The sequence below is a fragment of the Pleuronectes platessa genome, chromosome 6, assembly GCF_947347685.1.
Source record: "Pleuronectes platessa chromosome 6, fPlePla1.1, whole genome shotgun sequence".
Classification (NCBI taxonomy): domain Eukaryota; kingdom Metazoa; phylum Chordata; class Actinopteri; order Pleuronectiformes; family Pleuronectidae; genus Pleuronectes; species Pleuronectes platessa.
This window is the reverse complement of record NC_070631.1, coordinates 17290495-17434321: the sequence shown is the minus strand read 5'-3', so window position 1 is coordinate 17434321 and position 143827 is coordinate 17290495. Positions and strand designations below refer to the sequence as shown.

The 143827-nt window shown below is 41.4% G+C and overlaps 6 protein-coding genes and 3 long non-coding RNA genes across 13 annotated transcripts; 3 read left to right on the top strand and 6 right to left on the bottom strand.

The window, feature by feature from the left end:
• Window positions 1-5845: 5845 nt before the first annotated feature.
• Window positions 5846-7660, bottom strand: LOC128442827 (uncharacterized). 3 transcript variants are annotated; one of them, XR_008338895.1, is made up of 4 exons: window positions 6608-7660; window positions 6453-6522; window positions 6225-6343; window positions 5846-6135 (listed from the first exon to the last, which is right to left on the bottom strand). It is a non-coding gene; the product is annotated as an uncharacterized LOC128442827 (long non-coding RNA). The 3 variants fall into 3 exon arrangements; XR_008338894.1 differs by having other exon boundaries at window positions 6449-7660; XR_008338893.1 differs by having other exon boundaries at window positions 6453-7660.
• Window positions 7661-8183: 523 nt separating this feature from the next.
• On the bottom strand, window positions 8184-10435 carry LOC128443057 (homeodomain-interacting protein kinase 3-like). Its single transcript, XM_053425752.1, has 7 exons — window positions 10391-10435; window positions 9780-10200; window positions 9452-9633; window positions 9197-9320; window positions 8851-8949; window positions 8409-8590; window positions 8184-8319 (listed from the first exon to the last, which is right to left on the bottom strand). The coding sequence occupies exons 2-7, from the start codon at window positions 10062-10064 to the stop codon at window positions 8253-8255; spliced, it is 939 nt and encodes a 312-aa protein (XP_053281727.1). The 5' UTR covers window positions 10065-10200; window positions 10391-10435; the 3' UTR covers window positions 8184-8252.
• Window positions 10436-43670: 33235 nt separating this feature from the next.
• On the bottom strand, window positions 43671-45144 carry LOC128441742 (uncharacterized). Of its 3 annotated transcripts, XR_008338761.1 has the most exons (4): window positions 44377-45144; window positions 44222-44291; window positions 43994-44112; window positions 43671-43904 (listed from the first exon to the last, which is right to left on the bottom strand). It is a non-coding gene; the product is annotated as an uncharacterized LOC128441742 (long non-coding RNA). The 3 variants fall into 3 exon arrangements; XR_008338760.1 differs by having other exon boundaries at window positions 44218-45144; XR_008338759.1 differs by having other exon boundaries at window positions 44222-45144.
• Window positions 45145-45456: 312 nt separating this feature from the next.
• On the bottom strand, window positions 45457-48650 carry LOC128442061 (homeodomain-interacting protein kinase 1-like). Its single transcript, XM_053424254.1, has 10 exons — window positions 48646-48650; window positions 48274-48445; window positions 48129-48178; window positions 47518-47938; window positions 47190-47371; window positions 46935-47058; window positions 46589-46687; window positions 46147-46328; window positions 45890-46057; window positions 45457-45663 (listed from the first exon to the last, which is right to left on the bottom strand). The coding sequence occupies exons 1-9, from the start codon at window positions 48648-48650 to the stop codon at window positions 45991-45993; spliced, it is 1302 nt and encodes a 433-aa protein (XP_053280229.1). The 3' UTR covers window positions 45457-45663; window positions 45890-45990.
• Window positions 48651-81115: 32465 nt separating this feature from the next.
• LOC128443090 (uncharacterized) lies at window positions 81116-81821 on the bottom strand. Its single transcript, XR_008338936.1, has 3 exons — window positions 81722-81821; window positions 81280-81461; window positions 81116-81190 (listed from the first exon to the last, which is right to left on the bottom strand). It is a non-coding gene; the product is annotated as an uncharacterized LOC128443090 (long non-coding RNA).
• An 11008-nt stretch (window positions 81822-92829) lies between these two features.
• Window positions 92830-119550, top strand: LOC128442045 (uncharacterized). Its single transcript, XM_053424214.1, has 25 exons — window positions 92830-93202; window positions 101255-101452; window positions 101615-103874; window positions 103963-104166; window positions 105037-105157; window positions 105754-105847; window positions 106193-106279; window positions 106931-107047; window positions 107174-107272; window positions 107918-108069; window positions 108644-108782; window positions 109261-109383; window positions 109463-109660; window positions 110140-110741; window positions 110898-111347; window positions 112765-113014; window positions 113257-113346; window positions 113904-114230; window positions 114337-114507; window positions 114643-114820; window positions 114914-115030; window positions 115925-116206; window positions 116543-116781; window positions 117264-117323; window positions 117755-119550. Exons 1-24 carry the CDS (start codon window positions 93200-93202, stop codon window positions 117300-117302), a joined length of 6540 nt encoding a protein of 2179 aa, XP_053280189.1. The 5' UTR covers window positions 92830-93199; the 3' UTR covers window positions 117303-117323; window positions 117755-119550.
• Window positions 119551-120178: 628 nt separating this feature from the next.
• On the top strand, window positions 120179-128510 carry LOC128442779 (protein-glutamine gamma-glutamyltransferase 2). Its single transcript, XM_053425352.1, has 15 exons — window positions 120179-120318; window positions 120646-120831; window positions 121273-121506; window positions 121707-121825; window positions 121983-122111; window positions 122883-123051; window positions 123212-123344; window positions 123498-123601; window positions 124178-124266; window positions 124822-124975; window positions 125689-125777; window positions 126506-126689; window positions 126914-127074; window positions 127560-127696; window positions 128001-128510. Exons 1-15 carry the CDS (start codon window positions 120309-120311, stop codon window positions 128146-128148), a joined length of 2046 nt encoding a protein of 681 aa, XP_053281327.1. The 5' UTR covers window positions 120179-120308; the 3' UTR covers window positions 128149-128510.
• Window positions 128511-128868: 358 nt separating this feature from the next.
• rprd1b (regulation of nuclear pre-mRNA domain containing 1B) lies at window positions 128869-135119 on the bottom strand. The gene is made up of 7 exons (XM_053425354.1): window positions 134450-135119; window positions 133730-133859; window positions 132806-132939; window positions 132214-132335; window positions 131966-132092; window positions 131309-131484; window positions 128869-130932 (listed from the first exon to the last, which is right to left on the bottom strand). Exons 1-7 carry the CDS (start codon window positions 134598-134600, stop codon window positions 130783-130785), a joined length of 990 nt encoding a protein of 329 aa, XP_053281329.1. The 5' UTR covers window positions 134601-135119; the 3' UTR covers window positions 128869-130782.
• A 2784-nt stretch (window positions 135120-137903) lies between these two features.
• On the top strand, window positions 137904-141841 carry LOC128442044 (taste receptor type 1 member 1). Its single transcript, XM_053424213.1, has 6 exons — window positions 137904-138094; window positions 138236-138563; window positions 138644-139414; window positions 139509-139727; window positions 140008-140128; window positions 140919-141841. Exons 1-6 carry the CDS (start codon window positions 137904-137906, stop codon window positions 141839-141841), a joined length of 2553 nt encoding a protein of 850 aa, XP_053280188.1.
• The last annotated feature ends 1986 nt before the right edge of the window (window positions 141842-143827 follow it).

Genomic DNA, 143827 nt, shown 5'->3' with positions numbered 1-143827 from the left:
GCTGGAAATCACACTCTAGTGGAGGAGAGGTGGGTTGAGCAGGCTGTGATTGAAGGCTGTGGTGCTCGCACACGCCTTACGTTACGTCCTCAAAGCTTTAATGTCAGACATATTTTTAAACTGTCATGAAGACATAATAGAAGAGTGTCATGCACGTTTGGGATCGCAGCTTGTATTGCCTTGTAGAAAGACATTTAACCTCCACTCAGGCATGTCTCTTGGGGTCAGCATCTAGTGGTTACTACAGGTACTGTATCTTAAGGCAGTCGCATTGGATTTAAGGTTCAGCTATGATGAGTGAAAACCAGTGCGGACGCAGCTAAATGCTGTTTTGCTGAAAAACAATTGGTTTTTTTTGCCAGTTGTTTTCCTTTTCCACTGAACACTGACCACAGATCACAGGCAACATACACAGGAATCAGGAATGAAAAGTTTGTGGTCTGTATATTACAGACGGACGCACAGCCAAAGTCTTTTCTTCTCATTCCTTCTTTTCTTTTCTTTCCTTATCTTTTCTGTCTTTAACGTTTAACCACCAATGTCCAGGTTATTGATCTAATCTTTCAGTGAACGGATCAGTTGCCAGGCATACCAGGCAGTCACTCAGTATTGAATGAGTCAAACAGTAAGAAGAGTCTACTCTCATTTCTGACAGAAAATGACCGCTCTTCAAAAACAAACAATTAAGAAACCAAGAAGTAAAAGTTGCAACTGACAGAGTTTGGGTTGATCTCCGGCAGGAACTCGATGATTAAGCAACTGCTGTGGGTGGCTCGTGAAGTAGAGCGTAACGGCCACTTCCCATAAGGTTGAAAGTTCAATTCCAGGCTCTTCTCAGTCTCCTTGCCTGTCCTTAGGCAAGAACCTGAACCCCATACTTACTAATTCTGGCAGTGTATGAATATGTGAAAGAAAACGCATGGTGTATGAATATATGTGTATACAGATGAATGGAACTTGCACAGTAAAGTGATAAGATCAGGTTGATAAAACTATAAAAGTTTGTTAATCCAAGACTCCATAAGAAGTAAGTAAGTAAGTAAGTAAAATTTATTCATAGAGCACATTTAAATACAGCATAACTGACCAAAGTGCTGTACAATGACAATAAAAGGCAAATAATACAATATAACAATACAAATTGACCATAAGTACTAAAAACCAATACAAAGTGCAATAACATTCAATAACATTCAATAACAGGAGGCGAACAGTTAGGGGGAAAGGAAGGCCAGGGAGTAAAAGTGGGTTTTTAGCCTAGATTTGAAGGCAGAAATGGAGGGGGCGGATCTAATGTTCTGAGGGAGCTGGTCCCATAGAGGTGGAGCGGCGACAGCAAAGGCCCTGTCACCTTTCTGCTTGAGCCGTGAGCGTGGCACGTGCAGAAAACCTTTGCTAGAGGATCTGAGGGACCTTTGGACTGACTGGGGCTGTACAAGGTCAGTGATGTAGGCTGGGGCCAGCCCATTGAGTGCCTTAAAAAGAAATAATAAAACTTTAAACTGTATCCTAAAAAGAATGGGGAGCCAGTGCAAGGAGGCCAGAATGGGGGTGATGTGCTCACGCCTCTTGGTGCCAGTTAAAAGACGTGCAGCTGCATTTTGAACCAGCTGTAGACGTCTGAGTGAGGATTGGGGGAGGCCGAGGTAGAGGGAATTGCAATAGTCCAGCCGTGATGTAATAAAGGCATGAATTACCATCTCCAGGTCTTTATGAGATAGGAAGGTTTTGAGGCGGGAAATCACTCTAAGTTGGTAGAAACTAGTTTTGACCACATTACTAATCTGTTTGTCAAAACAGAGTTCAGAGTCGAGGATGACACCCAGGTTTCTGGCGTAGGGTGTGACAAATGGAGTGAGGTAACCTAAATTATTTAGAGTAGTGCATCTTGCCTTGGGGGGGCCAAAAATGATGACTTCTGTCTTGTCACCATTTAACTGGAGGAAGTTGTAGGCCATCCAGTTTCTGATATCTTCAAGACAGACCAGGAGAGATTGGATGGAGTCCCTAGATTTTAATGGCAGGTACAGCTGTGAATCATCTGCATAGAGGTGAAAAGAGATGTTATGCTTTCTTATAATGTCACCCAGTGGGAGCATATACAGGCTGAATAGCATGGGACCCAGTATGGACCCCTGAGGGACCCCATAAGAGACAGGGGCAGATGATGAAGAGAACTGGCCTATAGAGACAGAGAAAGTCCTGTGTTTAAGGTAAGAGCTGAACCAAAGTAATGCAGTCTCCCTGATACCCACCTGCTGGTCCAGGCGGGTGAGGAGGATGTTGTGATCTACAGTGTCGAAAGCAGCACTAAGGTCAAGTAATATCAAGATGGCATTATCACCAGAATCCAGAGTGAGGAGCAGATCATTAGTTACTTTAAGCAGGGCAGTTTTTGTGCTGTGAAGGGATCTAAAACCTGATTGAAAGGGTTCTAGTATGTGGTGGGTGGTCAGAAAGGGAGTCAACTGTGACAAAACAGCTTTCTCTAAAACTTTAGAAAAAAAAGGAAGCTTAGAGATGGGGCGGTAATTTTTTAGGCATTCAGCATCAAGGTTGTGTTTTTTAAGCAAGGGTTGGACGACCGCATGCTTAAAACATGTAGGGACAGTGCCGGATGTGAGGCATGAGTTTAGAATTACCTGAATAGAGGGGCCAACTGCATCAAAAACATCCTTTATGATAGAAGAGGGAATGGCATCATGGGGGGATGCAGTGGGTTTCATGTGCAATACTAAATCCTGCAGTTCAATAAGCATTGAAGAAACAGCCGGTTCCCCATTAAACAGTCAGTTGCATGAACTTCCTGCAGAGCACAGGCTTGAGCCGCACTCGCTCGATGGAGGAAATGCATATTCAGCTATGTTAACTGCTTTGCAGAATGCTAATGAGGTGCTAGCTGCACATAAGCTCGAGCTTGGGAAGACGCATGCCTGAAGTGCTGAGGATGCTGGTGGCAAAAATAGAAGGCCAAGGCTCGAGGTGCGCATGTTTCCATCACTGGCTCAGGATTAGCAGCTTCTAAACACGCTGTTCCAGTAAGGATATTGTAACAAAGCACAAAGACTTGTGAGAACACAAACACTTAAAAAAAATCTACACACTACCAGCTTTGCCTCCAAATACAATAAGAACACTATGATACACATGTTTTATTGGCTGTTTTCTATATGTCTGGAGCTGTTATTTTTTGCAGAGCGACATTCACTGTGAGGACTTAAGTCAAACACTACCTGCAAATACTTTTTTATATTTATTATGTGTTTTATCCTCTTTGAGGTGTCCGATAATAAACCTTGAGAATCTGTTTCTGAACTGATTTCCATGATGTGGTTTGTGTCAGGCAAGAAGTCATTAAAGTTTGATGCTGATCCAAAACAGGGGGAAGAGGCAGGAGTTACTCTCCTTTAACTATTACTTAAGTTTTTAACATTGCGAGATGGGACGTATGGTAGTTTATGGATCCACCTAAAACAACAAAATCTGATCTTAGGATCAGACCTGGTGCGTGTGAAGATGATCATATAACTTGCTTTCTCTTTAAATTCCTGGACACTGTACAATCAAAATTTACCTTATTATGATAAATTCAAGTTAGGGTTGGTAATCCTTAAAACAACACAACCTATGCATCCCACCTCGGATCAGCCCTCTTATCAGAGCTACATCCCCAAACACATGAACGTCTGCTTGAAGCCGACTTTTCCGTGACTCGCTCACTTACTTCTGGCCATCGACTCTGATTCAGTGGTGTATGCAAGTTGTTTAGTGACGGACTGTTACACCAGCCAATCTTTTCACTTGGCCTTCTTTATTACAGTGCTGTGAGTAACACAGGCACCAGCTCTGTTTATTTTTTTTCAGATAACTATTTATTGATGGCTTTTAGACGTGCAGGATTTCAACAAAAAAGTTTTTCAGAAACTCATTACAAAGCCTGCCTTTGAATAGAAACACTAGACTATTGCCTGCTTGAGCGTCACAGATTTCCCTAAAATTCCCTCTGGTTTCCCAGTCAGACGAAGAAATTGAAAATCCAGATAGATTGAACCACTTTTAGAGTTTTTTCAGTCTTTATTGTGCATAAGATATGATTTGGGCAAATCTGGCAGCTTGAAGTAAGGATACACAGACGAGAGTGAAAATGCAACAGCGACACTAGGAAGCATCCATACAAATTTCCATTTCACCAGTGTTCCTCATCTGGATCTCACATATGTTTATATGTGTCACACTGAAGCAGCTTTCATTCTCTGAAAGGATGAACACACACACACACACACACACACACTTAAGAATGTGGATTTATTTTGTACCAGTTTGGCCGATTCTGCGCATATTGAGATTTACAATAATGACCTGACAAAGAAGCACAAGAGGAGGGGCTTTTGGGATTAAAGCAAAATGTCCTGTTTATAATATGTGAGAGTGACATGCAGACAGGGCAGGGGAGAGCGAGACTGAGTAAGAATGGGAATTAGAGAGAGTGAGAGAGGGACACAGAGAGATGAGGACAAGGGCGACAAAGCCTTGGCTACGACCAGTTGAATCAACAGCTTCTCTCCTCTGGCGAGGACACGCTCGCTCTGCTCAGGCCTAATACCACAGACATGCTGACAATCGCACGCAAACACAAACACACACACACACATATACATTTGATCCTCTGTCATCCTCTTCCTCACCCCCCCCCCCCCCCCCAATTCTTCTTCTCTCTGTCTTTGTGTGTCCCTTTGTGACCTGTGCATGATTTGCCTTGTCGCCCAGTGGAGTCAGTGCATTAACAGAGCCACGAGCAGGACGAGAGGGAGGAACAACCGTGACTGCGCCAGTATGTCACAACAACGACAACAACGACAACAACAACATGAACACACATTTGTCCTCGGGCTCGTTCTCAGCTGCTGAAGTCGTGCAGAGGACACGTGACCCTCACATACATTTCAAAGAATAAACAGACGCAGCTGAGATTTTCTTCTGTTCTCACCAGAGCACAACACTATCGCTAATATAGAATGACATGCACAGAAAAAAATATCATTTAAATAGCATACATGATGAAATATATATACCCCAGTTTTGGTATTATCACTATTACTATTACTATTTGGACACGAAGTCCAGAAATGGAATCAACAGCATAATGGTTCAGTCATGTATAAAGCTAAAACATAATAATAATCTCATGTCATCAAACAAAATGTCTGGATTCTGGTTCGGACAGAGAACTACATTTAATTATTCATCTTTGGCTATTGAAAGTGGCTACATCCATTAACTACACTAGACGAAAAGCAGAATTAGTGTCATGGGAAATCCTATGGAAGTTACATGATCCCCTGAAGTTAATAGGTATTCACAGCACGACAACACCGAGTTCTCCCGCGACAGTAACTACAGTGAAGCGGAGAGTACGTACCGCGGAGAGGGGGTCTGGAGAACAAAGGGGGAGAGCAGCCGAGGGGGCGCGGAGCCGCGGAGCGAAGGTGTTATCTAATTAGCATATGACTCAGGGCCAAGCCGCTGCTGAGCCTCTCTCGATTCCCCATTGGAGGAAACCAACCCGGAAAGTCACTCGTGGTTGGCTGGTAGAAGTGTTGCCATTGGTCACCCTGGGTCATTGCAGCACACACGTGGGGGTAAACCCCTCCCATACAATATTAATAATAAAAATTAATTTATAGTTGTTACTAATAATATATATAATAATATTTAATAATTTATTAGTAAGCCTTTCCCAAAAGCAATGCAGTTAATTAAGACATTCATTCATGTGATGCTTGATGTAATATGTGAACATATTGTACAGGGAAAAAAACATGAACGAGGTATATGTTGAGTCAAAGCTTTATTTACATACAGCACAAATATTGTACAAACACGACTGGCCTAGCCAGTGAAAAGCTAATCAGGTGAAGCTTGAAATGTCTCTTTGCAGCCTCTGGGTCATATGTTCTTTGTGGGACTCTGTCCGAATCTGCCCCAGTGTGTAGACGTCTGTGGTGTGTAGACGTCTGTGGTGTGTAGCTGTGAGATCCAGTGTAGCTTCTAGTCTTATTTGAAGTGTGGCACACAGGTTGTTGAGCTCCTGGCTGTGGAAGGATGGATCCATGTCATCTGTCCCGCTTCAATCAGCTGTAGACACAATCAGTACAATAAGCACAGTTCAATGACAACATACACCTACATGCATCTGAAAAATGATTTAATGAATCAAACCTTACCCTCTTTCTTCTCTGCCGTCTCCTGAACTCCTCAATGCTGAGGCAAGGTCCGGTTGGTTGTACTGGAAGCTCCTTCATACCGGCTCATAGTGGGTCTTAGGACGTCATAGTACAGGCAGCTGTAAAACAATATGAGTAACATGAGTTTATTATTAATAAACGGAAATAGCCTTGCTGCATCACCGTTGGATGATCCACAGCAAAAATCCTAAACACATACTTACGTACTGCAAATGCGGTCTTTCAGCGAGTCTCGGCGTAATGTGCAGTGACTGCGTCATTGTGTGCAGGAATCCGGCTGTGAAAAAAAAACTATGTAATGGATCAGATAAAGTAAAGCTGGAGGATGTATTTTAAACAGAACAGCTCTTCTTTATTCATACCCTCGCTCCGCCGGCCATTTTCATCACAGCTGTGAAGAGGGAGTTTCCTACAAACAAACAAAAACTACGGAGAACTACATTTAATTATTCATCTTTGGCTATTGAAAGTGGCTACATCCATTATTGACGATCCTTAGTTATTTATTAACTAACTGTTTTTTACATTATATAATCTGAATAATTATTGTATTAATCATTAGCACAATAGACAGTTATTGTTAGATGCAGCCATGGTACCATTTCTGAAACTATACCCGTTTTATACTTTTTCATTATTTTATTTATTTTATTTACCCTAATGATGTACGCTACATAATGATTCACAAATAGTTATTGCTGAAATATTACTACTAGTTGTTAAATTACCAAGATATTATTCATCATATCCTAAAATGAATGATTAAGCTTGATGAGTCTCTATTCCTTGCTTCATGTTATTTGTAGTTCAATGTATATGACTTTGTTCAAAGTGACGAAGTGTAAATTTAAGAAGAATAGTTTTGTTTGAATCTTGAGTGTGAGTTTGACAAACACTTTGCTGTCACTTTGTGGTTTCCTTTGCAGTGGTTTTGTATTGTTGAGGTTAGGGGTTATAATTTGTGGATACCCTAACTGCGTGTGTTGTCAAGTTCAATTTCTGAAGTGGTATTGATGAGAAGTTGTAAATCGTTAAGAATGTATAAATCTGTGGAAGTTCTCGATCGGGCCCCTTTTGGAAGTCGAGTGATACATGTGCGCACACAGTTTGTTCTTTTTTCCCTTCACCTTGGTGAACTCCTCGAGCTCTTCTGTGTAATGGTTCTTCAACATATGAGATCGCTGACATTGTCAAGCGATTTGTGTTAACATGGTGAAAATGGATGTTCGCCTGTACAATTTTTCATTATTAAAAAACCAAGGAAGGCCCGTTTGCCCACTTGCACCTTTTTGAATGGCTGCCAGTCGTTCCCTCCTTCTGACTTTGGCTTGGGAGTCTCTCATTCCAGCAGGGCCCATGTGTCTCTTCTTTCTTGAGGGGTTGCCATTGGATGAGGGATCATGCCTCTCTCTCATCCTCTTGGACTGGTTTGGGCCCGTTTGCCCACTTGCACCTTTTCGAATGGCTGCCAGTCGTTCCCTCCTTCTGACTTTGGCTTGGGAGTCTCTCATTCCAGCAGGGCCCATGTGTCTCTTCTTTCTTGAGGGGTTGCCATTGGATGAGGGATCATGCCTCTCTCTCATCCTCTTGGACTGGTTTGGGCCTGTTTTCCCACTTGTGCCCTTTCAAGTGGCTGCCAGTCGTTCACTCCTTCTGACCTTGGCTTGGGAGTCTTCTGGTCTGAGATGTGGATTAGAAAATAATTTAACTCTTGATCATAGAGCAGTTATTGGACATTTCTAAAAACTCAAATTCTAAAATGCACTTGGCTCCAGATCCATAGTTATGACAGTTGTATCATTCATTCCATTGAACTCTGAGCAAAAAAACTAAATATTTACCAAAATGTTGAACTATTCTTCTACAATATAAAATGATCCAACAGAAAGATATTTCAAACATACACCTGTTGCCAGACTTTGCATTCACTTTGCTGCCCTCCTTGGCTGGGCTGGCAGTGCTGCTGGAGGAGTCCTCCTTCAGGAACATTTGCAGGATCACCTGGTCTCAATGTCCTCCATCCTCAGAGCTCTGATCCTGGCAGATGTCCATCAGATCCTTGCATGACTTCAAACTGGAAGACAAATGAAACTGCTGAGTCAAACACCGTAATCACCTTATATCTCTTATATTTTGCACCCATGTCCAACAACACAGACTTACTAGAGGCTGTTTTTGTATGAGCCTTGAAGGTGGCTCATGGTGATGAATGGATGCTGGAGAATTCTGCCGGGGGTAATTCTTTTATACTGACTCATCATCAGCATCTGAGTCATTAGGTCCATGAAGCACTGCAGGTCACAAAATTCAGCTTGGACGTCTTGAAACCAGACAGGATGATCCCCCTTTAACAAGATGAGGAGAACCAACATGTTAGATGTCCTCGTGTTGGGAGTATGAAGGCATTGTGCTGTTATAAATTCATCCATGCTGGTGATCTCAAACTAGAATTTAACCTATTGACTGAAATTAAGAATTGTTTCATTGAGATAGATTGCTCAAAAGGCAGTGGATGGCACAGGGGAAAGAAACACAGACTGAACAAAAGACACCTTAATTAGTGAGCTAGTGGAGCCAGCTAAATGGTTGTAAAATAGTTTGATACCATAAATCTGCCTTCCATCCAAGATCTTGGCCAGAACGCATGTGGAAGGAGGTTTCCTTCATGCCGTGGATCTCTTTGTGCAACTGCAATTTTCCCCATCTGTGGAAAAAACACAACATTGTGAGAGTTATTTAACTTCAAGTTTACATTGTTGATCATGTACATCAGGTTCACTTCTGTTACTGACACATATGAATGAAGTTTGTCTCATTAGTAGAATAGTAAAAATCAGTGAACTTCTACTGGAAACTCTTTCACTATAATAATCAATTGAATGGATTTGAAAATACACAAACATCAAGGCAGAACTGTACGTGATTGGTGTGTTTTAAGTGCAGATACTGACCAAATCATCCTCATCCTTGGAACGGAACAGCGGTTTGCCCATCGACAGCTCAGCAGCAATGCAGCCGAGAGACCATACGTCGATTTTCCCGCTGAAATGATCTTGATACAGAATCTCAGGAGCCCTTAGGATAAGAAACACAAACATATTCAGTTTCTGAGATATAAACCTGACATGCCAGTGTACAGGACTTGTCCAATTATTTACAGCAAACACAGCTGTCCCAGGTATACAGATATGCTGTCAGCTACTTACCTGTACCACAAGGTCTGGACGTTTTGACCGAGCATTTCCTCAGGATCATCGAAGGATATGCCAAAGTCAATAACTTTAACTTTCAGTGGCTGCCTGACATGATCCACCAGCATGATGTTATCTGGCTTCAAATCTGCATGAATGATCCCTGTGCTGTTCAAAAAGTCCAAGGCTGTAGCTAGCTGAAATCATGAAAAGCATAATAATAGACCATGAGCTACAGAGTTCATTTCATCAACAACAACTGTAACAGTCACTTTTTAGCGACCAAGTTTACCCTTCACGCTACAAAGCAGTTAGTGTAAGAGCTTGAGTTTAAAAAACAAACCTGCTGCAGAATGGGGCGAATCTGCTTCAGCTGAAGGTGTTGACCCGGGCTGATCCGTTTGAATTTCTGCAGATCCATATCCAGGAGCTCAAACACAAGACAGTAGTGTTCCTTGTAGAAGAAGGACTCGTACAATCTGACGATGTTGAACCTGTCTGAGTTCAGCTTCTTCATGTTTTGAAGGATGACCTCCTCTACTTGTGCATAGTCAATGTCCCAGAGGCTTTCGATGATTTTTAGAGCCACCGTCTCTCCGGTGGTCACATTCCTGCATTGGATGACCATTCCATACGCGCCGTTGCCAAGGTATTTTTGTGCAAGGTATTGTGTTGTGGGGGAGGGGATCAGGTCTCCTTCACTGATATTTAACTCACTGTTGTGAGACACAGTGATGGAATATTTAGGCTGGTGATCTTTCACACTTGTCAGGAGAATAGAAAAGAAAAAAGTTAGATGCAGCCAATTATACCAGTTCCTATCAGCCAGGTAGGTAGAATAAGAGTTTATAGACCATTCATCAAGCTCAGTCCTTATAATCTTTAAACTCTACAAGTAATATCTGACGTTCTTTTTTTTTTAGGGTACTGATTGCAGGGAGAGGTTTGACTTACCTTGAGATGGAGCTTGGTTCTCCATCTGTTTTCGAAACAGTTTTAGTTTCCTGTAAAAACAAATTCCATAAATTTGAATTGTCCAAGATTATAAAAGAATACATATCTTATTGACTTCTCAAATGGATTTAACGTGGAACCTTACCACTGGTTTCTTTAAGAGATCTGAAGGTATCTCCCTGATTGCCTGTACAGTTGCAGTCTTGGTGGTTGAGGGACTGTCCTTTGGGATCCGGTCTTGAAGCTTCTTCTTATATCCCTTTTTCTTTTCTTCAGCTGCTCTTGTTAAAGTTGCTGGAATATCAGTGGAGTCACAACTGCTGAGAGACACAAACACACCTACTGAGTATTCTTAATCTAAGTTGTGGCTGTTGATAAAATCTCTTTGTAAAAGGATGAATCAACAATTTTATACATTTTATGACACACTGAGCACAAAGCCTGACTATGTCGAATTGGAAACAGAAAACCCCACCAGCCCATACAACCCTGCTAAAAAATGTGATGCAGGACTTACTCCATCGTGCTAACCTTTTTATAAAACATTTTACTGAGGTAAACCCGTAAATGTTAATGTAAAACACAGCCTGCACAGAAATATCTGACATTCTTTTTTTTAGGGTAGTGATTGCAGGGAGAGGTTTCACTTACCTTGAGATGCAGCTTTTTTCTCTTTTATCTGTTTTCGAAACAGATTTTTTTCCCTGCAGAGTAAAAAAAAAAGTCATACATTTTGATTGTCCACGATTATAAAAGAATACATATCTTATTGACTTCTAAAATCTATTCAACGTGGAACCTTACCACTGGTTTCTTTAAGAGATGTTCCTCTGATAGTATCTCCCTGATTGGCTGAGCAATTGCAGTCTTGGTGGTTGAGGGACTGTCTTTTAGAGTCAGGAGTTGCGGCTTCTTCTTATATACCTTTTTCTTTCCTTTAGCTGCTCTTGTTGCAGTTGCTGGAATATCAGTGGAGTCACAACTGCTGACAGATAAAAACACACCTACTGATTATATTTATTCTAATGTAAAAAAGGTTGTGGCTGTTGATAAAATCTCTTTTTAAAAGGATAAATCAACCATTTTAATTGGAAACAGAAAACCCCACCAGCCCATACAACCCTGCTGAAAAATGTGATGAAGAACTTACTCCATCGTGCTAACCTTTTTATAAAACATTTTACTGAGGTAAACCCGTAAATGTTAATGTAAAACACAGCGTGCACAGAAATATCTGACATTCTTTTTTTTAGGGTAGTGATTGCAGGGAGAGGTTTCACTTACCTTGAGATGCAGCTTTGTTCTCTTTTATCTGTTTTCGAAACAGATTTTTTTTCCTATAAAGTAAAAACAAAAGTCATACATTTCGATTGTCCACGATTATAAAAGAATACATATCTTATTGACTTCTAAAATCTATTCAACGTGAAACCTTACCACTGGTTTCTTTAAGAGTTGTTCATCTGATGGTATCTCCCTGATTGGCTTTTCAGTTGCAGTCTTGGTGGTTGAGGGACTGTTTTTTGGGATCCGGTCTTGAAGCTTCTTCTTATATACCTTTTTCTTTCCTTTAGCTGCTCTTGTTCCAGTTGCAGGAATATCAGTGGAGTCACCACTGCTGACAGACAAAAACACACCTACTGATTATATTTATTCTACTGTGAAAAAAGTTGTGGCTGTTGATAAAATCTCTTTGTAAAAGGATAAATCAACAATTTGATACATTTTATGACACACTGAGCCAGAGCCTGACTATGTCGAATTGGAAACAGAAAACCCCACCAGCCCATACAACCCTGCTGAAAAATGTGATGAAGAACTTACTCCATCGTGCTAACCTTTTTATAAAACATTTTACTGAGGTAAACCCGTAAATGTTAATGTAAAACACAGCGTGCACAGAAATATCTGACATTCTTTTTTTTAAGGGTAGTGATTGCAGGGAGAGGTTTCACTTACCTTGAGATGCAGCGTTGTTCTCTTTTAACTGTTTTCAAAACAGATTTTTTTCCCTGTAGAGTAAAAAGGAAAGTCATACATTTTGATTGTCCAAGATTATAAAATAATACATATCTTATTGACTTCTAAAATCTATTCAACGTGGAACCTTACCACCGGTTTCTTTAAGAGATGTTCCTCTGATAGTATCTCCCTGATTGGCTGAGCAATTGCAGTCTTGGTGGTTAAGGGAGTGTCTTTTAGAGTCAGGAGTTGCTGCTTCTTCTTATATACCTTTTTTTTCCCTTTAGCTGCTCTTGTTGCAGTTGCTGGAATATCAGTGGAGTCACCACTGCTGACAGACAAAAACACACCTACTGATTATATTTATTCTACTGTGAAAAAAGTTATGGCTGTTGATAAAATCTCTTTGTAAAAGGATAAATCAACAATTTGATACATTTTATCACACACTGAGCCAGAGCCTGACTATGTCGAATTGGAAACAGAAAACCCCACCAGCCATACAACCCTGCTGAAAAATGTGATGAAGAACTTACTCCATCGTGCTAACCTTTTTATAAAACATTTTACTGAGGTAAACCCGTAAATGTTAATGTAAAACACAGCGTGCACAGAAATATCTGACATTCTTTTTTTTAGGGTAGTGATTGCAGGGAGAGGTTTGACTTACCTTGAGATGCAGCGTTGTTCTCTGTTAACTGTTTTCAAAACAGATTTTTTTCCCTGTAGAGTAAAAAGGAAAGTCATACATTTTGATTGTCCAAGATTATAAAAGAATACATATCTTATTGACTTCTAAAATCTATTCAACGTGGAAACTTACCACCGGTTTCTTTAAGAGATGTTCCTCTGATAGTATCTCCCTGATTGGCTGAGCAATTGCAGTCTTGGTGGTTGAGGGAGTGTCTTTTAGAGTCAGGAGTTGCTCCTTCTTCTTATATACCTTTTTTTTCCCTTTAGCTGCTCTTGTTGCAGTTGCTGGAATATCAGTGGAGTCACCACTGCTGACAGACAAAAACACACCTACTGATTATATTTATTCTACTGTGAAAAAAGTTGTGGCTGTTGATAAAATCTCTTTTTAAAAGGATAAATCAACCATTTTAATTGGAAACAGAAAACCCCACCAGCCCATACAACCCTGCTGAAAAATGTGATGAAGAACTTACTCCATCGTGCTAACCTTTTTATAAAACATTTTACTGAGGTAAACCCGTAAATGTTAACGTAAGACACAGCGTGCACAGAAATATCTGACATTCTTTTTTTTTAGGGTAGTGATTGCAGGGAGAGGTTTCACTTACCTTGAGATGCAGCGTTGTTCTCTTTTATCTGTTTTCGAAACAGATTTTTTTTCCTGTAGAGTAAAAAAAAAGTCATACATTTTGATTGTCCACGATTATAAAAGAATACATATCTTATTGACTTCTAAAATCTATTCAACGTGAAACCTTACCACTGGTTTCTTTAAGAGATGTTCCTCTGAAGGTTTCTCACTGATTGGCTTTTCAGTGGCAGTCTTGGTGGTTATGGGACTGTCTTTTGGGATCCTTTCTTGCCACTTCTTCTTATATATCCTTACCACCGGTTTCCCAAAGAGTCTTTCTCGTAAAGGTATCTTCCTGGTTGGCGGTTCAGTGGGAGTCTTGCCGGCTGAGGGACTGTCTTTTCTTACGCAGCCTTTCTGTCTCTTCTTGTCTGCTTTTTTTTCTCTTTCAGCTGAGCTTGATCTTGACAGACACAAACACAGCTACTGATTAGTCTTATTCTACTTTGAACAAAGTCAAATTCACTCAAACCAGACCCAAGTTTCAGTGTTTGGAGTGAAAGCAGTCCCAATTGGGTCTCAAAGCTTGAGCTTCCATTTTCTCCAACCTTTTTACAATGTTTTAGCTGCTGAACCATCAGCAATACAACCATAGCACAAATATAAAGAGCCCTTCATAAATATTTTTTCATTGACGACCTGCTCTCTCCCCATTCTGACCCTGTTAGACATCTCATCACGTTTATTATTTTTCCACATTTGGAGAATACCCTGAGTACATGTTCATTCCATGTGGACCAAATCCAAATTTGCTCTCCACCACCATCAACGAACTCTGACCATTCTATTCTAGGAAGAGATCCATTCCAAATCTTTGACAATTCTAGCACCTTATTCGCTTGGTAATATACTCTCTGGGCCTGATCTACTAAGATCCCAAACAAAGAGTGCCAAATTGCATGTACATTACAACAGATTGCACGTTTGGATGGCGGCCGTTTTGCGGGTTATCTTCTAAAAATAATGAGGAAGCCGAAATTGAGCAGCATGTGCAGTACATTATCTGGGGCAGGAGCTCTCAGTCTTTACACTCAGGCCATTGTAGTGCGCACAGAGCGCACACCAGGCAGCTGGTCAGCGCTGTACCTCTAACACTAGAGCATATAAGAAGCCAATAGTTACATTCTTTGGGAGCACTTCCTCCTCAAACTCAATCACTCACTGTCTTTCCTCATTCCCCTTGAGTTACCTGCAAGCTACCACCGAGCACCTTTTAAAGTTCCACCTTTCAGGTTTGAGACCCCCGCGAATCACTCCCTTACTTCTTCTCTAAAAGCCGCTTACACTCACCAGTTTAACTTGTTTTTATTGTATTTCTCTCATCAATCCTGCCGCTCCCTCTGCTCTTAATTCCTACATACAATCAACAATTCCCATCTCTGAAATCTTAGCCTTGCTGATGTCTCTTACCTGCATTGTTTTTCAACACAGAAATCAATTTCACTGGACTCACTGAAAAAATTCCTCTCTCCTCATCAAATCTCAATATGATCATCAACTCCAACTCTTCATCAGCTCTCACCTGTAGTCCTCCCTCCTAACCTCTACTATCTCTCACTCTCCGGTGCATACCTCCCTATTGTTATAATCTTCCTCAAAATAGACAGAAATCTGGTGGTCTGTATCTTTGTTCTGTTTCTGCATATGTTTTATAGCCCTTATTCTCACGTAGTATTGACCAGCTACTGCTTTGTGAATGCTTTGAGAAGGCTTTCTTCTGATAATTCCTGTCCTCTTAAATGTATAAATGAAACGACCAAAGTCTGTGAGATATGTTGCACTGTGCTCACCTATAAGAGAAGCATTGCCCGAAGAAATTTCTCAAGGTTCGAAGTAATTTTTTCATTGTTAAAAGTTGATAGAGTGTGCTGAAATTCTTCCTCTTCTTCAATGAAGTTTGATGGTGTGCTGAAGTGGAAATGTATTATTTTTCCTCTTTGTTGCAACCTATGTTAAGATGCATTCCAACCAGCTACTACTAGATTTCATTATAGGTAAAAAGTTAAAATCCATAATCATAGGCAACGTGCATGCATGTTGCCTATGATTAAACATTATAGTGCTCTATAAGGTTTAAATGCAGCTAGTAGATCCAATAGGTGGCGGTAATGCACTCTGATGTTAGTTGCCACCTGCCATTGAACCAAAGACAGAATAAAAGGAGCCCGCCTAATATCACCCTGAACTTGAGAGAATACATCATTAATCATAATGGAAAACAATAGTGGACTAATGACACTGCCTTGAGTAGTACCATTATCCACCATTAGCTTCCTGATAAAGCTGTCCCAACTCTTACTTGAATAAACCTATCAAATAAAGTCTCCAAGTATCCGTATACCGTAAACACTTAGCATTCCACTGTAGTAACAGAACCATTACTATTCCACCAATGAGCCCACAGTGTTCACCGTCGATCTTATTAACTCTCTGGACTCACAGGCGGGGGTTGAGCCGCAGATCACCTGTGTGTCGTTTGTGTGTTGTTCACACGCCTAGTGTGTCTGCTACTCCTCATCAAATCTCAATATGATCATCAACTCCAACTCTTCATCAGCTCTCACCTGTAGTCCTCCCTCCTAACCTCTACTATCTCTCACTCTCCGGTGCATACCTCCATATTGTTATAATCTTCCTCAAAATAGACAGAAATCTGGTGGTCTGTATCTTTGTTCTGTTTCTGCATATGTTTTATAGCCCTTATTCTCACGTAGTATTGACCAGCTACTGCTTTGTGAATGTTTTGAGAAGGCTTTCTTCTGATAATTCCTGTCCTCTTAAATGTATAAATGAAACGACCAAAGTCTGTGAGATAAGTTGCACTATGCTCACCTATAACAGAAGCATTGCCCGAAGAAATTTCTCAAGGTTCGAAGTAACTTTTTCATTGTTAAAAGTTGATAGAGTGTGCTGAAATTCTTCTTCTTCTTCAATGAAGTTTGATGGTGTGTTGAAGTGGAAATGTATTATTTTTCCTCTTTGTTGCAACCTATGTTAAGATGCATTCCAACCAGCTACTACTAGATTTCATTATAGGTAAAAAAGTTAAAATCCATAATCATAGGCAACGTGCATGCATGTTGCCTATGATTAAACATTATAGTGCTCTATAAGGTTTAAATGCAGCTAGTAGATCCAAAAGGTGGCGGTAATGCACTCTGATGTTAGTTGCCACCTGCCAATGAACCAAAGACAGAATAAAAGGAGCCCGCCTAATATCACCCTGAACTTGAGAGAATACATCATTAATCATAATGGAAGACAATAGTGGACTAATGACACTGCCCTGAGGAGTACCATTTTCCACCATTAGCTTCCTGATAAAGCTGTCCCAACTCTTACTTGAATAAATCTATCAAATAAAGTCTCCAAGTATCCGTATACCGTAAACACTTAGCATTCCATTGTAGTAAGAGAACCATTACTATTCCACCAATGAGCCCACTCGGGGCGCACCATTGAGACATTTTGCGATGCCCATTGAAAATTCCTCCAGAATACGTACATTTTCACCACTTTCTAACTCTGCCAATTTTGGTAAGAATTTGAGCATCTTAAAGCCCTCAAAAAGGAAATTAATTTGCCTGAATAATAATAATAATAATTATTACAATTTCAATAGGGTCTCACCTGACCTTTCATGTCAGTGCTCGGGCCCTAAAAACAAACAAAGAAAGAAATCATATATATATATATATACAAATACCAGGCTTCTTTCAGTCTTCTTTAAGCTCATTCACTACAGAAGCTTGTTCTTCAGGAACTGTGCCTTGGACGACAACCTCTGCCCATCCAGGTTTAGGAGAATCTTCTGCAGGACTTCAAAAGTGCATTTGAGCTCTGGTGGGTAGCTCAGGTTCAGACAGTATATCAGTCCAAAGAGCAGAGCACAGGCAATTGCAATGTTACCCAAACCACTGAGGACCTCCCCACCCTCAATCAGGACACCAATGTCCTCTGGCTCATCTTCAGGCTCCGCACCCACCTTGTGTATGACATACACTCCCATCACAGTTTTCCCCATGGAAGTGTTGGCCTCAGTGTGTATGTTCTGTGAAGTAAAATATGACAATAAATACATTTGATCAGAGTATAGACAAAGTTAATTATGCTGATTGCTGATCATAATATTGTCAGTTGAATGACAAACATATAGAATTTTATGAGGATGAGGTACAGAAGTAATAGAGATACATAAATTACAAAAATGGTACAAAGTGAATTCTAAGGTTGGACACCCCAGTGAGCACTGAAAGCATTCATTTGAAATCTAGGGAAAGAGTAAGACAGAGACCAACAATCACTATAAAAGAGCTACAGACTGCAGCTGCTATGAGAGAATATGGATCAACCACATCAAGATCACTGCATAAAACTGGCCGGCCATTTCCTAAGAACCATAACAACCTGCAGTTTATTTTGCACTGCGTTAGGTAACAAAAAGCTAACCCATTAGCGTCCAATGCAGCATTACAGCTGTTTATTAAAAAAGACATATAACTTCAAACTAATAACGTATAAAAAATATGAATTCTTACATTTGCATTTATATATACACAGTGTTTTTACATATACAGTTCCTACATAGTTGATACTTACCAAGGTAACAATCGTACTACATCCATGTTAAGGTTTCACACTTCCACACCACACGTTTGTGGTTTTCTAAGGAAAGAAGTGCAGAGAAAGCTCTGGAGTAATGTGCTGTATGGATTCTGTCTCACAGTCTGGGTTAGAGAGAGAGGGACGTCCACCCACAGTCTGTCGTTCTCTGTGACTCTTTGTCTCATCTTTGACATGTCCAGGTCAAACATACAGAGACCAGATATTCTCGCTGTCTCACAACAGCTGCCGTCCGTGTGGTGTTTCACCCGATCTCGTCGCCTCTTCCCTTTCTTTCAGTCGCACGTCTTCACTTCTCCTCTCTCGTCTCTGTCTCTTCTCTTGTTTCAGTCCCAGTCACCAAAATATCTTAAAAACTCTCCAGGCACTTCTGTCTCTAATGTTTTTGTTTTGTGTGTTAGCGTTAACTGTGATTACATGATAAAGGGATTCCTCACTACGATCTTGTGACGGTGACAGAGAGGCAGTGGTGGACGGTGGTTTGGCCCAGCCACAGTGACAGTATTGAGTGTATCAAAGACTTAGTGACTGTGCTGCTGTGGCTTTGATAGTGTTTGCCAAAGTGTTAGCCCTGTGGGGAGATGACTGATTCCCTCCTGATTTTAGAGTTTGCACTTACTAATGAAATGGGTGAAGAAAAGATAATTGTGAGGGGTTTATTTATTTTTAGCTGGGCCTTAAAAGCTGCCATATTGTGTACTGAAGTAGCAGCATTAGTAGTAGTAGTAGTAGTAGTGGTGGTGTTTAAGAAATACAAATTTAGTGTAAAGTGATGATTAAACAATATATTATTTAAAGATGCATATTCTAATATTAGATTTATTTTTGTTGACACCCAGTCTGCTGATTTCCCAAATGTCCTCAATGCCCCATCCTTTATTTTGTTAAGTTACACAACATGTATGTTTACCTGCCAGTCCATAGAGCTCAACAGTGTGGTGCTGGAAGTAAAATTCATTCATCTTATGAATAGAATTTGTCATTATCATCCATATCATTGTAACCATCACAGAGATTGTGAACCAATGTTGTATACAAGCCACAAGTCTACTACACCACCCACAATCCTCAGGGGTAACAGCTACGTCTCTGATTGGTGCAGCTCCTCGTTTACCACAACTACTGAAATCATATCGGATACGATCGGATGTAAACGTTACATTACACCACAGAGCTACCATGATTTCTCTCTCTGACTTGAGGAAAAGAGGTGAAAGGGCTGAAGGTTATTCCAATGCTCAACACAAGAAGAAGCAGCTGAAGGTCATTTGTTTAGTCCCCTCCCTTTTAAATAACCATATATAAAGTCTTGTACCTTTTACCCTTCTTTTTTTTCCCTCCGAAATGTTGTATGGCCACGATTCAGCTGGTCGACCTGGTTCCAGAATAAAGGGAAAGCTTACAGAAAAATGTAAATTCACTCATTATCTACTATGCCGATGGAGGGGTGGGTGAAGTGTTTGAGTCCACAACACACCTCTGGAGTCTCAGTGGTACACAGTGTTTCAGCCAAATCCAATTCAATTAAAGTAAATTAAAATTTGACTCGAGACTGCCAAGTTGCTCTCCCACAAATCCGTCCTGCCATCCTGAACAGCTTGTTTTCACTGACCTGCAGCCATTGCACTTCTCGTTCTGCTGGAGTGATGTCACAGGTGCAGGGGTGGACTGGCCATCTGGCATACCGGGCATCGTCCCGGTGGGCCGTTGACCCAATGTGGGCCGGTCTGGTCCGCTATGTTTTTTTTTTGTTTTTTTTTCTCTTCTTCCTCTCTAAATTCCCTCCAATTGGGCCGGCCAATTGGCTACAGAGGGCTAGCAGTGTGTTGCCAGCATCGACACATATTATTGGTCTATTGTTTGTCATTGTCAATCAGTCATGGGCTGACAGGCTCAGAGAGCCCTGACAGTGCTGTCAATCACAACGCAAACCAGGGTGGGGCGGGACCTCATTCAATTTGGGGGGGTGAAGTCGCGGGACGGGCTGCTGCTGAGACAGAAACTTAAAATGGATAATAAGAGTAAAAAGCGCCCGGGTGGCGCTGAGAAGCATCGGGAAAAAAAGCCTAAGTCTCTGGAGGTGGAGGCTGCTAAATGTGCCAAACTGACGGACCTGTTTGGTGCCGGGTTCACCAGCCCTGCAGCAGCAGGTGCGCCGGGAGACGAGCGAGGAGGACTCGACAATGATGAGCGAGTGGAGGCAGACATGTTAAGTAACGTTGGCCTGGGGCTGGCTAGGCTACATTTTTGAGACATGTCCAAAACAGAGTAGAAAACGTTTTTGATTTTGTTTTAATATGCCAAATTGTGATATTATGGGTTATTATTGTTCAGATGATTTAGCTAAGCTAGCTAAGAGCTACTAACGTCGTTTACTGTTGCCATAGCACCAGTAAACTTTCTGAGCTGTAAATAGAGATGAGAGTGCTTATGTGTTGATCCTTAATGGTGTGATCATGTACACTAAATTATCAATTATTACAGGTTGTTGTGATATATTTGAGGAGTCGTTCTCCCTCTGTTTTATATGTGGACATTTGGGACCACTGTTAGAATTGTAAGTTTATCATGTATTTTTTAATGTATAAATTCATACTTCATTATTATAATAATTTTCAAAAGGTTTTAAAAGAAACACACATCCAAAAAGTTCTCAACTCTAGGTTCAGGACAGAGGAAAACATTTTCTTTATTTTTCAGACATTATAATGTATCCATGTCCTTCTCAGGTTGACCACTTGATATGTGAGAGCCTGAGGAGTTGTTCCCCCTCTGTCCATGTTCGAGGACTTGCTCTCTGTCTGTCTCCACTCTCTGCCTTCACTGTACCAAAGTTTGTCTGTTGAGTCTCCTCTAGTCTGGTGAGTTTATCATGTTTTATGTTTTATGAAATCATACTTAATTTGTGATGATTAGAGACATTATAATGTATCCATGTCCTTCTCAGGTTGACCACTTGACATGTGAGAGTCTGAAGAGTTGTTTTCCAGACACAGGTAGAGCTGGCGGGGGCGTCACCCTGGGCCTGCCCTTTTGGGCTGGGCTTCAGCTGCAGATCTAAAGGCTGCTTCCAGGGGCATGGGGCCCTCAGCCTTTGTTTTTCTTTGCTTCTGCACTTTACAACATACATCACACCTTATTTTCACACATCCAAACACTGTTAACACCACTGACGCGTAACATATTTGACACATCCCACTACGTAGTTAGAGCTATCTTGATTTGGAGTTAAATAAATTTACTTTTGGCATGAGAGGTTTGTGTGTGGCCTCCCTTCTTGTTGCCATCTTTGAGCTAGGTGGTAACAGTAGTATGCATGAGAGAAGACGCCGCGAGATTTGTGGACTTCTATGTGGTGTCCGTTGATAATGTAGTGGGCTGGTCTGGACAGACAATGCCAGGGCTGAATTTTTGTCCCAGTCCACCCCTGCACAGGTGTACTCCAGGACCCTGTGACATCACTGCCGGCTGCATAACAATTTTTTAACAAAGCACATTTCTGTCGGCAGCTAAATGCACTCCTCACAGTGTACTTAGCCAAACTCTGGGGGGTTCGATTTTATTAGCTTTATCAATTACAAATGATTAATACGATGTGTCCAAATCAATCTTTCCAAATGATGACCACCTCCTATTCTCTCTCTCTCTCTCCAGATTTGTGACCAAACACTGTTTCCACCCATGGACCCTCCCCTCCCATCTGCATGCAGCCCGTCTCCCTGTCCCTCCACTGCATCACTGATGAAGACGAAGATGAGGATCTGTAGCGCTGTATTCTAATTAATAGATGAAGCCCCCCCCCGCTCTTATGGTGACCACCCTCATCGTCAGGTTTGGGATTGAGTCCACCCCAGTTCAGTCAGTGCAAGAAATACATCAGATCAGATGTTTTTATAGTTACAGAATAACCACAACAAATTTGACCACAATTTGCGAGAAGATGCCTTTGATGCTGATTAACCCCCCGAGGTGTTTGAACTGAGGTGGGTCTGACTCCATCCCTGAACACCTAGTACACACATGTTGTAAATAATAGTGCTGTATACTCCAGTAGAGGTTTTCGACCAGCAACTGTTTATGGGAGCGCACAGCCTCCACCGTCCCCCGCACACGTCTCCTGTAGGGCATCATGTGGACGACATACAGTAGGCACACATGACCTTCTTTCTCAATCGTAAATAAGAGCATAGTGTAGTGCCGGCTTGTAACAGAAGACCCACGCTCTTCATGCATGTTAGCGGGTTAGCTTTCAAATTGTTGCATGTCATGATTCCACTCAGGAGCTGGAATGCCACGCGTGAAGCGTCTGATCGACTCCGACAGATGCCCCAGAAGGAAAGAGAGCTGGTTTCCCTTAATCCCGATCCTGGTCTCAGTGCATTACATTTTGTATTTTAAAATAAACTCCACTCCATGGAGGGTGGTTGTGGCTGTATCACAGGAAATATTGAAAAACTACTACTTTTTATCTTAGAGGGAGACATCAGATGCAAAAATACGAGGGAAACCCGGCCCAGATTTAATGTGTACAGTGGAAACCTTTTGTAATTGCTTTCATACTGTGATGTCACAGCTGTACCATGCTATCATACACTCCAGGTAATGCTGCCCATATGCATTTAGTGTTGCTCCCTCCGCTGCATCCACTCCTCGTGAGTCTTCTTACCGAGCCTTACCAAGAGCTGGTTTCTCCTGATTAAATTAACATGCGGTACTCATTACACAGTATACTAAGATGTCGTCTTTTCAATTAAGCTTATCGGACAATTTGCAACTTAGGTACAAAAACTCTGCGTAGATGTTCTTCGTTATAAAGTAGATTGAGAGCTAGGTAGAAACATCTACATAAACCTTCTACTGCAGGAGAGTAACTGAGCGTCTGGGTTCATTCATCAAGTCAGCTCATATAATATCAAGCTCATTGTTAAAGGAGAAATATACTACAGCGATTCTCAAATATCTCGGTTAACGTTTTTAACTTTTGAGGCTGAAAGGACCTGATCTGAAGCTGCACTATTGACGTACTTCTGAATTTTGGTTTAGGAACATCTCAGAACCTGTTAAGACTTTGTGGAGGCTGTTTAGTGATTCTTTGTTTTTAGACTCAGATCCTTCAGACGTACGATGATGAGAAAGTGTCTGTAAACTCGTCCCCGGCTGAGCAGCCACCAGTCGGGCGTGGACGGAGAGTTTGACAGATTGTTTGTTGTCAGGTCGTGCTGTAATTCTTCTGTTAAAAATCCTGACCAGCCAATCAGGATAGAAGAAAGCAGCGCGTCGTAGGTGGTGGGCGTGTTGGGACTGAGCAGAGTCACTGAACAAAAGGTCGGATTAGAGCAGACATGGTGTGGACCAAATTTAAAAGATATATTCTGAAGCTGAATGTACCTTCTACGATTCCAAATAACACAAATATGTTCAAATGAGAGAGATTTAATTTGACGAGTTAAATTCAGCCTCTTTTACTATTTGAACAACACAATCTTTAGTTTTATTTTCAAAACTATTTCTGGATGGAAACTTCAGTGTGTTACATTGAATGACTGAAGGTTTGTTCTGTTATTCCGCCCAGGTACAGTATGAACTCAGAATGATCGTTGACAGGCTCAGTTATGACGCCACCACTCGGTCTCATGCTCTCACTGACATCAACAACATCTCAGGGCTTCACATCCACAATCACACTGATCTCGAGCCACCACCACTGTTGTCCTCGTCAGATTCAAAGCTACGCGATTGCAGATGAACAATCAGCTCAGTGTGTCTTCTTAAAAAACAGAAGAGGATGAAGACTCTTATAGAAATAATATCATTTCACACAAACAGTACGTCACATCTCCATTCTAGCTCATGTCACCCTAAATTAAATAGACCCTCAGCCCGACCCTGGTCAGACCCTACTGTACGTGTCCAAGCAGACCCTCTATTTGACATCATGTTTTAAGTGTAATAAATTATTTTAAAGGAGGGGGAATGTGTACTATATTGTCACCCGCTGTCCCACTGTCTGATTTCAACATATCTAAAAATGTATGTGCTATATATTGTTAATCTTGTAAGTAAAGTGGCGTGCCATGACATAGTGAAACGCAAAGGAAAGGTACGCGCTAATCTTGATCAGAGAAACGTTTGTTTTATTTATTTCTGTATGCCGATACTGTAGCGTCGACATGACTGTGTGAAGAATCACCGTGCAAAATCTCTGTATATATAGACTCATCACTATGCTGTACTGTACGTGAACCATTGTGTTGTAGTAAAAAGTTCAATAAACTTGTAGAAAGGAGATTGTGGATGGGAATCATTTCGGTCCAAGGGGAAACGCCGGAAAATTCCAACACACAAACAGGTTCATTTTATTCAGCTTTTCAACACAATTAAAGAGATATACACCTCACCCTATGATTTCTATGGTCCAGTATAGTCCTGCTGTTGGTTTCCTAGCTGCATTTTATCTCTGCCAAGAAGTTTGTTTGTTTGATTGTTTTTAGCAGGACTACACAAAATACATTAAATGGATTTCTACAAAACCTGGAGGAAGGATGAAACAGGCCATAAAAGAATCCTTAAAATGTTGGTATGGATCCAGACAAGATATGGTGATTTTTTTATATTTTCACCAATTTCACTGGGAATAATTCATGAATGATGATTATTAAAAGATCTGACATATTAAGGGGATTAATATCTATGAGTTTGGGATCTAGTCGGTCTCTATTGAGTTTCAGGGGACTGTTAGACAGAGTTGTGTGCTCTATTGAGACCTGCAACTGTGAAATATTAATATATATGTAAAAAAAATAACATTTTACATAAGATAGAGATGTCTAATGGGGATATGTAGGCATACATAATAATCTGAGATCCCAGCAGATCAATATTTGTATGTTTCCTCTTGCGAATGTAACTCATTCTTTATTTCCTGTTCTGTTTTAAAGATAATTACTCTCTGTTTGAACAGTCATCAGCCATGTTTCTTCTGCGGAAGTGTTGAATCCCCCAAAGGAACTTCCTCTGCTCCCTATAATAAGCCGCTCTGCATTGTTCCCACGAGAAAGGAAGCAGTGATGTAAACAGCAGAGGAACGTGAGGCATCTTCATTCTGGAATCTGCTGCATGCTCTTATAATAACACACATTCAGCTGATGAGGGAAGATGATCAGAAATCTAAAATGTTAGATTATTATCTGGAAACAACTAGTTGCTTCCGAAAAGGAGTAAAAGAAGAAAATAAATTCACTTGAGTTATTCCGTCAGAGTTATTGTTTAGCCTTATCTGGAGCAGTAGATCCTAATATTGCTGATTCCCATAATTAACTTAGGTTTAAATAAATTCATGTGAAAGCTGTTACACTTAAAGGAATCAACTAAACTGATGTGTTTTAACTGACTAGTGATGCTAACACTATGTGTCTGCTTCATACATTATAGAGTATAAACATTCATCATAAATAGTTGTTTACTTACTTTTGGTATTTTGTGTAATTGTTTCAAATCTCATGGGCCCACCACCTGTGGGAAGACCCTTTGGGGTCGGGTGTGCAGCCACATGGGTGGCAGCGAAGGTCAGGGGTCTCGACGGACCAGACCCGGGCGGCAGTAGCTGGCTCTGGGGACGTGGAACGTCACCTCGCTGTGGGGAAAGGAACCGGAGCTTGTGAGGGAGGTGGAGCGCTACCAGTTAGATCTGGTGGGGCTTACCTCCACGCACAGTCTCGGCTCTGGTACCGTACTCCTGGATAAGGGTTGGACTCTATTCTTCTCCGGAGTTGCCAAGGGCGTGAGGCGCCGGGCGGGTGTGGGGATACTCATAAATCCCCGGCTGAGCGCCGCGGTGTTGGAGTTTACCCCGGTAGACGAGAGGGTCGCCTCCCTGCGCCTAAGGGTTGTAGGGGGGAAAACTCTGACTGTTGTTTGTGCGTATGCACCAAACAGCAGCTCAGAGTACTCGGCCTTCTTGGAGACCCTGAATGGAGTCCTGTATGGGGCTCCAGTAGGGGACTCCGTAGTTCTGCTGGGTGACTTCAACGCCCACGTGGGCAACGATGGAGATACCTGGAGAGGCGTGGTGGGGAGGAACGGCCTCCCTGATCTGAACCCGAGCGGTCGTTTGTTATTGGACTTCTGTGCTAGTCATGGATTATCCATAACAAACACCATGTTCGAACATAAGGGTGCTCATAAGTGTACCTGGTACCAGAGTACCCTAGGCTGAAGATCAATGATCGATTTTGTGATCGTGTCATCTGATCTGAGGCCGCATGTTTTGGACACTCGGGTAAAGAGAGGGGCGGAACTGTCAACCGACCACCATCTGGTTGTGAGTTGGATCAGGGAATGGGGGAAATTTCCGGATAGACCTGGTAAGCCCAAACGAGTAGTGCGGGTGAACTGGGAACGTCTGGAGGAGGCCCCCGTCCTAGGTATCTTCAACTCACACCTCCGGCGGAGTTTGTCTGGCATTCCTGTGGAGGTTGGGGACATTGAGCCGGAGTGGGCGGTGTTCAAAGCCTCCATTGCTGAAGCTGCGGCGGCTAGCTGTGGCCTCAGGGTCTTAGGTTCCTCAAGGGGCGGTAACCCTCGGACACCGTGGTGGACACCGGTGGTCAGGGAAGCCGTCCGATTGAAGAAGGAGGCCTTCCGGGATATGATATCCTGGAGGACTCCTGACTCGGTTGCAGGGTACCGACAGGCCCGAAGGGCTGCAGCTGCTGCCGTGTCGGAGGCTAAGCAGCGGGTGTGGGAGAAGTTCGGAGAGGTCATGGAGAAGGACTTTCGGTCGGCACCAAAGTGTTTCTGGAAGACCATCCGGCACCTCAGGAGGGGGAAACGGGGAACCATCCAAGCTGTGTACAGTAAGGATGGGACTCTGTTGACCTCAACTGAGGAGGTCGTCGGACGTTGGAAGGAACACTTTGAGGAACTCCTGAATCCGAATAACACGCCCTCTATGTTGGAGGCAGAGCTCGAGGTTGATGGTGTTTCGTCGTCAATTTCCCTGGTGGAGGTCACTGAGGTAGTCAAACATCTCCGCAGTGGCAAAGCCCCAGGGATTGATGAGATCCAGCCAGAAATGCTAAAGGCTCTGGGTGTTGAGGGGCTGTCATGGTTGACACGCCTATTCAACATCGCGTGGGAGTCGGGTACAGTGCCAAAGGAGTGGCAAACCGGGGTGGTGGTTCCCCTGTTCAAAAAGGGGGACCAGAGAGTGTGTACCAATTATCGGGGTATCACACTTCTCAGCCTCCCTGGTAAAGTCTACTCCAAGGTGCTGGAAAGGAGGGTTTGGCCGATCGTCGAACCTCAGATTGAAGAGGAACAATGCGGTTTTCGCCCCGGACGTGGAACTACGGACCAGCTCTTCACTCTCGCAAGGATCCTGGAGGGGGCCTGGGAGTATGCCCATCCGGTCCACTTGTGTTTTGTGGATCTGGAGAAGGCGTATGACCGGGTCCCCCGGGAGAAACTGTGGGAGGTGCTGCGGGAGTATGGGGTAAGGGGGTCTCTCCTCAGGGCCATCCAATCTCTGTACTCCCAAAGCGAGAGCTGTGTTCGGGTCCTCGGCAGCCAGTCAGTTTCGTTCTCAGTGGGTGCTGGTCTCCGCCAGGGCTGCGCCTTGTCACCAATCCTGTTTGTGATATACATGGACAGGATATCGAGGCGTAGTCGTGGTGGGGAGGGGTTGCAGTTCGGTGGTCTGAGGATCTCGTCACTGCTTTTTGCGGATGATGTGGTCCTCATTGGATCATCGGCTTGTGACCTTCAGCACTCACTGGATCGGCTGGCGGCCGAGTGTGAAGCGGCTGGGATGAGGATCAGCACCGCTAAATCTGAGGCCATGACTCTTAGCAGGAAACCGATGGATTGCTTACTCCGGGTAGGAAATGAGTCCTTAGCCCAAGTGAAGGAGTTCAAGTACCTCGGGGTCTTGTTCGCGAGTGAGGGTACTATGGAGCGTGAGATTGGCCGGAGAATCGGAGCAGCGGGGGCGGTATTGTGTTCGCTTTACCGCACCGTTGTAACGAAAAGAGAGCTGTGCCGCAAGGCAAAGATCTCGATCTACCGGTCGATCTTCGTTCCTATCCTCACCTATGGTCATGAGGGCTGGGTGATGACCGAAAGGACGAGATCGCGGGTACAAGCGGCCGAGATGAGTTTTCTCAGAAGGGTGGCTGGCGTCTCCCTTAGGGATAGGGTGAGAAGCTCAGTCATCCGTGAGGAACTCGGATTAGAGCCGCTGCTCCTTTACTTAGAAAGGAGTCAGCTGAGGTGGTTCGGGCATCTGGTAAGGATGGCCACTGGGCGCCTCCCTTGGGAGGTTTTTCAGGCACGTCCAGTGGGGAGGAGACCTCGGGGAAGACCCAGGACTAGGTGGAGAGATTATATCTCAACACTGGCCTGGGAACGCCTCGGGATCCCCCCGTCAGAGCTGGTCAATGTGGCCCGGGAAAGGGAAGTCTGGGGCCCCCTGCTTGAGCTGCTCCCCCCGCGACCCGACCCCGGATAAGCGGATGACGATGAGATGAGATGAGATGTTTCATAATGTGAGGTTCAGAGGGAGGATGATTTAGTTTCATGTGTTTATTTACGCTTACACCTGTAGAAAAAGAGAGGACAACCTCATGTCATCAATGTAGAATAATAAAAATAAAAACAACATCAACAATGATAATGAAAAGCATGCAGCGTTTTGGTGAGCGTCAGTTAAGTTGTTACTGTTGGCATGGCAACAGCATGTTTTCCTTCTATGCGTAGCTTTTTCTTTTTCATCAGATGTCACAAGTGTTAAGACCATAGACTACATATAAAGTTGAAAGCTTATATAGAAAGGAAGATGGTGGAAGTCACTGCTTGTCTGAACAGTTTGACGTTTGGCCCTGGATTCACCGAGGATGAGAAGACCGTAATACACCTGTGGCATGCGCGGCTGGACTGACGCTCTGTACCTGTTTAAACTCGTCCGTTCACTGAGGTGATTTAAAACAACTCCAAGCGGTTGTTCATTTAAAGTTCATTCAAATGTGCTGTTCCTTGTAGGTGTGTCCTCAGAGGAAACTCAAAGTGATGGACTGAGAGAGGGATAAAAATGTCACAGTATTTTATTTATTAGGGCCCGAGCACTGACAGACAGTGAGGCCCTATTGAAATTGTAATGAAAATTATTATTATTCAGGCAAATTAATTTATTTTAAATCAAAAAAAGCCCACTGCGCACATCCTGCGCAGAAGACCTCTGCGCACATGTGCGCAGAAGACCATTGCGCACATCCTGCAGAAGCCTACTGCGCAGGAATTGCGCGCGCAGTTGTTGTTTTTTATTAATTTAATAAAATTTAATTTTCCTTTATATCTGTTTTTATATTTAATTAATTTAATTTATTATATTAAATCCTGCCAATTTTAAGAGTTCATTTTATTGCCAGCAAGAAGTAGGGAAAGAGTAGGACTCAAACCCCGGACCCTTACATTTGAGAACCATCACTCTACCGACTAGGGCACACCACCTGCTGATTTATTTGTGGAACTAAGCACACTAAGAAGATGGAAATATTATCGTGTGCGTCTGTGTGTGTATCTATATTTGACAGCCTTACTTAGAAGTTACTTTTCATATTTTGGGATTTTAGATACTGGATGATTTAACATGCTTTAAAAACCTATTGTTAGAGAATAACCCAGTAGTTTCCAACCTTCTTCGTCTTCTGACGCCTTACAGTCTGCTGCAGCTTCTTTCCATGTGATGTCCTGAGGCTGCCCCCTGCTGGATGCTGGGTTTCCATGGCTGTGACCAAACAGCTGCACTCCAGCTGTTGTCCTGCTTTGCTAATGAAAGAATACTGCATACATGCAGTATGCGTTGAGAGCACAGCATCCTGGTTTAAATGTTACTATCAACACATCTCCTTTGGTACTCTGTGTGCATCAATCATACTGAGTCAGGGTGAAAATTAAGATGAATTACACTACATACAGTACAAGCGACACATGTTTTGTACTAACAGGAGAAAACTTCCGTCAAAGTCGAACACAACCCGATATTGATGATGGATACACAGTTGTAGCGATGGTGGATACTTGTGTATTCAAAACAAATGAGCTGTTAAAAGACCTGCCTCTTACATAAGTAACCGTCAAGTAGATAAACTACAGGTCTATTAGAAGAATTTAGATAAACCATTAATATTAGAAGAAGAGAATTTCCTTCTCAAACTGAGAAACTGTCTCTGTTTACACCTTAATCCTAATATAGCTTAAAATCCCAAAGCAAAGAATTAATTATTATTATTAATTATCATTGTCAGCTGTATAGCCAGTTACAGTTTTTAAGTGGGTCGCATCAAAAAGTAATTTCAAGTAAAGTTGAAAAAAATAATAAAATCAAACTATTCACACAACGTGCTCCTGTGCCAATATCAGCAAACAGCTCCAGGAGGTTTTGAGGTACAACCAGATACTCTGAAGGGACATAAAATGGAGGGATAGTCCAAAGGAAGCGGAGAAAATACACATGAAGGCAGAGCATGAGAGATGGATGGAGTGGATGTGCTAATAGTCCAATAAAACCAAGTATATTTCCTGTCAGCCTCCCTCTTTTGCAATGTGCAATATTGAATTAGCTTGGACCCCTAAAGAATGTCTGTATTAAACTATGAAATGGTCTCAATCTCCTTATTCGCCTTTCCTCAATGTTTCTCCTCCCTCTTCCTCTCTCCCTATCCCTCTCTCAGCAGCAGAATGACAGGCCGGAGGTGGGATCACATCAGATACCATGCAGCGAGTCCAGCCTGAGCAGCAATCCAAGTCACTAACAGAACCTGTCCCGCTGGGTGTCAGAGTGCGGCTATGGCGAGTTGACCGGCATATGCCGTTCCACTCGACGCTGTTGGATGCACAACAAAGAGAAAAACAAACCTTAACAACAACAAACTCACAACAGTTCCTCATAGCAGCATGATGCATACAAAGAGAAGTATAAAAACCTACTCATTTTGGCAGCATAGTAGGGACAATTGCTGATGTCACCACCCGTGGCTCCGTGGACAGGCAAGCCAGCATCTAAAACATCCTCCTGGATTATTGTTTTTTATAGCTTACAATTTTGTCTGCCTGTGTGTGCATCTGTATACAGTCAAAAAGTTCTTGGGGATCCATGACAGTTTGTGTGTGTGTATGTATGGGGGCACCAATTTGAGGGAGCATGTCTGAACATGTCACTGTGCAGCATCAGTTCTCCCGTGGAATCGTTTAGAAATGAACTGTCCCTCTCATAATATAAAATCCTCAAGTTCCTTTTGTACAGAAAAATAGGTATATCACCTGCTGCAGTTTTTGTTTTTATTTACTTTGCTTATTTACACAATATAAGCTGATATACATACTTGAAATGTGTCGTCTTAAATGATAGTTCCCATTGAGCTTTCATCCTCCCCTCAGTACAATGTAATGCTCGGGAATACAATAACATTAACATTCAAATTCCCTATTAAATGGAATGTTAAACCGTAATGCATAAATTCATCATGGTGAATCCTGTGAAAACCTTAAAAAATATGGTATTTTTTATAACTATAATGAAAATATATTAGATTGTTTTAATTCTTTGAAAAACCTGATGCTCAATTACCCACAATGCACCTCAATGGACTTCAATGTGTAAAATCAGATCAGAGCAGATCATCACTTTTATTCAACAGAATAATCACTTCTAACACAATATATACAAAATCATTCAGGTACTAAAACTATTTAAAGCTATTGTAATGTGCAGGATAACGTCTCCAGGCTCTGAGACAAAGAGTCGTTGTAACAGGAAATGCAGGAAATACACGATTACAGAATCAGTGCTGAGAAAACAAACCTGGTTTAGCCTTAAATGGCCACTAGGGGGCAGACTGGTCAAATGTGACTGAATGAGTGAGTGGTTTAACAAACAAACCTTTGGAAGCCAAGTGATTTATGGGAAATAAAGGGATGCAAATTAAGTGAAATGAAAATAATTGTACAACTAAATAAATAAATATAATTTAAATAATAAGCAAGTAGGTAGTAGGTCATGATCAATGTATTTATATAGATATTTATAAAGACCCTTGAAAGCTCTTTACAGTACAAGTTGCTTTCACTCGTTCCCGCACACATTCAGTAACTTGTCCAAGGACACTTGTAGACTGGAGGTGCTGGGATTGAACCACCAACCTTCTAGATTTGGTTTGTAGAGTTGTACATTCTACAAACCACGGTCCTGCTGTTTTCAGACCAAGACCAAGACAATATTATAATACCACGAGATGCATGGTTCTATCCTGCTGCTGACGTTATATTGTCTCATGGTGTTTTCAGCTCCGCTCACCATGTTCTGCAGCTGTTTGTGTTTTCAGTCCCATCTCTCTGACAGGGTTCGTCCTCCAGCTGCCGCTGCTGTTGCACAGGTCACAAAAGTGAACACAGTTAGTTTGACAGCTTCGACTCACAGATTGACAGCAGGGGAAAGATCCGCGCTGCAGTCTGGTTGTCTTTCTGTAATAAAGCTCAGGGACTCGGGCAGCGGAGGTGGGAGTTTACATGATTTTATAAATGGTAAAGGCAGGGGAAATTTGTATCTCTATTGTATGCAAAGGAACCGAAACCGAGCCCAATGCTTTTCCCCATTTTAGACACGTGAAAAATATCAAGTAGACAGATGTTTCCAGGTAAATCAAAGAGGAGGACGAGGGGTGTGACTGACTCGTCCAGGCTCTCCTGTCCTCTCCAGCTGCGTTCAGGGATGAGGTCTCCGTGGCCGATGTGCTGCAGACTTCCCTTCAGAGGCGCCGAGAAGTGGATCGAGATGGAAAAAACGGCATCTGAGGGAAATCCAGTAACAGAAATTAGTCATTTGCAAGTTCCACAAAAGCTCTGCTCTGCTTCAGTTGCTGGTTCCCCTGCAACTGAGCGCGTGCTGAACTGTGGTGGGCTGTGTGGTTCAAATAGGGGGGGGGGGGGGGTTCAAATAGAGGGGGGGGCGTGTGTGTGATGATGGTGGTGGTGGCTTTTTGCCCTCTGTCGATTTCTTTATAAGAGAATATTTGAAGTTTGTAGTATTTGCAGTTCAATGTCGCGTCCTGGTGCCTCAGTTTGAAAAGTCCAGTCCTGTGTGTTAATGTTGACACGTCTGAACAACTGTATAAAATTGTGTTTGTATCTTGACACATGCATGAAACAGGTGAAATAGTGTTGAGGCTCAGATGTCTGCCTTTAAGCTTCATGTATCTGCAGTGTGCTACTGCTGCAGATCCTCCTCTGTGACTATCAGGCAGAAAGGTCAGTTGACTGCATTATGTAATTACTTCAATCAATATTCATTTCCAATTTGATCACATAATATGCTGCCGCTGCACATGTTATGCAGTCACACTGAGACGGATGCTTTTAAATCTTTATTTTCAGACATATCAGAGCATTATTAGGCTGTCTCTTCTGCCGTGCACAGATTTATAACAAAATATAGGAACTTTGTAGGTTTCTGGAGAGGAGAGCTATGATGATTATGTGCAGGTTAGGCTCCTGGTGGGAGAGAAAATAAAATCATCTGTCCTTAAAGGCGTCACATGTTTGACCCAGGATTTACACAGTTTCGGTCTGCTCACTAAAAATGTCTCATTAATGGCAAATTTATGTCATGTTTTCTAATGATCAACAGCACCCAGAGGATTGTAATTCTGTCTGATAGAGTTCACATCAATAGAGGATTGATGAATCCATGTAGATCTCTTTTAATCAGGAGCTAAGGAGAAGGTGTTAGATGAGACCTCCTAATCAAATATGCTCTGCTGGCAGTCAGTTTAAAAAAAAAAAAAGTTAAACTGATATAGTGATGACACACACACACACACACACACACACACACACACACACACACACACACACACACACACACACACACACGCACACTTTCAGACATGCCGGACGGACAGTGTCTCTGGTGTGGATCAGAATTAGAATGATTGAGGATTTGACTCCTTGTGAAAAATATTTATTCGTCTGTGCAGCTCACTTGTTCCTCATGGGGTCTTGTTCGTGAGATATTTGTCTTAATTCTACAAATCCGCAAGCTTTAATGGTTCCAGTTTTAAAGAAAGTCCATGTTTCATGTCCAATCATTATACAATGTCCTGAGTGTGTGTCTGGTCCAGGTATTACCCATTTTGTTGGGACCTAAATCACATTATGGGTGCATGTCTTCCTTATTCCCATATAACGTAAATCACTAGAACATGTTAGGTTTTGTTTAGGTTGTGGTTAGGGTTAGTCTTGGGCAAGAAATTGTGGTAAAGGTTATAGTAAGTATGTGGAAAATCTATATAAAGTTCTCAGAAGTCATGGAGACGTGCGTGTGTGTGTTGGAATAAGTATTTTGATATTTTCAACTTGAAATACTATGTCACTTTATCTTCATCTTTGACTTGTTGAATTTCCTTGAAGAATTTTTTCTTTCAGCTTCACGATTGTAAATAACTTATTTGAACCTTTTAAAACCATAATATTTGTTGAGGTTTTTGGCTGTTAGTAAACTTATTTATGCAACTTTAGATCTGTAAAACTTGTGGTGGACATTTGCCAATCGTTTTTTATTATAGGCGAAAGCAATAAATGAAATATCTATAGATTAAAGTACAAGAAATAAGCGCTGTGGCCTTTAGCTGTTATTCCTAAAGTAGAGTGTAGCTGCTGTGTGACCTGAACTGTGAGACTTCGCTCCACTAACCAGCTGTTACTGTCTGTCTGTGTGTGTGCCTGTGTCTTCTCTGCTCTGAGGCTTCTTCTCTGCTGTGCGGCTGAGGTTATAAATAAAAGGCTGAAGGTTTTTATTTTTTCCCCCCCGTGTGTGTGTGTTGTTTAACCAGCTGCTGGGGACATTTTTTTGTCTCCTCTAGAGTGCAGGTGTACTCTCAGGCCTCTAGATGCTGTTCTCAGTCCTCAGCAGCTCTTATACCACCCGGCTTCTACCTCAGAGGTTCCAGGCTGTTGTTTGTGTTGGGTCAGCCTCACCTGTCCACCTCCGATATCTGAAATGCTTTGCTGTTTGTCAAGTGTGTGTCATTCTATGCTCTTAAACAAGAGTTTAAAACCTGAACCTTCACTCGGAGCATAAATAAATAGCAATATTACAAGTATCGTCATAATTATCGATATCCACTGATATGAGGTGTTTTATTTTTATATAATTTTTGGCCAAATTGCACAACCTATATGCATAAAGATAAGTAGTAGTAGTAATAGTATAAGTAGGTAGCTTTATATACAGGTACTGGAAACATGACTGGTGTGTTTTAATTTGGCAGGGTTCTAGTTTGTCCTATTTCATGAGATGCTAAGAGTCATTTACACCTTGAAATGTGGAGGATTTCCTCTTTATCAAGCACATGAGCCAGAGTGAAGATACTAGAAGAGGAGAGGAAAAAACCCCAGAGAGAACCAGAGTTTTTAGTTTTTCTTTAATACTATTTCTGATCTTTGAGCGGATGAGATAATTATGTCCTTGTGTGTGTGTGGGTGTGTGTGTGCACACGTGTGTGTGTGTCTGTGCGTGCGCGTGTGCGCGTGCACGCGTGTTCTTGTCTAGACAGATAGACAGAGAGAAGCATGGGAAAGTGGCCCCAGCTTTTCAGGGCAGACCACCAGCAGTGACAGTCGCATAGAGAGATACCAGGTCACCATACTCATGCTCAGCTTATATATACACTGTGTTTTAGCTGAATGCTCATTCAAGATCAACTCAAATCTTAGCATGAGACTTTATGACATTTTGCTATATCATTTTTGTAATAACTAAATTGCAAGAGAGAACAAAACAGGATGAACTGGATTCACAAGTAACTAGAATGTCATTCAGTAAAGCACATATGCCTCCGCCAAGGTCAAACACCAAATTTCACACACATTCATAGACATGTTTATTGAGATATAATTTGAGATTTTGGGAAATACACATATTTGTGTTGCTTAGACCTGAATGAGAGGATTGTAACCACACTCCACACAGGGGAACAGCCTGTCCCTTTCCTAAAGTAATGAAACCCACCACGACATACTTATCTCTCTGTTCTCTCTAAATATTAAACTATTCATTAACATCAGAGATTAAATTAAGAAACAACGTAGAAAATGCCTCACAGGAAAACATGCCTCTGCTGCAATTTGTTACGGGTGTGATCTCCGGCTTCTTCTTTCTCCAGGCCGGGGGTGACCTGACATCGTCGGTCAGAGTTGCACGTGCATCATTCATATGGGCGTCACACTATTAGTACCAGACCAGGGAACAAGTACTGTATGAGTCAACATAAAGGTCTGTATAAGACCTCGCCAGCAGGCCAGAGCTGGGTCAAGGCCAAGGATGGTCATTTTCTTTACTATAGACTAGTGCAGAGCCCGTTGTTAACTTGCCTGATTTGAATGGGCTGTTAACTTGGCCTGTGGTGATGCTGGTTGCAGTTCAGCGAAGCTCGACTCAGAACCATGAGCTGGAGAGTCACTTGTCGTTGCCCTTGTCGTGAACACACTTGTTGTCGTGATCAACAACGTTGCTTGCGTTGATGAGTCTATTAATATTGAATGTATCACATGTTCAAATCACACCAATTCGACACTGGACGTCCGTTGGCCCTTAACGATACACATACCATGTGTGAAGTAGATAATAGATAGTTCTTGAGATATGTGAGCAACAAACAAACACACACAGATATCTGGAATTATTACACAGATAACAGCAGCTGGTCAGTAATGTTCTGCTGCAAGATGAAGGCATATTATCAGCAATAGGATTAAAAAATAAACTTTAAACCCAGTGTTTTGCCAAATTTATAAACTGAAGCGGTTTTCTCATGTTTTTTTGCTTCTCACTGTAGGTTGTCTTTAGCATCCTGCCATGCCTTCATTGTTATTTTGTTAGTCCGCACAGCTACTGTAGGTATCACATTTCACTCACACACACTCGGACAGAGACACACACACACAAACACACACACACACAGACATAGAAACACGCACACACACACACACGCACACAGATTGGCTTCTGTGAGAACAATATGTTTAAAAAAGTCCAGTCCCCAGTCACAGTTCACTCTGAGTGAACCCAAACAGCTCATGGTGATTTATGTCCGCCAGGCTCTGTTCCAGAACACGGAGCTGTGAGGCGGTCACACAGTCAGATGGACGGCCAAAATGGACGCGTCTCGTTCGCTCCCCCATTGGTTCGATTTGTCCCCCGCAACCCGGAGCTGTAGCTGTTGAATCACACAGCCTGGATCTCCTGGTTCAGCCTGTTTTTAAAAAGTAGGGTTTGTTTGTCACATTGGTGTCACTATAGTAATGGTCAACATGCATGTCAAGCCTGTCTGTACCTTTGTAGAGTGGGTCTGTGCTTGTATACGTTCTGCACTGTGTGTTGAAATATTTTACCTTTGTCGAGCTGGAAAACACACTCTAGTGGAGGAGAGGTGGGTTGAACAGGCTGTGATTGAAGGCTGTGGTGCTCGCACACGCCTTACGTTACGTCCTCAAAGCTTTAATGTCAGACATATTTTTAAACTGTCATGAAGACATAATAGAAGAGTGTCATGCACGTTTGGGATCGCAGCTTGTATTGCCTTGTAGAAAGACATTTAACCTCCACTCAGGCATGTCTCTTGGAGTCAGCATCTAGTGGTTACTACAGGTACTGTATCTTAAGGCAGTCGCATTGGATTTAAGGTTCAGCTATGATGAGTGAAAACCAGTTCGGACGCAGCTAAATGCTGTTTTGCTGAAAAACAATTGTTTTTTTTTGCCAGTTGTTTTCCTTTTCCACTGAACACTGACCACAGATCACAGGCAACATACACAGGAATCAGGAATGAAAAGTTTGTGGTCTGTATATTACAGACGGACGCACAGCCAAAGTCTTTTCTTCTCATTTCTTCTTTTCTTTTCTTTCCTTATCTTTTCTGTCTTTAACGTTTAACCACCAATGTCCAGGTTAATGATCTAATCTTTCAGTGAACGGATCAGTTGCCAGGCATACCAGGCAGTCACTCAGTATTGAATGAGTCAAACAGTAAGAAGAGTCTACTCTCATTTCTGACAGAAAATGACCGCTCTTCAAAAACAAACAATTAAGAAACCAAGAAGTAAAAGTTGCAACTGACAGAGTTTGGGTTGATCTCCGGCAGGAACTCGATGATTAAGCAACTGCTGTGGGTGGCTCGTGAAGTAGAGCGTAACGGCCACTTCCCATAAGGTTGAAAGTTCAATTCCAGGCTCTTCTCAGTCTCCTTGCCTGTCCTTAGGCAATAACCTGAACCCCATACTTACTAATTCTGGCAGTGTATGAATATGTGAAAGAAAACGCGTGGTGTATGAATATATGTGTATACAGATGAATGGAACTTGCACAGTAAAGTGATAAGATCAGGTTGATAAAACTATAAAAGTTTGTTAATCCAAGACTCCATAAGAAGTAAGTAAGTAAGTAAGTAAAATTTATTCATAGAGCACATTTAAATACAGCATAACTGACCAAAGTGCTGTACAATGACAATAAAAGGCAAATAATACAATATAACAATACAAATTGACCATAAGTACTAAAAACCAATACAAAGTGCAATAACATTCAATAACATTCAATAACAGGAGGCGAACAGTTAGGGGGAAAGGAAGGCCAGGGAGTAAAAGTGGGTTTTTAGCCTAGATTTGAAGGCAGAAATGGAGGGGGCGGATCTAATGTTCTGAGGGAGCTGGTCCCATAGAGGTGGAGCGGCGACAGCAAAGGCCCTGTCACCTTTCTGCTTGAGCCGTGAGCGTGGCACGTGCAGAAAACCTTTGCTAGAGGATCTGAGGGACCTTTGGACTGACTGGGGCTGTACAAGGTCAGTGATGTAGGCTGGGGCCAGCCCATTGAGTGCCTTAAAAACAAATAATAAAACTTTAAACTGTATCCTAAAAAGAATGGGGAGCCAGTGCAAGGAGGCCAGAATGGGGGTGATGTGCTCACGCCTCTTGGTGCCAGTTAAAAGACGTGCAGCTGCATTTTGAACCAGCTGTAGACGTCTGAGTGAGGATTGGGGGAGGCCGAGGTAGAGGGAATTGCAATAGTCCAGCCGTGATGTAATAAAGGCATGAATTACCATCTCCAGGTCTTTATGAGATAGGAAGGTTTTGAGGCGGGAAATCACTCTAAGTTGGTAGAAACTAGTTTTGACCACATTACTAATCTGTTTGTCAAAACAGAGTTCAGAGTCGAGGATGACACCCAGGTTTCTGGCGTAGGGTGTGACAAATGGAGTGAGGTAACCTAAATTATTTAGAGTATTGCATCTTGCCTTGGGGGGGCCAAAAATGATGACTTCTGTCTTGTCACCATTTAACTGGAGGAAGTTGTAGGCCATCCAGTTTCTGATATCTTCAAGACAGACCAGGAGAGATTGGATGGAGTCCCTAGATTTTAATGGCAGGTACAGCTTTGAATCATCTGCATAGAGGTGAAAAGAGATGTTATGCTTTCTTATAATGTCACCCAGTGGGAGCATATACAGGCTGAATAGCATGGGACCCAGTATGGACCCCTGAGGGACCCCATAAGAGACAGGGGCAGATGATGAAGAGAACTGGCCTATAGAGACAGAGAAAGTCCTGTGTTTAAGGTAAGAGCTGAACCAAAGTAATGCAGTCTCCCTGATACCCACCTGCTGGTCCAGGCGGGTGAGGAGGATGTTGTGATCTACAGTGTCGAAAGCAGCACTAAGGTCAAGTAATATCAAGATGGCATTATCACCAGAATCCAGAGTGAGGAGCAGATCATTAGTTACTTTAAGCAGGGCAGTTTCTGTGCTGTGAAGGGATCTAAAACCTGATTGAAAGGGTTCTAGTATGTGGTGGGTGGTCAGAAAGGGAGTCAACTGTGACAAAACAGCTTTCTCTAAAACTTTAGAAAAAAAAGGAAGCTTAGAGATGGGGCGGTAATTTTTTAGGCATTCAGCATCAAGGTTGTGTTTTTTAAGCAAGGGTTGGACGACCGCATGCTTAAAACATGTAGGGACAGTGCCGGATGTGAGGCATGAGTTTAGAATTACCTGAATAGAGGGGCCAACTGCATCAAAAACATCCTTTATGATAGAAGAGGGAATGGCATCATGGGGGGATGCAGTGGGTTTCATGTGCAATACTAAATCCTGCAGTTCAATAAGCATTGAAGAAACAGCCGGTTCCCCATTAAACAGTCAGTTGCATGAACTTCCTGCAGAGCACAGGCTTGAGCCGCACTCGCTCGATGGAGGAAATGCATATTCAGCTATGTTAACTGCTTTGCAGAATGCTAATGAGGTGCTAGCTGCACATAAGCTCGAGCTTGGGAAGACGCATGCCTGAAGTGCTGAGGATGCTGGAGGCAAAAATAGAAGGCCAAGGCTCGAGGTGCGCATGTTTCCATCACTGGCTCAGGATTAGCAGCTTCTAAACACGCTGTTCCAGTAAGGATATTGTAACAAAGCACAAAGACTTGTGAGAACACAAACACTTAAAAAAAATCTACACACTACCAGCTTTGCCTCCAAATACAATAAGAACACTATGATACACATGTTTTATTGGCTGTTTTCTATATGTCTGGAGCTGTTATTTTTTGCAGAGCGACATTCACTGTGAGGACTTAAGTCAAACACTACCTGCAAATACTTTTTTATATTTATTATGTGTTTTATCCTCTTTGAGGTGTCCGATAATAAACCTTGAGAATCTGTTTCTGAACTGATTTCCATGATGTGGTTTGTGTCAGGCAAGAAGTCATTAAAGTTTGATGCTGATCCAAAACAGGGGGAAGAGGCAGGAGTTACTCTCCTATAACTATTACTTAAGTTTTTAACATTGCGAGATGGGACGTATGGTAGTTTATGGATCCACCTAAAACAACAAAATCTGATCTTAGGATCAGACCTGGTGCGTGTGAAGATGATCATATAACTTGCTTTCTCTTTAAATTCCTGGACACTGTACAATCAACATTTACCTTATTATGATAAATTCAAGTTAGGGTTGGTAATCCTTAAAACAACACAACCTATGCATCCCACCTCGGATCAGCCCTCTTATCAGAGCTACATCCCCAAACACATGAACGTCTGCTTGAAGCCGACTTTTCCGTGACTCGCTCACTTACTTCTGGCCATCGACTCTGATTCAGTGGTGTATGCAAGTTGTTTAGTGACGGACTGTTACACCAGCCAATCTTTTCACTTGGCCTTCTTTATTACAGTGCTGTGAGTAACACAGGCACCAGCTCTGTTTATTTTTTTTCAGATAACTATTTATTGATGGCTTTTAGACGTGCAGGATTTCAACAAAAAAGTTTTTCAGAAACTCATTACAAAGCCTGCCTTTGAATAGAAACACTAGACTATTGCCTGCTTGAGCGTCACAGATTTCCCTAAAATTCCCTCTGGTTTCCCAGTCAGACGAAGAAATTGAAAATCCAGATAGATTGAACCACTTTTAGAGTTTTTTCAGTCTTTATTGTGCATAAGATATGATTTGGGCAAATCTGGCAGCTTGAAGTAAGGATACACAGACGAGAGTGAAAATGCAACAGCGACACTAGGAAGCATCCATACAAATTTCCATTTCACCAGTGTTCCTCATCTGGATCTCACATATGTTTATATGTGTCACACTGAAGCAGCTTTCATTCTCTGAAAGGATGAACACACACACACACACACACACACACACACACACACACACACACTTAAGAATGTGGATTTATTTTGTACCAGTTTGGCCGATTCTGCGCATATTGAGATTTACAATAATGACCTGACAAAGAAGCACAAGAGGAGGGGCTTTTGGGATTAAAGCAAAATGTCCTGTTTATAATATGTGAGAGTGACATGCAGACAGGGCAGGGGAGAGCGAGACTGAGTAAGAATGGGAATTAGAGAGAGTGAGAGAGGGACACAGAGAGATGAGGACAAGGGCGACAAAGCCTTGGCTACGACCAGTTGAATCAACAGCTTCTCTCCTCTGGCGAGGACACGCTCGCTCTGCTCAGGCCTAATACCACAGACATGCTGACAATCGCACGCAAACACAAACACACACACACACACATACATTTGATCCTCTGTCATCCTCTTCCTCACCCCCCCCCCCCCCCCCATTCTTCTTCTCTCTGTCTTTGTGTGTCCCTTTGTGACCTGTGCATGATTTGCCTTGTCGCCCAGTGGAGTCAGTGCATTAACAGAGCCACGAGCAGGACGAGAGGGAGGAACAACCGTGACTGCGCCAGTATGTCACAACAACGACAACAACGACAACAACAACATGAACACACATTTGTCCTCGGGCTCGTTCTCAGCTGCTGAAGTCGTGCAGAGGACACGTGACCCTCACATACATTTCAAAGAATAAACAGACGCAGCTGAGATTTTCTTCTGTTCTCACCGGAGCACAACACTATCGCTAATATAGAATGACATGCACAGAAAAAAATATCATTTAAATAGCATACATGATGAAATATATATACCCCAGTTTTGGTATTATCACTATTACTATTACTATTTGGACACGAAGTCCAGAAATGGAATCAACAGCATAATGGTTCAGTCATGTATAAAGCTAAAACATAATAATAATCTCATGTCATCAAACAAAATGTCTGGATTCTGGTTCGGACAGAGAACTACATTTAATTATTCATCTTTGGCTATTGAAAGTGGCTACATCCATTAACTACACTAGACGAAAAGCAGAATTAGTGTCATGGGAAATCCTATGGAAGTTACATGATCCCCTGAAGTTAATAGGTATTCACAGCACGACAACACCGAGTTCTCCCGCGACAGTAACTACAGTGAAGCGGAGAGTACGTACCGCGGAGAGGGGGTCTGGAGAACAAAGGGGGAGAGCAGCCGAGGGGGCGCGGAGCCGCGGAGCGAAGGTGTTATCTAATTAGCATATGACTCAGGGCCAAGCCGCTGCTGAGCCTCTCTCGATTCCCCATTGGAGGAAACAAACCCGGAAAGTCACTCGTGGTTGGCTGGTAGAAGTGTTGCCATTGGTCACCCTGGGTCATTGCAGCACACACGTGGGGTAAACCCCTCCCACACAATATTAATAATAAAAATTAATTTATAGTTGTTACTAATAATATATATAATAATATTTAATAATTTATTAGTAAGCCTTTCCCAAAAGCAATGCAGTTAATTAAGACATTCATTCATGTGATGCTTGATGTAATATGTGAACATATTGTACAGGGAAAAAACATGAACGAGGTATATGTTGAGTCAAAGCTTTATTTACATACAGCACAAATATTGTACAAACACGACTGGCCTAGCCAGTGAAAAGCTAATCAGGTGAAGCTTGAAATGTCTCTTTGCAGCCTCTGGGTCATATGTTCTTTGTGGGACTCTGTCTGAATCTGCCCCAGTGTGTAGACGTCTGTGGTGTGTAGACGTCTGTGGTGTGTAGCTGTGAGATCCAGTGTAGCTTCTAGTCTTATTTGAAGTGTGGCACACAGGTTGTTGAGCTCCTGGCTGTGGAAGGATGGATCCATGTCATCTGTCCCGCTTCAATCAGCTGTAGACACAATCAGTACAATAAGCACAGTTCAATGACAACATACACCTACATGCATCTGAAAAATGATTTAATGAATCAAACCTTACCCTCTTTCTTCTCTGCCGTCTCCTGAACTCCTCAATGCTGAGGCAAGGTCCGGTTGGTTGTACTGGAAGCTCCTTCATACCGGCTCATAGTGGGTCTTAGGACGTCATAGTACAGGCAGCTGTAAAACAATATGAGTAACATGAGTTTATTATTAATAAACGGAAATAGCCTTGCTGCATCACCGTTGGATGATCCACAGCAAAAATCCTAAACACATACTTACGTACTGCAAATGCGGTCTTTCAGCGAGTCTCGGCGTAATGTGCAGTGACTGCGTCATTGTGTGCAGGAATCCGGCTGTGAAAAAAAAACTATGTAATGGATCAGATAAAGTAAAGCTGGAGGATGTATTTTAAACAGAACAGCTCTTCTTTATTCATACCCTCGCTCCGCCGGCCATTTTCATCACAGCTGTGAAGAGGGAGTTTCCTACAAACAAACAAAAACTACGGAGAACTACATTTAATTATTCATCTTTGGCTATTGAAAGTGGCTACATCCATTATTGACGATCCTTAGTTATTTATTAACTAACTGTTTTTTACATTATATAATCTGAATAATTATTGTATTAATCATTAGCACAATAGACAGTTATTGTTAGATGCAGCCATGGTACCATTTCTGAAACTATACCCGTTTTATACTTTTTCATTATTTTATTTATTTTATTTACCCTAATGATGTACGCTACATAATGATTCACAAATAGTTATTGCTGAAATATTACTACTAGTTGTTAAATTACCAAGATATTATTCATCATATCCTAAAATGAATGATTAAGCTTGATGAGTCTCTATTCCTTGCTTCATGTTATTTGTAGTTCAATGTATATGACTTTGTTCAAAGTGACGAAGTGTAAATTTAAGAAGAATAGTTTTGTTTGAATCTTGAGTGTGAGTTTGACAAACACTTTGCTGTCACTTTGTGGTTTCCTTTGCAGTGGTTTTGTATTGTTGAGGTTAGGGGTTATAATTTGTGGATACCCTAACTGCGTGTGTTGTCAAGTTCAATTTCTGAAGTGGTATTGATGAGAAGTTGTAAATCGTTAAGAATGTATAAATCTGTGGAAGTTCTCGATCGGGCCCCATTTGGAAGTCGAGTGATACATGTGCGCACACAGTTTGTTCTTTTTTCCCTTCACCTTGGTGAACTCCTCGAGCTCTTCTGTGTAATGGTTCTTCAACGTGTTAACATGGTGAAAATGGATGTTCGCCTGTACAATTTTTCATTATTAAAAAACCAAGGAAGGCCCGTTTGCCCACTTGCACCTTTTTGAATGGCTGCCAGTCGTTCCCTCCTTCTGACTTTGGCTTGGGAGTCTCTCATTCCAGCAGGGCCCATGTGTCTCTTCTTTCTTGAGGGGTTGCCATTGGATGAGGGATCATGCCTCTCTCTCATCCTCTTGGACTGGTTTGGGCCCGTTTGCCCACTTGCACCTTTTCGAATGGCTGCCAGTCGTTCCCTCCTTCTGACTTTGGCTTGGGAGTCTCTCATTCCAGCAGGGCCCATGTGTCTCTTCTTTCTTGAGGGGTTGCCATTGGATGAGGGATCATGCCTCTCTCTCATCCTCTTGGACTGGTTTGGGCCTGTTTTCCCACTTGTGCCCTTTCAAGTGGCTGCCAGTCGTTCACTCCTTCTGACCTTGGCTTGGGAGTCTTCTGGTCTGAGATGTGGATTAGAAAATAATTTAACTCTTGATCATAGAGCAGTTATTGGACATTTCTAAAAACTCAAATTCTAAAATGCACTTGGCTCCAGATCCATAGTTATGAGAGTTGTATCATTCATTCCATTGAACTCTGAGCAAAAAAACTAAATATTTACCAAAATGTTGAACTATTCTTCTACAATATAAAATGATCCAACAGAAAGATATTTCAAACATACACCTGTTGCCAGACTTTGCATTCACTTTGCTGCCCTCCTTGGCTGGGCTGGCAGTGCTGCTGGAGGAGTCCTCCTTCAGGAACATTTGCAGGATCACCTGGTCTCAATGTCCTCCATCCTCAGAGCTCTGATCCTGGCAGATGTCCATCAGATCCTTGCATGACTTCAAACTGGAAGACAAATGAAACTGCTGAGTCAAACACCGTAATCACCTTATATCTCTTATATTTTGCACCCATGTCCAACAACACAGACTTACTAGAGGCTGTTTTTGTATGAGCCTTGAAGGTGGCTCATGGTGATGAATGGATGCTGGAGAATTCTGCCGGGGGTAATTCTTTTATACTGACTCATCATCAGCATCTGAGTCATTAGGTCCATGAAGCACTGCAGGTCACAAAATTCAGCTTGGACGTCTTGAAACCAGACAGGATGATCCCCCTTTAACAAGATGAGGAGAACCAACATGTTAGATGTCCTCGTGTTGGGAGTATGAAGGCATTGTGCTGTTATAAATTCATCCATGCTGGTGATCTCAAACTAGAATTTAACCTATTGACTGAAATTAAGAATTGTTTCATTGAGATAGATTGCTCAAAAGGCAGTGGATGGCACAGGGGAAAGAAACACAGACTGAACAAAAGACACCTTAATTAGTGAGCTAGTGGAGCCAGCTAAATGGTTGTAAAATAGTTTGATACCATAAATCTGCCTTCCATCCAAGATCTTGGCCAGAACGCATGTGGAAGGAGGTTTCCTTCATGCCGTGGATCTCTTTGTGCAACTGCAATTTTCCCCATCTGTGGAAAAAACACAACATTGTGAGAGTTATTTAACTTCAAGTTTACATTGTTGATCATGTACATCAGGTTCACTTCTGTTACTGACACATATGAATGAAGTTTGTCTCATTAGTAGAATAGTAAAAATCAGTGAACTTCTACTGGAAACTCTTTCACTATAATAATCAATTGAATGGATTTGAAAATACACAAACATCAAGGCAGAACTGTACGTGATTGGTGTGTTTTAAGTGCAGATACTGACCAAATCATCCTCATCCTTGGAACGGAACAGCGGTTTGCCCATCGACAGCTCAGCAGCAATGCAGCCGAGAGACCATACGTCGATTTTCCCGCTGAAATGATCTTGATACAGAATCTCAGGAGCCCTTAGGATAAGAAACACAAACATATTCAGTTTCTGAGATATAAACCTGACATGCCAGTGTACAGGACTTGTCCAATTATTTACAGCAAACACAGCTGTCCCAGGTATACAGATATGCTGTCAGCTACTTACCTGTACCACAAGGTCTGGACGTTTTGACCGAGCATTTCCTCAGGATCATCGAAGGATATGCCAAAGTCAATAACTTTAACTTTCAGTGGCTGCCTGACATGATCCACCAGCATGATGTTATCTGGCTTCAAATCTGCATGAATGATCCCTGTGCTGTTCAAAAAGTCCAAGGCTGTAGCTAGCTGAAATCATGAAAAGCATAATAATAGACCATGAGCTACAGAGTTCATTTCATCAACAACAACTGTAACAGTCACTTTTTAGCGACCAAGTTTACCCTTCACGCTACAAAGCAGTTAGTGTAAGAGCTTGAGTTTAAAAAACAAACCTGCTGCAGAATGGGGCGAATCTGCTTCAGCTGAAGGTGTTGACCCGGGCTGATCCGTTTGAATTTCTGCAGATCCATATCCAGGAGCTCAAACACAAGACAGTAGTGTTCCTTGTAGAAGAAGGACTCGTACAATCTGACGATGTTGAACCTGTCTGAGTTCAGCTTCTTCATGTTTTGAAGGATGACCTCCTCTACTTGTGCATAGTCAATGTCCCAGAGGCTTTCGATGATTTTTAGAGCCACCGTCTCTCCGGTGGTCACATTCCTGCATTGGATGACCATTCCATACGCGCCGTTGCCAAGGTATTTTTGTGCAAGGTATTGTGTTGTGGGGGAGGGGATCAGGTCTCCTTCACTGATATTTAACTCACTGTTGTGAGACACAGTGATGGAATATTTAGGCTGGTGATCTTTCACACTTGTCAGGAGAATAGAAAAGAAAAAAGTTAGATGCAGCCAATTATACCAGTTCCTATCAGCCAGGTAGGTAGAATAAGAGTTTATAGACCATTCATCAAGCTCAGTCCTTATAATCTTTAAACTCTACAAGTAATATCTGACATTCTTTTTTTTTTAGGGTAGTGATTGCAGGGAGAGGTTTGACTTACCTTGAGATGGAGCTTGGTTCTCCATCTGTTTTCGAAACAGTTTTAGTTTCCTGTAAAAACAAATTCCATAAATTTGAATTGTCCAAGATTATAAAAGAATACATATCTTATTGACTTCTCAAATGGATTTAACGTGGAACCTTACCACTGGTTTCTTTAAGAGATCTGAAGGTATCTCCCTGATTGCCTGTACAGTTGCAGTCTTGGTGGTTGAGGGACTGTCCTTTGGGATCCGGTCTTGAAGCTTCTTCTTATATCCCTTTTTCTTTTCTTCAGCTGCTCTTGTTAAAGTTGCTGGAATATCAGTGGAGTCACAACTGCTGAGAGACACAAACACACCTACTGAGTATTCTTAATCTAAGTTGTGGCTGTTGATAAAATCTCTTTGTAAAAGGATGAATCAACAATTTTATACATTTTATGACACACTGAGCACAAAGCCTGACTATGTGGAATTGGAAACAGAAAACCCCACCAGCCCATACAACCCTGCTAAAAAATGTGATGCAGGACTTACTCCATCGTGCTAACCTTTTTATAAAACATTTTACTGAGGTAAACCCGTAAATGTTAATGTAAAACACAGCCTGCACAGAAATATCTGACATTCTTTTTTTTAGGGTAGTGATTGCAGGGAGAGGTTTCACTTACCTTGAGATGCAGCTTTTTTCTCTTTTATCTGTTTTCGAAACAGATTTTTTTCCCTGCAGAGTAAAAAAAAAAGTCATACATTTTGATTGTCCACGATTATAAAAGAATACATATCTTATTGACTTCTAAAATCTATTCAACGTGGAACCTTACCACTGGTTTCTTTAAGAGATGTTCCTCTGATAGTATCTCCCTGATTGGCTGAGCAATTGCAGTCTTGGTGGTTGAGGGACTGTCTTTTAGAGTCAGGAGTTGCGGCTTCTTCTTATATACCTTTTTCTTTCCTTTAGCTGCTCTTGTTGCAGTTGCTGGAATATCAGTGGAGTCACAACTGCTGACAGACAAAAACACACCTACTGATTATATTTATTCTAATGTAAAAAAGGTTGTGGCTGTTGATAAAATCTCTTTTTAAAAGGATAAATCAACCATTTTAATTGGAAACAGAAAACCCCACCAGCCCATACAACCCTGCTGAAAAATGTGATGAAGAACTTACTCCATCGTGCTAACCTTTTTATAAAACATTTTACTGAGGTAAACCCGTAAATGTTAATGTAAAACACAGCGTGCACAGAAATATCTGACATTCTTTTTTTTAGGGTAGTGATTGCAGGGAGAGGTTTCACTTACCTTGAGATGCAGCTTTGTTCTCTTTTATCTGTTTTCGAAACAGATTTTTTTTCCTATAAAGTAAAAACAAAAGTCATACATTTCGATTGTCCACGATTATAAAAGAATACATATCTTATTGACTTCTAAAATCTATTCAACGTGAAACCTTACCACTGGTTTCTTTAAGAGTTGTTCATCTGATGGTATCTCCCTGATTGGCTTTTCAGTTGCAGTCTTGGTGGTTGAGGGACTGTTTTTTGGGATCCGGTCTTGAAGCTTCTTCTTATATACCTTTTTCTTTCCTTTAGCTGCTCTTGTTCCAGTTGCAGGAATATCAGTGGAGTCACCACTGCTGACAGACAAAAACACACCTACTGATTATATTTATTCTACTGTGAAAAAAGTTGTGGCTGTTGATAAAATCTCTTTGTAAAAGGATAAATCAACAATTTGATACATTTTATGACACACTGAGCCAGAGCCTGACTATGTCGAATTGGAAACAGAAAACCCCACCAGCCCATACAACCCTGCTGAAAAATGTGATGAAGAACTTACTCCATCGTGCTAACCTTTTTATAAAACATTTTACTGAGGTAAACCCGTAAATGTTAATGTAAAACACAGCGTGCACAGAAATATCTGACATTCTTTTTTTTAAGGGTAGTGATTGCAGGGAGAGGTTTCACTTACCTTGAGATGCAGCGTTGTTCTCTTTTAACTGTTTTCAAAACAGATTTTTTTCCCTGTAGAGTAAAAAGGAAAGTCATACATTTTGATTGTCCAAGATTATAAAATAATACATATCTTATTGACTTCTAAAATCTATTCAACGTGGAACCTTACCACCGGTTTCTTTAAGAGATGTTCCTCTGATAGTATCTCCCTGATTGGCTGAGCAATTGCAGTCTTGGTGGTTAAGGGAGTGTCTTTTAGAGTCAGGAGTTGCTGCTTCTTCTTATATACCTTTTTTTTTCCTTTAGCTGCTCTTGTTGCAGTTGCTGGAATATCAGTGGAGTCACCACTGCTGACAGACAAAAACACACCTACTGATTATATTTATTCTACTGTGAAAAAAGTTATGGCTGTTGATAAAATCTCTTTGTAAAAGGATAAATCAACAATTTGATACATTTTATCACACACTGAGCCAGAGCCTGACTATGTCGAATTGGAAACAGAAAACCCCACCAGCCATACAACCCTGCTGAAAAATGTGATGAAGAACTTACTCCATCGTGCTAACCTTTTTATAAAACATTTTACTGAGGGAAACCCGTAAATGTTAATGTAAAACACAGCGTGCACAGAAATATCTGACATTCTTTTTTTTAGGGTAGTGATTGCAGGGAGAGGTTTGACTTACCTTGAGATGCAGCGTTGTTCTCTGTTAACTGTTTTCAAAACAGATTTTTTTCCCTGTAGAGTAAAAAGGAAAGTCATACATTTTGATTGTCCAAGATTATAAAAGAATACATATCTTATTGACTTCTAAAATCTATTCAACGTGGAACCTTACCACCGGTTTCTTTAAGAGATGTTCCTCTGATAGTATCTCCCTGATTGGCTGAGCAATTGCAGTCTTGGTGGTTGAGGGAGTGTCTTTTAGAGTCAGGAGTTGCTCCTTCTTCTTATATACCTTTTTTTTCCCTTTAGCTGCTCTTGTTGCAGTTGCTGGAATATCAGTGGAGTCACCACTGCTGACAGACAAAAACACACCTACTGATTATATTTATTCTACTGTGAAAAAAGTTGTGGCTGTTGATAAAATCTCTTTTTAAAAGGATAAATCAACCATTTTAATTGGAAACAGAAAACCCCACCAGCCCATACAACCCTGCTGAAAAATGTGATGAAGAACTTACTCCATCGTGCTAACCTTTTTATAAAACATTTTACTGAGGTAAACCCGTAAATGTTAACGTAAGACACAGCGTGCACAGAAATATCTGACATTCTTTTTTTTTAGGGTAGTGATTGCAGGGAGAGGTTTCACTTACCTTGAGATGCAGCGTTGTTCTCTTTTATCTGTTTTCGAAACAGATTTTTTTTCCTGTAGAGTAAAAAAAAAAGTCATACATTTTGATTGTCCACGATTATAAAAGAATACATATCTTATTGACTTCTAAAATCTATTCAACGTGAAACCTTACCACTGGTTTCTTTAAGAGATGTTCCTCTGAAGGTTTCTCACTGATTGGCTTTTCAGTGGCAGTCTTGGTGGTTATGGGACTGTCTTTTGGGATCCTTTCTTGCCACTTCTTCTTATATATCCTTACCACCGGTTTCCCAAAGAGTCTTTCTCGTAAAGGTATCTTCCTGGTTGGCGGTTCAGTGGGAGTCTTGCCGGCTGAGGGACTGTCTTTTCTTACGCAGCCTTTCTGTCTCTTCTTGTCTGCTTTTTTTTCTCTTTCAGCTGAGCTTGATCTTGACAGACACAAACACAGCTACTGATTAGTCTTATTCTACTTTGAACAAAGTCAAATTCACTCAAACCAGACCCAAGTTTCAGTGTTTGGAGTGAAAGCAGTCCCAATTGGGTCTCAAAGCTTGAGCTTCCATTTTTTCCAACCTTTTTACAATGTTTTAGCTGCTGAACCATCAGCAATACAACCATAGCACAAATATAAAGAGCCCTTCATAAATATTTTTTCATTGACGACCTGCTCTCTCCCCATTCTGACCCTGTTAGACATCTCATCACGTTTATTATTTTTCCACATTTGGAGAATACCCTGAGTACATGTTCATTCCATGTGGACCAAATCCAAATTTGCTCTCCACCACCATCAACGAACTCTGACCATTCTATTCTAGGAAGAGATCCATTCCAAATCTTTGACAATTCTAGCACCTTATTCGCTTGGTAATATACTCTCTGGGCCTGATCTACTAAGATCCCAAACAAAGAGTGCCAAATTGCATGTACATTACAACAGATTGCACGTTTGGATGGCGGCCGTTTTGCGGGTTATCTTCTAAAAATAATGAGGAAGCCGAAATTGAGCAGCATGTGCAGTACATTATCTGGGGCAGGAGCTCTCAGTCTTTACACTCAGGCCATTGTAGTGCGCACAGAGCGCACACCAGGCAGCTGGTCAGCGCTGTACCTCTAACACTAGAGCATATAAGAAGCCAATAGTTACATTCTTTGGGAGCACTTCCTCCTTAAACTCAATCACTCACTGTCTTTCCTCATTCCCCTTGAGTTACCTGCAAGCTACCACCGAGCACCTTTTAAAGTTCCACCTTTCAGGTTTGAGACCCCCGCGAATCACTCCCTTACTTCTTCTCTAAAAGCCGCTTACACTCACCAGTTTAACTTGTTTTTATTGTATTTCTCTCATCAATCCTGCCGCTCCCTCTGCTCTTAATTCCTACATACAATCAACAATTCCCATCTCTGAAATCTTAGCCTTGCTGATGTCTCTTACCTGCATTGTTTTTCAACACAGAAATCAATTTCACTGGACTCACTGAAAAAATTCCTCTCTCCTCATCAAATCTCAATATGATCATCAACTCCAACTCTTCATCAGCTCTCACCTGTAGTCCTCCCTCCTAACCTCTACTATCTCTCACTCTCCGGTGCATACCTCCCTATTGTTATAATCTTCCTCAAAATAGACAGAAATCTGGTGGTCTGTATCTTTGTTCTGTTTCTGCATATGTTTTATAGCCCTTATTCTCGCGTAGTATTGACCAGCTACTGCTTTGTGAATGCTTTGAGAAGGCTTTCTTCTGATAATTCCTGACCTCTTAAATGTATAAATGAAACGACCAAAGTCTGTGAGATATGTTGCACTGTGCTCACCTATAAGAGAAGCATTGCCCGAAGAAATTTCTCAAGGTTCGAAGTAATTTTTTCATTGTTAAAAGTTGATAGAGTGTGCTGAAATTCTTCCTCTTCTTCAATGAAGTTTGATGGTGTGCTGAAGTGGAAATGTATTATTTTTCCTCTTTGTTGCAACCTATGTTAAGATGCATTCCAACCAGCTACTACTAGATTTCATTATAGGTAAAAAGTTAAAATCCATAATCATAGGCAACGTGCATGCATGTTGCCTATGATTAAACATTATAGTGCTCTATAAGGTTTAAATGCAGCTAGTAGATCCAATAGGTGGCGGTAATGCACTCTGATGTTAGTTGCCACCTGCCATTGAACCAAAGACAGAATAAAAGGAGCCCGCCTAATATCACCCTGAACTTGAGAGAATACATCATTAATCATAATGGAAAACAATAGTGGACTAATGACACTGCCTTGAGTAGTACCATTATCCACCATTAGCTTCCTGATAAAGCTGTCCCAACTCTTACTTGAATAAACCTATCAAATAAAGTCTCCAAGTATCCGTATACCGTAAACACTTAGCATTCCACTGTAGTAACAGAACCATTACTATTCCACCAATGAGCCCACAGTGTTCACCGTCGATCTTATTAACTCTCTGGACTCACAGGCGGGGGTTGAGCCGCAGATCACCTGTGTGTCGTTTGTGTGTTGTTCACACGCCTAGTGTGTCTGCTACTCCTCATCAAATCTCAATATGATCATCAACTCCAACTCTTCATCAGCTCTCACCTGTAGTCCTCCCTCCTAACCTCTACTATCTCTCACTCTCCGGTGCATACCTCCCTATTGTTATAATCTTCCTCAAAATAGACAGAAATCTGGTGGTCTGTATCTTTGTTCTGTTTCTGCATATGTTTTATAGCCCTTATTCTCACGTAGTATTGACCAGCTACTGCTTTGTGAATGTTTTGAGAAGGCTTTCTTCTGATAATTCCTGTCCTCTTAAATGTATAAATGAAACGACCAAAGTCTGTGAGATAAGTTGCACTATGCTCACCTATAACAGAAGCATTGCCCGAAGAAATTTCTCAAGGTTCGAAGTAACTTTTTCATTGTTAAAAGTTGATAGAGTGTGCTGAAATTCTTCTTCTTCTTCAATGAAGTTTGATGGTGTGTTGAAGTGGAAATGTATTATTTTTCCTCTTTGTTGCAACCTATGTTAAGATGCATTCCAACCAGCTACTACTAGATTTCATTATAGGTAAAAAAGTTAAAATCCATAATCATAGGCAACGTGCATGCATGTTGCCTATGATTAAACATTATAGTGCTCTATAAGGTTTAAATGCAGCTAGTAGATCCAAAAGGTGGCGGTAATGCACTCTGATGTTAGTTGCCACCTGCCAATGAACCAAAGACAGAATAAAAGGAGCCCGCCTAATATCACCCTGAACTTGAGAGAATACATCATTAATCATAATGGAAGACAATAGTGGACTAATGACACTGCCCTGAGGAGTACCATTTTCCACCATTAGCTTCCTGATAAAGCTGTCCCAACTCTTACTTGAATAAATCTATCAAATAAAGTCTCCAAGTATCCGTATACCGTAAACACTTAGCATTCCATTGTAGTAAGAGAACCATTACTATTCCACCAATGAGCCCACTCGGGGGGCACCATTGAGACATTTTGCGATGCCCATTGAAAATTCCTCCAGAATACGTACATTTTCACCACTTTGGTAAGAATTTGAGCATCTTAAAGCCCTCAAAAAGGAAATTAATTTGCCTGAATAATAATAATAATAATTATTACAATTTCAATAGGGTCTCACCTGACCTTTCATGTCAGTGCTCGGGCCCTAAAAACAAACAAAGAAAGAAATCATATATATATATATACAAATACCAGGCTTCTTTCAGTCTTCTTTAAGCTCATTCACTACAGAAGCTTGTTCTTCAGGAACTGTGCCTTGGACGACAACCTCTGCCCATCCAGGTTTAGGAGAATCTTCTGCAGGACTTCAAAAGTGCATTTGAGCTCTGGTGGGTAGCTCAGGTTCAGACAGTATATCAGTCCAAAGAGCAGAGCACAGGCAATTGCAATGTTACCCAAACCACTGAGGACCTCCCCACCCTCAATCAGGACACCAATGTCCTCTGGCTCATCTTCAGGCTCCGCACCCACCTTGTGTATGACATACACTCCCATCACAGTTTTCCCCATGGAAGTGTTGGCCTCAGTGTGTATGTTCTGTGAAGTAAAATATGACAATAAATACATTTGATCAGAGTATAGACAAAGTTAATTATGCTGATTGCTGATCATAATATTGTCAGTTGAATGACAAACATATAGAATTTTATGAGGATGAGGTACAGAAGTAATAGAGATACATACATTACAAAAATGGTACAAAGTGAATTCTAAGGTTGGACACCCCAGTGAGCACTGAAAGCATTCATTTGAAATCTAGGGAAAGAGTAAGACAGAGACCAACAATCACTATAAAAGAGCTACAGACTGCAGCTGCTATGAGAGAATATGGATCAACCACATCAAGATCACTGCATAAAACTGGCCGGCCATTTCCTAAGAACCATAACAACCTGCAGTTTATTTTGCACTGCGTTAGGTAACAAAAAGCTAACCCATTAGCGTCCAATGCAGCATTACAGCTGTTTATTAAAAAAGACATATAACTTCAAACTAATAACGTATAAAAAATATGAATTCTTACATTTGCATTTATATATACACAGTGTTTTTACATATACAGTTCCTACATAGTTGATACTTACCAAGGTAACAATCGTACTACATCCATGTTAAGGTTTCACACTTCCACACCACACGTTTGTGGTTTTCTAAGGAAAGAAGTGCAGAGAAAGCTCTGGAGTAATGTGCTGTATGGATTCTGTCTCACAGTCTGGGTTAGAGAGAGAGGGACGTCCACCCACAGTCTGTCGTTCTCTGTGACTCTTTGTCTCATCTTTGACATGTCCAGGTCAAACATACAGAGACCAGATATTCTCGCTGTCTCACAACAGCTGCCGTCCGTGTGGTGTTTCACCCGATCTCGTCGCCTCTTCCCTTTCTTTCAGTCGCACGTCTTCACTTCTCCTCTCTCGTCTCTGTCTCTTCTCTTGTTTCAGTCCCAGTCACCAAAATATCTTAAAAACTCTCCAGGCACTTCTGTCTCTAATGTTTTTGTTTTGTGTGTTAGCGTTAACTGTGATTACATGATAAAGGGATTCCTCACTACGATCTTGTGACGGTGACAGAGAGGCAGTGGTGGACGGTGGTTTGGCCCAGCCACAGTGACAGTATTGAGTGTATCAAAGACTTAGTGACTGTGCTGCTGTGGCTTTGATAGTGTTTGCCAAAGTGTTAGCCCTGTGGGGAGATGACTGATTCCCTCCTGATTTTAGAGTTTGCACTTACTAATGAAATGGGTGAAGAAAAGATAATTGTGAGGGGTTTATTTATTTTTAGCTGGGCCTTAAAAGCTGCCATATTGTGTACTGAAGTAGCAGCATTAGTAGTAGTAGTAGTAGTAGTGGTGGTGTTTAAGAAATACAAATTTAGTGTAAAGTGATGATTAAACAATATATTATTTAAAGATGCATATTCTAATATTAGATTTATTTTTGTTGACACCCAGTCTGCTGATTTCCCAAATGTCCTCAATGCCCCATCCTTTATTTTGTTAAGTTACACAACATGTATGTTTACCTGCCAGTCCATAGAGCTCAACAGTGTGGTGCTGGAAGTAAAATTCATTCATCTTATGAATAGAATTTGTCATTATCATCCATATCATTGTAACCATCACAGAGATTGTGAACCAATGTTGTATACAAGCCACAAGTCTACTACACCACCCACAATCCTCAGGGGTAACAGCTACGTCTCTGATTGGTGCAGCTCCTCGTTTACCACAACTACTGAAATCATATCGGATACGATCGGATGTAAACGTTACATTACACCACAGAGCTACCATGATTTCTCTCTCTGACTTGAGGAAAAGAGGTGAAAGGGCTGAAGGTTATTCCAATGCTCAACACAAGAAGAAGCAGCTGAAGGTCATTTGTTTAGTCCCCTCCCTTTTAAATAACCATATATAAAGTCTTGTACCTTTTACCCTTCTTTTTTTTCCCTCCGAAATGTTGTATGGCCACGATTCAGCTGGTCGACCTGGTTCCAGAATAAAGGGAAAGCTTACAGAAAAATGTAAATTCACTCATTATCTACTATGCCGATGGAGGGGTGGGTGAAGTGTTTGAGTCCACAACACACCTCTGGAGTCTCAGTGGTACACAGTGTTTCAGCCAAATCCAATTCAATTAAAGTAAATTAAAATTTGACTCGAGACTGCCAAGTTGCTCTCCCACAAATCCGTCCTGCCATCCTGAACAGCGTGTTTTCACTGACCTGCAGCCATTGCACTTCTCGTTCTGCTGGAGTGATGTCACAGGTGCAGGGGTGGACTGGCCATCTGGCATACCGGGCATCATCCCGGTGGGCCGTTGACCCAATGTGGGCCGGTCTGGTCCGCTATGTTTTTTTTTTGTTTTTTTTTCTCTTCTTCCTCTCTAAATTCCCTCCAATTGGGCCGGCCAATTGGCTACAGAGGGCTAGCAGTGTGTTGCCAGCATCGACACATATTATTGGTCTATTGTTTGTCATTGTCAATCAGTCATGGGCTGACAGGCTCAGAGAGCCCTGACAGTGCTGTCAATCACAACGCAAACCAGGGTGGGGCGGGACCTCATTCAATTTGGGGGGGTGAAGTCGCGGGACGGGCTGCTGCTGAGACAGAAACTTAAAATGGATAATAAGAGTAAAAAGCGCCGGGGTGGCGCTCAGAAGCATCGGGAAAAAAAGCCTAAGTCTCTGGAGGTGGAGGCTGCTAAATGTGCCAAACTGACGGACCTGTTTGGTGCCGGGTTCACCAGCCCAGCAGCAGCAGGTGCGCCGGGAGACGAGTGAGGAGGACTCGACAATGATGAGCGAGTGGAGGCAGACATGTTAAGTAACGTTGGCCTGGGGCTGGCTAGGCTACATTTTTGAGACATGTCCAAAACAGAGTAGAAAAAGTTTTTGATTTTGTTTTAATATGCCAAGTTGTGATATTATGGGTTATTATTGTTCAGATGATTTAGCTAAGCTAGCTAAGAGCTACTAACGTCGTTTACTGTTGCCATAGCACCAGTAAACTTTCTGAGCTGTAAATAGAGATGAGAGTGCTTATGTGTTGATCCTTAATGGTGTGATCATGTACACTAAATTATCAATTATTACAGGTTGTTGTGATATATTTGAGGAGTCGTTCTCCCTCTGTTTTATATGTGGACATTTGGGACCACTGTTAGAATTGTAAGTTTATCATGTATTTTTTAATGTATAAATTCATACTTCATTATTATAATAATTTTCAAAAGGTTTTAAAAGAAACACACATCCAAAAAGTTCTCAACTCTAGGTTCAGGACAGAGGAAAACATTTTCTTTATTTTTCAGACATTATAATGTATCCATGTCCTTCTCAGGTTGACCACTTGATATGTGAGAGCCTGAGGAGTTGTTCCCCCTCTGTCCATGTTCGAGGACTTGCTCTCTGTCTGTCTCCACTCTCTGCCTTCACTGTACCAAAGTTTGTCTGTTGAGTCTCCTCTAGTCTGGTGAGTTTATCATGTTTTATGTTTTATGAAATCATACTTAATTTGTGATGATTAGAGACATTATAATGTATCCATGTCCTTCTCAGGTTGACCACTTGACATGTGAGAGTCTGAAGAGTTGTTTTCCAGACACAGGTAGAGCTGGCAGGGGCGTCACCCTGGGCCTGCCCTTTTGGGCTGGGCTTCAGCTGCAGATCTAAAGGCTGCTTCCAGGGGCATGGGGCCCTCAGCCTTTGTTTTTCTTTGCTTCTGCACTTTACAACATACATCACACCTTATTTTCACACATCCAAACACTGTTAACATCACTGACGCGTAACATATTTGACACATCCCACTACGTAGTTAGAGCTATCTTGATTTGGAGTTAAATAAATTTACTTTTGGCATGAGAGGTTTGTGTGTGGCCTCCCTTCTTGTTGCCATCTTTGAGCTAGGTGGTAACAGTAGTATGCATGAGAGAAGACGCCGCGAGATTTGTGGACTTCTATGTGGTGTCCGTTGATAATGTAGTGGGCTGGTCTGGACAGACAATGCCAGGGCTGAATTTTTGTCCCAGTCCACCCCTGCACAGGTGTACTCCAGGACCCTGTGACATCACTGCCGGCTGCATAACAATTTTTTAACAAAGCACATTTCTGTCGGCAGCTAAATGCACTCCTCACAGTGTACTTAGCCAAACTCTGGGGGGTTCGATTTTATTAGCTTTATCAATTACAAATGATTAATACGATGTGTCCAAATCAATCTTTCCAAATGATGACCACCTCCTATTCTCTCTCTCTCTCTCCAGATTTGTGACCAAACACTGTTTCCACCCATGGACCCTCCCCTCCCATCTGCATGCAGCCCGTCTCCCTGTCCCTCCACTGCATCACTGATGAAGACGAAGATGAGGATCTGTAGCCCTGTATTCTAATTAATAGATGAAGCCCCCCCCCGCTCTTATGGTGACCACCCTCATCGTCAGGTTTGGGATTGAGTCCACCCCAGTTCAGTCAGTGCAAGAAATACATCAGATCAGATGTTTTTATAGTTACAGAATAACCACAACAAATTTGACCACAATTTGCGAGAAGATGCCTTTGATGCTGATTAACCCCCCGAGGTGTTTGAACTGAGGTGGGTCTGACTCCATCCCTGAACACCTAGTACACACATGTTGTAAATAATAGTGCTGTATACTCCAGTAGAGGTTTTCGACCAGCAACTGTTTATGGGAGCGCACAGCCTCCACCGTCCCCCGCACACGTCTCCTGTAGGGCATCATGTGGACGACATACAGTAGGCACACATGACCTTCTTTCTCAATCGTAAATAAGAGCATAGTGTAGTGCCGGCTTGTAACAGAAGACCCACGCTCTTCATGCATGTTAGCGGGTTAGCTTTCAAATTGTTGCATGTCATGATTCCACTCAGGAGCTGGAATGCCACGCGTGAAGCGTCTGATCGACTCCGACAGATGCCCCAGAAGGAAAGAGAGCTGGTTTCCCTTAATCCCGATCCTGGTCTCAGTGCATTACATTTTGTATTTTAAAATAAACTCCACTCCATGGAGGGTGGTTGTGGCTGTATCACAGGAAATATTGAAAAACTACTACTTTTTATCTTAGAGGGAGACATCAGATGCAAAAATACGAGGGAAACCCGGCCCAGATTTAATGTGTACAGTGGAAACCTTTTGTAATTGCTTTCATACTGTGATGTCACAGCTGTACCATGCTATCATACACTCCAGGTAATGCTGCCCATATGCATTTAGTGTTGCTCCCTCCGCTGCATCCCCTCCTCGTGAGTCTTCTTACCGAGCCTTACCAAGAGCTGGTTTCTCCTGATTAAATTAACATGCGGTACTCATTACACAGTATACTAAGATGTCGTCTTTTCAATTAAGCTTATCGGACAATTTGCAACTTAGGTACAAAAACTCTGCGTAGATGTTCTTCGTTATAAAGTAGATTGAGAGCTAGGTAGAAACATCTACATAAACCTTCTACTGCAGGAGAGTAACTGAGCGTCTGGGTTCATTCATCAAGTCAGCTCATATAATATCAAGCTCATTGTTAAAGGAGAAATATACTACAGCGATTCTCAAATATCTCCGTTAACGTTTTTAACTTTTGAGGCTGAAAGGACCTGATCTGAAGCTGCACTATTGACGTACTTCTGAATTTTGGTTTAGGAACATCTCAGAACCTGTTAAGACTTTGTGGAGGCTGTTTAGTGATTCTTTGTTTTTAGACTCAGATCCTTCAGACGTACGATGATGAGAAAGTGTCTGTAAACTCGTCCCCGGCTGAGCAGCCACCAGTCGGGCGTGGACGGAGAGTTTGACAGATTGTTTGTTGTCAGGTCGTGCTGTAATTCTTCTGTTAAAAATCCTGACCAGCCAATCAGGATAGAAGAAAGCAGCGCGTCGTAGGTGGTGGGCGTGTTGGGACTGAGCAGAGTCACTGAACAAAAGGTCGGATTAGAGCAGACATGGTGTGGACCAAATTTAAAAGATATATATAGTCAAGCTGAATGTACCTTCTACGATTCCAAATAACACAAATATGTTCAAATGAGAGAGATTTAATTTGACGAGTTAAATTCAGCCTCTTTTACTATTTGAACAACACAATCTTTAGTTTTATTTTCAAAACTATTTCTGGATGGAAACTTCAGTGTGTTACATTGAATGACTGAAGGTTTGTTCTGTTATTCCGCCCAGGTACAGTATGAACTCAGAATGATCGTTGACAGGCTCAGTTATGACGCCACCACTCGGTCTCATGCTCTCACTGACATCAACAACATCTCAGGGCTTCACATCCACAATCACACTGATCTCGAGCCACCACCACTGTTGTCCTCGTCAGATTCAAAGCTACGCGATTGCAGATGAACAATCAGCTCAGTGTGTCTTCTTAAAAAACAGAAGAGGATGACGACTCTTATAGAAATAATATCATTTCACACAAACAGTACGTCACATCTCCATTCTAGCTCATGTCACCCTAAATTAAATAGACCCTCAGCCCGACCCTGGTCAGACCCTACTGTACGTGTCCAAGCAGACCCTCTATTTGACATCATGTTTTAAGTGTAATAAATTATTTTAAAGGAGGGGGAATGTGTACTATATTGTCACCCGCTGTCCCACTGTCTGATTTCAACATATCTAAAAATGTATGTGCTATATATTGTTAATCTTGTAAGTAAAGTGGCGTGCCATGACATAGTGAAACGCAAAGGAAAGGTACGCGCTAATCTTGATCAGAGAAACGTTTGTTTTATTTATTTCTGTATGCCGATACTGTAGCGTCGACATGACTGTGTGAAGAATCACCGTGCAAAATCTCTGTATATATAGACTCATCACTATGCTGTACTGTACGTGAACCATTGTGTTGTAGTAAAAAGTTCAATAAACTTGTAGAAAGGAGATTGTGGATGGGAATCATTTCGGTCCAAGGGGAAACGCCGGAAAATTCCAACACACAAACAGGTTCATTTTATTCAGCTTTTCAACACAATTAAAGAGATATACACCTCACCCTATGATTTCTATGGTCCAGTATAGTCCTGCTGTTGGTTTCCTAGCTGCATTTTATCTCTGCCAAGAAGTTTGTTTGTTTGATTGTTTTTAGCAGGACTACACAAAATACATTAAATGGATTTCTACAAAACCTGGAGGAAGGATGAAACAGGCCATAAAAGAATCCTTAAAATGTTGGTATGGATAGTATGAATAATTCATGAATGATGATTATTAAAACATCTGACATATTAAGGGGATTAATATCTATGAGTTTGGGATCTAGTGTGTCTATTGAGTTTCAGGGGACTGTTGGACAGAGTTGTGTGCTCTATTGAGACCTGCAACTGTGAAATATTAATATATACATAAAAAAAATAACATTTTATATAAGATAAAGATGTCTAATGGGGATATGTAGGTATACATAATAATCTGAGATCCCAGCAGATCAATATTTGTATGTTTCCTCTTGCGAATGTAACTCATTCTTTATTTCCTGCTCTGTTTTAAAGATAATTACTCTCTGTTTGAACAGTCATCAGCCATGTTTCTTCTGCGGAAGTGTTGAGTCCCCCAAAGGAATTTCCTCTGCTCCCTATAATAAGCCGCTCTGCATTGTTCCCACGAGAAAGGAAGCAGTGATGTAAACAGCAGAGGAACGTGAGGCATCTTCATTCTGGAATCTGCTGCATGCTCTTATAATAACACACATTCATCTGATGAGAGAAGATGATCAGAAATCTAAAATGTTAGATTATTATCTGGAAACAACTAGTTGCTTCCGAAAAGGAGTAAAAGAAGAAAAAAAATTCACTTGAGTTATTCCGTCAGAGTTATTGTTTAGCCTTATCTGGAGCAGTAGATCCTAATATTGCTGATTCCCATAATTAACTTAGGTTTAAATAAATTCATGTGAAAGCTGTTACACTTAAAGGAATCAACTAAACTGATGTATTTTAACTGACTAGTGATGCTAACACTGTGTCTGCTTCATACATTATAGAGTATAAACATTCATCATAAATAGTTGTTTACTTACTTTTGGTATTTTGTGTAATTGTTTCATAATGTGAGGTTCAGAGGGAGGATGATTTAGTTTCATGTGTTTATTTACGCTTACACCTGTAGAAAAAGAGAGGACAACCTCATGTCATCAATGTAGAATAATAAAAATAAAAAAAACATCAACAATGATAATGAAAAGCATGCAGCGTTTTGGTGAGCGTCAGTTAAGTTGTTACTGTTGGCATGGCAACAGCATGTTTTCCTACAATGCGTAGCTTTTTATTTTTCATATTTAAATTTTCGGACCTCTTCCGACAGGAGTTCTTCCCGGTTGTCCATTCTTCTTTTTAAAATCTTCCGTTGTTTCTGCCTGTATTATGGGGCATGAAACCGGAAATGCAGCTCCAGAAGGGATGTAGAGCAGACCAATCACAGCCTTGCGGGCTGAGTGAGCTTGCGGAGCTTTGCCGTAAATTTTAGAAAAGGGGGTCGACACCCGTCAGCACGTAAGAAGGGATACATAAGCACGTAAGGGACCCGGAAGGGCTCTTGCGCTTACGGGCCCGTGAAAACGCAGAAGCATGTTTCAGGTAATGCTCTGCAGCATTCATGAGATATCCTTCACCAGATATCTCTGAATATCTGAATCATCAGACCATTGCGCACATCCTGCGCAGAAGCCCACTGCGTACATGTGCGCAGAAGACCATTGCGCACATCCTGCGCAGAAGCCCACTGCGTACATGTGGGCAGAAGACCATTGCGCACATCCTGTGCAGAAGACCATTGCGCATATCCTGCGCAGAAGCCTAGTGCACACGCAGTTTTTTTTCCCTTTATTTCTGTTTTTATATTTAATTAATTTAATTTATTATATTATATCATGCCAATTTTAAGAGTTCATTTTATTGCCAGCAAGAAGTTGGACCCGAGACCCTTATATTTGAAGTACATCACTCTACCGACTAGGCCACACCACCTGCTGATTTCTTCAATGAACTAAGCACACTAAGAAGATGGAAATATTATCGTGTGTGTGTCTATATTTGACAGCCTTACTTAGAAGTTACTTTTCATATTTTGGGATTTTAGATACTGGATGATTTAACATGCTTTAAAAACCTATTGTTAGAGAATAACCCAGTAGTTTCCAACCTTCTTCGTCTTCTGACTCCTTACAGTCTGCTGCAGCTTCTTTCCATGTGATGTCCTGAGGCTGCCCCCTGCTGGATGCTGGGTTTCCATGGCTGTGACCAAACAGCTGCACTCCAGCTATTGTCCTGCTTTGCTAATGTAAGAATACTGCATACATGCAGTATGAGTTGAGAGCACAGCATCCTGGTTTAAATGTTACTATCAACACATCTCCTTTGGTACTCTGTGTGCATCAATCATACTGAGTCAGGGTGAAAATTAAGATGAATTACACTACATACAGTACAAGCGACATACATGTGTTGTACTAACAGGAGAAAACTTCCGTCAAAGTCGAACACAACACGATATGGATGATGGATACACAGTTGTAGCGATGGTGGATACTTGTGTATTCAAAACAAATGAGCTGTTAAAAGACCTACCTCTTACATAAGTAACCGTCAAGTAGATAAACTACACGTCTATTAGAAGAATTTAGATAAACCATTAATATTAGAAGAAGAGAATTTCCTTCTCAAACTGAGAAACTGTCTCTGTTTACACCTTAATCCTAATATAGCTTAAAATCCCAAAGCAAAGAATTAAAAAGAACTGTACCTGTGTATCATTGTCAGCTGTATAGCCAGTTACAGTTTTTAAGTGGGTCGCATCAAAAAGTAATTTCAAGTAAAGTTGAAAAAAATAATAAAATCAAACTATTCACACAATGTGCTCCTGTGCCAATATCAGCAAACAGCTCCGGGAGGTTTTGAGGTACAACCAGATACTTTGAAGGGACATAAAATGGAGGGAAAGTCCAAAGGAAGCGGAGAAAATACGCATGAAGGCAGAGCATGAGAGATGGATGGAGTGGATGTGCTAATAGTCCAATAAAACCAAGTATATTTCCTGTCAGCGTCCCTCTTTTGCAATGTGCAATATTGAATTAGCTTGGACCCCTAAAGAATGTTTGTATTAAACTATGAAATGGTCTCAATCTCCTTATTCGCCTTCCCTCAATGTTTCTCCTCCCTCTTCCTCTCTCCCTATCCCTCTCTCAGCAGCAGAATGACAGGCCGGAGGTGGGATCACATCAGATACAATGCAGCGAATCCAGCCTGAGCAGCAATCCAAGTCGCAAACAGAACCTGTCCCGCTGGGTGTCGGAGGACAGCCATGGCGAGTTGACCGGCATATGCCGTTCCACTCGACGCCGCTGGATGCACAACAAAGAGAAAAACAAACCTTAACAACAACAAACTCACAACAGTTCCTCATAGCAGCATGATGCATACAAAGAGAAGTATAAAAACCTACTCATTTTGGCAGCATAGTAGGGACAATTGCTGATGTCACCACCCGAGGCTCCGTGGACAGGCAAGCCAGCATCTAAAACATCCTCCTGGATTATTGTTTTTTATAGCTTACAATTTTGTCTGCCTGTGTGTGCATCTGTATACAGTCAAAAAGTTCTTGGGGATGCATGACAGTTTGTGTGTGTGTATGTTGGGGGGCACCAATTTGAGGGAGCATGTCTGAACATGTCACTGTGCAGCATCAGTTCTCCTGTGGAATCGTTTCGAAATGAACTGTCCCTCTCATAATATAAAATCCTCAAGTTCCTTTTGTTACGAAGCATAGGTATATCACCTGCTGCAGTTTTTGTTTTTATTTACTTTGCTTATTTACACAATATAAGTTTTGCATTTTGCATATCACTTTTTACTTCACTTTTTACATCTTTTATCTTTTATATATTTTTTATTCAGAAATGTTTATGTCAAAATAAATTTTACTTTGTATAGATATTGGAGAAAAGTGAGTAAATAAGAGGTAAACAGTGAGTAAATATATACTGGTTTTCTATTTGTTATTGCTTTTCCTATGTATGTTGTATTTATTGCGTTTTTATGTTATTCCGTTTTTATGTTTCTATGTTAATTGTAAGCCCCAATTACCAGAGCAAATTCCTTGTAGGTGTAAACCTACTTGGCAATAAAATACTTCTGATTCTGATTCTGATTCTGATATACATACTTGAAAGGTGTCGTCTTAAATGATAGTTCCCAGAGAGCTTCCATCCTCCCCTCAGTACAATGTAATGCTCGGGAATACAATAACATTAACATTGAAATTCCCTATTAAATGGAATGTTAAACCGCAATGCATAAATTCATCATGGTGAATCCTGTGAAAACCTTAAAAAATACGGTATTTATTATAACTATAATGAAAATATATTAGATTGTTTTAATTCTTTGAAAAACCTGATGCCCAATTACCCACAATGCACCTCAATGGACTTCAATGTGTAAAATCAGATCAGAGCAGATCATCACTTTTATTCAACAGAATAATCACTTCTAACACAATATATACAAAATCATTCAGGTACTAAAACTATTTGAAGCTATTGTAATGTGCAGGATAACGTCTCCAGGCTCTGAGACAAAGAGTCGTTGTAACGCAGGAAATACACGATTACAAACCTGGTTTAGCCTAAAATCGCCACTAGGGGGCAGACTGGTCAAATGTGACTGAATGAGTGAGTGGTTTAACAAACAAACCTTTGGAAGCCAAGTGATTTATGGGAGATAAAGGGATGCAAATTAAGTGAAATGAAAATAATTGTACAACTAAATAAATAAATATAATTTAAATAATAAGCAAGTAGGTAGTAGGTCATGATCAATGTATTTATATAGATATTTATAAAGACCCTTGAAAGCTCTTTACAGTATGAGTTGCTTTCACTCGTTCCCGCACACATTCAGTAACTTGCCCAAGGACACTTATAAACTGGAGGTGCTGGGATTGAACCACCAACCTTCTAGATTTGGTTTGTAGAATTGTACATTCTACAAACCACGGTCCTGCTGTTTTCAGACCAGGACCAAGAAAATATTATAATACTAGGAGATGCATGGTTCTATCCTGCTGCTGACGTTATATTGTCTCATGGTCTTTGCAGCTCCGCTCACCATGTTCTGCAGCTGTTTGGGTGTTAAGTCCCTACCTGCCATTTTCTGCAGATTGGATCCGTCCTTCTCTCTGACAGGCTTCGTCCTCCAGCTGCCGCTGCTGTTGCACAGGTCACAAAAGTGAACACAGTTAGTTTGACAGCTTCGACTCACAGATTGACAGCAGGGGAAAGATCCGCGCTGCAGTCTGGTTGTCTTTCTGTAATAAAGCTCAGGGATTCGGGCAGCGGAGGTGGGAGTTTACATGATTTTATAAATGGTAAAGGCAGAAGAAAAACAGGGGAAATTTGTAGGCGCCGAGATGTGGATCGAGATGGAAAAATGGCATCTGAGGGAAATCCAGTACCAGAAATTTGTCATTTGCAAGTTCCACAGAAACTCTGCTCGGCTTCAGTTGCTGGTTCCCCTGCAACTGAGCGCGTGCTGATGTCTGGTGGGCTGTGTGTTTCAAGCAGGTGTGTGTGTGTGTGTGTGTGTGTGTGTGTGTGTGTGTGTGTGTGTGTGTGTGTGTGTGTATGTGTGTGTGTGTGCGGTTAGTTCAATCAGTACCCAAAAGCGCACAGCCAACAGCATGGGGAAGCAGGTACAACACGAGGGTTAATTTAATTTAATTTAATTTAATTTTTTATATTACATTTTTTTATATTAAATTTGTCATCATCATCATCATTTCTTGTCCCCGGGGTTAGAGGTTGATGGTGTGACGTTAATTTATTGTTTTACATTGCATGTGTCACGTCATGATAAATAAGTCTCTTGTACCGCCCTCTCTGCATTTTGCGCCTATGTCGCCTGTACCAGGAGCCGCCCCTGATCTGAATGCCGAAGCGTTCTTGGCAAGATATTCGACCCCTAAAATTGGCAGGCCTTCAACCACCTATTCATTGCTAAATGTCTTACACTATATACATTTTAAAACAAAAGTAAATCAAAATATATATATTCAAAAAAATATATATATTTTGATCACTTCTGCACAGGAGGTAAATTTGAGAAAGTTAAAGCCCTAAAAAAGTCTATTAATTTGCCCTCAAAATAATAATTATCCTTACAATTACAATAGGGCCTTACTGTCTGTCAGTGCCTGACAGTGCTCGGGCCCTAAAAACTATATATAATTACAGACTCAGTAAAGATATAACAAAAAAATCAAATGCATCTGATGACAACAGTTAAATTGCTTAATTAACACAAATATACCCAGCTTATGAATTCTCTGTGGTTGTGCTGTGTGTATAAAGCTGCAACGTGAAATTGGGTTTAATTTGTGGACACGTGACGCTCAGAGACTCTTGTCTTGTTCTCTGTGGTTTCGGTCTCTCCTCTTCTCCCTGTCTCTCCATTGATTTCCCACTGAACTCTGCGTGCGTCCCCGCTGCGCGCCCCCGCTGCCTCGTGGACAGACTGTGTGGCACCAGCAGGACGTGGTGACACCGCTGAGCAGCAGCAGCGCAGGAGACAGCGGGGCCTCCACCTCCACACCTCCAGGTTCACGCACAGCCGGGCGGCTTCTCCGGTTTCCGCAGCAGCGTGTACCCGCACCGAGTCCCGCACCGGCCGCAGTCTGGACACGAGGAGCGACACGCAAGGTAGAGAGCAGTCCACCACCGATTACTCATATGATCGATCAAGTATATTATAGTTGAACCACTGACGGATGTTGCACTTCTGCTACTATGAGATGAGTGAGTTTGAAGTTGGTACAGTGGAGTGGCTGATTAGGATGATGATGATGATGATGGTGGTGGTGGCTTTTTGCCCTCTGGCGATTTCTTTATAAGAGAATATTTGAAGTTTGTAGTATTTGCAGTTCCATGTCTCGTCCTGGTGCCTCAGTTTGAAAAGTCCAGTCCTGTGTGTTAATGTTGACACGTCTGAACAACTGAATACAATTTTGTTTGTATCTTGACACATGCATGAAACAGGTGAAATAGTGTTGAGGCTCAGATGTCTGCCTTTTATCTTCATGTATCTTCATGTATCTGCAGTGTGCTACTGCTGCAGATCCTCCTCTGTGACTATCAGGCAGAAAGGTCAGTTGACTGCATTATGTAATTACTTCAATCAATATTAATTTCCAATTTGATCACATAATATGCTGCCGCTGCACATGTTATACAGTCACACTGAGACGGATGCTTTTAAATCTTTATTTTCAGACATATCAGAGCATTATTAGGCTGTCTCTTCTGCCGTGCACAGATTTATAACAAAATATAGGAACTTTGTAGGTTTCTGGAGAGGAGAGCTATGATGATTATGTGCAGGTTAGGCTCCTGGTGGGAGAGAAAATAAAATCATCTGTCCTTAAAGGCGTCACATGTTTGACCCGCCTGGCCCAGGATTTACACAGTTTCGGTCTGCTCACTAAAAACGTCTCATTAATGGCAAATTTATGTCATGTTTTCTAATGATCATCAGCACCCAGAGGATTGTAATTCTGTCTGATAGAGTTCACATCAATAGAGGATCGATGAATCCATGTAGATCTCTTTTAATCAGGAGCTAAGGAGAAGGTGTTAGATGAGACCTCCTAATCAAATATGCTCTGCTGGCAGTCAGTTTAAAAAAAAAAAGAAGTTAAACTGATATAGTGATGACACACACACACACACACACACACGCACACTCTCAGACATGCCGGACAGACAGTGTCTCTGGTGTGGATCAGAATTAGAATGATTGAGGATTTGACTCCTTGTGAAAAATATTTATTCGTCTGTGCAGCTCACTTGTTCCTCATGGGGTCTTGTTCGTGAGATATTTGTCTTAATTCTACAAATCCGCAAGCTTTAATGGTTCCAGTTTTAAAGAAAGTCCATGTTTCATGTCCAATCATTATACAATGTCCTGAGTGTGTGTCTGGTCCAGGTATTACCCATTTTGTTGGGACCTAAATCACATTATGGGTGCATGTCTTCCTTATTCCCATATAACGTAAATAACAAGAACATGTTAGGTTTTGTTTAGGTTGTGGTTAGGGTTAGTCTTGGGCAAGAAATTGTGGTAAAGGTTATAGTAAGTATGTGGAAAATCTATATAAAGTTCTCAGAAGTCATGGAGACGTGCGTGTGTGTGTTGGAATAAGTATTTTGATATTTTCAACTTGAAATACTATGTCACTTTATCTTCATCTTTGACTTGTTGAATTTCCTTGAAGAATTGTTTGTTTCAGCTTCACGATTGTAAATAACTTATTTGAACCTTTTAAAACCATAATATTTATTGAGGTTTTTGGCTGTTAGTAAACTTATTTATGCAACTTCAGATCTGTAAAACTTGTGGTGGACATTTGCCAATCGTTTTTTATTATAGGCGAAAGCAATAAATGAAATATCTATAGATTAAAGTACAAGAAATAAGCGCTGTGGCCTTTAGCTGTTATTCCTAAAGTAGAGTGTAGCTGCTGTGTGACCTGAACTGTGAGACTTCGCTCCACTAACCAGCTGTTACTGTCTGTCTGTGTGTGTGGCTGCGTCTTCTCTGCTCTGAGGCTTCTTCTCTGCTGTGCGGCTGAGGTTATAAATAAAAGGCTGAAGGTTTTTCTTTTTTCCCCCCGTGTGTGTGTGTGTGTGTGTTGTTTAACCAGCTGCTGGGGACATTTTTTTGTCTCCTCTAGAGTGCAGGTGTACTCTCAGGCCTCTAGATGCTGTTCTCAGTCCTCAGCAGCTCTTATACCACCCGGCTTCTACCTCAGAGGTTCCAGGCTGTTGTTTGTGTTGGGTCAGCCTCACCTGTCCACCTCCGATATCTGAAATGCTTTGCTGTTTGTCAAGTGTGTGTCATTCTATGCTCTTAAAGAAGAGTTTAAAACCTGAACCTTCACTCAGAGCATAAATAAATAGCAATATTACAAGTATCGTCATAATTATCGATATCCACTGATATGAGGTGTTTTATTTTTATAAAATTTTTTGCCAAATTGCACAACCTATATGCATAAAGATAAGTAGTAATAGTATAAGTAGGTAGCTTTATATACAGGTACTGGAAACATGACTGGTGTGTTTTAATTTGGTAGGGTTCTAGTTTGTCCTATTTCATGAGATGCTAAGAGTCATTTACACCTTGAAATGTGGAGGATTTCCTTTTTATCAAGCACATGAGCCAGAGTGAAGATACTAGAAGAGGAGAGGAGAGAACCAGAGTTTTTAGTTTTTCTTTAATGCTATTTCTGATCTTTGAGCGGATGAGATAAATTATGTCCTTGTGGGCGTGTGTGTGCACGTGTGTGTGTGTGTGTGTGTGTGTTCTTGTCTAGACAGATAGACAGAGAGAAGCATGGGAAAGTGGCCCCAGCTTTGCAGGGCAGACCACCAGCAGTGACAGTCGCCTACAGAGATACCAGGTCACCATACTCATGCTCAGCTTATATACACACTGTGTTTTAGCTGAATGCTCATTCAAGATCAACTCAAATCTTAGCATGAGACTTGATGACATTTCGCTATATAATTTTTTTAATAACTAATTGCAAGAGAGAACAAAACAGGATGAACTGGATTCACAAGTAACTAGAATGTCATTCAGTAAAGCACATATGCCTCCGCAAAGGTCAAACACCAAATTTCACACACATTCATAGACATGTTTATTGAGTTATAATTTGAGATTTTGGGAAATACACATATTTGTGTTGCTTAGACCTGAATGAGAGGATTGAAACCACACTCCACACAGGGGAACAGCCTGTCCCTTTCCTAAAGTAATAAAACCCAACACGACAGACTAATCTATCTGTTCTCTCTAAATGTTAAACTATTCATTTACATCAGAGATTAAATTAAGAAACAATGTAGAAAATGCCTCACAGGATAACGTGCCTCTGCTGCAATTTGTTACGGATTTGATCTCCGGCTTCTTCTTTCTCCAGGCCGGGGGTGACCTGACATCATCGGTCAGAGTTGCACGTGCATCATTCATATGGGCGTCACACTATTAGTACCAGACCAGGGAACAAGTACTGTATGAGTCAACATAAAGGTCTGTATAAGACCTCGCCAGCAGGCCAGAGCTGGGTCAAGGCCATGGATGGTAATTTTCTTTACTATAGACTAGTGCAGTGCCCATTGTAAACTTGCCTGATTTGAATGGGCTGTTAACTTGGCCTGTGGTGATGCTGGTTGCAGTTCAGCGAAGCTCGACTCAGAGAGTCACTTGTCGTTGCCCTTGTCGTGAACACACTTGTTGTCGTGATCAACAACGTTGCTTGCGTTGATGAGTCTATTAATATTGAATGTGTCACATGTCTAAATCACACCAAGTTCGACACTGGACGTCCGTTGGCCCTTAACGATACACATACCATGTGTGAAGTAGATAATAAATAGTTCTTGAGATATGTGAGCCACAAACAAACACACACAGATATCTGGAATTATTACACAGAACACCGCAGCTGGTCAGTAATGTTCTGCTGCAAGATGAAAGCATATTATCAGGAATAGGATTAAAAATAAACTTTAAACCCAGTGTTTTGCCAAATTTATAAACTGAAGCGGTTTTCTCATGTTTTTTTCCTTCTCACTGTAGGTTGTCTTTAGCATCCTGCCATGCCTTCATTGTTATTTTGTTAGTCCGCACAGCTACTGTAGGTATCACATTTCACTCACACACACTCGGACAGAGACACACACACACACTCGTACGCACACACTCGCACACACACACACACACACACACAGACATAGAAACACGCACACACACACACACACACACACGCACACAGATTGGCTTCTGTGAGAACAATATGTTTAAAAAAGTCCAGTCCCCAGTCACAGTTCACTCTGAGTGAACCCAAACAGCTCATGGTGATTTATGTCCGCCAGGCTCTGTTCCAGAACACGGAGCTGTGAGGCGGTCACACAGTCAGTTGGACGGCCAAAATGGATGCGTCTCGTTCGCTCCCCCATTGGGTCGATTTGTCCCCCGCAACCCGGAGCTGTAGCTGTTGAATCACACAGCCTGGATCTCCTGGTTCAGCCTGTTTTTAAAAAGTAGGGTTTGTTTGTCACATTGGTGTCACTATAGTAATGGTCAACATGCATTTCAAGCCTGTCTGTACCTTTGTAGAGTGGGTCAGTGCTTGTATACGTTCTGCACTGTGTGTTGAAATATTTTACCTTTGTCGAGCTGGAAAACACACTCTAGTGGAGGAGAGGTGGGTTGAACAGGCTGTGATTGAAGGCTGTGGTGCTCGCACACGCCTTACGTTACGTCCTCAAAGCTTTAATGTCAGACATATTTTTAAACTGTCATGAAGACATAATAGAAGAGTGTCATGCACGTTTGGGATCGCAGCTTGTATTGCCTTGTAGAAAGACATTTAACCTCCACTCAGGCATGTCTCTTGGGGTCAGCATCTAGTGGTTACTACAGGTACTGTATCTTAAGGCAGTCGCATTGGATTTAAGGTTCAGCTATGATGAGTGAAAACCAGTGCGGACGATGCTAAATGCTGTTTTGCTGAAAAACAATTGTTTTTTTTTGCCAGTTGTTTTCCTTTTCCACTGAACACTGACCACAGATCACAGGCAACATACACAGGAATCAGGAATGAAAAGTTTGTGGTCTGTATATTACATTATTGAATGAGTCAAACAGTAAGAAGAGTCTACTCTCATTTCTGACAGAAAATGACCGCTCTTCAAAAACAAACAATTAAGAAACCAAGAAGTAAAAGTTGCAACTGACAGAGTTTGGGTTGATCTCCGGCAGGAACTCGATGATTAAGCAACTGCTGTGGGTGGCTCGTGAAGTAGAGCGTAACGGCCACTTCCCATAAGGTTGAAAGTTCAATTCCAGGCTCTTCTCAGTCTCCTTGCCTGTCCTTAGGCAAGAACCTGAACCCCATACTTACTAATTCTGGCAGTGTATGAATATGTGAAAGAAAACGCGTGGTGTATGAATATATGTGTATACAGATGAATGGAACTTGCACAGTAAAGTGATAAGATCAGGTTGATAAAACTATAAAAGTTTGTTAATCCAAGACTCCATAAGAAGTAAGTAAGTAAGTAAGTAAAATTTATTCATAGAGCACATTTAAATACAGCATAACTGACCAAAGTGCTGTACAATGACAATAAAAGGCAAATAATACAATATAACAATACAAATTGACCATAAGTACTAAAAACCAATACAAAGTGCAATAACATTCAATAACAGGAGGCGAACAGTTAGGGGGAAAGGAAGGCCAGGGAGTAAAAGTGGGTTTTTAGCCTAGATTTGAAGGCAGAAATGGAGGGGGCGGATCTAATGTTCTGAGGGAGCTGGTCCCATAGACGTGGAGCGGCGACAGCAAAGGCCCTGTCACCTTTCTGCTTGAGCCGTGAGCGTGGCACGTGCAGAAAACCTTTGCTAGAGGATCTGAGGGACCTTTGGACTGACTGGGGCTGTACAAGGTCAGTGATGTAGGCTGGGGCCAGCCCATTGAGTGCCTTAAAAACAAATAATAAAACTTTAAACTGTATCCTAAAAAGAATGGGGAGCCAGTGCAAGGAGGCCAGAATGGGGGTGATGTGCTCACGCCTCTTGGTGCCAGTTAAAAGACGTGCAGCTGCATTTTGAACCAGCTGTAGACGTCTGAGTGAGGATTGGGGGAGGCCGAGGTAGAGGGAATTGCAATAGTCCAGCCGTGATGTAATAAAGGCATGAATTACTATCTCCAGGTCTTTATGAGATAGGAAGGTTTTGAGGCGGGAAATCACTCTAAGTTGGTAGAAACTAGTTTTGACCACATTACTAATCTGTTTGTCAAAACAGAGTTCAGAGTCGAGGATGACACCCAGGTTTCTGGCGTAGGGTGTGACAAATGGAGTGAGGTAACCTCAATTATTTAGAGTAGTGCATCTTGCCTTGGGGGGGCCAAAAATGATGACTTCTGTCTTGTCACCATTTAACTGGAGGAAGTTGTTGGCCATCCAGTTTCTGATATCTTCAAGACAGACCAGGAGAGATTGGATGGAGTCCCTAGATTTTAATGGCAGGTACAGCTGTGAATCATCTGCATAGAGGTGAAAAGAGATGTTATGCTTTCTTATAATGTCACCCAGTGGGAGCATATACAGGCTGAATAGCATGGGACCCAGTATGGACCCCTGAGGGACCCCATAAGAGACAGGGGCAGATGATGAAGAGAACTGGCCTATAGAGACAGAGAAAGTCCTGTGTTTAAGGTAAGAGCTGAACCAAAGTAATGCAGTCTCCCTGATACCCACCTGCTGGTCCAGGCGGGTGAGGAGGATGTTGTGATCTACAGTGTCGAAAGCAGCACTAAGGTCAAGTAATATCAAGATGGCATTATCACCAGAATCCAGAGTGAGGAGCAGATCATTAGTTACTTTAAGCAGGGCAGTTTCTGTGCTGTGAAGGGATCTAAAACCTGATTGAAAGGGTTCTAGTATGTGGTGGGTGGTCAGAAAGGGAGTCAACTGTGACAAAACAGCTTTCTCTAAAACTTTAGAAAAAAAAGGAAGCTTAGAGATGGGGCGGTAATTTTTTAGGCATTCAGCATCAAGGTTGTGTTTTTTAAGCAAGGGTTGGACGACCGCATGCTTAAAACATGTAGGGACAGTGCCGGATGTGAGGCATGAGTTTAGAATTACCTGAATAGAGGGGCCAACTGCATCAAAAACATCCTTTATGATAGAAGAGGGAATGGCATCATGGGGGGATGCAGTGGGTTTCATGTGCAATACTAAATCCTGCAGTTCAATAAGCATTGAAGAAACAGCCGGTTCCCCATTAAACAGTCAGTTGCATGAACTTCCTGCACAGCACAGACTTGAGCCGCACTCGCTCGATGGAGGAAATGCATATTCAGCTATGTTAACTGCTTTGCAGAATGCTAATGAGGTGCTAGCTGCACATAAGCTCGAGCTTGGGAAGACGAATGCCTGAAGTGCTGAGGATGCTGGAGGCAAAAATAGAAGGCCAAGGCTCGAGGTGCGCATGTTTCCATCACTGGCTCAGGATTAGCAGCTTCTAAACACGCTGTTCCAGTAAGGATATTGTAACAAAGCACAAAGACTTGTGAGAACACAAACACTTAAAAAAAATCTACACACTACCAGCTTTGCCTCCAAATACAATAAGAACACTATGATACACATGTTTTATTGGCTGTTTTCTATATGTCTGGAGCTGTTATTTTTTGCAGAGCGACATTCACTGTGAGGACTTAAGTCAAACACTACCTGCAAATACTTTTTTATATTTATTATGTGTTTTATCCTCTTTGAGGTGTCCGATAATAAACCTTGAGAATCTGTTTCTGAACTGATTTCCATGATGTGGTTTGTGTCAGGCAAGAAGTCATTAAAGTTTGATGCTGATCCAAAACAGGGGGAAGAGGCAGGAGTTACTTTCCTTTAACTATTACTTAAGTTTTTAACATTGCGAGATGGGACGTAACGTAGTTTATGGATCCACCTAAAACAACAAAATCTGATCTTAGGATCAGACCTGGTGCGTGTGAAGATGATCATATAACTTGCTTTCTCTTTAAATTCCTGGACACTGTACAATCAACATTTACCTTATTATGATAAATTCAAGTTAGGGTTGGTAATCCTTAAAACAACACAACCTATGCATCCCACCTCGGATCAGCCCTCTTATCAGAGCTACATCCCCAAACACATGAACGTCTGCTTGAAGCCGACTTTTCCGTGACTCGCTCACTTACTTCTGGCCATCGACTCTGATTCAGTGGTGTATGCAAGTTGTTTAGTGACGGACTGTTACACCAGCCAATCTTTTCACTTGGCCTTCTTTATTACAGTGCTGTGAGTAACACAGGCACCAGCTCTGTTTATTTTTTTTCAGATAACTATTTATTGATGGCTTTTAGACGTGCAGGATTTCAACAAAAAAGTTTTTCAGAAACTCATTACAAAGCCTGCCTTTGAATAGAAACACTAGACTATTGCCTGCTTGAGCGTCACAGATTTCCCTAAAATTCTCTCTAGTTTCCCAGTCAGACGAAGAAATTGAAAATCCAGAAAGATTGAACCACTTTTAGAGTTTTTTCAGTCTTTATTGTGCATAAGATATGATTTGGGCAAATCTGGCAGCTTGAAGTAAGGATACACAGACGAGAGTGAAAATGCAACAGCAACACTTGGAAGCATCCATACAAATTTCCATTTCACCAGTGTTCCTCATCTGGATCTCATATATGTTTATATGTGTCACACTGAAGCAGCTTTCATTCTCTGAAAGGATGAACACACACACACACACACACACACACACACACACACACACACACTTAAGAATGTGGATTTATTTTGTACCAGTTTGGCCGATTCTGCGCATATTGAGATTTACAATAATGACCTGACAAAGAAGCACAAGAGGAGGGGCTTTTGGGATTAAAGCAAAATGTCCTGTTTATAATATGTGAGAGTGACATGCAGACAGGGCAGGGGAGAGCGAGACTGAGTAAGAATGGGAATTAGAGAGAGTGAGAGAGGGACACCGAGAGATGAGGACAAGGGCGACAAAGCCTTGGCTACGACCAGTTGAATAAACAGCTTCTCTCCTCTGGCGAGGACACGCTCGCTCTGCTCAGGCCTAATACCACAGACATGCTGACAATCGCACGCAAACACAAACACACACACACACACATACATACATTTGATCCTCTGTCATCCTCTTCCTCTCCCCCCCCCCCCATTCTTCTTCTCTCTGTCTTTGTGTGTCCCTTTGTGACCTGTGCATGATTTGCCTTGTCGCCCAGTGGAGTCAGTGCATTAACAGAGCCACGAGCAGGACGAGAGGGAGGAACAACCGTGATTGCGCCAGTATGTCACAACAACGACAACAACAACATGAACACACATTTGTCCTCGGGCTCGTTCTCAGCTGCTGAAGTCGTGCAGAGGACACGTGACCCTCACATACATTACAAAGAATAAACAGACGCAGCTGAGATTGTCTTCTGTTCTCACCGGAGCACAACACTATCGCTAATATAGAATGACATGCACAGAAAAAAATATCATTTAAATAGCATACATGATGAAATATATATACCCCAGTTTTGGTATTATCACTATTACTATTACTATTTGGACACGAAGTCCAGAAATGGAATCAACAGCATAATGGTTCAGTCTTGTATAAAGCTAAAACATAATAATAATCTCATGTCATCAAACAAAATGTCTGGATTCTGGTTCGGACAGAGAACTACATTTAATTATTCATCTTTGGCTATTGAAAGTGGCTACATCCATTAACTAATTGACGATCCTTAGTTATTTATCAACTAACTGTTTTTTACATTATATAATCTGAATAATTATTGTATTAATCATTAGCACAATAGACAGTTATTGTTAGATGCAGCCATGGTACCATTTCTGAAACTATACCCGTTTTATACTTTTTCATTATTTTATTTATTTTATTTACCCTAATGATGTACGCTACATAATGATTCACAAATAGTTATTGCTGAAATATTACTACTAGGTTTTAAATTACCAAGATATTATTCATCATATCCTAAAATGAATGATTAAGCTTGATGAGTCTCTATTCGTTGCTTCATGTTATTTGTAGTTCAATGCATATGACTCTGTTCAAAGTGACGAAGTGTAAATTTAAGAAGAATAGTTTTGTTTGAATCTTGAGTGTGAGTTTGACAAACACTTTGCTGTCACTTTGTGGTTTCCTTTGCAGTGGTTTTGTATTGTTGAGGTTAGGGGTTATAATTTGTGGATACCCTAACTGCGTGTGTTGTCAAGTTCAATTTCTGAAGTGGTATTGATGAGAAGTTGTATAAATCTGTGGAAGTTCTCGATCAGGCCCCATTTGGAAGTCGAGTGATTCATGTGCGCACACACACACTCACACACACACACACACACACATACTTACATAATTGACCTATAATGGTGACAGGGAACTGGATGCTTGATGCCAACAAGTCAGTGCCAGATAAAACAAAATGATACATCGATTCAGGCTCTGTTAACGACTCTATGCCACTAATCCTGCATAGAAGTAATTATAGCTGTCATTGTTTTGTTTTCTTTCTCAGGTTAAACAAATGCATACACAGAATGATGCCAGAGAACTTTATTATCTACTTTGATAGTCATAAATGAAAAATAACACAACAATAGACTCCATAAGTTACAGAATTCATTACTTGGGTTAAATGCAGTTTCCTAAATTTTCTGCCACAGTTTGTTCTTTTTTCCCTTCACCTTGGTGAACTCCTCGAGCTCTTCTGTGTAATGGTTCTTCAACATATGAGATCGCTGACATTGTCAAGCGATTGGTGTTAACATGGTGAAAATGGATGTTCGCCTGTACAATTTTTCATTATTAAAAAACCAAGCAAGGCAAAACCAGGTGGCTTAATGTGATCATTTTTTTCCCTCGTTTTGGGTCAAGAGAATAGAACCACGGGTGTGAAAATGACTCTAGAGGTTTTCAGCTTCACTGTTTTATAGGAAAGTAAGTGATTTGACATGATCCAATGTCAAGATACACTCGACGAAGAGAAATCGCAAAGTAAATATGGCAATTATGGTATAAGGAAGGAACAATAAGGGAACATTTAAAAGCAAATTAAGTATAATATAATAAATTAGAAATATTTTTAAGAAAACTGAAATAAAACACTGAACATTTGGAAGGGTAGTATGGTTCTCAGCAAGCTCAAGCTCTTCTATTAAGTTGGCTGGAGTTTCATCCAATAATACCGCAGTTTTTAATGTGGAAAATCCCCACATCAGACAAATTTCTTTATTTCATGTGTATTAATTTACAATCAAGCTGTGAATATGTTAATAAGGGGACATTTAAAAAATAACACATCAATTAAAAAGAGCAGACAAAACACAAATTAAGATCTTCGGTCTCCTCATTCTAGTCTTTAGCTCATCAGCCTCTTTTAAACTGTTGATTTTTAAAGGGCAAGTTCTATCCTCCTCGCCATGAACCGGTTTTGTCCAACACTGTCATCTCTCCCTCTTATCCTCTTGAGCCGGATTGGGCCCGTTTGCCCACTTGCACCTTTTCGAATGGCTGCCAGTCGTTCCCTCCTTCTGACTTTGGCTTGGGAGTCTCTCATTCCAGCAGGGCCCATGTGTCTCTTCTTTCTTGAGGGGTTGCCATTGGATGAGGGATCATGCCTCTCTCTCATCCTCTTGGACTGGTTTGGGCCTGTTTTCCCACTTGCACCTTTCATTGGCTGCCAGTCGTTCACTTCCTTCTGACCTTGGCTTGGGAGTCTTCTGGTCTGAGATGTGGATTAGAAAATAATTTAATTCTTGATCATAAAGCAGTTATTGGACATTTCTAAAAACTCAAATTCTAAAATGCGCTTGGCTCCAGATCCATAGTTATGAGAGTTGTATCATTCATTCCATTGAACTCTGAGCAAAAAAACTGAATATTTACCAAAATGTTGAACTATTCTTCTTCAGTATAAAATGATCCAACAGAAAGATATTTCAAACACTTACCTGTTGCCAGACTTTGCATTCACTTTGCTGCCCTCCTTGGCTGGGCTGGCAGTGCTGCTGGAGGAGTCCTTGTTCAGGGACATTTGCAAGATCCCCTGGTCTCAATGTCCTCCATCCTCAGAGCTCTGATCCTGGCAGATGTCCATCAGATCCTTGCATGACTTCAAACTGGAAGACAAATGAAACTGCTGAGTCAAACACCGTAATCACCTTATATCTCTTATATTTTGCACCCATGTCCAACAACACAGACTTACTAGAGGCTGTTTTTGTATGAGCCTTGAAGGTGGCTCATGGTGATGAATGGATGCTGGAGAATTCTGCCGGGGGTAATTCTTTTATACTGACTCATCATCAGCATCTGAGTCATTAGGTCCATGAAGCACTGCAGGTCACAAAATTCAGCTTGGACGTCTTGAAACCAGACAGGATGATCCCCCTTTAACAAGATGAGGAGAATCAACATGTTAGATGTCCTCGTGTTGGGAGTATGAAGGCATTGTGCTGTTATAAATTCATCCAGGCTGGTGATCTCAAACTAGAATTTAACCTATTGACTGAAATTAAGAATTGTTTCATTGAGATAGATTCCTCAAAAGGCAGTGGATGGCACAGGGGAAAGAAACACAGACTGAACAAAAGACACCTTAATTAGTGAGCTAGTGGAGCCAGCTAAATGGTTGTAAAATAGTTTGATACCATAAATCTGCCTTCCATCCAAGATCTTGGCCAGAACGCATGGGGTAGGAGGTTTCCTTCATGCCGTGGATCTCTTTGTGCAACTGCAATTTTCCCCATCTGTGGAAAAAACACAACATTGTGAGAGTTATTTAACTTCAAGTTTACATTGTTGATCATGTACATCAGGTTCACTTCTGTTACTGAGACATATGAATGAAGTTTGTCTCATTAGTAGAATAGTAAAAATCAGTGAACTTCTACTGGAAACTCTTTCACTATAATAATCAATTGAATGGATTTGAAAATACACAAACATCAAGGCAGAACTGTACGTGATTGGTGTGTTTTAAGTGCAGATACTGACCAAATCATCCTCATCCTTGGAACGGAACAGCGGTTTGCCCATCGACAGCTCAGCAGCAATGCAGCCGAGAGACCATACGTCGATTTTCCCGCTGAAATGATCTTGATACAGAATCTCAGGAGCCCTTAGGATAAGAAACATAAACATATTCAGTTTCTGAGATATAAACCTGACATGCCAGTGTACAGGACTTGTCCAATTATTTACAGCAAACACAGCTGTCCCAGGTATACAGATATGCTGTCAGTTACTTACCTGTACCACAAGGTCTGGACGTTTTGACCGAGCATTTCCTCAGGATCATCGAAGGATATGCCAAAGTCAATAACTTTAACTTTCAGTGGCTGCCTGACATGATCCACCAGCATGATGTTATCTGGCTTCAAATCTGCATGAATGATCCCTGCGCTGTTCAAAAAGTCCAAGGCTGTAGCTAGCTGAAATCATGAAAAGCATAATAATAATCATGAGCTACAGAGTTCATTTCATCAACAACAACTGTAACAGTCACTTTTTAGCGACCAAGTTTACCCTTCACGCTACAAAGCAGTAAGTGTAAGAGCTTGAGTTTAAAAAACAAACCTGCTGCAGAATGGGGCGAATCTGCTTCAGCTGAAGGTGTTGACCCGGGCTGATCCGTTTGAATTTCTGCAGATCCATATCCAGGAGCTCAAACACAAGACAGTAGTGTTCCTTGTAGAAGAAGGACTCGTACAATCTGACGATGTTGAACCTGTCTGAGTTCAGCTTCTTCATGTTTTGAAGGATGACCTCCTCTACTTGTGCATAGTCAATGTCCCACAGGCTTTCGATGATTTTTAGAGCCACCGTCTCTCCGGTGGTCACATTCCTGCATTGGATGACCATTCCATACGCGCCGTTGCCAAGGTATTTTTGTGCAAGGTAATGTGTTGTGGGGGAGGGGATCAGGTCTCCTTCACTGATATTTAACTCACTGTTGTGAGACACAGTGATGGAATATTTAGGCTGGTGATCTTTCACACTTGTCAGGAGAATAGAAAAGAAAAAAGTTAGATGCAGCCAATTATACCAGTTCCTATCAGCCAGGTAGGTAGAATAAGAGTTTATAGACCATTCATCAAGCTCAGTCCTTATAATCTTTAAACTCTACAAGTAATATCTGACATTCTTTTTTTTTTTAGGGTAGTGATTGCAGGGAGAGGTTTGACTTACCTTGAGATGGAGCTTGGTTCTCCATCTGTTTTCGAAACAGTTTTAGTTTCCTGTAAAAACAAATTCCATAAATTTGAATTGTCCAAGATTATAAAAGAATACATATCTTATTGATTTCTCAAATGGATTTAACGTGGACCTTACCACCGGTTTCTTTAAGAGATCTGAAGGTATCTCCCTGATTGCCTGTTCAGTTGCAGTCTTGGTGGTTGAGGGACTGTCCTTTGGGATCCGGTCTTGAAGCTTCTTCTTATATCCCTTTTTCTTTTCTTCAGCTGCTCTTGTTAAAGTTGCTGGAATATCAGTGGAGTCACCACTGCTGACAGACACAAACACACCTACTGAGTATTCTTAATCTAAGTTGTGGCTGTTGATAAAATCTCTTTGTAAAAGGATGAATCAATAATTTTATACATTTTATGACACACTGAGCACAAAGCCTAACTATGTCGAATTGGAAACAGAAAACCCCACCAGCCCATACAACCCTGCTGAAAAATGTGATGAAGAACTTACTCCATCGTGCTAACCTTTTTAGAAAACATTTTACTGAGGTAAACCCGTAAATGTTAATGTAAAACACAGCCTGCACAGAAATATCTGACATTCTTTTTTTTAGGGTAGTGATTGCAGGGAGAGGTTTCACTTACCTTGAGATGCAGCTTTGTTCTCTTTTATCTGTTTTCGAAACAGATTTTTTTTCCTGTAAAGTAATAAAAAAAGTCATACATTTTGATTGTCCACGATTATAAAAGAATATATATCTTATTAACTTCTCAAATCTATTCAACGTGAAACCTTACCACTGGTTTCTTTAAGAGATGTTCATCTTTAGGTATCTCCCTGATTGGCTGTTCAGTTGCAGTCTTGGTGGTTGAGGGACTGTCTTTTGGGATCCGGTCTTGTAGCTTCTTCTTATATCCCTTTTTCTTTTCTTCAGCTGCTCTTGTTAAAGTTGCTGGAATATCAGTGGAGTCACCACTGCTGACAGACAAAAACACACCTACTGATTATATTTATTCTACTGTGAACAAAGTTGTGGCTGTTGATAAAATCTCTTTGTAAAAGGATAAATCCACAATTTTATACATTTTATGACACACTGAGCCAGAGCCTGCTTATGTGGAATTGGAAACAGAAAACCCCACCAGCCCATACAACCCTGCTGAAAAATGTGATGAAGAACTTACTCCATCGTGCTAACCTTTTTATAAAACATTTTACTGAGGTAAACCCGTAAATGTTAATGTAAGACACAGCGTGCACAGAAATATCTGACATTCTTTTTTTTAGGGTAGTGATTGCAGGGAGAGGTTTGACTTACCTTGAGATGCAGCGTTGTTCTCTGTTAACTGTTTTCAAAACAGATTTTTTTCCCTGTAGAGTAAAAAGGAAAGTCATACATTTTGATTGTCCAAGATTATAAAAGAATACATATCTTATTGACTTCTAAAATCTATTCAACGTGGAAACTTACCACCGGTTTCTTTAAGAGATGTTCCTCTGATAGCATCTCCCTGATTGGCTGAGCAATTGCAGTCTTGGTGGTTGAGGGAGTGTCTTTTAGAGTCAGGAGTTGCTGCTTCTTCTTATATACCTTTTTTTTCCCTTTAGCTGCTCTTGTTGCAGTTGCTGGAATATCAGTGGAGTCACCACTGCTGACAGACAAAAACACACCTACTGATTATATTTATTCTACTGTGAAAAAAGTTGTGGCTGTTGATAAAATCTCTTTTTAAAAGGATAAATCAACCATTTTAATTGGAAACAGAAAACCCCACCAGCCCATACAACCCTGCTGAAAAATGTGATGAAGAACTTACTCCATCGTGCTAACCTTTTTAGAAAACATTTTACTGAGGTAAACCCGTAAATGTTAATGTAAAACACAGCCTGCACAGAAATATCTGACATTCTTTTTTTTAGGGTAGTGATTGCAGGGAGAGGTTTCACTTACCTTGAGATGCAGCTTTGTTCTCTTTTATCTGTTTTCGAAACAGATTTTTTTTCCTGTAAAGTAATAAAAAAAGTCATACATTTTGATTGTCCACGATTATAAAAGAATATATATCTTATTAACTTCTCAAATCTATTCAACGTGAAACCTTACCACTGGTTTCTTTAAGAGATGTTCATCTTTAGGTATCTCCCTGATTGGCTGTTCAGTTGCAGTCTTGGTGGTTGAGGGACTGTCTTTTGGGATCCGGTCTTGTAGCTTCTTCTTATATCCCTTTTTCTTTTCTTCAGCTGCTCTTGTTAAAGTTGCTGGAATATCAGTGGAGTCACCACTGCTGACAGACAAAAACACACCTACTGATTATATTTATTCTACTGTGAACAAAGTTGTGGCTGTTGATAAAATCTCTTTGTAAAAGGATAAATCCACAATTTTATACATTTTATGACACACTGAGCCAGAGCCTGCTTATGTGGAATTGGAAACAGAAAACCCCACCAGCCCATACAACCCTGCTGAAAAATGTGATGAAGAACTTACTCCATCGTGCTAACCTTTTTATAAAACATTTTACTGAGGTAAACCCGTAAATGTTAATGTAAGACACAGCGTGCACAGAAATATCTGACATTCTTTTTTTTAGGGTAGTGATTGCAGGGAGAGGTTTGACTTACCTTGAGATGCAGCGTTGTTCTCTGTTAACTGTTTTCAAAACAGATTTTTTTCCCTGTAGAGTAAAAAGGAAAGTCATACATTTTGATTGTCCAAGATTATAAAAGAATACATATCTTATTGACTTCTAAAATCTATTCAACGTGGAACCTTACCACCGGTTTCTTTAAGAGATGTTCCTCTGATAGCATCTCCCTGATTGGCTGAGCAATTGCAGTCTTGGTGGTTGAGGGAGTGTCTTTTAGAGTCAGGAGTTGCTGCTTCTTCTTATATACCTTTTTTTTCCCTTTAGCTGCTCTTGTTGCAGTTGCTGGAATATCAGTGGAGTCACCACTGCTGACAGACAAAAACACACCTACTGATTATATTTATTCTACTGTGAAAAAAGTTGTGGCTGTTGATAAAATCTCTTTTTAAAAGGATAAATCAACCATTTTAATTGGAAACAGAAAACCCCACCAGCCCATACAACCCTGCTGAAAAATGTGATGAAGAACTTACTCCATCGTGCTAACCTTTTTATAAAACATTTTACTGAGGTAAACCCGTAAATGTTAACGTAAGACACAGCGTGCACAGAAATATCTGACATTCTTTTTTTTAGGGTAGTGATTGCAGGGAGAGGTTTCACTTACCTTGAGATGCAGCGTTGTTCTCTTTTATCTGTTTTCGAAACAGATTTTTTTTCCTGTAGAGTAAAAAAAAAGTCATACATTTTGATTGTCCACGATTATAATAGAATACATATCTTATTAACTTCTAAAATCTATTCAACGTGAAACCTTACCACTGGTTTCTTTAAGAGATGTTCCTCTGAAGGTTTCTCACTGATTGGCTTTTCAGTGGCAGTCTTGGTGGTTATGGGACTGTCTTTGGGGATCCTTTCTTGCCACTTCTTCTTATATATCCTTACCACCGGTTTCCCAAAGAGTCTTTCTCGTAAAGGTATCTTCCTGGTTGGCGGTTCAGTGGGAGTCTTGCCGGCTGAGGGACTGTCTTTTCTTACGCAGCCTTTCTGTCTCTTCTTGTCTGCTTTTTTTTCTCTTTCAGCTGAGCTTGATCTTGACAGACACAAACACAGCTACTGATTAGTCTTATTCTACTTTGAACAAAGTCAAATTCACTCAAACCAGACCCAAGTTTCAGTGTTTGGAGTGAAAGCAGTCCCAATTGGGTCTCAAAGCTTGAGCTTCCATTTTCTCCAACCTTTTTACAATGTTTTAGCTGCTGAACCATCAGCAATACAACCATAGCACAAATATAAAGAGCCCTTCATAAATATTTTTTCATTGACGACCTGCTCTCTCCCCATTCTGACCCTGTTAGACATCTCATCACGTATATTATTTTTCCACATTTGGAGAATACCCTGAGTACATGTTCATTCCATGTGGACCAAATCCAAATTTGCTCTCCACCACCATCAACGAACTCTGACCATTCTATTCTAGGAAGAGATCCATTCCAAATCTTTGACAATTCTAGCACCTTATTCGCTTGGTAATATACTCTCTGGGCCTGATCTACTAAGATCCCAAACAAAGAGTGCCAAATTGCATGTACATTACAACAGATTGCACGTTTGGATGGCGGCCGTTTTGCGGGTTATCTTCTAAAAATAATGAGGAAGCCGAAATTGAGCAGCATGTGCAGTACATTATCTGGGGCAGGAGCTCTCAGTCTTTACACTCGGGCCATTGTAGTGTGCACAGAGCGCACACCAGGCAGCTGGTCAGCGCTGTACCTCTAACACTAGAGCATATAAGAAGCCAATAGTTACATTCTTTGGGAGCACTTCCTCTCAAACTCAATCACTCACTGTCTTTCCTCATTCCCCTTGAGTTACCTGCAAGCTACCACCGAGCACCTTTTAAAGTTCCACCTTTCAGGTTTGAGACCCCCGCGAATCACTCCCTTACTTCTTCTCTAAAAGCCGCTTACACTCACCAGTTTAACTTGTTTTTATTGTATTTCTCTCATCAATCCTGCCGCTCCCTCTGCTCTTAATTCCTACATACAATCAACAATTCCCATCTCTGAAATCTTAGCCTTGCTGATGTCTCTTACCTGCATTGTTTTTCAACACAGAAATCAATTTCACTGGACTCACTGAAAAAATTCCTCTCTCCTCATCAAATCTCAATTTGATCATCAACTCCAACTCTTCATCAGCTCTCACCTGTAGTCCTCCCTCCTAACCTCTACTATCTCTCACTCTCCGGTGCATACCTCCCTATTGTTATAATCTTCCTCAAAATAGACAGAAATCTGGTGGTCTGTATCTTTGTTCTGTTTCTGCATATGTTTTATAGCCCTTATTCTCACGTAGTATTGACCAGCTACTGCTTTGTGAATGCTTTGAGAAGGCTTTCTTCTGATAATTCCTGTCCTCTTAAATGTATAAATGAAACGACCAAAGTCTGTGAGATATGTTGCACTGTGCTCACCTATAAGAGAAGCATTGCCCGAAGAAATTTCTCAAGGTTCGAAGTAATTTTTTCATTGTTAAAAGTTGATAGAGTGTGCTGAAATTCTTCCTCTTCTTCAATGAAGTTTGATGGTGTGCTGAAGTGGAAATGTATTATTTTTCCTCTTTGTTGCAACCTATGTTAAGATGCATTCCAACCAGCTACTACTAGATTTCATTATAGGTAAAAAGTTAAAATCCATAATCATAGGCAACGTGCATGCATGTTGCCTATGATTAAACATTATAGTGCTCTATAAGGTTTAAATGCAGCTAGTAGATCCAATAGGTGGCGGTAATGCACTCTGATGTTAGTTGCCACCTGCCAATGAACCAAAGACAGAATAAAAGGAGCCCGCCTAATATCACCCTGAACTTGAGAGAATACATCATTAATCATAATGGAAAACAATAGTGGACTAATGACACTGCCCTGAGGAGTACCATTTTCCACCATTAGCTTCCTGATAAAGCTGTCCCAACTCTTACTTGAATAAACCTATCAAATAAAGTCTCCAAGTATCCGTATACCGTAAACACTTAGCATTCCACTGTAGTAACAGAACCATTACTATTCCACCAATAGTGTTCACCGTCGATCTTATTAACTCTCTGGACTCACAGGCGGCGGTTGAGCCGCAGATCACCTGTGTGTCGTTTGTGTGTTGTTCACACGCCTAGTGTGTCCGCTACTCCTCATCAAATCTCAATATGATCATCAACTCCAACTCTTCATCAGCTCTCACCTGTAGTCCTCCTTCCTAACCTCTACTATCTCTCACTCTCCCGTGCATACCTCCCTATTGTTATAATCTTCCTCAAAATAGACAAAAATCTGGTGGTCTGTATCTTTGTTCTGTTTCTACATATGTTTTATAGCCCTTATTCTCACGTAGTATTGACCAGCTACTGCTTTGTGAATGTTTTGAGAAGGCTTTCTTCTGATAATTCCTGTCCTCTTAAATGTATAAATGAAACGATCAAAGTATGTGAGATATGTTGCACTGTGCTCACCTATAACAGAAGCATTGCCCGAAGAAATTTCTCAAGGTTCGAAGTAATTTTTTCATTGTTCAAAGTTGATAGAGTGTGCTGAAATTCTTCTTCTTCAATGAAGTTTGATGGTGTGCTGAAGTGGAAATGTGTTATTTTTCCTCTTTGTTGCAACCTATGTTAAGATGCATTCCCACCAGCTACTACTAGATTTCATTATAGGTAAAAAGTTAAAATCCATAATCATAGGCAACGTGCATGCATGTTGCCTATGATTAAACATTATAGTGCTCTCTAAACATTATAGTGCTCTATAAGGTTTAAATGCAGCTAGTAGATCCAATAGGTGGCGGTAATGCACTCTGATGTTAGTTGCCACCTGCCAATGAACCAAAGACAGAATAAAAGGAGCCCGCCTAATATCACCCTGAACTTGAGAGAATACATCATTAATCATAATGGAAAACAATAGTGGACTAATGACACTGCCCTGAGGAGTACCATTTTCCACCATTAGCTTCCTGATAAAGCTGTCCCAACTCTTACTTGAATAAATCTATCAAATAAAGTCTCCAAGTGTCTGTAAACCGTAAACACTTAGCATTCCATTGTAGTAAGAGAACCATTACTATTCCACCAATGAGCCCACTCGGGGGGCACCATTGAGACATTTTGCGATGCCCATTGAAAATTCCTCCAGAATACGTAAATTTTCACCACTTTCTAACTCTGCCAATTTTGGTAAGAATTTGAGCATCTTAAAGCCCTCAAAAAGGAAATTAATTTGCCTGAATAATAATAATAATAATAATAATTATAGGGTATATTTCAATAGGGTCTCACCTGACCTTTCATGTCAGTGCTCGGGCCCTAAAAACAAACAAAGAAAGAAATCATATATATATATATACAAATACCAGGCTTCTTTCAGTCTTCTTTAAGCTCATTCACTGCAGAAGCTTGTTCTTCAGGAACTGTGCCTTGGACGACAACCTCTGCCCATCCAGGTTTAGGAGAATCTTCTGCAGGACTTCAAAAGTGCATTTGAGCTCTGGTGGGTAGCTCAGGTTCAGACAGTATATCAGTCCAAAGAGCAGAGCACAGGCAATTGCAATGTTACCCAAACCACTGAGGACCTCCCCACCCTCAATCAGGACACCAATGTCCTCTGGCTCATCTTCAGGCTCCGCACCCACCTTGTGTATGACATACACTCCCATCACAGTTTTCCCCATGGAAGTGTTGGCCTCAGTGTCTATGTTCTGTGAAGTAAAATATGACAATAAATACATTTGATCAGAGTATAGACAAAGTTAATTATGCTGATTGCTGATCATAATATTGTCAGTTGAATGACAAACATATAGAATTTTATGAGGATGAGGTACAGAAGTAATAGAGATACATACATTACAAAAATGGTACAAAGTGAATTCTAAGGTTGGACACCCCAGTGAGCACTGAAAGCATTCATTTGAAATCTAGGGAAAGAGTAAGACAGAGACCAACAATCACTATAAAAGAGCTACAGACTGCAGCTGCTATGAGAGAATATGGATCAACCACGTCAAGATCACTGCATAAAACTGGCCGGCCATTTCCTAAGAACCATAACAACCTGCAGTTTATTTTGCACTGCGTTAGGTAACAAAAAGCTAACCCATTAGCGTCCAATGCAGCATTACAGCTGTTTATTAAAAAAGACATATAACTTCAAACTAATAACATATAAAAAATATGAATTCTTACATTTGCATTTATATATACACAGTGTTTTTACATATACAGTTTCTACATAGTTAACAAGGTAACAATCGTACTACATCCATGTTAAGGTTTCACACTTCCACACCACACGTTTGTGGTTTTCTAAGGAAAGAAGTGCAGAGAAAGCTCTGGAGTAATGTGCTGTATGGATTCTGTCTCACAGTCTGGGTTAGAGAGAGAGGGACGTCCACCCACAGTCTGTCATTCTCTGTGACTCTTTGTCTCATCTTTGACATGTCCAGGTCAAACATACAGAGACCAGATATTCTCGCTGTCTCACAACAGCTGCCGTCCGTGTGGTGTTTCACCCGATCTCGTCGCCTCTTCCCTTTCTTTCAGTCGCACGTCTTCACTTCTCCTCTCTCGTCTCTGTCCCTTCTCTTGTTTCAGTCCCAGTCACCAAAATATCTTAAAAACTCTCCAGGCACTTCTGTCTCTAATGTTTTTGTTTTGTGTGTTAGCGTTAACTGTGATTACATGATAAAGGGATTCCTCACTACGATCTTGTGACGGTGACAGAGAGGCAGTGGTGGACGGTGGTTTGGCCCAGCCACAGTGACAGTATTGAGTGTATCAAAGATTTAGTGACTGTGCTGCTGTGGCTTTGATAGTGTTTGCCAGCTTGTTAGCCCTGTGGGGAGATGACTGATTCCCTCCTGATTTTAGAGTTTGCACTTACTAATGAAATGGGGAAAGAAAAGATAATTGTGTGGGGGTTTATTTATTTTTAGCTGGGCCTTAAAAGTGTGTACTGTAGTAGCAGTAGTAGTAGTAGTGGTGGTGTTTAAGAAATACAAATTTAGTGTAAAGAGAAAGTAAAGTGATGATTAAACAATATATTATTTAAAGATGCATATTCTAATATTAGATTTCTTTTTGTTGACACCCAGTCTGCTGATTTCCCAAATGTCCTCAATGCCCCATCCTTTATTTTGTTAAGTTACACAACATGTATGTTTACCTGCCAGTCCATAGAGCTCAACAGTGTGGTGCTGCAAGTAAAATTCATTCATCTTATGAATAGAATTTGTCATTATCATCCATATCATTGTAACCATCACAGAGATTGTGAACCAATGCTCCTCGTTGCTATGGAAGTGTTTCCAGTGGTACACAGTGTTTCAGCCAAATCCAATTCAATTAAAGTAAATTAAAATTGACTCGAGACTGCGTAATTTACACCAAGTTTAAAGCCCAAATGTCCACTAACAGAAGTACGGATGCTGGCGGGTGTGCGTGTGCGCGTGTGCGTGTGCACAGTCAAAATGAAAGAAGAGTTGAATTTGCTTTCTGCAGTATACTCTCCATATAATCTCTTTCATCTCTACATGTGTTTCACTCAGGCACAACCACACACACACACACACACACACACAGAGACTGTATCAATGTATCATTTTGTTTTATCTGGCACTGACTTGTTGGTTTCAAGGATCCTGTAACCTTTCAGCATTATACAGTAGGTTAATAACGTGTGTGTGTGCTTGTGCTTATATCACTCATGTTGTGAGGAGATCTCTTTACACGTTAACATTGTGAGGACTCAACTTCCATTTGGAGAGACAAAGCCTGTCATGTAAATGCTTACATCTTATATGAACTAGGGTCACTATGAAGCTTGTTTCTCTCTTTCTCCCTCTCCCTCCTTCCCTCCCTCTCTCACCTCTCCTCATGTTCGGTCACACTGCCCCTCTCAGACAAACATAGCGCCCCGGCACTCGAGGTGCTGGGAGAGGGAGAGAGCAAACATAGAGGCGGAAGGCAAAGAGAGAGAGAGAGAGAGCCCATTAAATCAGAGAAACGCTCAGAGAGAGGAAGGCGAGAGTGAGGGAGGAAAAGAAGAGACATCACAGACTAAGTGTGGCTCGGCTGAGGACTTGACGAATGCTCATCCGGCTGGCTTAAGGTTGTCCACACTCACTCAGCTGTGAACGAGTGTCCGGGCAGAATGGATTTGGTTTTGGTCCAACGGTCGCCGAGCAGGAGGAGCAGCAGTTCTGTAAACGACTGTGACTCTGTTTGGATTATGTCAGATGCCTCCGCCTTTGTGATGAATGGGAATAAGAGCACGAAGAAAGGAAGATGGTAAGGTGACAATCTGCTGAGACACTTTCACCTCCTCTGCTCTCGTTCACAGGATCTGGTCTTTTCAGTGGTTTTAAGTGGTTCTAATACATGTCAATTTGAAACCGTGTTTACTTTAATGTCAGATTACATCTTTTCTCCACACTTGTGACAAGACACTGTATGCTCCAGGCTAGGATTCCATTTGCTGACATGCAGTTTTGGATAGAACTTGTGTTTATATGAAGCAAAGCTCTCAAAAGATGCTGGAGGTCAGCTCACAACACAGTATATCAGGATGTTTCCTGTCATGAACAGGGATAAGAGATTTATTCTAATCCTACATTTAAAAAATATCAGAGTCAATTAATGGATGTGTCAATTAATTACAATTTTGATACATTTGATTCATGATTACTATTTATCAAGCAAAACATTTTCAACATCGGCTGATACAACATTCTGAAATGTTTAGATCAAAATCCTTTAATATAAAACCTGTCACTCTTAGGACATGTTATGGGTATTTTCCACATTTTTTTGACACTTTATAAACTAAATGAATTCAGGAAAATCACAAAAAATTATATTTTCAGCCCTGAACATCTTAAAATACACAATCAGATTTTTTTAACACTCATGAAAAAACTCCCTGTAACACACAGCAAACAAGACTGCTTTTTTCTTAAACAGTCCCAAGGACTCATTTATACGTTATGTCCTCACAAGTCGCCTTTTATGTCAAAACATGCACGCGCTCCGTCTGTGTACAACATACAGCATCGCTGCCATAGCTCACGCTGGCCGCTGCTCTTTGCCGGAGTGTTGTGATTCAAGGTGAAGGTCTCAGGTTACTGGGCGTTGAGGCATATTTCACAAACCAGCCACTGTATCTGCCTCCTTCCTGGATCCCGGCTCTCTGGCATGTGAGTCATTCAGGAGCCAGAGTGGATCTGGTGTTAGGAAACCGTCCCACAAGCGGCATCAGGGAGGGGATGTTTGAAATCAGTGCCGTCTGGTGTGTCTGATTTGCGGAGGTCGACATTTTCTTTTATTTGGGGCTTTTTGAGAATCTCGGCCCCCGTGACTCCTGAATGAATCTACTGTCACATACCTCTGCTGCAGAGACAGAGCGCGCCCCGTTTGTACATAGAGCTCATTTTGTTTGGCACTCACCGTCTCAGTGGATGTTGTGTAGGGAGCAGAATTTTGAAAATGCCCGCTCAGCTCTCCTGTTGGTTTGATTTGCCAAGACACACACTGCGTTTTGCGTGCTTCCGGCGTCGTACGTGTGTGTGTGTGTATTTATTTATGAGTCTGTTTCCCCCCGACCTGTTTCCTGCTAATTTACCATGTCGTTGAGACCAGAGGCTGTTAACCCGACTATTCGTGCTTTGAGAGTGACCTCAATGTTTGGGTATTTGTTCCTGTGTTGACCAGGTTACACAGAGCATCTTTTCTCTCGCAGCAGAAAGACGTCTTGTCCCTTCCCGGTGACTCAATGGGGAAAATGTCTCAACAGCTCAGTCTGCAAAAATACAAACCACCCCCCCCCCCCCCCCCCCCCTTAGGCTGCTAGTGTATCTACTGTATGCTGCTTTGCCTGGGCAGCATCTGCAGTCAGAGCACACAGCAACATTTCTCATGAAACTCAGAGACTTTTTCAGTTACAGTAACTTGGAGTCAAAGTGCTGAAAGAGCTGATGTGGATCTGAGGCAACTTTTCAAAGTGTTGAAATCTCAAGGGTTTTATAATGAGCTTCAGTTTGCAGAGCCGCACATCATATGAAGGTACTCAACATTTCATGAAGATTTCCTATCACTTTAGGCATTAGTATGTGGCTGCACAGTTTCAGGATTCAGTGGGAGAGATTTAAGAGATTTGACGTTATGCATTTCAGCGTCTGATTAGCTCGACTTTGTGTGGTTCATCTTGGTGCTGGGTAATAAAATAATATGAATAATTATCGCAATTAAATTAGTTGTTGTTTGGAATATGACCGAAGTTCAGTATATCGATATATTGCTTATACATGAGGAGGTCTAACACAAATTAGCTAAATCTGATTTGTTTAATACTTTGTTGCTCATAAAGAACAGTTATAGAAACAGAAATAATAATGTGACATTTCTGATCATTCTGCTGGTGTTAGTTACTGTTAAGTGCAGCTGTGGGCTAAATACAGATAGGATGTTTGTGTCAGTGAAAGCCCAGCCACGCTGCGATATAATAACACACCTCGTACACACACACACTCGCAGCACTGAAGCGTCAACTCTCTCAAGAGGAGTTAAATATGTGCATAGAGTCCCGGCTCATTCATAATTCCCTGACGTGGTTTTAATGACTTAACCATCGACCTCGCTGCCTCCTGACTGCCACTTTACAGCCACCCTCAAACCATCCGAGTGATCGAGGCCGTCATGATTAGTGTTTGCCTCCCGCAAGCTCCAATTTGCTGATCCCTGTGAAGCTACTAAATATACCGTCTGGCCTTCTCTGTGCCTCCGTGGTCATGTACTGTTGCTCTGCTCAGCCTATGTTTATGTCCGGCCACGGAGTCATTTAGTTTGTGCCGGTGCTTGACCGTCACCGGCTGAGCTTTGGTGACACTAAAGTCGAAAGGTGCAGCTTGTAGGACAAAAGGTAGAACACCACCGTATCTATTAGGTACTGCGGATTTCAGTGTTTTAAAAAGCAATTATTGGTAAATTATTTATTATTATTTACATCTTAATTGAACTGTTTTTTTTTTTCAATCAAGATCCTTTCTGTGGGAAATTGGTGAAAATGTCATAAATCACCACAGCACAAAAATTTGAAACCTTCTTTGATCTGGCCAGCAGGTTTTATGTAATTGAAAATGCAGTGTGGGTTTGTTTTATCTTTCTTATTTGTTTTTATTCAGCTTTATGTGATTTTTTGCTTCCACATGTACTCTGGCAAGGACAGCCGTCCGATTTCATTGTATTTGATACACTGACAATAAAGGTCTGTCTATCTTGGATTATCAAACAAACCGACGGGGGAGGGAATAACGGTAAATTGAAGATAAGAAGTCATTTGAAATGGGTAAAGATGTTGCCTGGTGATGTTATTCAGTTATTTAAATGCTGTTGTAGTAGTTTTGACTTATTCTGGGAGCTGGGGTATTAACAGATATAGTTCTTAGCTGGATTTTTTATTTGTTTTAATGACGTGATTTCTCCATGAAAGTATCATGTTTTTCAGGGCTCTGTTTTTAACAATACGGCTCTTCATCACTGCAGATGTTGTGTAATGTTCCTGCTGTGAGGCTCTGCTGTGCTTCATTGATTGTTCTGTGGTTTGTCACTTGTACAACTTCGGCGTCAGCGCTATAATCCGTTTACGGCCCAATTGACTTTTCCCGCAAATTCCAAATATAGTTAAAGTGGTCTGTCACTGTCAGCGTTTCTCTGTCTTGTGTTTGTGAAGCTGTTGTCAGTCAGAGAGTTCTTCAGTGAGCAGCTCCACAGAGCAGCAGGCTGAAGACACACCAGTGGTGCTGTGATGAGTCCTCCCTGCAAATACAACTTCTCCCCATGATTAAATCCTTTTAGTTTTGGTTTTGAGGTTGTGTTGTTTAAAGTGTTTAAATCTCACCCACTGCAAAACAAGCATTTTATGAAAATACAACTTAAATTGACAATATAGTTCACAGTTTTAGTTTCAATAGCTTTCAGACTGGAATACATTTATGCAGTTTTAAAATGACAGCAGTCTGTTTTGAAGTTATATCATGTATCACTTACCTTCTCTCCTGTTAGCCACAACCTGTTCAGAATAATGTCTTGTGGTTGTGTTGTAAATATTAATCAAGTTGAAAATACAGGCCAGTAGCATAATGGCGGATGTGGCTGAGGGGTAGAGCGGTCGTCCTCCAACCTGAAGGTCGGCAGTTCGATCCTCAGTCCTCCCCATCTGCATGCCGAAGTGTCCTTGGGCAAAATGCTGAACCCCGAATTTCCCCTCATAGAACAACAGTGTGCTAATAGATGCACTGTATGAATGTGTGAATGTAAAAATGTTCTGTTAAGAGCTTTGAGTGGTCATCATCAGAGTAGAAGAGCACTATATTAATACAAAAAACATTTACAAGTTTGTCTTAATGAAACTCCCATTTATCATCATATATTTATCACTTCTGAGGTCCTTTTTTTTGCCATGGGTGAAATTAGACCAATGAATAGTAAGCAACTTTACACTCAACACTGCACTTCCTTTACTACTGTGTTATACACCTGCACCGGCATAGTTGTGTCGCCTGGTAATGATACAGTCAAAGTTATGCAAGAGCTCACACAAATCTTGAAAACATGTATAAAGATTGTAACATAGTGAAGTCTTTATATGCGTCATAAGAAAGATAAAGAAGAGGTTTCTGAAAAGTCTTCACTGATTCCACTTTTATGAAATGAACTGGGTTGAAAGGGTTCCTTCTTTCTTTTCTGTCCTGCAGCTTTTCTCTGTGTGGCCAGCGGGGAAACTATTCTTAAAATGCATCGTGTCCGCTCTGATGAAAAAGCACAGATGTAAACACAGGAAATTGATTCTTTTCATGCTTATTTAGAAGCTGTGTCAGTGTCAGGAGAAACTTTGATGTTTGGCCAAACCACGTCTGTGGTGCTTGTTGAGCTTTACATAGTTCTCAAGCTTTTTGTTGAGGTAATATTACACAGAGGGAATATTTGTGAGGATATTTCTTCAGACTCATAAACTGAGGGGATGTACAGAAGTTATATAAATGATAAGAAGTAAGAACATGAATGAAAACTGCGATTCTTTGAACAAAATACATTTTTAATACTTTTCTACTTTATTCTTTCATTTCTTCACCCCTTAACACTACCTGTTAATGTTCTCATATATTACCAGGATTGAAATAATGAACAGTTCTAAAATCGAATGTAATGTAATCCACCATCCCTGTTTCAAACCAGGCCGGGGATATCTGCTGCATGTCACCCCTACACCCCCTCCCCAGATTCCCTGTCATTCGTTACCAGATATAATGAAATAAAACGTAACTTAAAAAAAGTTGCAGTTTAAGAGAAACTTTATAAGGGGATAGATGTCCCCACAGGAATGTACTGAGTCACCATGATTTCTTTTTTTTTCATTGTAAAATATTTGGTTCCTGTCCGGGCAGGAAGCTGCTCGACATTAGGAATGTACAAAGACTATTTCTGTTTCATAATGACACTGGACAGAGATATTCAAACTGTCTTCTGCTCCCACACTGGGACATCTTATCCACAGCAATGTGAGCGTCGTCATTTATTTCAGTGGCTGAGGGAGAGAGATCCTGGTGTTTATATAGAGCCGTGTGAATCTGCAGCAGCAGTATGTCGCCCGGGGCCGAGGGACGGCTCCATATACGACCCCCTCGTACACAGCATACCGGAAATAGAGCCTCAAATAAACACATTATTAAAATACACTTATACACACATAACAAGGCATTAATGGTTTCACAGTGTTACATTTTCAAGTCTGCATTTAAATCTATTTGTGTGAGCAGTGACCAGTGCTGCTTGCCAGTGACTCATATCAGCAGAGATAATCAAATTAAGATTTCACTCTCATATTTGTGAGCTTCGAGCCTCTCTGTGTTTAGTCATTGTGTTTGCATCACTGCTGCCAACAGACAGTTTCCCTCTTCGGCCACATCCACATTACTAACCCCGTTTGAGTTTGAAAACTCCGGGGCAGCGTTTCAGTCTACAAGCAGAAACGAGATGTTTGGAGGCAATGGCGTCAGGCCGCTATCACATGACCCCCTTCCAGGAGACAGCACCCAGCATTAACCTTGGCTACCATGGTAGAACCCAACATGGGTGATCAATTACAAGGTTGCTGACCCCTTTGTCTTTGCAGCTGTTGTATGGACCAATTTAAATGATTGGTCGGCATACCTGACTGTCACTAACTGACCCGCCTGCCCGTGCAGACCCTGCCGTGCTCTCACTGTATGACCTGAGAGACGTACACTTAGCGTAGCTTTGACACGAGGGCTGACGGGAGGGGGGGGATGTATCTGTGACCTTTTCCAGCTTGACTAACCCGAGCTTCAAGGTCACGTCAATTTACATTTCTGCTGCTTTCAAACTGCACTTTACCAAAATCATTTTAAGGTATATGAGCTGTGAGTGGAATGTGCCTATTATTCATTCAGTGGTTTGAGCCTGCAATCATCCTCCTCCTCCTTCTCCTCCTCCTCCTCCTCTTCTTCCTCCTGCTCCATGTTATCACATGACCATCGCTGTGTTTGGTCCCAGCAGCAGGGTGTGGCAGGACTGACCACAGACCTCTGAGTCACTGTGGGGGCGGCATGCTGGCTCTGGGTCCAGCGTTTTAAGATGATAATGTAACAAGATAAGACGGAGAGGGTGGTGATGAGCATTGTTGATTAAGAGACAAAAAGAGAGAGAACAGGCTGTGGGACATACTTAAGAAACCCGTAACCATGGGACAGAATATAAAGTCATATCATGCAGTGACAATCCTGCACATCTTAAGGCCTGTTGAAGACAGAGAGTGCTGTGCTCCTCCTACCAAATGTGCAGAGGAGGAGATGAACGACAGATCACACGGCTGTAGAGGCCGTCTGCCAGTTTTCGGTCTGATGGGACACAATACATGGAGTACCCCCCTCTCTGTTTCCATCGGCCATGTCCATGTTTGTCTTTCTTTGTCCATAGAGCTGGGAACATGCGGAATGATTTATCCAAACAAAACCTGAGTGGAAGATAAAAAGGCGATTTTAACTTTTTTTAAATATGAACTGGATACTAGAAAAAGTTAATTCACAGTTTCGAGAATTTTAGGAAAGATCGATACCATTGTCCTATTTGAAAAGGAATAAATGAACGACTCTTGAACCTCGGAGCATTTCCATGTGGCTTCACTGCCTCTTTCCTCTGACACGGACATGGGTGTAATGTCATACAACACACACTGCACCTGGGAATGAAGGGAAACGACATTCATACTATGCGTTGACATTCACACATCAACCTTCCTGCTGCCATATATCTCCCTAGCAGAGTCTCTGCGCATGAATATACATTAACCCCTGAGGCCTGTTGCTGTGGCCTTTGGTGGGCTAAATAAAGCCGGGCCTAAAAGTGGGTAGCGGGCCATGAGTTCAGGTCAAAGGGAATGTGAAACCATAAACCGGGAGGCTAGCTAGCCTTGAGACCAGCCATCACACACTTTGTTTACTTGGATGTTTGCTGTCAGGCGGGCGGACTATATGTTTAATGATGAGCACGGATTGATTGTGTCTGCGAAGCTATTCTCTCAGCAGTTCGAGGTTGAGGACAAGGCCTCTGTAATTTACTGTAGGACGTGAGTCAAATGAAAGTGACTCACTTAGTCACTTGTTGTTAAGCATTGCCTTACATAACAGTGGATTTAACGAAATGGATTGTGTTGAGATCTGTGGTAAAAATTATAAAGACATCATTTATATGTAGAGGAGAAAACAGAATGGCACATACCGTTAACACCAAGGCCCAACATTCTCATTAAATGGCACACCATCAATTCTTTAACCAAACCTGATTTATTTTCACCTTTTATTCTGTGGGAAATCTGTGAAAATATCAGAGACGCCTTTTCTCCATTAAAACTAAAAATCCTAGGTCTGCTTCCTTATCTGGATCTGTGCTGAGTGTAATGTACCGATGTCCCATCCGTCCACCAAATTTCCTGGAAATCAGTTCAATAGTTTTTGCATAATCCTGTTCTGAAAGAAGACTATTTCTCTTAAGCCTCAAAACTGACTTTTGCTCCTTACTGAAGAACTTTTTTGGAGCAGAGAATGACAAACACTTGATAAAAATCCAAAACATTTAACAAATCTGAGTGATTATGATTGTGTTGTGAACTCTTATTATATTGCTGTTAATGAAAATTAAATTGCAGTAGTTATTGATATTGTTTTGTCGCTCAGCCCTAGACGTAATTACTGACTATTGCTCATCTACCTTAAAACTGATGAGCAATGAATTCCTGATGCCTCTTTTTTCTCTTTCCTGTGTTTCCAGAACTTTGATTCTCTGGAGGACTCGATCCAGAACCTGCTGTCGGTGCTGTACCCCCCCTTCGAGGCCACCGCCCCCACACTCCTCAGCCAGCTCTTCCACATCATTGATCATCGTTATCAGGGAGACGCCCTGCGCTGCCTGCTGGACTTTCTGGTCCCAGCAAAGCACATCTTAGACACTGTGCAGCAGGCTGCATGCGTAAGTTCCTGCCTTGTGCACTGTGTGAGTCTAAAGAGACATAAATACACCACAAAGCTGAACAAAGATCTTATTGTTGGACTTAAAATGTAATAAAAAACAGACAAAATATATTGATATACTTCAAATTTCTGAGACCATATCCTTTCCTTGTCTTTTTAGGCTCAGTACTCTGATGCACTCTTCTGCTGTGAAGGCTGGCCTCTTTGTTTGCGTGACCAAGTTGTCGTCCACCTTGCTCCCATCAACCCCCTCATACTCCTGCCTGGTGACTTTTACCTACAAGTGGCCCCATATTGTAACCAATCAGCTCGCATCGTGGTGTGCAGCCTCCTGGAAGAGGAGGGGCTTAGAGTGGAAGTAGTTGAGGAGACCCCGATCCCTGAAACTTCCTACCCTTGTATATTCAGCTCTGAGTGGTTAAAGGAGATCAACCAGGGACGCCATGGAACGCCCCTGAGCCGATGCCTGCTTGCCACCCAGCAGGGCGTGGTCAGGTTACCATGGGAACGGGTGGCCGTGCCTGATTTGGTGGACGTACCACAGTGTGCTGGGAGTAGTATGGCCTCTGTTCCTCCTTCATATCCTCCTTTACCACCTCCTCTTCCTCCTCCAATTCCTCATTCTTCTGAGAAATCTTCGTCGAATCGTTCATTTCGTCTTTCGCCTGCAAAGAAATCCGCACCAAAAGAGTGTAAAGTAAACGTTCAAAATTCAATCCCAGCATCTTCCTCACATCCCGCTGCCTTCTCTGTAGAGACAAGAATATGTCCAGGGAAGCACGGCATCGCTGTGTCTCTCTGCCGGGTGGATTCCACTGCTGCCTCGTCATCTAGAGTTGTCAAAGTGAAAGAAGCTGAAACAGAGCACAAGCCTATTGGCTGGGTTTCCCCAAATACATGGGACAGCCGCTTTACTGGGTCAGGTTCAGACACAGCGGCAAAAACAAGTGCTGCTTCAGGTACAAATACACACAAAGCTGCAGATAAGAGTCTGATTGTCTGTGAAAATAAAGGACAAGATAAACATAAAGATACAAGCAGAGGGGGGCCAGCAGGCCAAGCTGCTGCAGAGGGGGAATATATTGATATTCTGCAGGCAACTATGCTTTTTTCAAAAGCTCAGTCGGTGACACAAGAGCAACAGAAGTTAGATGTAAAAATGCAACCTCGCACACAAGTCGAAGCACAAATGCAAAGATTTCCACAAGGACGTGGACAAATGCAACCACATGCACAGATGGAGTCTTTCAGGCAAACACAGAGGCAGCCAAACCCACAGACCTCACAACCTCAGGCGCGTTCACAACCTTGGGTGCAGATACCTACAAAACCTCAAACGCACAGTCCTTCTAGATCAGAAGCTCCTGTATCACTGACGCCGAACATGGCCGCAGAAACAGGACCTCCATCTGCTCCCCACCATTCCCACCCTGACTCCCTGGAACCCTCTCAGTGTGTCCGCACCCTCCGCTTCTCAGAGAAACCCTGTACTCCGTGCATGAAGAGGAGACAAGGCGGACAGGTCTCCCGAACTCAGGAGCTGAGGTGCCGATACAGGGACTCCTACCAGGCTGCTATAGAAAACCCTGTCACCTTTGGACAGGAGAGAGAGAGGGGGAATATGTTAGCTGTGGTGGAGGAGGATGGTGATTTATCACAGTGTGACGCCAGACAGATGCCACCAGGGACTGAAACAGAGGATCCATGGTGCAATGTACGAGGAATATGGTGTGATCCTGGGATCCAAAACCAGCCTCCCTCATCTGTCGGTGGAGCCATCTGTAAAGAGTCGGGAGAAAAAAACACTGTTCCATATTGGAAACCAGAAGATTCTAGCACAGCCCCCCTAATAGAGTACAGGTGCACCAATCCTTTAAAATATGGTGGGGTAACAGAGCAGCCGGCCGGAAAAAACGCCACGCCATTCAGGGAAACAGGGAACACACACACTGCCAAACCGATGAACGGGAAACCTTTAGCAACTGGAGCGAGGATCAACGATGAAAACTTGTCCGAATCAAAGGATCCTCAACAGTCACACGTGACCTCTGCCAAACACCATGGATTGCAGTGTGGTCCAGGTGAAATGTCAGGGACGAGCCTGACCCTCAAGCCTTGTGAAAGATTAAGAAACAGAACCAGTTCCTCTGGGATGAGTCCAAACGTCACAAAGCCTCTCACAGCGTCACAAAACAGACGAGAATCCACCTCAGATGGAAGGTGTTCGTCCCTCTCCACAGCCGTGGTGGACACCTCGGAGAAGTGTGAACTTGTCATCATTGAAGGTCAAAATGTCAGGAGAAGAGAAAATAAAAACTCCTGTGCAGAGGTTCCCCAGCTGCATGTTGTCAAATGTAAAAACAGCACAGCCTTTGGGCTTGTGTCACCCAAGATCAACAGGAGGAAGATGGTCATTCCAGGTAGAGTGATGTTGTTCTCATTACATTTTACATGAGCTTGCTCTTTTCATTCGTGCTCAGTTTCAGATTAAGCCTCCTCTCTCTTCAGATGGTGCTCAGCCCAGCAGCACATCATTAACCAGCAGACACTGTCATCAGAGGGAGAACCCGTCTCAGACAGATGCACCTCCAGCAGCAGAGACACAGAAGATCTCCCAGCATGCCTCTGCTCGACCCAGACCCAACCACCTTCCCCTGGGATCCCCAGACCCCAGAGCCCACCCCCTCTATCTGGGAGTAGCATCACTCACAGGTAGGTTAGAGATGCTGTTAAATACATCAACTACCACAATAGGCATTATAATACACATAGCTGGTTGGGCAGCTGTTGACAAGCCACATACAGTAGTTCTTTACAATGATTAAAATGAAAACTGAGGAAAATAAGATGAAATGATAAATATGTATATAGTTAAATACTGTGAAACACTAATAGACTAAATGAGTGCAGAAAGATGCTGATTATACAAAAATATCTACTGAATTTAGAACAAGGTTCATTTATTCATTCATTCATTTATTCATCGACTTAATTTCCCTTCGGGGATGAATAGAGTAATCTATCTATCTATCTATCTATCTATCTATCTATCTATCTATCTATATATTCAACTGATGAATAAAGCTCCCAAAAGGTCCAGGTCTCATGACAGTATGTGTTATCTTGACTCCCAATACCAAACAAGCCTGACGTGAATTCGGATGGGCAGTGTAACAAATCAGTCCAGCCACGTGGTCGACCTGTTTTGAACCCAAATATAATTTAAACTTTTAGCTAGAGCCCAGCACAGCCTGTCAGGTCCCGGCGGGCTCTGGTTGGGTATCCACACTGTAATATGGAGCCCATTTAGTTTTTGTATATGATGGCGGATTGCATCTATTAACCTGTCGATATGATTGGAGGGAAGTCTACAGTAAATACTCATATATGACTATGGAAGAGGTGGTTGGGAGGGAGAAGTTAAATAAACCAGGTGCTTTCAAGGCAAGAAATTGATAAACTACATTTATTTCTCTTCTCTTCTCCTTTTTGAGATATATCAGGTGTTTGGTGAAAACCCTCACAAAGAGGGATTTGAGCCGTTCCTGACCTCTCCCCCCTCTCTCTCTTTAACCCCTGCAGGCGGCAGAGACAGGACAGGCCGGGCGATAGTTGAGCTCTATGGAGAGCACCCAGGTTGGAGATCAGCTGTAACAAGCCAGGAGATCTTCCACATGCTGCTCTACTTCCACTTGATCATCAGGTAACCTGTACTCCTCGTTCATATGCCAGTAGATCAATGAAGAAAGAAAGAAGCAAATCAGACTCAGATCTCATTGATCCAGTTAAAGATTACAAAACAACTGTATATTTATATGCAAACTGAAGGGCCTTATCTGTTCAGCTCTAATTTATCTTTCAATGCCTCCACACCTGGCGACACCTAGTGGCCAGAGGCATTGTGTTTTGGGGTTGCCTGTCCCCCCAAAAAAAATTATATTGTGAACACTATATCTCAAGAGTGCCTTATGGAAATATCTTCAAATTGGGTACAAATGTTCACTTAGACTCAAGCTTGAACTAATTAGAATTTGGTGGTTGAAGGTCAAAAGTCAGAGTGACCTTCCAAAATTATCCTCTGGATAATGACATCTCATAGAGAATCATGATCAATCAATTATTTTACTTTTAGACATTGTCAAAATATGATGATTCCAAGATAAACTGATTTCCAGTGCTCAAAGGTCACAGTGACCTCATTTGAGCCTGGAGAAAAAGTGTATGTATTTTAAAACTTCACTGGTTAGTGATGGTATACAACTACAGGGTAGTCATTTTATTTTGTCTCTCTGTATGTAGGAGGGAAATCAGAGAAGCTGGGATGACTCTTATATTTGATGCGAGGAAGACAAACCCTCAGCCACAGCTCTACAAGGCCTTGATGACGCTTCAGGTAAGAAGCTCACACATTTTTGCTTTCAAGCAGATCAGATTTGTTCACGTTCACCAGTTTGTCAAAACATGTAATGATAGAAACACTTTGTGTATTTGTAATCAAAATACAATATAATATTTTGTATTATACAATATTATTGAATAATTATATGCAATGTGATGTTGATTTGAATGACAGAATATATAGCTGTGATACAATTTTCTAGCATTAATATCCATTTTAATTTAATGAATTGATTCTGGTTTTCTATTTTAATTTATATGATAAATACATGTGTGCAACCCAAATTTAAATATGTAAGATTGTGGTTGATTGGGACTACTAAGTATTAAACTGATGCAGGAGCAGAGTCCACTGGTACTGAACAGTTTGGTGATGCTGGTGGACAAGGACAGCCGTCTCCGGCCTGAGAGATGTCCCGGTGTCCAGGTGAGCTCTTCCACCCATCACAACATTTATTTTAAAACACTGCATATTGAGAATCACCTCTGTCTAGTTCACTTTAAATCAGAATAAGCTTCATTATTGTCTCTGTTCAAAGTGTATTTCTAGTTTTGGTTGTTTCTGGCAGTAACTAGTGAAAATATAACTATATAAACGTTTGAGTGAGTTTGAAGTTCAATTTAATTACAAGTATTGGATTAAATGCCATGAGTCATTTAGTTTTTAGAGACTTTTCTTTGCAAAATGTATTAATACCATTTAAAGTCATATCTTTTTAATGTCTGTTCTTTTAAATATAACCTTGGTTTCTCGTTAGACTTATGGTTTCAATTATAAAGATTGAATAACCAATAAAAATAATGATTCAGACTTTGGCACTGGGGAGCAAGGAGGTAATGTTTTCACTCCTGTCTGTCTGTTGGTTGGTTTGATTGTTTGTTTGGAACTGATTTCCATGAAACATCCATGATGTGGTATGGGTCAGTGAAGAATCCTTAAATTTGGGTGCAGATCCCCATCAGGGGTTGTATGGATCTTGATGAAGTACGTTTGTGGAACTGATAGTTTGCTTCCACTGAGTGTCATCCTTGTAAATCTCTGTGCTGGTGTTTCTCTGACGTTTGTCACCTTGAGCAGACGGACATGGTGACCTCGATGAAAGCCTTGCTGAAGCTGGTGGAGGGGAGTCAGCTGAGCTCCCGTCTGGACGGCACACTGTCTCACAGCCACTGTGACTGGATAGAGCTGCACCAGGTGAGAGGGTCACCTCAGAACAGTACATTACCTGTTCCCTGCTCCTCCTCTTTAATCAGGTGGGGTACGAGTTGACTCTTTTCACCACTCGCATATTAATCCCTGTTCACGTCTTTCATCCCCTAGAAACTTTTCCCATTTGTTTCTGATCTTCACGAAGCCTCCTGCCTGCTTCTGAATGCCATCAGTAAGGTAGAGGAGCCCCAGAGGACAGACACTGTGCAGGTACTTTAAAGATATAATTCTTCCTTAAAATGTCTAAAATCAACTAGACCTGTTATATACTTGGTTGACATGTGAACTTACGTTATCCAAAATGTTTCCATCAATAATTAAGCACAGAGAAATTCCCAATTTTACTGAAGGTAATGGGACATTACATTTTGTTTGCCTATGAACTGCATCATATCCGCATTACCTGTGGCTTTGCCTGTCTCTGCTAGAACTTGACGTATGACTAAGGAAAAACAAGCTTGTAGTCAGTTCGCCAGTCTGCAGTTTTTCTTCCACTGTTTACTTTGGTCACTCTATTGGAAAAACAGTTCCTGCTGTTTGCTGCGAAACTTGAGTAAACGTGAATTCATCACCTCATCTGTGAACATGTTTTCCACCTGAGTCGCGTCAGGTAGATTTTCATTGGCAATGGTGGTTAAGATAATAACTCCCATGATCCCACACTGCTTCACAACATCCTCAAACTATGTCTTATGTTATTGTTTTAACTGAGAGACCCCTAAGCTGTCGGAACTTCATATTCTACATTTTGTGCATCAGTTTCCACTGGTTCCACTGAAGGAAAAGCATTCAGGATCATTTAAAAAGGAGTCACTGCATCATGTGCTGATGTTTAGATTAATTTTTGTCTAACAGACTGTGCAGCAGTGCATGATGGACCAGAGGACTCTGATGAGGGACGTACTGGAGGACAGCAGATTGGTCGGCCTGCAGAGGGAGGGTGGGGCCATCTTGGCGAGGCTGAGAAGGGAGAGTGACCTCAAATACCCTCACTGTGAAGACCTCAGGTAAACAGAGGATCTTACCTGCTGTAATTACATGGTCTGCAGTCTGATGTGGGTTTAACTGTTCGTGTGGCCTGTTACTCCTCGTGATTCATCAATCTTTCTGCTCTAAAATAAGGCTCTGAGCGAGAAACTATTTCTGATAATACCAGACACTACACATGCAAACTGTAAAATTCAAGTTTACCACCAAAACATGACATGGTCCACATCACATATGACTCTAAAGAGAAGTCAAATCTAAAACTTAAAAAAATTAGTTTTAATAATATATGTTGCACGGAAGATTTCTCTCAGCCAGTGATTGTCTTCCAGTTAAATAACAAAATAACAAGTATGCAACTATTTATTCTATGAAACTGTGATTTTATCCGAGACTGCAATTTAATGGAGAACATAAGTATATTGCAATATTTATTGCTACATTATTTAATGACTGAAAAACAATAATACAGTTCGACAAAGTAGGAAACAGCATGAGGTATAATATAAATACAACTGCTGAATGACTAAATAATGGGACAATGCTGTCCAAACTTCCAACTTTTAGCCCTGATCTGTCTTTCCCTTCACGCAGTGATGCAGTAGACTCTGTGACGAGTCTGTACAACCACATGGAGGAGCAGGCTCACGTCCTGGTGCTGAGGTCCAACGTGTCCCTGGAACACCTGGAGTACCTGCTGCAGCTCCGGGAGTTGGAGGGACACTTCACCCAGGTACTGCACGTGAAACTAACTGACCATCAAATGCATCCACAGATCTTTTACATCCCGCTATAGCAAATGTTATCTGACTATAGAGGTGGTGGTTGTCTAATGTGAGGGAGACAACCACCACTACTTATTATATATTATGTTAAAATTATACATTATTCATTTCCTTTTTTTGGACTCTTGATTATTTAGGTTTGCTTAAATTTTTGTTCCTGTGCCACTACTTGAAGCTTGTGATAAAGAACTAGTTATAATGACTTTACTCTAATATTCGAATAAAGCAACTTTAAACAGTTTACATCCATAGAAGACCTATTCAATTCATGTTCATTCATAATTCATCCAAATTTATGATTTTATACAAAGTAAAAGATTGTATATAGTAAAATAACTAAATAAAACACATAAGAAGTATGACACATCCTTCAGTATGAACATGTTTACTTACCAAATATTACTTTGCATCTTTCTGTCCCTGCAGATGCATCATTGGTTTCATGTAGAAGGAGAGCGCCACCTGCTGGAGGCTGAGTCAGTGGAGGACTCTGGGGACAGAATGGAGCAGATCCTCAACAGCTTCACTGGTTTCCTTATCGAGGCAAATGTGCGTCTCTGCATGTGTCTGTGTTTGTGTCATTGCCGTTTGTCTGTCTGCTCTGAATGTCTCTCCTCTCCCTCCCCAGGACCGAAGGCACCACGCCATGTCACTAGTGTCCGAGGCCGAGCGGCTGCAGCAGAGCGGCCACTACTACCCAGAGACGGAGACATTCAGGACTTTTGTCTGCTCCTTCAAGTCAGGCCTGGAGGAGTTCCTGTGCAGGGCCGAGGCCTGCGGCAGAGAGCTGCAGATCATGGTCAACGTGTGTGATTTTTGTGAGCAGGTTTGTATAAAATCTGTGTTCAGAAACTCTGGAGCCTTGCCTTTCCAAGTTGACATCTTTGTCTTTTATGTCACCTCCTTTTTATAGCCTGAGAGATTTGTATTCACTCAGACATTTACTACACATTTTACTAGGGGGGCTGACAGGAAAAGCTTCAGAAAATGTCATTTGCATTTTCATATAACATCATAATTAACATAACATTTAAAGCTCTTAAGAGAAATACAAATATCTTGAAATAAATATACTTAGTTACCAGAGATTCCGTGTGAGTAACACATGAATGAGACTTTCCCTTGTTCTCATGCAAATATCAATCAACAGGAAACCATTACATCTGTTTCACTCTACACTTCTTGTAGTTTCAGCATATGAACAATGTTACTGCTACATCAACATTTGAGCCGGTAGCTTTATAAAAACAAAGAAAAGTCAGTTTTGTTTTTTGTGTATTAAAAGAGAACCTCTCTTGCACACAGGCAGCAGCTCTGGCAGGCGAATGCATTGATTACCTGGACCTGAGTCAAACAAACTCTCAACAAAACCAACAAGACGGTAAAACCACCAGTGCTTCACTGTCAGGCAACGACAGCTCAATTCTTCAGACTTTTCAAGAGCGGTTTCTCCAGTTCAGCCCGGAGAGGTTTCAGGAGGTGAAGACTCAGGCCAGCGCCCTCCAGGGCACCAGGGGGATGCGGGTGTGGAACGTAGCCTGGTTCAGGTGTCAAGAGGCCATGCAGCAGCTTCAGGAGAGGATGCAGAGTGTGGATGAACTGCACCACCAAAACCCAGAGTCGAGCAGCAGTTATGAGTGTCGCTATGTAGATGTGGTGAGCACTAATATTCAGACGACGTCCCCCGGTGGACAGAATCTGGTGGTGCAATCGACCCCCGGGCCTCGGCACCCACAGTGGGAGGGCATCGTATCCGGGGCGGTGGATTTAGGGAAGAGAAAGACGATCATGGGCAGCAACGGCACTAATTCGACCAATGTAGCCGGCTGTGACATCGTCAAACCTGACGATCCCAGTGATGCTGGAACCAGCCAGGGGTCAAAGGTCCCTCCCCAGTCACCTCACAGGTAATAAAACTCATTGGTGAGTGGACTCATCTCACGTGATGAATTCACGTGAGTATTTCATTCAAACAGGGGTGAGGAGCCTTGATCTCCTTTTATCGTGAATCAATTTCTTGCTGCAGCACTTGTTTCCTGACTCAGCACTTAATATTCTAATAGACCAGGAAGGAGACCAGAGAGAGAGGCGAGGAGGAGACAGACAAGCAGAACGAGGAGAGAGCGGGATGCTGCCGCCCTGTCCCAGTCCCACACCGTCGGCTGCCAGTGGTTTCCATGGGCGCGAGGCCTCAAAACGAGGTCGGTGAGCCAAGACTCGGGCTCCACGGGGGCGGCGGCGACAGGGTCCTCCACTCCTCCAGAGCAGGGAGTCCGACCGCCATCGTCCTGCTCCCACCACGGTCAGCCGTCTTGTCGGATTCTCAAGGAGGCTCAGAAGTTCCAGATCTCCCGCCACGGCAGCTTCTGCTCAGAGGACTCCTGTCTGAGCGAGCGGGGGGCTGCAGGTGGTGATGGGTCTTCATGCTCCAAACACTCCAGCCTGCCCATAGGGGGCAGATATGAGGGGGCCTTTTATTTGGCCAAACCTCAGGAGAGTGCCAGCAATGCTCTGTAAGTTCATAACATCTCCTCTGGAAGAACATAGTTTTAAATATATGAAAAATCTGAATTGAAAATGATATTTTGTTGAGAAATTCAATGATATATTTTCACATCTTTAATGTTGTTGAGTCTTAATGAGATTCCATGCACTCTTTTCTGTCTCTAAGCTGACAGTGACGTGCTCCAGGTATCTCTTTGCTTCTCTTTTTTAATTCAGCAACATGGATGGATTATCTAACAGGCCCATGATGCACTATCCTGTAGCTTAAAGGTGTTTCTAACATTGAGACGTGTCTCTCTGCAAAGTGAACATGCTCAGTCAACAGTGAGAAGAGGCTTCACTAATCCAAGTGTTGTCCTGTTTACTTTAGCACAGCTTTGCACTTAATTTAGGTTAAGATCAGGGGGGGTTTTCCGGCTCTTTTCACGTACAGATTTCCTAATGTTTTCACTCAAAACCCTGCGCTCGCACTCAAATATATATACTGCTTCTCCTTAGATTTTTTGTCTGCTTCAGCTCCTCTGCTCTTGGATTTTTTTGGGAAAAGAGTCAGTCAAAATTCCCCAACCAAAAGAATACAAGATGAATCGATGACAAGTGAAGTTGTCGACGGGTTTTGAGTTAAAACTTTACAAAATCTTAACATGAAATCAATTCCTTTCCTCAAAGAAAAATATGAACATTTTTAAAACCCTTATACGAGAGCAGAGGAGTCACATACTGTGCAATAAGATCCCTCTATTTGTGTGCCTAGGGACCTGTCGTCTCGTAATCCATCCATGTTCAGCATGTTTCTTTACTATCACAGTGGATGTAGAGAGAAAAGGGACAGTTTGTTGATAATGCTGCATTACTCAGTATATATCACTTCACTTGGTGTGGAATAGGAACTTATACTTTCGGTGGAAAGAGGACAAAGGTGACGGTCACTGTAATAAAACTTCAAAAATGAATGTGCTCATTACAAAAATGTTTCATGGGATAAAATTATAAAAGGTTGATGTTTCATATCCAAAAGGTCAAAGGTCATCTTCACTTTGACATAAGATTTTGTGAAAACACTTTTTAGGCATTATTCAACTCAGAAACATAAAGACCTTATCTCCTGCAACTAATTCTAAAATTGTCCCAGGACCAGATAGCAGGAGAACACGGAGAAACTAACAGTAAGTTAAAAATGTTCACGTTATTAATTTATCAATCTTCTTCCATCAATGTTTCAGAAGACAAAAAGCTTATGCCGATCTAACTAATCAATAAGTTTCAACAAGGACAGGGAAAAAGATTTTAAATTAAAAAACTTCCTAGTCTGGATTAATTCTACTCGCTAATAACTATTTCATTAGGTATCATATTGAAATGCTGTAATGTAGATAAGGTTATTGTCTGTGTTTAAAGTTGAATTGATCTGTGTTGTGTCATCAGGAGGCTGAGGCGTGTCTTGGAGGAGCTGGTGGTCACGGAGAGGGAGTACGTACGATCGCTCAGCTACATCCTGACCCACTACCTCCCCCTGCTGGACAGACCTGACATCCCCCAGGACCTCAGGGGCAAGCGAGGCGTCATCTTCGGGAACCTGGAGAAGCTTTACAACTTCCACAGCCACTACTTCCTGCCGGAGCTGGAGGCCTGCCAGAGGGAGCCGGCCATGGTGGCCCGCTGCTTTCTCAGACATGTGAGTAGTCACTGTGCAACTATCATCACATTAACTGTGTATGTTGTATATATTTGTTATTAATATGAAAATGTAGTTTAATAATACTTTTTGTTATGTGAGGAAACAAGAAATAAACTCGTACAGTAACAAGATTAGTCTCATAATGTCAATGAAGGTCAATGAATCCATTTTATAGCACATGAATACGTGATAAATCAGAATGTTTTCTCTTATATTTCTGACGTTGCTTGTGTCCACAGAGTGAGAGCTTTGGCCTGTACGCTCTGTACAGCAAGAACAAACCTCAGTCCGACGCCCTCATCCTGCACCGACGCCACGACATCTTCAAGGTCCGATTTTACATCCTGTCTCTCTCTTAACGCAGCAACAACATTAGTTTAGTATTCCTTCTCCTCTCCATCTTTCCCAAGTTTTAGAAAAACTTTCATTTAGAAATTGATGCATTGCATTGTGGGATTATGGCAGAAATCATTGTACATGCCTTTACACATCTTTACACAAAGTGAAATATGACACTAACATTTTCTAATCTTGTTCAAGCCCACAACAGTCCACAACAAAAACGACAGATATCGTATTTGATATTTTTTTTGTTTTTTAGACTTTTTAGTTTGGTTCTCCCATCTTTTACCACGGAGGAGGCAGGGTTTATAACCTATATGGCGATTAGCCACCAGGGGGTGATCAAGAGGACTTGGCTTCACTTTTTTGGGGAGCTGTCATGTCGTCCATCTTTATAAACAGTTCATGGCCACCTGCAACTTCACATGTTCCATTTCAGTCACCTGGAGTCAGTCTGTTTGTTGAACAGTTTCTGACCCTGTGAAAGCATTAGCTCCATGCTTCATCTTCTCAGCTTTGCAGTCCACTTTGTTTCCCCCCACAGAGGAAGCAGCAGGAGCTGGGGGACATGATGGATCTTTCATCCTACCTGCTGAGGCCCATCCAGAGGATCAGCAAGTACAGCCTCCTGCTTCAGGACATGTTGTCTCTGGCCGGCTCATACAGACCAAAGGACATGCTCCAGGACACACTTCTCGAATCTTCTGTGTGCGCACAAAGCGTCTGTGGCCAGGGTGTGTCTGTGCCTGATCTGACGAGCAGCGAGAGGGAGCGGGAGAGGTCTGAGATCCAGGCTGCTGCTGACCTGGTTCGATTTCAGATGCGTCACGGCAACGATTTGCTCACAATGGATGCCATCCAGGACTGTGATGTAAGATACTACAAAGTTAGATCAGACATTGTTAATATACAGAAGTTAAATGAAGTTAACCGTCTTTTCTTTTCTGCTCTGCGGCTGCTCTCCTCTGTTCTCTCAGGTGAATTTGAAAGAGCAGGGCCAGCTGATTCGTCAGGATGAGTTCACAGTTTTCTTTAGGAAGAAGAAATGTGTCCGCCGCATCTTTCTGTTTGAACATCTCGTCCTCTTCAGCAAGACCAAGAGGACAGATATCGGCAATGATGTGTATGTCTACAAGCAGTCATTCAAGGTCAGCACATAGAAAGCCTCGATACTCAACCTCGATGTTTTGACATATTTACTTCTCATAGTTCTGAGTTACACCTTCCAGTCGAACATTTGAAGCTTCCAGCATTTAAAGGTATCGTTGTGTTTTCTCCTCCAGACGAGCGACATTGGGATGACCCATAACTCTGGTGTGAGCGACCTGTGTTTTGAGATCTGGTTCCGCAGAAGGAAGAGCGAGGACACCTACACCCTGAAATCCTCCAGCATGGAGGTGAAGAAAGCCTGGACCACCGATCTGGAGAGGATCCTGTGGGATCAGGCCACTCATAGCAGAGGTTGTTAAAACAACACTATACTGTATATTTTCTTTCATTTAGCAGTGCTTTGTAGATCTAGAAAACATATTGTGAATATACTTAATGTTCCAGAGCTTCGTATACAGGAGAGGGTGTTTATGGGAATGGCCAGCAAACATTTCATGGACATTAAACCCAGCGATGCTGCGATTTGTGACCGAGCCGTCAGCTGTGGCCTGCCTGGGAGAAGTAAGGAGCTAAACACACATCATTTTACTCTTCAGATCAATCTTAGATTTTCTGCCTCCTTGGTCCAAGATGAAAAGTCATTTCATCTTGGACTTACATACTCAGGTCAAAATTTGATTTCTTGATTCCCATCAGCCTCAGCTGTACTTTGTTTTGTGATCTTTTGCAAATGTTAGCATGCTCACATGCTTAACTAAAATGGTGAACACGGCAGCAACATCGGCTCAAATCTGCAGATTAGCATTGTCATAGACTGTATATAAAGATGGACGACACATCTTCACTTCCTCCCACTGTCCAGAAGTATCGAGGATACAAAAGCTACCAAGCTGGGCATCCGTGCAGTAGCACTTTGGGCATGAAGCTGACGTAGTGTGGTCACGATGATGCACAAGGTCGACCAATCTCGAGTCAGACTTAGCTGTCAGTCATGACACTACACCCTGTATTGAAAGCATCAAATAACTAATTAAACCAAATTTGGTTGTAAAATGAGCAGTTGAACATGTCAGTGTGATAACAACTAGCTAACATGACAGGAACCATCTTTGAGAAAAAATTATTAAACGGAGCTTGTGACCTATACTGCAGCCAGCCACCAGGAGCTGCCACGTCGTCCATCTTTATTTACAGTCTATGATTGTCATTGTCAGCAGAGCATGTTAGCATGATGACATTAGCATTTAGCCTCACTGAGCCACTATGAAGGCTGATTCTCATTCTTTTAATTGAATTACCTTTTGACGGATTATAATTCAAAATTTCAAAAGTATTTTTCAAACTGGCTAACAAAGACGCTACATTTAACAAGTGTATTTGTGAAGTAACTGCAAGTCATGCTTGTGTCCTCATTGCTCACTGACCCAGCGCATCATTATCTATGTGTGTCGTCAGTCCCTGTGGCGTGTTGTTCTCACAGGGGCGTAGACTATCCACGGCCACACTCAATTGGCTCTGGCAGCACGGCCTCCACCAACCTCAGCCAATCGTCTTCCTCCTCTGGCCGGGGCTCGCTGCCCCCTGCTGGATATCCCGGAAACCAGTCGCAGGGATTGGACACCGGTCCGGCCGTCTGCTCCTTCCCTGAGGCAGTGACTGACAATGAACTCAACCATCAGCATCTTCAGCAGCATCTTCATCGTAACTGTGAGCAGTGGAAAACTCATCATCCTCTATGTGAGTTATTTTTGCAGTCTTAAAAATAGTTTTTGGAGGACAGAGGGGTCTGTTGGCTGTTGTAGTCTTTCAGAATCCATTAATGTTTCAATGAACATCATTTGAAATTCAAATATGAGACGGTATTTGTAAAGTCAATGTAGATGTGCTAATTCTTTGGCACACTCTAGTGGTAACAACAAGAATGACACCTGCAAACAGAAAGACATGCACTCCCACTCGACGATGTTATGGAACTTGAACTGATCAAATTGGATACATTGTGTCATTCTTTTTTTTAAAAAGCACAAACTTCAGCCTTTTCTGTTTCTCAAAGTGTTTGTGTTTCTGTGTTAGTGGACAGCACCGAGTCATCTGGGGAAAACATCAATTTCTTGAGCAGCTCGGACCCCAGCTGCCTGTCTGCCATTGGTGGAGAGGCAGTTGAAAACTCCTCCTCCTCGTTCATGTCCCAGAATTCAAAGCTCTGCCTACCGCTGAGTCGGACGCCTAGCGTGAGGAGAAACAGCTCACCGGTGATCATCAGAAAGAAACCGGGTGTCCCACCCAAACCTCAGCATCTAGCTAATCCCCAGGTACAACTGAATCTATGATAATGAAATCTAGTAAATTAATATATGTACAAGCTGATGGCTATGGTCTCTATCACATGAGGCTCTGTTATTATGTCTTAAAGTTTTCAAAACTTGCTCATGAATGAATTAAAGGACAAGTGTGTGGGATTTATTGCAACCAACTGAATATCTTATACGCTATCTGCCTCTTCCAAGCCGGTAGTAGGAGGACATTAGTTAAAGTAATATCGTGAAGGGTCCTGTCCTCTCTAGAGCCAATTTATCTGATCTGGACAACTGTAGAAACATGGGGGTGCAACATGACCCAGTGGAAGATCCGCTCTCTATATAGATATGAACTGGTCATTCCAAGCTGATAGCATCACTAATAAAAAACGATTGAGTCTTAAACATAATAATGTTGAATTGTATTCACTTTCCCCTAAATCATAGTCACAGGTATTTTAATAGCACATCTTTGTGTTTGTTATCTTGCATTTCAGAGTGAAGAAATTATAATCGTAAAATCAACTGAAGTTTAACCCCCGGATTCCCTACAGAAGGTAAATATGTCCTACATTAAATTAAAAAAAACAGTAATATTGAAAGTATATAAAGCAACACAACTGGTAAAGTGGTTATTCTGCATCTTTATTGTGGGTCTTTCCTTGGCAAACTTAAAAGGGAGAAACAATATATACAATAAATTATTTATTTGATTATACAACATTTTTGCCTGCATATGTACAAGTACTTGACCTACTATTTCTATAGTTATTTTATTAAAAAAACGAATCCCATTTTTAAAAAAAAACAAAAAAAATACAATGTTTCCTGAATTTAAATTACTACTTAACAATTTAAAATGATTAGTTCGTTTTTACAGTGCTTTCTATCAAGCTGACATGTACAAAGTTTTTAAAAGAGAAAATAAAAACCATATTTTATGATTATTATTATCAGTGAACAATTTGTGCTTTAAATATTGTTGCAGACTTTTGGACGGCTGGAGCCATTCTGTCATGCACATCTTCTGGTCTCTGAGGGAACTGGAGGGCGCTCAGAGAGCATGTACCTCCGCTCCACTATTCTGCTATGGAACTGAGAAACAAAAAAATCCTGGATTTATGGCAAAATTGGTCCAATCCATTACAACACATTACATACAATCTTAACCAGTATTCCATCCCCAGCCATGTTTTTTTATTTTAATATTGAACTAAGCTGAAGACGAACCGATCCGCTGCTACAGCTTCAGTGGATTAAACATGAAGAACATAGTTTATTGACATACTCAGCATAGGAACCTGTTTTTGTGTTCAGTGAACTAACCATGTGTTTTTATGTGGTGCGCTGTCATCTGCCATCTCAACATTTACTGACTATATGAATGAAACATGTTCTGCATACACATGCATGAGTATCAGGTAAATGTGTCATGCTACAATAACACAGAATGAAAGAGTTTGTGGTCAAGGGATACATTTGTAATGCATGTTTTTGGATCTTTTGTACTGTATTAGTCTGTACAGTTAGCAATGGCAACTGTATTTCAGAGAAGGAGTCTTCAGTTCTGAGACAAATATGAAGTGTCTCTTTGTGCTGCTTTGCTACTTTTCATTTGATTTACCTGCAGGCGTGTTGCTAAAGAAGCATTTGTATCAGCTGGACTATAAATGTTTTGTTTACCGGATCAGAAGGAGAACTGAGGTTCAGTTCATGGCAGGAGCTGTGGAGTGATCACGAGCCCAGGACTGGCTTCAGACCCAGACTTCAGGAATGGAGAAACACGTGTACAATGGTGTAATAATAAATTGAAATGAATTAATATATTATTATCTCTTCTACTTTTGAGCCATTTTTTTCTCACAGTAGTTCTAGACCAAGATGGACAGACCACTGGCTCATGTGTTTTCACATCTGGATATTAACTATTACAGTAATTCATTCTCTTCCTCAAAGAAGCACCACAACAACTTTGTATTAACAGACAAAATACGTCCGTACACTTACAGGCAAGAACCACTTCCTGTTATTAAGGGTCCACTAATTGTTCCATACTCATCAATGTTCCAGCTTCACCCACATGAAAATGACCATTACAGAAAAGGTGTTTCTCTGATTATTTAAATACATTTTGTTGTATTTTGTTTGTTGTCTTTATTATTTAACAAGTTATTAATGGAAGGCATCACTTTTGGGTTTTTTTTCATGCTAAATGTACAGTATGCAAATGATGACTGGATCTTTGATGGTCACAATGTCGACTTTTATTTATTTTCCTAAAAACCACTGACTTTTAATGACCTGGAAGCTCCACGTGTTTTCTGAACTCTGTAACTTTCTTAATTTATGACTTCTTCTGTTTGTGTAAATGCAGAGTGGGTGCAGTTGTTTTTTCTTTCTTTCTTTCTTTTGTTGGATTGTTTTAGTGGAATTTGGAGAAGGTTTTGTTTGGTTTCTTCCTCTGAACTTTGCACTACCTTGTGGAGGTGATGTGACAGACTGCATGAGGATGTGGCACCAATGTGATGATGCTTCACTTCCTTATTCCACGGAGTAATTCCTCAGACAGACGGACGGCTGCAGACATTTGTTTCAAAACTTTTATCTACCACTGTGCAGGTTTTTACTTTGGCACAAACACCACTACCAAAAATAGCAATCTGTTTTTTGTATTCTTTCTTTTCTTTTGATCTGCAAAGTGCTTGATAGAACTGGATATAGTCATGTTGCAGTTTTATCACCTTTTTCACAACATCCTCCAGTAATAAAAACATATTGAAACAAGTTTTCACAGTTGGACATGTTCCTGTTTTGCATTATAACATTTAAGCTGTTATGACTCATTTCAAATTCTTGTTTAAGTTGAATCATAGTATGGCATAAATAAGCCATGTGAAAAATAATTCGGGGGTGGATTCTTTTTCATAGTTATAGAAAACATTAAGCTGTATAAAATGGTTTCAATTAGTTGTTGTGTTATGCTATATTTTGTTAGATTCATTTATTCAACCTTTATTTTAACTTGGAAACAAATTGAGGAAGAGACCTAATTTGTAATATGTGCAGAAAATACACAAAACATTCCAAGACAACACAAATAAGTAACAGTAAATTAGCAGAATAGGAAGAGCAAAAATAAAAGCCTCAGGAATAAATACAATGCATACAATTACATTTGAAGCAAATTAATCAATGAAAAAACTTAACAAAACAAAAATTTAACAGTCACTGTTCAGTTGCTGACAAAGGAAGAATCTTGGTTACATGAGTTGTGAGTATTTCAGCAGAAATTATTCACAGTTGCCCTAAAGGCTGTGGACAAATAGGAGAATAAAGAGGATGGGGCGTCTCTCTGCACGCCCCCTGACTAAAAACAGAATTACTGATGTGATGACTAGACAGATGGGGGCGTCTCCGATCCGGTTTCACATGCTACAAATATCCTTCAGGGGTCGTTATACTACAGAGGCATTGGCCAATAATCACAGGCTGAAGCTGAAGTGTCACTTTCCAGAGGCCAAGAGAAGGACTTTGCTGCAGCCATGAGTCAAGGTAAGGTTAAGAAAAGTAAATGATTTCTGTTTAATTTTGTAGTTTGCATGCTTTCACTGAATTGTATTAAAGTGAAGATGCAGTTTTCTCTGTGTTACTTCGGAGTCAGATGACTGGTAAGTATCAGATAGAGAGTGGTGTGTGAAATGTGATGAGCAGGAATGGTGGATGACATTAGATATGTTAGATCAAGGAACTTGAGTAACACTGTTGGATGATTACTGGTGATTTATCATTTGTGAAGACATTTTGATAAAGTTATCAAAGAATTTTTTTTCATGTGTCCATGAGATTTTTTTTATGTAAATGTTGTGTCTCTCTCCACAGTCTTGGACATTGAAAGCTGTGATCTGAACATTAAGAGCAACAGCAGCAGCCATCACACGGAGCTGTATGGAGAGGAGCGTTTGATTGTCAGGAGGGGACAGCCCTTCGTCATCACTTTACATCTGAAACCTGGCAGCAAGGACTTCAGACTGAGTGACACAAGCTTCTCACTCATCGTTGAAACAGGTGCACCTCTTTTCTCCCTGTGATCAGGTTTACTTGTGTGTGAGAAGGCTACATTCCAAGTGTGTGTGTCTGTGTGTGTGTGTGTGTGTGTGTGTGTGTGTGTGTGTGTGTGCGTGCGTGCATGAGAGCTGCTGCAGTGGATTGGAATGTGTGTCTCATCTGGACGTAGATTTGAGATAATATGAATTGGACTTTATGAGTGACATTTTTAATAAGATGAGAGAAAGTAAACTAATTCTAAACCTGCAATAGAAAGGAGTTATGACAATGATACTAGGAGAAACATGTCATATGGAAGTGATGCACATGATATTGAACATAATATAAAGCTAAACATACTAGATTTGCACATGAATAGTTATATTGCACATTTAAAAAAAAGCTACCATTGTATTGGTGTTGGCATTATTTTTCTCAGATTTACTTTTTGTGTCTCTCCAGGTCCGTTGCCCAGGAAAGAATCAGACACCAAGGTCACGTTAAATCTCGGTGACTCCACAGTGGATGATGAATGGAGCATGTCTGCTATAAAAGATCCCTCTGGAAACACAGTGTCTGTGTCCATCAATTCCTCCCCCAACAGTCCCATAGGAGTTCACTCTCTGACTCTGGACCAGCAAGGACAGAGGACAAGTTTAGGACAGTTCACTCTGCTTTTTAACGCCTGGTGCTCCAGTGAGTACATAATGATTTGTGTTCCACATTGTGTTGTGTTGCTCCTGCAGCTTGTATTCATTGTGTCTGCACTGTGGTTGCATCACTAAGCGTAGAAATGGGATCTATTGATTGTCGAAAGCCTGTAGCTCAGCAATAGTAACTCATCTGAACACTGATACTATCATGCTTGTTCTGAATGAGTCTGTGCTGATACACAGGAGACGCTGTTTACATGCGCAGTCAGACAAAGAAGCAGGAGTATGTCTTAGCGCAGCAGGGACAGATCTACAGGGGAACGCATAAACGCATCAAAGGGTTACCCTGGAACTTCGGACAGGTACATGACGTGTTAAACGTTATAGTACAGTCAAATATCCACTGAAAATTATTCTTTACTCAAAATGAAAAAATATTATAACAGTGTTATTGACCAAATAACAATGTAAAACGACTGAGATCTTTATTCGACCCTCTCTCGTGTCCATCTTCTGCAGTTTGAAGCAGGAATACTGGATATCTGTCTGAAGATCCTGGATGAAAACCCCAAATTTGTGTCTGACGCTGACAAGGACGTCTCTGCCAGGAGAAATCCCATTTATGTGACCAGGGTGCTGAGTGCCATGGTAGGTGTCCAGGCTTTAGTGTGAGTTGATTCCCTGTGTATGTCTTTTCCTGTGAAGACTTTTAGCTGTTCAGGCGGCGGTCACCATGGTGAAGCAGAGAACTCTCTTTCTCTCTTACGGTCAGGGCCTCTCTCCTTTGGAGACCATCCCCTCTCCCCCTGGAAACCTTTGTGATACAAAGCTGCAGCAAATAAAGGGAGTTTATAACATTCCAAACTGCTGGCAGATTAAAATCCAAAGCTGTTTCTACGGGGTGTCATGATTCAGTAGCTGGCACCGCTGTGTGTAGTTTATATGACCAAAAAGATCTGATCCAAGAACTACAATGGCCCTCAGTAAGGCACGTACCTCTGCCAAGGCCCAACTGTCCCCTTACTCAAGCTGCACCAAATGTCCTACACTCATAGATACTGGCCCCATTGGTAGTATTGGTCGAGTAGTTTTTGCACAATCTTGCTAACAAACAAACAAACAGATAAAAAACACCTCTTTGGCTGAGGGAACAATGAGCTCTGGATAGATTTTGAAGTATTTTATTGGAGAATATTTTAATTCAAATTCAGTTTTTACAGGTTTTGTTCATAATCCCGTGTTGTTGTTTGAGCGGAAAGAATTCCAAACACCTTAGGAAATCTTGTACATATTGATTTTAGGAATAGAGAAAATAAATGTTCTGGAGAATCGCTCCCATTCTCTTCTGTGACTATAATAAGTTATGATTCATTAATGGCCCCTCTCCCCCTTGTGTCTCCCCTCTGTCTGTGCCCACAGATCAACAGTAATGATGACAGGGGGGTGCTGGTGGGAAATTGGGGAGAGATTACAAATGGAGTCCATCCAGGAACGTGGATCGGCAGCGGGGACATTTTGAAACAGTGGGCTGAAAGTGGCCCTGTGCGCTACGGCCAGTGTTGGGTCTTCGCTGCTGTGGCGTGCACAGGTTGGAGTGCACGAGTGTCACTGAACCATGCCCCTAAATTTAGAATCAACTTTAATGACTTTGTATCTTTGTTACATATTATATGATGATATAGTATTTCATTTTCTCTCAGGCATATGCTTCTGTAAGGTTGTGTGAAAAGCTGTTGTTCCTCCCTCAGTGTCTCGAGCCCTGGGCATCCCATGTCGAGTGGTCACTAACTTTGGATCCGCTCACGATTCGGACGCCAACCTGCTCATAGAAAACCTGTATGATGAAAATGGAGAAAGAATTTCTGAAGGGGATTCGATATGGTGAGTGTGTGGTAGACATTTGCTTTTGCACATGCATGAGTCACTGACAATACATAATGCATTTTTTCTCGTTCTTGTTGTCTGTTATTATTAAAGTCTTTGACTTTTGTTGGCATAAAGCAGAATGGCCACATTACTGTCCTTCATTCCCAGGAACTTCCATGTTTGGGTGGACAGCTGGATGACTCGTCCAGACTTGGACTCGAAGTATGATGGGTGGCAAACCAGCGACCCCACTCCACAGGAAACAAGTGGAGGTGATGAGAATTCTCTTTAACTGCAACTAAACTGCCACAAAGATGCATCATAGAGGGTTGCATGTCATGTGTTTAACCAGGGTGGTAAGTTTCAGTTTAAGTCACAGGTTTAGTGTATGATTGTGGTCGATGGCTTGTCACAGCTCGTGTTTGGTGAGTTCACATGGTTCCTCTGGGGACTGTCCTCCACAGGTTTATTTTTAGGAAATCCACTCAGATGATGCAACCTCTATAAAGATTTAATAGCTGTCACCATATCAAATGCGGCTAGAGGGGCAGCCTGGGCCTTGCAATGCAGCTGACTGGCATCCAAGTAATATTAAGTGTTTTTAAATGTGATAATGTGACCTATAACCTTTAACCTTTTGGTGATTGGATTATTTTGGCTAAGTTTGTGTTCTGCTACTTAAAATGTTCAGACTTGTCCAATCTCTCTGGAAACAGCATAACATGCATCCACACATATATTATTATAGAAGTGTTTTCTGTTTTACTTTAAGTATTTTATTTCTACTTAAATGATAAGTATGCCCTGAATACAGATAATGTTAATGTCTGTATTTTACTGCTTTTCAGGTGTTTTCTGTTGCGGACCGGCCTCAGTGAAAGCCATCAAGGAAGGACAGCTGACCAATAAGTATGATGCTCCCTTTATTTTTGCTGAGGTGAGTTTAACCAACATTTAAAAAAGAAAAGCACAAATATACATATAGTTAATTACTAACTATTTACTAAATAGTTTAAAAGCCATGGTCAGAGTAAGTTAACCAGACAAGTAGAGACTTATTAGTTTTGTACAGAAGAATATTTCATTCATTCTGCAAATTCTATTAAATTTGTCTGATTCAACAAGATGTATTTCTGTTTACATGAGAAAAAATATTTTTTGCATAGCAAACATGTCCCACCTGAGTAGTTTGATCCAGTTTTATGTTCGGGGGGGATACTAATGTCTGATATAGAACATGGAATCATACGGCACTGTTGGAATCTCAGGTCGATGAACAGCAGTAACCACATACATCGCACAGGATTTTGAACGATTCGACATTTTTACAAATGAAAACAGAAAATCCTCTCACTAACTCAGAGGAATTTGATGTTTTTTCAGGATTTAGTGAATATACAATACACTGACATGTTGCCTATATATGTATGGGGGTCCCGAATCTCTGTATGTAGTGCTAGCTGAAGTTTTTCCATGTCATGTGTGGAAACAGGTCAATGCAGATGTTGTGGACCTGGTGCGTCTGTCAAATGGTGAGATAGTGAAGTTCAGCGGCTCCACTAAGAGTGTGGGTCGCTTCATCAGCACCAAAGCTGTGGGCTCAGATGACAGAAAAGACATCACATACCATTACAAGTATCCAGAAGGTACTGCAGCCGAGTTGCATGTGCACCGACACACACATGACGAATACCCATGTAAACATTCTCACGCTATACACAGAGGCCCCTATGAGGTTACACAGATGTACTGATGATGCACAACACATGCTCTATATACCTCAGGGACAGCAAACATCAACACTGGAATAATGCTGTGTCATAATGACGTCATCATGAGGTCATTTAAACCAGTCTCAAATGGGGGGCCGCGAAAAGTTTCCAGATTCATCCATTAAAATGATCATGGTATATATATCTGTGCTGACACAGTAAAAATATTTATAAAACACGCCTAATGTCTTTCTCACACATTCCTCATTTGTTGTTCTTTCATAGAAATACATAGAAGCGTCGAATTATTCCAATTATTCTCTGTATCATTTGTGGATTTATTTTGAGAAATGTGTTTTTTAATTCATATTTTTGTTGAACTTGATCTTTAACTGATCAGCTCCAGATGTTAATCATCTGGAGATACCCTCCTCAGTAATGTTACAGTTTGGAGATATTTTATACACACACAGGGGGGAGATAATACCCAACCTTCAGCTAGGTCAGCATGCAGTATAAAAAATATAATCACATAAGGTCCATCTGTTTTAAAGCTATAAACTCATAGTTTTGAATGAGCTTTGTGTTTGGAATTGTTCAGTTGCTTGAGTAAACACAAACTCATCGGTAATCTCGATGGTTTTCAGGCTCAAAGGAGGAAAGGCAGGTGTATGAGAAAGCCCAGCACCACAACAAGCTACAGCAGCGAGGAGAAGAGCCGGGCCTCCACCTCAAGGTACTTCTCTTTACAGTCCATAGATAAACTGGAAGCAGAGGTATTTACCAGAGTTGCACAAAGGCCACATCATCTGTCGCTGTAAAGTGTAGTTTCAGTGGTTAAACACACAAACAGAAAACAACTCAACAGAAATTGTATCAGTCATAATGCTTATACGTGCAAAACAGTGCTACTTTGCGGCAGAGCAAAGAGGAACAACGATCACAACATCAACATGGGTGTGACTGACATGCAGCACATGTGGTTGTCACACACTCTTCACTGACATGAAGCCGAAAATGAATAACTGCACGTTTGTAATTTGTACACATCAAAGATATGTGTGTCCACTCTTGGTAAATACTGTTTGTGGATGGGTGGGGTGTTAGATAGAAGACTCATTAGGATTTATAGTTTTAGAAGTTGTACTAGCTTTGAAATTCATTTGACTGCTTTCATCAAGACACACACCATCCAGCACATACACATCTAACACAGCTTCTGCACATCTGTAACACATTGCACATATTTTACACATTTTCCAATTTTTGTAACTTTTATTTTTATATATAGAATTTTATGTTATTGTTTTATATATTATTCCCAAGAGCTGTTTATTTTAGATTTTCACATAATTTTAAAGAACTACCTGCTAATTAGAATTAAAGCATAACTATGTTTAATGTATTCTAAATATTTTTATTATTGTATATTCCACTAATTATGTTAAATGAATCATCTTCAAGATCAAGCTCTCTGACAACATGATCGTGGGCTCAGACTTTGAGGTGCACGCTGTCATCACTAACAACCACATGGAGGCCAGAACCTGCACCGTCCTGTTCTTCGCCAAAGCCGGTGGTTACAATGGGAAACTGGGAGAGAGCTGTGGGTTCACTTCAGACAAAGTGGAGGTGCCGTCCGGAGAAGGTTGGCTCAGATCTCTAATGAATTTAATGATCTGGTGCAAAGACTGAAAGAGGCCGTTTTGTACCTGAACATTTTTTTTTATTTACCAATTGAAATACTTTTAAATGTGCCACAGAAATGTCTCTCGGAGTATAATACCTTCCTCTGCTCTCAGACCTTGTTAATACGCTGATAATGATTGAATACACAATAACCTTTTAATGTGAATAAATGTGTATTTTCAGTTAGGCGCCTGCCCCTCAAACTGGAGTACGACATTTATGGATCGGTGATCACCTCAGACAGGCTGATCCAGCTGACTGCCATCACCATCGACAAACAGACCATCGACTACAACAAGACTGAGAAGACCATCGTCCTCGATGAGCCAGAAATAGACATCAAGGTATGGATTGGATGGATTATTCATAAGAAATTGAAGTGCCCACTTGTTTAGTGCTTTAGATTCTACAGTTTAGAAAACCCCCGGAATGGATGAAAAATGTCTTTTTACTTATGAGTTAATTACATCATCAAAGGGACCAATCAATCAGCTCAAAATACAGCCCATGTTGGAAATCACATAATCCCACAATGTATGGAGACAAATGGTATTTGTGGCGAATCCCCTGTCACCAGTAGGTGCATCAGATTTAGCAAATGGTCCATTTGCTAAATCCCACATGTTGCAGCCCACTGGTTTTCACCAGGGTGTATGACCAGTGGTGAAGAGTGAACCAGGCGTATGTCAGCCCTCATGGGAGATTGTTTGCATTATTTGACAGATGCATCTTTTCATTGACTTGTGCAGGTTTACTATGACATGACGTTAATCAGTATTAAACCACCTCTCACATGATGAAACTGGTTTACCTGAACCCGTCTCTGCAGCTGGTGGGAGAAGCCACGGTGAAGCAGCCGATGATGGCCGAACTCACCTTGTTGAACCCTTTGCCTGAGCCACTGCAGGACTGCAGCTTCACCGTGGAGGGGGTCGGCCTCACCCACGGAAAACCCATAACAGAAAAGTATGTCAGCTCCGTCTGCAAATGTTACCAGCGGATTCATTTATTTTTCTATGGTTGCACTTATCTCTGTATTACCATCGGTATGTTTAGATTTTAATGCACAAGATGTTGTATAACTGGGACTAATTGTGATGAAGCTTAAAGGCAAAGCCAACAAAAATAATATAGCATTTATAAAATAGATATCAATGTGCAGCCCTTTCTTCTGTGCTGTGTGCATGAGCATAGAGATCAGCATTAGCCAGAGCCCTCGCCTCTGGTTGCTTTGAAACCTTCTTTCCACTGTTGCACATGATTCTTTCAGGATTGGAGCTGTTGGCCGGAAAGAGGCGGCCAAAGCCAGAGTGGAGTTCAGTCCCACCAGCGTTGGCCCCAGTGTGCTACTGGTGAACTTCGACAGCGACAAACTGAAGAACATCAAGAGCTTCATCAATGTTGTCGTGAAGGAGTGAGTCGGTCCAGAGTTTGACATCAGGAAGAGCTTTTGTTTATTAATTCAGGGGCCGCCATAAAGCTTCGTTTAAAAAAAATTCACATAACATTTGAATCCAACTGTTATTCTAGAATATACTACGCTGTTGTACCAGTCATTTTCTTTTCAGAGTAACTAAAAGCACAACAATCACCATCCTCTAAATAGGTTGTACATTGCCACTGTTGTAGGATAGAGCTCACACATTGAGTACAAGTTTGTTTTTAAGTTTGATTTTGTTACATTTGAATGTCACAATAAACCTTGTGTGGTTGATTTGTTTTTTCAAGAGCGCAGCACTTTTCACCTATTTTGCTTATGAAAATAAAGATTTTGAAAATAAAGAAACCTGAAGGCTGTTATTTGTTGTTAGAGAGATAACGCCATCTCCTGGACTATCGGGCCAATTGTGCATCTTCATTCGCAGACTTCCACGATAAGTGACTGAATTACCGTTTATCATTTTAAGTCTCTTTATGAAACTGTAGTAAATTGTGTTGTTTCAATATATCGCCATTGGAATGATACTGGCAGAGTGTCAGTGATGTTATGGAATTGTACTTTTAAGGCTCAGCCAACTGTCAAAAAAGACACTTTAATGTTGTATATAAGTGGAACTTGGCTGAATTCATTGTCACTTATGCAGAGGGTTTGGGTTACTTACCTTCTGTTGACTCCATGTAAAACACACATGTAACAATTGTTCAAATGGTTCCAGTTTATTGGCATCCACTGAATTCCTTTCATTACAGAAAACTAACGGGCAAAGTCCTGGTGGTACAGTGCGAGGCTGCAGATATCACACAGCTGGAAAGTAAGAAAAGACCTGACTCATAAACAGTAAAGCACAGTGGGTCAAAATGTTGCTGAAGTCTTTCCTGGCAAACAGAACCCTTCTTCTTATTATCTTTAATAGTTGTGTTATTTAAGATTTAAATGTTGTATCAAATATCGATCAGGAAGTTGACTGAAAAAGATTTGTAACAGCATTTCTCGCCCCACGCTTGTTGCATCAGCAGGTGAGTAAGTTCTTGTAAACGCCTTTAACTTTAGAAAACACTCATGGCGGCAGCAGCCGAAGTTGCGAATGGCTCCTGACAGCTTTACAAAATGAGGACTTTGTCTCGGTAAACATCTCACCTCGTTCTACCACAAAACTTCTCCATAAAGGATTCTTTCTTTTTGCATACAGACAACTGAAAATCAGATCAGGATAAACAAATGATAACTAAAGTTTTGGGTTTGACACAGTTCACAAAATCCTGCTGTACCGAACATTACTTTGGGAACAGGTCTCCTTCCCTGACCTTAATATATAAATTAAGGGGTTTATACAGTGGTTTGCAATTTTTTTTGTAAAATATTTCATCTTTACACAGGTGGATTAAAGAAATATGAATCAGTTATTTTTTATATTTTTAGGAAATTGTGGGAATTAAATATTCTGAAATACTGGAGTATGACGCTGAAGGTTCAAGTTAATTTCACAGTCGAATGTAACTCGTTTAGTTTTTTTATTTTCCTGTTCTGACCTAGTTTTCTTAATCTTTCTTTCCCTATTTCCGACCCAACACACACTAAAACTAATGATTTGACACCTTTCTTTAGTTTTTCTTTCAGATGATACCGATATTTTTTTTAATTTTAGCATTTCATAAACGCTTACATAAAAACAAAAAACCAACAATGTTTCTTAGAAAGCAAACTGAATTGTTTCCCAAAACTCAAAGCTTGTCTAGTACACATGAACACAATAAGCCTTCTCAAGCATCTGTCCAAAAAGAGTGTGATAACAAGTGGGTTCTTTGAATTTGCTGTTTTAGTCTTTAAATGAGGAAAAACAAAACAACCAAAGCTTATGTTGTCAGGATGATGAGACTGTTCCACAAATCCTTTTTCATCACAGACTATATGGTGTTATTAATACAAGTGGGTTTTGCAGCGGCCGTCAAAGACGACTTTACATGAAATATCCAAAATCCAACATACACTGAACCCAATCTGGTATCTCCTCTAATTGTACACACGCATCCAAACCATCTATCAGACTATGTCTCAATAAAAAGCCATTAACTGAAAGCCCCAAAAAAATAAAACTAATGATGCATCCTATTCACAGTGTAGTCACAAACTCTGAGAACTGGAGAGCAAATGGCCCACCTTCGCTCACTCAATACAAATGTAGCACACAGAAAGACACAGATCGACACGCCCTGAAAACCAATATTAATGTCTGTGAAAGATTTGCTTCTTTACTCCTCCACTCCTCCAAGAACAGTGACATCTCCAGCATTAAAAAAATAAAAACAAACAGGAAACAATCTTGTTCCGAGCTGGTGGGGTGGAATCCTTGTTGGTTGAGCAAGAAAGGGAAAAATCAAGAATGACAGAGTCTCTGTTCTCCTCTGCAGAGCATTTTGATTTCCCCAAACCTTCACTCTTGGGTCCCTCTCTCCCTCTTGTCGTGCAGGTGGGCTGACTACTCTGCGGAGAGAGGTGTGACCATGTGTCCTCTGGTGGGAGATATAGCTGCAGTATTTTTGTGAATCGATCAATGGGCTGGGTTTAGGTGGGGAGGAGCATTGGGGGGGTAGTTCTTCAGGGCAAAGACCCCTCAGTCGGTGGAGAAGAGGTCTCCAGCCGAGGGGAGCGGGGCCAGACCCCCAGTCACATTGGGCAGGAGAGAGAGGTCGGGGAGACTCTGGATGTGGGACTTGAGCTCCTTCCTCACCTGGGTCACTCTGGCCAGTTTCTGCTTGTAGTCCTGCAGTCGACAAGAAGCTGAAAATTATTAACTGACTACAAAGCACTAACTATGGCTATGGCTTACATCTGTGTCACAATAGAGGGCTTTAAAAGATAATGATGGTGTATAAAGCAAAAGTTTTTTTTGTTACTTATTCAAGCCATCATTTTTATCTCTTATAATGTCATTGTATTCCTATTTGTTTCTGAAATCTGGAAACGTGTACAGTATGATAAAGATAGATTTAGCAACTTAATTTAAAACGTATATTTAAACATTTAAAAAAGGTATGAAGACACAATATCTTTTTTTAATCCATAGTAATTGTGGACATGTGATGTCTCAGTTCTCTGTGTGCTGCTGAGATGTTAGGTTTGTGTATGTGGTGTCGAACCTCTAGTTTCTTCTCTCTCTCCATGAGCGCCTCCTTCTGGCTGCCGATGTATTCGGCCAGCATGCGTGCCAGCTGCCTGCGGTCCTCTAGCTCTGCAGCTAGTCGGCCGTTGTACTCAGCCAGTAGCAAACAGGCTTCGTCCACCGTCTTCGACAGCTTGTCTGCTGCCTCCTTGTCTGGAATGAGGTCAAAGGGGCTTGTTGAAGTCACACGTCATGTCTTTTAACTTTAGACCATTTAACCTCTTTTCAAACAGTACTTAATGTTCATTCGAATAATTTCTTTTTACGATTGAACTTTTGTCCCAACACCTTATTTTCTGTTTGTTAAGTGTTTTTCCTGATACTGGTCGATATGTTTTATTACTCAACCTGTCAACACTTAATGGTTGTGTTTATTGTCCGTCTCGTTTCACCTTAATGAACTTTCTATTGTTTGTGTGTGTGTGATTTTTTAAACTGAATTACATGACTCTTGTCAGAATCTTCTCATTATAAACTCATCTGAAAATCCTCGCCACAGTTAAACAGAGACGTTCCTATTATGATACAGCACATTAAATTATATTAGGGATTTTAAATATATAAAGATATAAAATTACATAATGAGAACAATACCCCTGCAAATCTATGCTGAAATAAATATGTCAGGTCTTACCAGTGATCTTCTCCAGCAGTGAAACATCCTGGACTTCCTGTGGCAGCGAGGCGATCTTCTGACGAACAGCTGCGTCACCTGAAGCAGCATTCTCTAAGTCCTGCAGGGCCTTCACCAGCTCCTCGGTCTGACAGGTGTTTAGAGGGAGCAGGGGGAGACAGTTAATAAGAGTCGAGGAGGAGATGAACCATGAGACATTTGAATAGGAGGGATTTTGTGTGGTTCAAACAAAAAGCTGTCCTCCTCACCAGCTGAGTTGCGGAGGCATCTGTGCTTCTAGGAGAGATGTGGCATCTGTAGTCGTCATCCTCGTCGTCTTCTTCTTCATGGATCTTTTGGTAGCTTCTTTTCACAGGCTTCTTCGGCTCCTCTGCAATGTCAAGTTGAGAAACCACAGATGAGAAAAAACACCTGTGTCACATAGCACCAACTAAAGTTATTAAAACTACACAAGAATAACATTTTGTTGTACCAAAAGGTTTATTATGATTTTTGACCAGAGAGGGAAATGCACTCACTCATATGACATGTTCTACAGCTATAGACATTGCAACTCTTGTGAAAGTTGTATAGTTGCTGGTATTATGTCAAATTGACAGTGATATGCACACAGCTCTTAAAAGAAAACAGACGAGACCCCATGTATGAAGCAGTTTACAGCTACTGTATGTATGGTACACAGTAATAATAGGAGGGTTGACAACCCTAATTAATATAGGAATAAATATCAGGTATCACTTGGTGTCTTATCAGAAACATTTTCTGGTATCACCCATCCATGAAAAAGACTATATATTAATGTAGATGCAGAGGAATGCGATTGTGTAACAGTGGTCTAACCTGAAGGCCGGGGGCTGTTTGAGTCTTCTATGGCCAGTTTGAGCTGCTGAATGAAGTCGGCTCTGTACAGGGCTCTCTCCTTCCAGATATTCAGCAGTCGCTCCATGTGCTTTTTACAGCCGACATCTGCTTCACTGCAGCGAGGCAAAGGAACAGCACAGTTCAGCAGAAGACAGTAACAGTGCATTCATACACATAAATATACACCTAATTTAAATGGTATGCCCAGCTCATAGATAAGCATCTTCTTCTAGTATATGTGCAAAAAGAAAAACAAATATCTGGCTTTCTCCAGATAACTGGTAAATGTATAAGCTTCATACAAACTCGGTCTTTGTACATCATCCATACTTTCATAATCAACATCTTTTTTATCTTACAAAACAAAGAGAAAGTAGAAAACAAAACTAAGCTTGTTTTCAATATAGCTCAATACCCAACAAAAAATGAATTCATTAAATTTAGTTTAAACGAGGCTCCATTTTAGTTTGAAAGCTGAGACAAACCTATTTAAGAAGTTTGGCAACCTTTGGTGGTCCAACAGAATTTGATTGGATAACCAGATCACAATAAAATGTTTCACTTCCGAACAGATTCCACCTTTAAAATATACTAATAATTTCAGCAGTAGCTTGTATTTTAAACAAGGATTACGTCAAGTACTATTTCTCAAAAGCGTTGGGGCAGTAAGCATCGACATATAACCATAACTGATTTAATGAGCCATTCGCAGTTTCACTGTACCGGCCGTGTGTACTTAGACTTGCATGGCTTAATCTTTGAGACAAGCATATGCTACTGGCAGGATCAGCCAGGTAGCCCTCTGTGCGCTGCCCACTCACAAACACACACTCATTAAATGAACAATTACTTGTAGCCGTCTGAAGGCAAACATGGTCATTCATTGGTCGCATCATTGTGTACCTGGCAACATGTGAGCAGGCATCGACGAGGACGGTCTCATAGTCTTTGGCGAATTCTGGTCCTTTTTTCTTGCTGTTCTGGATGACATCGTTGGCCAGATACAGGAAAGTCAGCTTCCTGGAGCTTTTAGCTGGACAGAACATGACAAAAAAACAACTTATTTAATTCATTACATTACACGTTACGAAGAAAAATAGTTCTTACGCTGGGTACATCACTAAGACACCTGGTGGATTGACTCAGTGGGAATCAGAAGAATCCTCATTCAACTTTGGTGCGAATCCAGACCAGTGGACAGAGCCAGGAACAAAATGAACTTTCTGTAACGTGATGAGATTTTTTACAACATTATCACTGATTTCCAAAGGAATAGTTCATGGATCTTCAGGAAAGAACGAGGCTTGTTTAGGAGACTGAGCTCTGTGATGCAAATAAACATCTGGATCCAGTGGATTAAAATGTTGATTTATAAGAGAGCTGTTGGTGGAGGCATGTACTTTTCTATGTGTTCTCTCCCTTAGAGAAGTGGTATGATTCCTCATTGAGAGGCGACAAAGCTTCTCTTTACCAAACTACTGAAACTCCAAACTCCTCCAAACTCCAACAATCAATCAGTCAAAATCCCCCACACTGACACCTGTCTCCATCTTTGCAGGTCAACACCCCCACCAGCATCACTGCTCCTCCACCTGTGGCCATGCACCCTGCAGCAGCACTCACCTTTCTTCAGCTCTCGGTGCCACACTTTGACGATGAGGGCTGAGTGCTTGCGGTGGTGGATGATCCACAGAGACAGAGTCTGGACGCTCTGCTGCGAGCTGCTCAGCTCCGTCAGCTTCTTCTCCAGGGCCGACTCGGAGAAGGACGACATGCCGCCGTGCAGGAGTGTGTTCGTGCCTCAAGTGTTTCCCCCCGGACCCGCTCTGAAGTCACTGAGCTCCGAGCTGCTTAGGAGAAACTCGCACCGTCATCAAAACTGAAGTAGTGTGGAAAACATCCGTGCATGCAGCCTCTAAACCGGCTCCTGCTGCCCGCTCCTCTCCCCGGTGCTGGCTCTGTCCCGGGCCGGATTTTAGGACCAGAGATGCGGACTGTGCGGAGCTTTAGCAGCAGCAGCGTCTCCTCCGTCTCTGGTGTTTGTTTACAGCCGCAGCTAGTGTTAGCCCGCCGAGCTAAGCTGCCATCTGCAGACCCGCTTAACGGCTGCGCCTCGAGCCGAGGTCAGAGAGACGGAGCTTCTGTGAAAGCACCTCCACCGCGAGTCCTCCGCGGGTCCACGGGCTCCAGCACACTGTCCAAAAGTCACTGAGAAACTCGCACTTCGTCTTCGGTCGTTCAACTACTCAGGAAGATTTCTACGGGGGAAAAATGGCAGCCGTGCACTTTCACCTCGACATGTGCGTCGCATATTAGTGACGTCAACAGTGCGAGCCAGGCGGGCTCAACCCCCGAAACCCCATGCAGGGTGAACCCATGTCTAAAAGTGAGGCCATAGTGTGACCTTTATACACAGAGGTAGATTCAAGGTTCTGTACAAGGGACAATAAAAACACACAGACACAATTTATAGAAAACAATTTAAATCTGAAAACGCGGTTTAAAACAAATTTCAAACACAGTGCACCTGTCATCCTAATACTAATAGTCTCTTTGCTCTGTTTGTTTGAGACAGGACAAAACCTCATCAAGAGTTGTGAAGGTGTCCTGCAGTCGTGCACTGAGCGGTGCACAGCAGTCAACACTTGTCTTCACGTTTGGTCAGTTATTTTCATTTATTGTCAATTGACCAGAGAAAAAAATCTAAATTCAAACTCTTAAGGTTTTTTATTCCTCGTGATAATGTAGTCCACTTTTATTTGCCAACAGGTGAACCTGCGACCTTGTAAAGTTTGCACCTTATATACAGTCTATGCTTTGCATTGCACCCTCCGACTAATGTGCTATGTGAACAGGGTGCTTTTAATATTAATTTGTTTCTATTAAGGTGCGTATTTAGCTCTGACATGAAATTTGTTTTTACAGAGAATGAGCACCCCCTACTATATTTCAGAAGTTCCAACGATATTTCTTCTATGAGTTAAAAACAAAAAATTATGAAAAACATATGTCCATTCACATAGGAACATCTCACCTGCTGAACACACAGAGCTCCAATCTGGAAGAAACAAAGCTTCCAATCAAATGAACGACTACAATTAACAAACTCAACTATTCCACGTTCCATTTCACATCGGGGCTAATATGATCTCTCCTTCTTGTTCCTGTCAGCACTCGCGCTGCAGCATTTTGGACTAATTGGAGGATTTGCACAGATTTACTGGGACATCCTGATAATTTAGAAACACATAAATCCAGTGAAGAAGATGAAACAAATTCATCTACTAGTTTCTCAGCATCCTTCTAAGACAGGATGTTTCTAATTGTCATAATATTGCTCATCAGGTGGAAGGACGCTGTCATACAGAATTGTGGAACAAAACCACATGTCCTGGTCAAGCATAACTCCAAGTCATCACAGAAGAGCCGGGGACAAAGCTAATACCTTCCAAGGTGACGTTATGGTCCCACAGTGTTTCTCTTCTTTAGGACCAAAGTACAATATATTCAGTTTTGTCTAAATTTAGAAGAAGTAAAATATTAAAGGAAAACTGAAAACCAATTTTTTTATGACAGTAACTCATACTCTGTCAATTTTAGTAAATTTATCTGGAAAATCAGTTGCTTCGATCAAATGTTTGAATAGAAATGACCATCGAAGTTATTACTAAATCACTTTTTCTATTGAAAATGGGAGAGCTTGCACAATGCAAATGTTTTGTTTTTCCACTCAAATCTTTGTGTTTGTGCAGACGTTGGAAATTTACATGTCTATTTGCCTGCACGATACTGTGGTTAACAAAATGCACAACATACCTGTCAAAACAATTGGTTTGGGTGAGCATCAGGCAAATTGTATGTTTGTACAACAGGTGTGTTTCACAAAATGAGACTCAAATATCGACCAAAATGCAAAATCAGCCACAGCTGTTTGTCAGTCAAAAGCATGTGAGAATGGAAAATTAAAGATTCGTATTAAATCAAGTCACCTAAAAAGCTGCTTCTGTGTTTGAGGTTTAATGATCATGGTAACTACACCTTTCTCACACTGTTTTGTTCCCCTTAAAAATAACTGGCTAAAAACAATAGTTTCACAAAAATGGTGTCACACCGTGGGAAACCCTATGAGGCAAGATGTGATTTATGGGTTTTAGAAATAATATTTGATTGATTGATTTTTTCCCAATGGATTAACTGCAGGTATGATATGTGACAACTGGCTTGGTATATACAGTAGGCTATTGCATCAGATTTGGAGAGAAAACATTGCAAAATATGTCACAAGCTAAACATAACAAACCTATACAACAGTGGCTGTATACATTTAATTGAAAATAATGTTTACAAATGGTATTTTTCAAAAACTAATTCTTCTAGATTTTTTAAAACATTTTTGAAGTGATATCTCATTACTATCAAGAACAAAGCTATTAAAGTTATTATTTTATTAGTTTCTCAAAAAACATGTGTGGCCGTAAAATCACATTTGTTTCTGGTGGGAAATGTCTCTTACATTGGACCTTAACACGTTGAGCTGTTCATTTTCCTGATTTGATGTTTTGGATGATCCTCTGAAAAGTAAAAATAGCAAGAAAAAAAGAGATTATTAAGTTAAGTTGTACATAAAGATACTCGTAACAGAAATATTGTAAAAGTGAGATTAAAAATCATATAAAACAGACTCAAAAGTGATCATGTAAACATTCTTGATGAAGTGAAACAAAAGCTTCATAAATCTGTTATGATTCAGTCAGTGTGTGAGACGAACTGTCTGCTTTTGCGCTGGCTAACTGGCTCATGTCACTTGTTAAAGATGAATGGTAAAATAACACCAGTCTCTCTTTCCATGGCTCATTACATTCATGCAAATCATTTTAATGAGGTGGAAGCTCTACGGTCAGACAAACAAATGAGAGATGCAAATACACTTCACTCGACCAACACTTCCCGGAAAGATGAGAAAGTGCTCCCCTCATTCCTCCCCCCGTCTCTCCAAACTTTCAAATACAGCCTTTGGTCCGTTGCACAAACCCCACTGAGCTCTGACAGCAGCGAGGGTGTGAGGTGGAGGTAAAGTATGGGTTTGTTTGCTGCCGTGTTTCTTTCCTTGGGCTGGCTGCTGGTGCAGTTAGCTGCGGGGGAACTAGATTACATCTCTCAGGGACAGGGGATGCAACTGCAGGGCGACTTCTCCATCGCCGGACTGTTTCCTCTCCACTACACAGACGCACCAGCTGCTGATTTGCCTGCTCTGGCTCCATGTAATGAGTGAGTTGAACCGGACAGCGAACTTCCAGCTCCACAGATCAAATACATTTCATTGGCGGTTCGGAACACTGTGATTCTTGTATCACCGAGAATATTGCTTCATATCTTTCACCTATGTTTCCTCTTACATTAAATCTTTAGAGGTCAACCCAACAAACATGGCTTTCACCTGATGCAAGCCATGAGATTTGCTGTGGAGGAAATCAACAACGGCAGCAGCCCACAGCCTCTTCTACCAGGAGTGAAGTTGGGCTACCAGATGTACGACATCTGCTCCGTGCCGGCCAGTGTCCTGGCCACACTGGACCTGTTGGAGCAGCAGAATCAGAGCCCCTCTGGACCTGAGACACAGGGAGACACAGACCCACACGTTGACTACAGCAAAAGGGCGGTGGCAGTGATTGGGCCAGACAGTAGCAGCAAAACATTCACCCCTGCTGCTTTACTGGGGTCCTATCTCATACCACAAGTACGTTTTAATCATTAGCCTTGAAATATGATCTGCATGCCAGTCTCATCCCTCACATCCTCTCCATTCTTCCATTCTAGATCTCTTACGAAGCATCAAATGAGATGCTCAGCAACAAGTTCCTCTATCCATCCTTTTTACGCACGATCCCCAGCGACAAGAACCAGGTGGAGGCTATGATCCAGCTTTTAATACGTTTCAACTGGAAATGGATTGCTCTCTTAGGCAGCGACAACGACTACGGCCTGCAAGGCATGCAGAGTCTCTCCAAGGAAGCACCAACCCACGGAATCTGCATCGCCTACCAAGGAGTCATCCCTTCATTCAACGATAACACCATCCAGACCATGAGGAACATGGTGGATAGCATATTGAAGACCAAAGTCAACACCATCGTAGTCTTCTCTAGCAAGTCAAAGCTCAGTGGCTTTATCCCGTTTGTCATTGAGCGCAACGTGACAGGTAAAGTGTGGATCGGGACAGAGGACTGGTCTTCAGCTACTCTTATATCAGGGATATCTGGGATCAACACCATCGGCACTGTGATTGGTGTCTCCATCAAATATGCAGCTATTAATGGTTTTGAGGACTTTGAGAGAAAGGTTTTTGAGGCTGCGATGCAACAGAGTGACACCCAGGAAGTCTCCAATGACACCACGAGCCAAGGAAATGACTGCCTGCAGAGCACAGACCTGTACAGCCTGGCCAGGAAGAAATTCTCCTTGGAGAAATATGACATCACCTCCTCCTTCAATGTGTACACGGCCGTGCACGCTGTGGCTCGGGCTCTGCACCAAACTCTTGGTTGTGACTTGGGAGAGTGCCAAAGGAGGAGGGTGCATCCATGGGAGGTGAGCATATGTTGAATATGGTATTTGTGCCAATGCAACAAAATCTCTCAGAATCAAATTTTGTTGAGCACTGGTGTTCCCCTCTCCTCTCCAGCTTCTCCACTGGCTCAAGCAGGTGGAATTCTCTCTGGGCAACACCTCGGTGCACTTCGACATGAACGGGGACCCGCACACAGAATATGACATCGTCTCCTGGGTTTGGAGGGGGACTGAGTGGTCTCTCAGGGTGGTGGGCTCCTACAGCCATGATCCTTTCATGCTCACTGTTGATGAGGACCAAATTGAGTGGCACGACACGGGAGATGCAGGACCAGTAAGACCAATGTATTAGATACATTGATTGTAAAGGTTATAGAATTCTTTTTTAAATAATTCATACAAAATGAGAAAGAAATTAATTGAATCACTAAATTCAACTTCATCTAAAATAAATAAAAACTAAATAACCTCAATAATATCAAATGAATTTACATTGAGTATTAATTAGTATCTAATTGAATTAAATTGATTTCATTGATTTAACCTCTAAATGAAGGTTTATTATATATTTATTTTATATTTCATCTTTCTCAAACCCTGTTGCTTGTGTCTAGGTGCCGCTGTCTATCTGCTCTCCACCCTGCCCAACGGGTCACAAGAAGCTGCTGACAGGGCAACACACCTGCTGCTTCGACTGCCAGGCTTGTCCTGCCGCCACATTCCTCAATACAAGTGGTACGATAAAGACGTACATACACTAAAATGGCACAGAGTGAAGCACATACCTCCACCAATGCCCAACAGTTCCCTTAAATTCAATCCAGATCCATTTAAATTACAGACACTCATATACATCAGTTCCCTCAATACGTTTTTTTTATTCTTTCATCTTTTTCATTAAGATCCATGAATAACTCCCTGGGAAATCAGTGGGAAAACATTTTAAAACAAAAGAAATAAACTGTTGATATCTATTTTACTATTACTTTTATGAAACTTTTTAATCATTTATTAAACTGAACAAACCAGGTCCTTGATGTAGATGGGTACATAGTGGATGGGGGGATTGACTCCCTTATCTCACATGACACTATCTCATCATGTTATACATCACACGTTACACAAAAAAAAAAAAAAACACATACAAAGAATATCCCAAAACATATTTTCCTATTAAATTCTATTTGAAACTGTGCTCACAACCACTTTGAAAAACGTGTTTGATCAAATGAAGGAAACTGCAACGCTCAGCAGTAACCTTTCGCTGTTGTGTGTTAGGTTGACCAGCAGGTGGCGTATGATGATCATACAATGTGCTGATTTAGGTGAAGGAACTGACTCCAGGTCCTTTTGAAAAGATTCACTGTGTCTAACAACATGTAAACAAGTGCTGCTGTGTTTTCTCTGCTAGTCTGTAACATCGCATGCTGTAATGACTCACTAACAGAGCTTGAACCTCAGCTCAGATTTACATTCCATGTTTTCTATCTTTAACATACAGTATATGTTGCTTCTCCCACTGCAGAACCCACTCTGTGCCAGCCATGTCTGCCGGAGCAGTGGGCCCCCCCGAGCAGCGATCAGTGTCTGAATAGGACCGTCCTGCTGCTTGCCTGGGACGCCCCCCTCTCCATTGCCCTGCTCTTCTTTCTGGCCACCTGTCTTCTCATGACCTTGGGCTCTGCTGTAATTCTCCTGCTTAACCTGAACACTCCAGTGGCCAAGTCTGCTGGAGGCCGCACCTGCCTCCTGATGCTGGCAGGCCTGACTGCCGCTGCCTTGAGCTCTTTGTGCCATTTTGGCCCGCCGTCTCCACTGGCCTGTATCCTCAAGCAGCCTCTATTCATCGTCAGCTTCACTGTGTGCCTGGCCTGCATCACTGTGCGCTCCCTCCAGGTTGTCTGCATTTTTAAATTTGCGTCCAAGCTGCCGCCGGCCTACGACAAATGGGCCAAAAAGAACGGGCCAGAATTGACCATTTCCGTGTTGTCTGTCACCCTCTTGTTCATTTGTGTGCTCCGTGAGGCCCTCAACCCGCCGCAGCCGTCCCAGGATCTTGTCTTCTACGGGGACAGCATTGTCCTGGAGTGCAGTAACACCCTTTCAGTAGGCGCGGGCGTGGAGCTAGCTTATGTCTTCCTGCTCAGCATGCTCTGCTTCTGTTTTAGCTACATGGGGAAAGACCTGCCGGCGAACTACAATGAGGCCAAATGCGTCACCTTCAGCCTCATGGTGTACATGATATCCTGGCAGTGCTTCTTCACTTTATACCTGATCAGCAGAGGCCCATTCACCATGGCCGCACACGTGTTCGCCATACTCTTCAGTGTCTTCTCCTTCCTGTGGGGCTACTTCCTGCCCAAGATTTATATTATTGCTCTGAAGCCGCAAATGAACACGAACGCTCATTTCCAGAACTGCATTCAAATGTACACCATGAGCAAATAAGTTCATCTGATGAAACGAAGAAAAAGAGCAAATACAAATGATGTGAACAACCCAGGTTGAGCTTCACTTTAATGTTCATCTCACAACTGAGATTGTTTGTTGTACGTACAAAAATAAAGTTGTATTGAACTGATCTCACTTGAGGACTTCTCTTTTCCCTGGAACTCCACTGAGGTCAGAGCTCATGCTCTACTACAGATCAACAAGTCTCACTCTAGAAATGAATCCTAGAGGATCCAAAACTTTCAATTATCCCAAAGTAGAATAATTTGTATTATCTTTGAATCATATGCATATGTAAACAGATTTTTTCATGAAAAGTCCTAAATAAAAACTGATCAAATGTTCATATTGAGCAATTAGATATTTCATGCACTGTTGCTAATTAAAGGTTCAGTGTGTTTGATTTAGGTGAAGGACTCTATTGACAGAAATTGAATGTAAAATGATCCTATTTATGTTTTCAGTACAAACCAAAAACATTTTCAGTTTTTATTACAACTGAAGAGATATGTTCTCTTTCATGTTTGTCAAGGGAGGGTGAGGTGTGGGCTATCCAGCTGCAACATGACACTTCACCACTAGATGTCACTAGATTTTACATATTGAACCTTTAAGTGACTGAGGTGATGTAGATCAGTGGTTAGGCAGAGAAGTTGTGCTTTATGTATTTTCCATTTTACTTATTTTTGATCATACACTACTAAAATTTATTTCCCCTTTATATCACAGGCTTTTAGATCGAAATATCAACTGCTATCACTCCATCAACAGAACAGTTAAGTCATCTTAGTTAATATATTTCTAAGCCAAAGAAAATGTTCATAACACAGAGGTAAGGAGGCTTTCACAGGTAATACACTGAGTTTCCCTCGTCACAGCTCCCCCTGGTAGTCGTGGTAGGAACTGAAACAATTGATTTGACCCTGATCGTTGAAATTAAATTTTTTTGTGAGCATGAGTAAAGAACATTTCTAGTATTTGGAGACCATTTCACCTTCGAGGTTTTTTTTTCTCAAGATGAATTTAGAACATTATCCAAAAAGTAACAGAACCAACGTGATTATCTCATAGAAGGTGAGTCGTAGAACAAAGCTCATATCTACCTGCTGTTGATTTTTATGATGTTTGATGATGGGACCTGTAAAGACTCTATAATGTCAATAAAACAAGTTGCATGATCATATTTCCAGAGCAGCAGCATTATCATCGCTACAGCTTTCACAAAGTACACAATCAGCTTGTGTTTGTGTGGATAGGTTGGTAGGTTGGTGATAGGTTCTCTCAGCTGGAGAAGAGCAGACAGTAAGTTTATGATTCACAGCAGTATTACACATTTTTTCAGATTTAACCCCCTTGTGATGCTGACTATGATTTTATACCGGTGTGGTGAATAGATCAGAAGCTGATGGAGCAGGGAGCCATGTGTGTATATATGTGAAGTGAGCGATCCTTAGGGATGACACTGTCAAATCTGCTGTGTCTGGAGGAGCCTCTCATCATCCTATAGGGAGACATTAGCATCACAAAGCCATGTGACTGAGACCTGTAACAAATGGATGCACATCAATAACTCAGAGGTGAAGCAATCACAGACTGACCAGTGGAGATAAAACCGTTCCCAAGATATATATCAGCCTGTGAATGATGTGCTGTCAGTGTGTTATCAGGGGCTGCTGCTTATCACACACTCCAGCTACACATCAGTAACACAAGCAACACCTGATGTGCGCCAAGGGAACAATTAAAAACAGGATTTAATGCATTGGTGGCATTTAGGATAAAAATGCATTTAAAGTGTAAATTAATTTAATACTGACACTAAGACATCCACTCTACTTTTCATCCCCAAAAAAATTCAATATTTTAGATTTTTTCAGTTGTAAGTTCTTATTTTCCTTTGTGCTCTAATAACAGAGCTTTTTTAAGATTCTTGTTTGAAAATTTGGTGGGGGTCTGAAAAAACAAGAAAATCGGGTTTCAGGT

Bases quoted from the DNA above. Each gene is read 5' to 3' on its own strand.
- LOC128443057 (XM_053425752.1), bottom strand. From the start codon at position 10,064: ATGGTCATCCAATGCAGGAATGTGACCACCGGAGAGACGGTGGCTCTA. The intron at 8,950-9,196 runs GTCAGTATCTGC...TTTTTTCCACAG, and splicing joins CCAAGGATGAGGATGATTTG to ATGGGGAAAATTGCAGTTGC. The intron at 8,320-8,408 runs GTAAGTCTGTGT...TTTGTCTTCCAG, and splicing joins TCATACAAAAACAGCCTCTA to TTTGAAGTCATGCAAGGATC.
- LOC128442045 (XM_053424214.1), top strand. The intron at 109,384-109,462 runs GTGCGTCTCTGC...CTCCCTCCCCAG, and splicing joins GTTTCCTTATCGAGGCAAAT to GACCGAAGGCACCACGCCAT. The intron at 113,015-113,256 runs GTGAGTAGTCAC...TTGTGTCCACAG, and splicing joins CCCGCTGCTTTCTCAGACAT to AGTGAGAGCTTTGGCCTGTA.
- rprd1b (XM_053425354.1), bottom strand. From the start codon at position 134,600: ATGTCGTCCTTCTCCGAGTCGGCCCTGGAGAAGAAGCTGACGGAGCTG. The intron at 133,860-134,449 runs GTGAGTGCTGCT...TGTTCTGTCCAG, and splicing joins GCACCGAGAGCTGAAGAAAG to CTAAAAGCTCCAGGAAGCTG. The intron at 132,336-132,805 runs GTTAGACCACTG...TTGACATTGCAG, and splicing joins AAACAGCCCCCGGCCTTCAG to AGGAGCCGAAGAAGCCTGTG.
- LOC128442061 (XM_053424254.1), bottom strand. The intron at 47,059-47,189 runs GTAAGTAGCTGA...TCTTATCCTAAG, and splicing joins GTCCAGACCTTGTGGTACAG to GGCTCCTGAGATTCTGTATC. The intron at 46,688-46,934 runs GTCAGTATCTGC...TTTTTTCCACAG, and splicing joins CCAAGGATGAGGATGATTTG to ATGGGGAAAATTGCAGTTGC.
- LOC128442779 (XM_053425352.1), top strand. The intron at 123,052-123,211 runs GTTGGAGTGCAC...TTCCTCCCTCAG, and splicing joins CGCTGCTGTGGCGTGCACAG to TGTCTCGAGCCCTGGGCATC. The intron at 124,267-124,821 runs GTGAGTTTAACC...GTGTGGAAACAG, and splicing joins CTCCCTTTATTTTTGCTGAG to GTCAATGCAGATGTTGTGGA.
- LOC128442044 (XM_053424213.1), top strand. From the start codon at position 137,904: ATGGGTTTGTTTGCTGCCGTGTTTCTTTCCTTGGGCTGGCTGCTGGTG. The intron at 138,564-138,643 runs GTACGTTTTAAT...CTTCCATTCTAG, and splicing joins GGTCCTATCTCATACCACAA to ATCTCTTACGAAGCATCAAA. The intron at 139,728-140,007 runs GTAAGACCAATG...GCTTGTGTCTAG, and splicing joins ACACGGGAGATGCAGGACCA to GTGCCGCTGTCTATCTGCTC.